Below are 144179 nucleotides of genomic sequence, written 5' to 3' on the forward strand. Positions count from 1 at the left end.
GTCACTGAGGCCAGTCGAGTTCATGAATCGTAGCAATGCCCGCGTCGCTTTGTAAGCCTGCGACGCATATGGGGCCACATTCCAAGAATATTTGTGTCTGAAAATGGTCTGCTGTCCAATCGGCCCAACACACTCCGAAGAACGTCGCGTTTGATGTCATAAAGATTACAAAAACACAACAGATGCTCGATCGTCTCTTCACAGTTGCATGAATCAAAGATCGGTGCGTCGGACATTCCAATAAGGAATGAGTAGGCTTTCGTAAAAGCCACCCCAACCAGAGGCAGCAAAGTAAAGTTGCATCACGGTGGGAGAAGTGCGATGGAATCTGCAGCTTCAGTGTAGGATCCAGTCGGTGGAGACGGCAGTTCGAGAAAATCGGGGTGTTCCATGAAGTTTCAGTCTTGGTTCGAACAAGTAAACGAAGAACCCGCGAAGCGTCTGTCCTTGATAAGGGTATAGGAATGCTCAGGGTTTCGTTATTAGCTGACTGGGCGGCATCATCAGCAAGGTCATTACCGACGATGCCACAGTGCCCCGGAATCCATTGAAAGATGATGTCATGTTCGTTTATGAGGGCTTGATGGAGAACCTTTCTAGTCTCAAACACCACTTGTTCATGGGTATTGCGTCGTAAGGCTGACTGCAGACTCTGAAGGGCTGCCTCGGAGTCACAAAAGATGACCCACTTTCAAGGTTTTGACTGTGTGATGTAATTAACAGCGACACGTATACGGCGGCAAGTTCTGTTGCCGTAGAGGTCGTTATGTGGGACACTTTGAACTTCATTGTGACTTGTAGGGCAGGAATGATAACAGCTGGTGGCTGAGACAGATCCATCGGTGTAAATGTGTGTTCTTTGTTCATACGCCTCGTTCAGTAATTACAAAGTCAACTGTCGTAGAGCCACTGTGGAAAGACGGGCCTTCTTAGTGATTCCCGGAATCGTGAGGTGTACTTCCGGCTGTCGTAGGCACCACAGGGGTAACAGTGGTCTTGCTGCTGGTGTAAAGCCCGACGGAAGGCAGCCATAATGTGTCGCAACAAGTTTATAAAATGTGGCTTGAGGTCTTTGTGCCGGCAAAGCAGCAATGTAGTGACTGGGTACGCGACACAGATGTCGAATGTGTGCTCTGAGGTTGTCAACCATGATGTATGTTGGAACCAAGTAGTCTCTAGCAATCATGATTGTTGCATGCGTCGAGGTGCATCGCCTTAGTGCAAGACATGTTCGTAGAGCCTGGCCTTGCAAACTTTGGAGGGTGCGAATATTCGGTTTGTATGTGTTCGTCAAAACCGGCACGCTGTACCGTAGAAAGCCCAGAAACAGTGTTCTGTACAGCTGTAGCATGGACCGTGCCGACGTGCCCCATGTTTTTCCGCACAGTAACTTCATGATATGTGTACAACTGAAATTAATCTGCGCTTCAGGTAGATGCAGTGGGGGATCCATGAAGGGTCCCTGTCAATAATCACACCTAAGATGCGGTCAGACTTCTGGTATTTGATAGCCTGGCCATTGAGGGAAACAGGGTACGGTGTCATGGGTTTGTGCGTAAATGCGATTAACGCGCATGTTTCGATGGATATACTAAGGCGTTGTTTTCGGAGATACGAACAAGTTAGGGTGCATGCCTGTTGAATTCTTGGGCGCACTTGAAGACGATTCACCGCCAAAGACCAAAGACAAATATCGTCAGCGTACATTGATAGGTGAATTATCACACGCATCAGCGAACTCACCGCTAATTTCGTTTCTTTCCTTCCCTCCTCTCTCTCCCTGTCATCTTTGTGTTCCCTTTTTCCATTCCCCCGGTGTAGGGTAGCCAACCGGACGTTATTCTGGTTAACCTTCCTGCCTTCTGCCTTTCTCTTTCCTCCTCCTTGGGTAATAGTTCAGCAGGCCAACCATAGTTAGGTTAAAGAGTATAGGGCTCAATACCCCGCCCTGTAGGACGCCACCGTACGTATAATAGTTGGCAATGGGGCCATCTTCGGTCTGCACAAAGAAGGATCTTCTGGTCAAATAGTCGCGGACCCACTGAAACATTCGGCCACCAATTCCAAAAGCCTCCAATGACTCGAGGATCGCTTCATGTGTGACATTATCGTACGCCCCTTTCCGGTCAACAAAGAATGCCACTGATATGCGCTTGATGCATTTTTGTTGCTGTGTAAACAATGTGAGGTCCATAACATTATCTATTGATGACATGCCTCGCCGAAAGCCTGTCATGGAGTCAGGGTACGCATTGTGGCGTTCAAGATACCAAGTCTAGGCGTGTAAGTATCATCTTTTCCATTACTCTCCCTAATCAACTTGCCAGGGCAATAGGGCGATATGATGTCAGGTCGAAAGGCGACTTTCCTGGTTTGAGCAGCGGTACAAGCCGACTTATCTTCCATTTCTGAGGAACAATGCTATCATGCCATGAGCGGTTGTAGTAATTCAACAGCTCTTGACTGGCCTCTCGTCCGAGATGGGCAAGAGCTGCATAAGTGATGCCGTTGGGCCCTGGTGAAGATGAACCCCGAAAGGCCAAAGAGGCGTCAAGTTCTTCCACAGTAGGTACGCTCGACAACAGCATGCAGCTTCACAAACCATTTGATGACACCCATCCATATTGCTCGGCCTCTGTTTCTAGTGCTACAACTAGACATATTGTGCACTTGCACTGGACTGCCATTGCTCGCTTCGTGTTCCACACCATGGTCTGTTGTTGCATATCGGCGGAAACAGGCCGACATCAATGCAGATATAACAGAACACTCGCTTATTGGTTAATATATAAGCAGTTTTGTGCACTGCACGCTGACGTCTTCTGTTACCCGTCACTGAGTCTCATTCTAACAAGGACGCTGTCCTTTAACATAGACAGCACTGCTCAGAAATCACAACTAACCGTTCTTAAAAACAGACCCCGGTATTGCTAATGACACTGCTGCCACGGAGAAGGCTTTTATTTAACTAAAGGCAGAGAGGTCGGCCTGACCTTGCGCGCTCTGACCTGCTACACACCGCGCTGGGGAAAGAGAAAAGAGGAAGGAAAGAAACATGGAAGGTGGTGACAAGTACGGTGGTGCAAAGTAGCAATGAATGATATTCGTTAACACGGCAGTATACTTAAAGCCTTGAGACTAGTCCTATGCTGTGCAGAGATTGAGTCATTATCCGAGATTTGTGCGCTTATAGCGATTTATGCCATTGGGCAATCTTCGGTAATTAAGTACATATATAATGCTCACAGGCGATAAATGAACTAGTGAGAAAGCGATGATTACTGCGTCCCTTTACGCAGCAGGCAGCGCTGGTTGGCACGTGTAAGAAAGACGCGAGGCCACCGCGTGGCCGAGTGCGGTCCAGCGCAGTCGGCAGAGTTGTGCGGTCAATGAGACGCGCACGATCGCCTCGATCAAGTGCAGCTCTCTTGAGGAGGAGGCGGAGCCGGCCGCTGCCATGAGAGACGCATTACGCGACCCGCGCGCCCCTCGGGTGTCGGGTCTCCAGTGTCGCCGCCGGCTGCGACCGAAGAGGCCGCCACTCGGACCCGGACAACCGCCGTGGACCCCTGAGCGCGCGCTGTGGACCGCGCGTCCGGACCCACGCAGCGTGAGTCAACCACATCGCCTGTCACGCAAGGCGAGTCTTCGCGGAGCGATCGGTGCCCTTTGACCCTCGGGCTGCTACATCTTTCGTAGAGAGCGATAGTCCAAGACGACCAACCTCTGTCCGTCACTCCGGGAACTGCTTTACGACTTAGATTTGCAAGGATCCGTTCCCTATGCAAGAATTGATGGAAACTGTACGTGGCCGAGTAGATAGTAATCCCGAGTGAAAAGCACTACAGAGGCGCCAAATATAACAAGTTTCGATCACGGTCGACTCCGCCTGTACGTTGACAGTCAGTGATAGTAGGGCTCAATAGAAAGTAATCGAGTGTTAAGCAGCATGTAGGGGCGCCTGTCATTTCGACGGTGGTTGTTCCAAGTGGTATTGATCATTTGTGTTAAACAACTTTGACGTTTCGAGTATAGTCTTCAACATTATGCCATCTTGGCTCAGCGAAGTCGAAAGAAAATGGACTGTTCAGAACTTAGTTGTCACCAAGAATGTTCATTCCAGAGAAGGGCCCGGAAGATAGCTACTAAGCATCTCTCGTATATCGGGAAAATGAACGTCTTGTCCTTTCTATTGGCAATGCCACTTAATAAATTTGCACGTTCCTGTAGCTCTCATGAGCCGCAATTCACGCATGCGGAAGGCTGCCACATGCGTCATGTACGGTGGTGTGAGCCTTCTCCAGTGCATGCCTGTTACTGTGAGTGCTTATTGGTTTAGCGTGTAGTGGCTGTAACTCGTGTTCTGACTTTTGGTTCCATAGTTTAGTGTCTTGTTCCTGAGCTGGTAGCGTGTGACTCAAGTTGGTTATTTCAACGGGCACTATTTTAATTTACAAGCGCTTAGAATGAACTGATAGTGAGCTTTAAGAATGCAAAATAGTTGTCTGAAGAAAAAATAAAATCAGGCAAAAAATTGAAAGTTTTGCATTATGGTTCGCATATATGCGAATGTCGCGTTTAAAAGTAAAATTCTATTATCATCTCGTGCGCCTGACTGTTGAAGATAGAGAGAGAGAAACGAAAAGACACATACACTAGATTTGGCCTTTTCGAGACCACGTTCCGAAGTCTCATTCTAACGAAAGCGGCAGCCAGCCCAGTTATAATTGGGTCTTCCATGAACACATGTTTCCAAACTAAAAGTTGGTACCAACTTATTTACATCTCAATAGCTACGCTTCCTTTTCCCACATGTTTAGCCATTCAGGAAAAAAAATTGTCCATTCAGGAAAAAAAATTCTAACAGATTTAGTACTTTCTTCAGCAGTTGTACTTTTGTTTTTGGATGGGCGGCGCAGACAAACATGTTTGACAAGATACCAAAGCAGGAAGAAGTCCTTGCCTGATGCCACGTGCTTCGCCGCTGTGGAAAACAAAACCGAAGGAAAGTTCCATGCGCTCACGCGGAGGTGGAAAACAAATCCGTGTGTTTTGCTCCGGCTGAAACTCGCTTGCACTGTGTCTGTTCGTTAACAAACGTTCAAAACGCTCAATATCTTGCGATAAGTGTAGATTAAGCTATGCTTTAATATAATATTTGGTTTAGACAGTCGAATACCTTAGTTTACTGCTCGTGAACTCATAGCTAAGGGTAGTTACCTGAAATGTTACTGTTCAAATATCACTTGCAAACGCGCAAGTGATATAGTACGCATCTGCCAGCAAGCTTTAATTATTTTCAGCTCAGAGTACTACACATGAAAATTAATTACAGTGAAAAGCAAACATTGGTGAACATCACATTTCTGTATTATTGCCAACTGCTTTATAAATGTTCGCTGTAATGTGTTTTCGGTGCGTGTCTAATCGTGTTTACGGTTCGATTGGTTGCTCCGGGAATTTTTCTTACGTTGTTTGTCAGATGCTTCCAGAAAGGTTGCTTTAGTGCGCATGAACTGCTGCGCCGTATTTCCTTTGGATCAGTGAAGGTCGATCTAATTTATTGTTATTATAATCATGAATACATATAAGTCATATCACTGCCCCACCATCCGGCAACTTATGCTAAATGGCTCGAGGTCTGACATATAATTTACTTGATAGGATGCTGCCTTTCGAAGTGTAATAATGCATTGTGAGGCGCGCCTTAGTGGAGTGCTCCGGATTGATAATGTCGCCCACCCGGTAATTAACGCGCACCTAAATGAAAGAGCACGGACTTTTTTGTACACTGCCACCTGATGCGGCTGCCACGGCCGAGAAGCGAACCCGTGTCCTTGTGTTCAGCAGCAGGACGTCATAAACCTCAAGCAACTGCAGCAGGTGGAAGTCAACCTTATCAGTTCATTAAAGTATAAGGACGAATTAGGAATAAGTCACACACCCCCGACACATAACTTAATTTGTTCAAGATTAAATTACATTAAAATGCGCTTTCCCTCTATGCGGCCAGCAGGAAATAAGCTAAGCGGGCGCATCGTGCTGACAGTTCTAACTTTCACTTTGCAAAACAGGTCGTAGTTTTCAAAGCCTCCTTGCCTGAGAGGCACACAATATAGGTGACAAGAGTTCACTATCAGTTTAGACCAAATTATACTGAAGGCCGGCGATAAGTTTGCGATTCCGCAGTAGCTGGTTACCAAACTGCGCAGGAAAGCTTCGCAGAAGTGATAATTATGGAACACAGAATACTAAGGATGGAAAGTACAAGTAGGTGTGGTCCGAAGTTATATTAAAAATGCTAATTAATGAAGGGAACAAAAAATAACGAGTAAACAGAGCACGAATGCCTACTGCAGGCTTGCAAGCGTCGTGGGCGGAACAGGACATGCTGCGACGTCCCTGCTGTTCTGCCAGAAGCTTGGTCCCAACTGGCCGAGCTCTGGTGCTCGCTGCCGGTAAGTTTCAACGCAGTCTGGAAGCGATAAACGCTGAGGAACGAAAAACAGTGCGAGCATGGAAAACGGGGACTGAGGCAAAGACGTCGCCAAAAGCACTGAACTTATAACGTAAAAGTGTTATCGACGAAATATGCATTGCGCTTGTCAACAACCTAACAATTCACTATCAGAGCCAGTATTTTGACCTAAGAAATTTTCGTATTTTATTAAATAGTAGAACAAGGACTCGAGCAGTGGACTGCACTTGCAGTGGCAGCGATAGTGAAAAAAAATCTTACAAGGGCTAGGCTCACAGTTTCTAGACGGAGGCTGACAAGCAAGATGTTTGACAGGGTCCAGTGGTGAGCACCACCTAGTACATCGACTCCTTGCAAAATAAAAAAAAAGTAGTCGCATTCATACAAATTGACGGGCGAGAGCAGCTTGCATCTTCGTCCATCATGCATCAAGGTCATTTCGTTAATATATAAAATGTCTACGCTTCTACACGTTTACGCATAGAGTTACCGCTGTCTACAGATAATTTGTATAATAGTCCGTCGGCGGTCCACACACAAACACAATTAATCGTTTATTGACTAAATATATCGACTTGTCACATGCAAACAAGAGATATGTGTGTAAGGGAGCAAAGTAGTCTATGTCTGTATAAAGTTGTTGGGCTGCCCAATTCAATGTAAAGTACTGGCTGTGATGTAGTCCTCACGGTTTTGCTGAGAAGCATGGTAAATGCTTCTCAGCGAGAACGTGTGTAAGAGAATGCGACGGGGCCCATCTGCTGCACAGTTGTTGAAGCGGTTTGGCTGGCTGCATCAGCTGGAAATGAATTGGTCCAACACAAAGTCAAGCGCAATCACTTGTAGGACTTTGCGGTCCCTTTCGAATTAGGTAGACTGACGCTGACATTCTGAAAGAGATGCGCGGTTAACACGTGCACGTTCTCTTTGTCGTGCGCGGTGGAGTCAAGTTAGGGCAGTGTGCGAAGCTGCTTCTTTTTGTACGACTATTCTGCAGTTTATGGTGCATTGGGGGCACGTTAAAGATCCCCTGGTGGTCAAAAGTAATCCGGCCGGAGTATCCCTCCACGGCGTGCCTCATAATCAAATCGTGTTTTCGGCACCTAATATCCCAGAATTCAATTCAAATTCCATTCTGCAATTTATACATTAACGTAATACGATGCCTCAGACAGTGCTCGAAGCAAACGTCCGCGTTGGCAACCGTAACTCGCGGTACACCCGGCGTTATTTATATCTACAAGTGGCAATGACGTAGAACATTCCGGACGTACGTCAACCATTTCTCCGAGAAGTTGATAACCCTCGATCCACCCCCGTCTCCCAAACGGTCAGCAGTCGAACCCTTAATGAGCAATACACACGTGAAGCCTCTGTCCGTGCCATGGCCGGAAAGGCCCCGAGGAGGCCTTTCATGCCCACACCGCCCTGGGGAGTAGGGGTGCAGCAGGAGAAGCCAAGGCGCGTCACGGGGTTTCCGCTTCCGGGAAGCCCCGAGCTGTGAAGGCAGCAGCGAGGGTCCCCTGCAACGATCGGCAATCACGCTCCGAAGAAGCCGCGCGTGGCGGGCCCAGCGCCACACTTGGAAGCACGCTTGTTTACGCGCTCGCCAGCTGCCACTGTCGCGCGCCGAGAGTAATAGGGAAATTCGCTCGGCCGGCGAGCGCGGCCACTGTAGTGTGCGTCGGGACAACCGTTCGTCCCTCCGCAGGCTGCGAGTACCGGACGGTTTCGGGAAGGTCAGGAACTTGAGACGGTCAGTAGCGCGTGCAAATCGCTCAGAATGTTTGTTTTGGGCGTCTTCGAGGCAAACGAGGCACCAGAAGAGCTCCTATGGGTACTCATGCGTCCCGTCCAGCAAGTTTTCGGCGAGACCTGCTGACTCCCAGAGAGACCACGGACAGGAGGCTGTGTTAGCTTTTTTTTTATTATTACTTCATCTATTTACCGAATTGCGCAAATTGAACCACGTAACCTCAAAGAAAAGTGCCGGGAATGCCGGAATGAGGGGGAAGATGGGGGGGGGGGGGGGGGACCGAAAAGGGTAGGCACTAGGAGATTCGTGTTTAATTAAGTAACAGTCACCGTCAGACTTAAACCGAACAATGAAGACACAGCAACAGTGGCATAACATTACCAAACACGAACTGTACGGAACAATTATCGAACGCTTTGTAAGGAAGACACATTAAGCTACCCCCCCCCCCCCCCCCCTAATTACTCCTGGCACGCCAAATAGGAATCTCCTGCACACTCCGCAGGAAAAACAAAAGGACACTGAAGACGCCATTCGCGTGAAGTATGACGCTGACTGCACAGGCGTAGGATAAAGTTGCAACAGTCTCTGAGGTCAATCGCTATTTCTGTGGGCGTTACACACCAAGAAGTATCCTCAGAGACTTCTCATGGTGTGTAACGCCCACAGAAATAGCGATTCGGTCGGGAATAGCGGTCCTGCAGTGGACTTGTCTCCGCATTCGTTCGTTCTCCCGTATTCTGCGCTCTGTATTGGAAAATTCTTGGTCGACGATGATCATGGTTAAGCGACTGCGTTGTATGAATCTCACGTATTTAGTTCTCACATTCTCACATTCAACGGCGGAAAACCTGTCCGCTTTGAGGTGTAATGCTCTAAGAGCGGGAAGATGACCGCGTTTAGCTCAAAAAGAAACAGCGAAATAAAACTCAACTATGAATGCTGCGAGTGTGGCGCGAAGGATGGAGTAGTGATGCACTGGTACATTAACCTTCACCGAAAGTTGCCTGTTTCCCACACAAGCGTATAGCACAGAGACCACTGTCTGCAAGTGCACATAAGCTGCTAAGGTAAGTTACTAGAATGCTACGACTCCTAACATAATGGATGTGCCTCTGCGGTCAAGTATACAGCCATGGCAGCTTTGGTGTGTTGCCTAACATGATTTTATTTAAGCTCAGTCATCAGCATTTGGGCTGATTCACGAGTGTCCCGATCCTTAACCATCGTGTCTTCCCGACCGAATCGCCTCGAATTTGTTCCTCGGCTGCAACAACCATGCTGAGTCATGAAGACTACAATAACGCCTCACTGGGCTAATTCGAGAGGATCACTCCTGGAGATCTTTCAGTTTTGCCCGCATGATCTACAAAAAGAAAAAAGTGGCGTGCACTGGGAGCGGCCGACGAACACGGATATACGAAGGTCCATGCGCATTACTGAAATTTGGTTGTTACCGCGGAATCTATGCCCCGGACCACGTTTTTGGTCGTGAATCTGATGAGCACTTCTCAGTGCGCAGTCTCGCAATTACGTCGACACTCGGTGAAAGCAGATGGGCCGCCTGTCCCCTCCCTCGGCCGCTCTCGCTCCGGGAGCAATCGTGTTTCACCAGGGCGGAAATCTGATTCGTGCCACCGATGGGCCGCAATGGGCGTCACTTGCCCAGTTCCCTGCACGGTTGCGGAGGCTGCACATCGCGCTCGTTTCTGCTGGAAGCGCGAGCTCTCGGCTGCACGCTGCCGCTCGACCGTCTAGAAGCGCGCAAACGCGCCGGCTGTCGCGGGCAAGTCGCGTCGAAAATAATGTGTGACCCTCGCTGTGTATACTACGCTATTTGCTAGACGAAACGGCAGCTTCGGTCATGCGACTGAGCCAACACTGAATGCGACGCCGGTGGCAGAAAGGAAAGGCGGAAGATATTTTCTTATCACAGACGGCAGCGTGTATGCGGACATCTATCTCGTACCCCCAATGGTGCGTGGGAGTGGGCACATGTTTTCATAGCAACCAGCCTGCCAACGCATCATAAACTCTTGATCGTGCCAGACAGAACAAATCGATTTGTGGCAGTCAGCTGTATTATAGTGAATTATTAAGTTATAAGTACTGAGTTATATCGTTGTAAGTCAGTGAATAAGTAGGCTATTGCCTGTACTTAGTCTGCACCGCATTATTATGAGCACGAAATACTGCGACTGTACAGCTTGCCACAGCTTGTCCTGTGGCTCTGTGCCACAGTGCAAGCTGCTCGGGCGATGTAGACTGCTGTTATGACGCAGTTTTTCCGTAGCCGTTACGATGTCATTCTTGCGCTACTGACGCATTTTTCTTCCCCGGCATTCTTCGGTTTCGGTTGCTCTGACGCCGAAGCGCTGGCTGACCTCTGACGCCTTCCGCTATTGCGCCACTGACTCGCTTCGTGATCCTGGCGCAACAGGTCCACGACTCTCTTCGATTTCAACCTCTCAGACTACACGGGGCGATCTTGACCGATAAATCTCCACAGAGAAGGAACCGTCCCAGCATGCAAACCGAAGAGGACGCAAATATTGCCCGTTCAAACAAGAAACGCGACACAGTTATCGACTGTTACCATTTACATGTACGATGAAGTAAATAAAGCTTGCAACGATTAACGAAATAAATTCTGCCGATATTTGTGAGATGGGAGTACATTCGCGGTAGGAAAAGTTACCATTGACCCTAATGAAACCATTGCTTGTGGATCTATCACCACTTTACACGGAACTTTAGATTCCATGCATGCGCTATACCAGGTGTTTTTGAAGCGAAAGCTTCATTACGCTACCTCGGGCAGCCGTCGGCGACTCCACAGTTTTCACCTTGAGAGCTAGAGGTCAAACCACAAGAGAGGATTAAGGCGTGTGCGTGCATGCATGCCTGCGCGCGCGCGCGCGTGTGTGTGTGTAGGGAGCGCGCGCGCGGGCGAGCGTCATCAGACGCCGGGCGCGTCGGAGCGCATTGGCCGCGCGTCCGGTTACGTTGGCGGCGCCAGCACGTCGAACCATACGTCGAACTATAGCCGCTGTTGTTCTCGCCAACGTGACATAAAGTGTACACGCGGTCAAGCTACGTCGGACTATATTTAGGCCGTTGCGGAATCCTGAAAGGAGACATTGCCGCCGTTGCCCGAGTAGACTTGGGCCCGGCTGCGAGTTGCAACCAAGTCTCACTACTTTACTGATCACCGCAGTGTCTTCATGGGCATAAAAATGATGAATAGACACTGTATTCATTGCGAACATGTCTGTATATCATTGTGAAGACACACCTCAGCCACAGCTCGACAATGGGCCTAGCCAGGGCAGTGAATCTTTCGCTACCAACCAGGGTTACCAAAGCTAAACCACACCAATTTTTTTAACTGCACCAAAATTTTTAAAGATTGCTTGTGGCAGATAGCATATTTATAACCCTTCAGGTAAACTACTCGAGGCGGCCATTTCTACGAGAAATCAAAGTGCTTAATAGAATAACTAAGATAATTAAAGTAGTTATCTTTCTGATTAATTGAACACGTTACCACAGGATCTACCCAGACACCTACCCTAGTAACACTTGCAAGACTCAGGCAACATCGCTTCCCCACATGCTATGGGAATGTAAAGACCAATATCGGGCAATTAATACTGTGACACTCTCGTCGAGATGGGCCGCCGCCCTGCGCAGCTCCCACCTCGACGACCAACTCTGGGCTACCCAGCAAGCCTGCGAGGCGGCGAAGAGGCAAGACCTCGACGTCCCCACGTGGGAGGCCTAGGCCCAGCCAACTAAACTGCTGGTTTCAATAAATGTTTGTTCCTCCTCATCCTCTTTACGGTACATAATTTAATTTACGAATTTAGCCGGTGAGTTCGCAAGGCGTATGCACTTGGAACGAATTCTCAGGACTTCACTAGTTTCGAAATACTAGTTTTCAAACTTTCCCACGAAATGCATTGGCATTCCAGTTACTTTTGTGCTTAAACGCATAAAACAGCGTTCTAAAAAAAAAAAAAAAAAAGCAAGTGGAACAACGTGCATTTTTACCGCAAGTCTGACTGGCGCATATCTCGAAACCGGTACCATTCTCAGAATTAATTCCAAGTGAATGTGTCTTGAAAACTAACTAGCTACAATTCGCAGATTACAATACATGCGGTAAAGGAATCATTTCAGAGTTAATTACTGCAATTTTGCTCAATTATTCAATTAAGCATTTTGATTTCTCGTAGAAGTAATGGCCGCCTCATTGAGTAATTAGCTCAATGGTTAGAATTGTGCTATTTGCTACAGGCAATTTTTGAAAAACTTCGTGCAGCTAGAAGCACATCCTAGCTATAGAGCCCACAGTGCCAACACTTAGTCACATAGCTCAGATGCTTCTTCAGTATCCATTGCTACAGATAGCCACCAGCGAGAACCGTAGGGAACCACATGTCAGAGGCGTTTGGGTATAAGCTGACGGGAGAGTTCACTGGCTCAGCAATGGAGATAAGCAAGAGACGTTTAGACTATTGGTAGGAAAAACGGCGGGGAGAGCTGGAGGCGGGATCATCGCAGGTATAGGTAACTTTACGAGGTAAGCAGAGAAAAGCAGAGTGACGGATATGGTAAGCACTAAGAAGTTCGCGCAGGCTACGTTACTTTAGTCACCATCCCGATTCAAAGAGGATACCATTAGCAGCCATTATCAGTACCACAAGTATGGGTGACTAAACACGGAAAGGAATTCGGAAAGAAAACGAAAAGGCTCTTTTTCTGGTATTGTTATTCCTACTTTTTGGAAGAACCAAGAAGAATTTGCAAAACTCCTCCCCCATCCCCCTCCCTTGGTCCTCGCAATCACAACATCCCCCTGTTGAAGATTTTTACTTGCCTCAGCTTACTAAATTAAATGTTGGTGCTCTTCTTCCCAGTTTGGCTTGGAGCAGAGTGCGCTATATAACGCTGCCAAGAAAAGCAGTTAATGCACTGACGAAGACAAGTCCCTCTTCGAAACACAGAATCCAGAGACATCTCTTATTCGACCACTGTTGGTCATAGCAACACATTGTAATAATAGTTTTCTATGCTCTGGTTGAACTAAACGCCGTGTGATGGCGCCACCAACGCTAGCACTCCCATCTTCGTCTCAGGATATTCCGTATATGATAATCGCTTACGTACAAACTGAAACTATGTACGGAAGCGCCGGAAGGACTGGAGAGAATGATCCGAGTCTCTTCCAACTGCCTACAGCGACCGCCGCGCTGGCGTGGCGTCCCGTGTGTGGCGGCGGCGGCGTGGCGGGCTGGCCCATCCAGCGCATGACCAACTTCAGCGGCGACATCTTGCTGGGCGCGCTGTTCCCCGTGCACGAGCGCAACGCCACGTACGAGTGCGGACGCATCCAGGACGAGGGCGTCGAGCAGCTCGAGGCGCTGCTCTTCACGCTGCACAAGATCAACAACGACTCGGCGCTGCTGCCCGGCGTGTCGCTGGGCGTGCTCGCGCTGGACTCGTGCGACTCGACAGAGTACGCGCTCGAGCAGTCCCTAGACTTCGTCAAGGTGAGCCTTTTTTTGCCCCCCGGCACGACGTAGCAAAAATTAAAGCAGGAAGGAAAGTAACGCGACACGCTCGAAGCCTAGTAAGTGAGGTGAAGGTTTGCCCACTGTTCTATTGTTGCCTATTCTTACCTGTCCTTGCAGGTAACTGCTTCGAAAAATTACGAAAAAAAAAAAAGGTTCTCCACACGAGTGACTACGTCGTTAACGGTATTTCATGCGCAGCACCAAGTGCACCGCGCAGTCCACAATGAGTTCACACAGACCATCCACGTATGTGATGTCACAGTTTCAAACACCCAGCCTATTGCTATATCGGCGGTGCTCTCAAAGCGACACGACCCACTAAAGATTTCGTCATTCTCTTTTCGTGAGATTATGTGACTGTAACGGGCCACCGTGACATTTTGCATTTAGTGCCCCGCTATGCACAAGCAAATAAGGATAAAGTGCTTCTGGCGCAAGGGTAGCCGAGGCGCGGCCGGGAAGAGAGAAAAGCATGTGAGTGAGTCAGTTACTTGGGAACGTTGAAAACAGTCACATGCTCTATCGTGACGTATGACAGAAAATGAGGGACCATTTGGGATATTAGCTGCGCTCCCGCAGACCACTGGGAGATATATATATATATACGAAAGAGAGGAGGAAAGCAGAGAAGTTAACCCGAACGGAAAATCCGGTTTGCTACCTTACACTGAAAAATGGGAGAGGGGGAGCTATAGAGACAAGAGAGTAGAAAGACAGTGAGAACACACACGTGCGATTACCGCCTACTAGCACAGCACAGGATCACCAGCAACCCGCCGTGGTTGCTTAGTGGCTATGACGTTGGGCTGCTAAGCACGAGGTCGCGGGATCGAATCCCGGCCATGGTGGCCGCATTTCGATGGGAATGAAATGCGAAAACACCCGTGTATTTAGATTTACGTGCACGTCAAAGAACCTCAGTTGGTCCAAATTATTCCGGAGTCCCCCACTACTGCCTGCCTCATAATCAGATCGCGGTTTTGGCATGTAAAACCCCACAATTTATGATCACCTGCAGCGCAATGAATGTCAATTCAGGCTAAAGTCATTTGAGCATGTATGCTATCCTTAAAAAGTGTTGCAGTGATTTCGTCGCCCTCTGCTGCAATGGCTTATGAGCTCGGCATTACAAAATGATTTTGGCTGAAAACTGATAAGGGTCCGTGAACAAAGCGAGCTAACGCAGTTGGGAGCAGTCGCCTCGTACACCGTAGCCAGGACAGTCACAGAAAGTGTTGAAGGGTGCCCTCGCGACCAAAGCCATCCCACGTACCACGAGTTTGGTTATTCCAGTGCTAAAAGCAAAGGTCTTAGTAAAGGCCACTTCTGTAGCCACAGCCGACAAAGCAGGGTGGCCTCGCAACGGCAGAGTCCAGTATCGATGCGAAGGCGGAGCGAAGAGTCCAGGTGGAGCAGTCGGTTGTTTTGAAAACTTGGTGTGTCCACGCAAAGAACGTGATGTCTCGCGCAAGCATTCGAAGTGAAGGGTGCGTTTCAGCAATACGACATGTTGTGCCACGATTGTAGCCCACGGACGTTTTAAATCCCACGTGCTCACACATCTAACTGCCCTCTTCGTTCACGTTTCACCCAATGGTTGTTGCTCAGCAAAGTGCAAATGCCCTTCATCGCAAACGCTTGTACAAGACTCGACGTTACATTCATGTCGCAGGGCTTTATCGCGCGGAGCAGCGTGGGCTTCGCGTGCGCGGATGGCTCATCGCCGGCGTACCGGCACGGAGCCTTCGACCGCGTCGTCGGAGTGATCGGCGGACAGTCCAGCGCCGTCTCCATCCAGCTGGCAAACCTGCTCAGGTTGTTCCGCGTGCCACAGGTCAGAGCCGCCCGCCTTCTAGAATGAAGCTGCAGTGGTACCTGGCTTCAAGTCTGGTTTCACACTAATCCGGATTCACGTGCACGCAACCAGTGCGACTCTTTTGAAGCTCTTGGCACTGCACGCGCCTCGTTGCACGTCGCGCATGTCGTACACGTTGTCTTAGAGAACCTTGTCCATCCGCCACCTTTGTCAGGTGCAGCACTGGCCTACGCACTGAAGGCTTGAACACGTTCTTGACTCAAAGTAAGGAAATCAAAGTTCACGAAAATAGATGTTGCTATAGACTATATGTTGAGGTGAATAGCGCTAAAAAAAACGATACAAAGGCAAGGAAGACGAACACACCGCTTGATTTGTATCAAATCTTTTTTTTCGCACTGTTCGCTTCAAAATTGCAATACCCACTTGCGCAGCAAACCATCCTCCTGAAGTGTATTACTATTCACGCTATTTCGGGGGAGCACCCCTGACGACTTGCACAAGTCGGGAGTTAGATCCCCGTTAGACATGATACTTGTAATGATTTGCACTTCCGACGCCTTTCTTAAGCTAACGGCATACTTAAATTCTCACTCGTCATATTGTAGTTCGCTTGAGCTGCCCACGTGCCTTCTGTGGCGGAGACACTCGATGGAACGCCTTCCCTAATGTGCAGTGCTGCTGAGGATGCAGCGATACGAGTCGTTTGACCACGAGTATTCTGTTTCAGTGCAGTTGACTGACCGCTGCTTAATCCTGCGCGCGTGCCCAGGTGAGCTACCAGTCGACGAGCCCGACGCTTAGTAACAAGCACCGGTTCGGGTACTTCTTCCGGACGGTGCCGTCGGACGTCAACCAAGCACACGCCATCCTGGAGCTTCTGCGCGCCTTCCACTGGACGTACGTGTCGGTCGTCTACTCGGACACCGACTATGGAAACAAGGGATACGACAAACTGCAGGAGCTTGCTGCCCGATACCGCATATGCCTCTCCAATCCACAGGTGCGTCTCCTGGCGGTTGATGACCATATATAGTGGGCTGACTATGTCATAATGTGCTTCTTCTGCCAGAGGTGGAGACACCAAGAAAATATAGACAAATTCAAAACTACCTCGAAACCGTCAAAGCAAATGAACATTAAAATCAGATACCGCAATCGTGGCTAGATATTTGACAATGGCGTCAGATGCAAGGCTTATGTGGTGAATCTTACGCATAATCGGTAAACACGTGCCCGTCCACACTCATCCACGCTGCGCCTCGTCTACAAGAGGATTATGCGGTATACAGTTTCCATATGTGCAGTCACACGTTTCCGACTAATTTGTGGCGCACCGTCGCATGGCGACTGAGCCTCCTTTGTAGTTTGCGCCATAACTGCACTGTATAATCAGGGCCGAAATAAGTTCCGTAGACATATGGACATAGTTGCCGAACAAAGCGAGGGTTATTAATCACAATATGCATTTAGGTGACCGCGAGAGCGCGGCTATGGAACGACGTGCAACAGACCCTCCAAAGACGGACACGCCACGCGAAGGATAAATACATTAATTGAAGTGGCGAGCCGTCCTCTATCGTATTCTTAGCACCAGTATCCGCTAACACGCTTCTACTGCTTCGCGCCAACCTCGGCAGACGCAAACATTAGAAGTCAGCTAGCGCACAATTACACGCTGGCGCTTCACGCAACCTGCGTATAAGAGCACCACACCGACAGGATGTGCCGCCGCAATGACGCTTGGGGATCTCGAAATGTCCCTCCTTGTTTGGGACTTGCAACGGGTCACATAGTCAGTGATATGGAAACCTTGGTGACATACACGATGCTCCACACATTTGACAAAATTATAGGGCCATCGTTTAATGTACATAAGCACTCACCACTTCTCTCATCATCATCATCATCATCATCATCATCATCATCATCATCATCATCATCATCATCATCATCATCATCATTATCATCATCATCATCATTTATCCCAGTACTTTCACTCCCCTTCCGTCTTCCCCAGTGCAGAGTAGCAGACTAGAGTACACTGGCTCAGGTCGACCTCTCTGTCTTTTCTATCAATAAAATCTATCTATATAATTTGATCAATTACATTCCTCTCATATTTACTTCTTCGTGTTGTTTTGTTGCCGGGCAATGGCTCCTTTAATTCCTTGAAGCGCTGGTTAAAGACATGGCCATGCCGGACACATGCAGAAACACGCACATGGCTTTTGAGACCTAGACTTCACAGCTGACGTGAAATCTTCTGGCCATGCATCCCCAGAGCATCCCCGTGGACCACTACACCGACGCAGACTACGACGCGGTGATCCGCAGCCTGACGCACCGCAGCAGCGCCCGGGTGGTGGTGGTGTTCGCCGACAAGGGCGCCGCGCGGAGCCTGATGCGGGCTGCGTGGCGCAGGCGGGCGCGCTTCGTGTGGATCGGCTCGGACGCCTGGAGCGGCCTCGAGAGCGTCGCACAGGGCCACGAGGAAGTCGTCGAAGGCTCCATCACTGTGTCGCCCATGGTGCAGCCGTTGAACGGATTCGAGCGCCACTTCAGCCAACTGACGCCCGACAACAATGCACTGAACCCTTGGTTCCCGGAATATTGGGAAGAGAAGTTCCAGTGCCGACTGCCGGACTTCCAGGTCGGCCTCTTGCCTTTCGCCTTTCCGTAGCAGTATTTACGCGTGGGCATAAGTGCATTTTGCGTGTCATGGATGCTTTCTGGCTGTAGCGAACGCGTGTGCAAAGAGCCCTTTTTAGTGAAGGCGAAAACAGTCAGGCCACCAAGTTGCTTATGACTATGAGAGGCTCGAGGAAATAAGCATCTGGTTCTGTTTAATTTCCACCAATTTCTAATCTAACGACATCTAACGGAAGACGCCATGCGCCGCTGAACTGGAGTTCAATGTGACACAGCAAACAAAGCAGCGACTCATGTGAGCATATTATGCGTAGGCGATCGGACGAAGCCTTTCCGTATAGAGCTGCCCCAGAGAAGCAACGTAATTGTTTCAAGACCTTGCAAATATGCTCCACAGTGACAGTATAAAGCATTCGGATTCCTCGTGATATATACGAGTCAGAAGTTACCATTCTGGTATATGCTCAGTGAGCTCGACTTCGCCCATGGCTATTTTTTGGGCCCCTCGTGAAGTAAAAACAACCTAAATAAAAGTGAGGGAAACCTGCACCACCAAAGGTATCGCAGGTTTAAACCAATGAAACATAAATGAAAAGGGGTCTGAACCAAAAAAAAAAAAAACATTTTTGAGAAAAAAGCCAATTAGGAAAAAAATTAAACGCGAGATAGAGCCGAACCAAATGTCAAAATGTTATCGTGACCAACCCAAAGTTCGAAACACCAAAGGTCAGCATCGGCATGGTGGGATGCCCATGGCAGTCGGGCTCATGATGCACGCATCTGAGCAATGTAGCAGGTTTCAGAGTGGCGCGCAAAACAACAACCGTTTCCGCTACACCGAAGCCGAGTCCACAAAGCAACGCATGGCACCCTAGTACGTTGGAAAAACATTCCGGCAGAACCCAATCTCACGATGATTGTCGGCATCAATGCGATTAGCACTCAAACAGAAACACCGTATTGCTGAAGACACATTTATGAACATGTAGCTGGTCAATCTTAATCGTTAATAGACCCACGCGCCAAAGCGCCACCACAGACGACAGCATCCACGCATTCGGACGCCACAAAGAAAGCTTCACTAACCACGGCCTCCAAACTGCAGCCAGTTTTGCCCCGCTGTCACGGTAAAATTAGGGTTCAGCATATCCGACTTCGAAAGAACTATACGGCGGTATTGCACAGTCGTCTTTTTCAGGCGTAAGGCTTTTTCATGGCAGCTAGAAGAGCACGCATGCTCACTTTTATAAGTCAGACATGTAAATGTATTTTTTTTTTTTTCGCGAGCGAGAGCGACGTTTCAGGGGCTAGGTAGCGAATAGGAACAGCACTCTAAAGTGGGCGATGTATAGGCTAAGAGTGCAAAGCAAATTAATACTGTGTTGCGTCATCATTTAAAAGCTATCACCCAACTGAGCAATATCGCCAATCAATCACTTCCATTCCTCGTAAGACTCGATGACGGAACTATAGCCGGACCATACATTCGTCATCTGACCCACTGCCCTCGAAGCGTTCGCGCAGTTCTGCCACAAGATAGAACGAATCCCCTCCTTATAGCAGTTTCCTACCAAAAGCAGTCACGTGATCGTTCCGCCACATGTATGTCGACTGTCACGGTAGTATGCACAGCACAGATGTTATAGGAGGCGGGCCTTCTGACCACGTGCGCTGGTGCCGCGCAGGAGACCCCTTTCAACAACCAGTTCCGGCTGTGGTGCCCGAGCGCCGGCCGGCGCCTTCGGCCGGGCTACCGCGGCTTACAGTTCGTGCGCGATGCAGCGTACGCGTTCGCGCACGCGCTTCACGACATGCAGCGCGACCGCTGTGGGCCGCAGCACCAGGGCCTGTGCGCCTCCATGGCGCGCGAGATGCAGAGCGACGCGCTGAAGCGGTACCTCGAGAAGGTATCCTTCAAAGGTGGGCGCACGCTCCATGTACTCCGTCCTCTGTCATGAGCTCTGCGCGGTTGTCGCATGCGCGCTCCATGTGACGACACACCGTGATTTGCACTTATGACAGTGCTTGATGACGGTCGAGTACTCTGACATCGACTGGTACCTAGCATTTTCACTGTTGATAAAATCTGTGTGCGCCTGCACTGTGAATGCTTGTTCACTTCTGTTATCAATGTTGTAGCAGGTTGAAGGCCAGTCAAGTCACATTATTTTAGCCGTTCCGAGTGATTCTTTATAAGCTGCGAATTGGAGCGAATGAAAAGTTTCGCGAAGTGCATGAGTGAACGACGTAACGACCGGAGAAGCCGGTGGTCACCCCCAACCAAGAAAGGCATAGAATTGCATTACTGCTATGTCTCTGCAACCGTGTTCCTATTAAGGGAGAGGCAGTGAAAGAACAAAAAAAAAAAAAAAGGGAGCGCCAGAATCAACTTAGGAAGAGTGCCGCTAATGGGAGCCGAATCCACGTCTTTATATATCGTGTGAGCTCACACTCTGCACAATTTCTTGTGCAGTTAAGTACAGGTGTATGCAATCAATCCACGAAAACGTAAGTCTGTGCAGCTCTTAATCATGTTCTCAACAGCCAGTAGGAGCCATAAGTACCAAGGCCCTTATAGACTGCTGAGAAACCAACGGATCTGTGACATAGCTATGGTATGTGTCTGTCATGAACACACAAAAGAAAAGGAACACTGCCAGATTTGAAACCATCGCTGTGCACGTTTCATAATAATATCCTTGTTATAGTGCGAAAGTATCATTATACACTCAATCACTACTCACTTCTTGGGTAGTTACACAGTTTGTCGCCGGCTCGACAAGAAATATTTCGCTGGCAGGGACAAGAAGATCCATTTTCTCGCCGACCAAAAGTACTGCGATCCCCTTAGCACTTCGGAAACCTACACTTCGTCCTCATTACTCTAGCAAGCATGTGATTGTGTACTGGTCGTATTAAACATTGGGCGGTCCGTCTGTATACATATTAACATAATACTAACGTTACCACTCTGTCTCGTGGAGCCTTAAAAAATTACTTGTCGAAATATGCAGACGAAGGAGGCAAGACATTCCGGTTCCTACCGAGTGGAGATGCGCCTCCACGCTACAGCATCCTCAACTTCCAGCGTCTAGACAACGACAGTGCTGCCGACGGTGGTCAGCCTCGCTACGCCTGGCGGCACGTGGGTAGCTACTCGCGTGAGTGGGTCTCCTTCATGCACTGAGAATATTAACGAGTCCTCTTACACATTTGTCTTGCCTCTATTTTTGAATGCTGAAACTAAGCTTGAGTGGTACACGTAGGTTTAATCGAGAGTTAACTGCCTGCTCGGGCCGACAAGGGTTGCTCTGGCCTTGCCTAGGGCAGATTTATTGCACTGAGCAAAGGCTAGACGCTCGTTTTATTGCGACAGCAATTATATGGACACTTCAAGCCGATTTTTGCCGTCGTCGTCCCGTCACCGTGAGGTTCCGCATAAAGTCCAAGGGCGATAATCGTCGTCGCGCGCCTTATGTGCGAGTGAAAGCGCGCGGGGGATGCGCGCTTTCACGGTGAGCGAACGCACGGCGGAGAGCAAACGCGACTTCTTCCGTCGCGCGAAAGGCCGTGGGGTACGGAGGGAGGGGGGCGACACTGTGTTGCGCCACCAAATGCGTATCCTGCAACCGGGCGCAAGGGGAACTGGCGACTCGTGAAAGGAGGAAAGTGGAAGGTAGCGCGGGAGGAGGGGGGGGGCGGCTTCTACTCTGCCAACAACTGCGTACTTGTACTTTGCGCCAGTGGGGGCTGTCGCGCGCACCGTATCTTGAAAGCGATCTCCACACGGCTCTGACCTTTGTATGCGCTGTGCTTTCGCCCCTCAGTTTCCGTTGAAGCGATAGACGGCACGAACCTTCGCTCGCTGCGGCGGCCGCGCTTGCTCACGCCGGCGTTTTGACAGTGGTTGTCTGCGGTCATCGAGCGTGATCTATTCATGTTTGCTTGTGCGCGCTGAAACAACGCTTGTTAATTCAGTTAGTAAGCGAATGTGTCCAAATTTATGCAGCCGATAAAACTACTATCCCTACTCCGAATAGCTATCTACTAATTTGCTATCGGAATTGATGCTTCGCCTTTCGGGCGAAACTGCGACATTTTTAAGGTCACAGGCATTTTACAAACAGAGGTGTTCAGTACAACAATGCAGCCACGTAATAGTCAGCTCTCCGTAAGAAAGTCTACACTCCATTCGGCATTTATGGACACTCTGTCATAATAAATGTGCCGCTGGCGACCTCATTCCCTAAACCTCTTCCTGGTGCGCCTCGCTGCCCGTCAGAAAAAAAAGAGGAAATACAAAAAATTCTTGTCGACGTCTTGCAAGCGTTAATATTAGACGGTGGCAATTCTGCAGCTTCGGCGAGCAAATAATGAGATCTACCCGCAGATTGTTATCGTCACGGGGCCGAATGCACAATAGGACAGCTCCGAGAGCGTTCTCGTACCCACTTAGAAAGAGGGCTATCATAAGAGTCCTCCGGTGCGCGCAGTGGGGGACGATGGCGAGGCCAAGCTGGACCTGGACTTGGAGGCGCTTCGCTTCAAAGCGGACGAACCACGGTTCCCGCACTCCTTCTGCAGCGCCCCGTGTCGCCGCGGACAGGCAAAGCTACAGCTGGAAGGAGACACATGCTGCTGGCTGTGCAGCAACTGCTCCCAGTACCAGGTATATATCTTTCGGTAAAGGGACACTCGAGATCTACATTAAACCAAGATTGTACGCGCATATTAGCAGTATTCAAGACTGTCTGAGCGCATTATTATTTCTTTGAAGAAAGGATGATTGCTAGCGGAGAGAAGGAAGGTCAAAGAAATAAATCTTTGTTCAGGCTCGGCACAAGTTAGATGAAACCCTCTGTAAGAGGACTGTCCCCAAAGTTCGTGCAGTACGTTTAAAAACAATTTCCCAGACTCTCCGAATGAACAGTGTCGTCACTTCAAAATACTTCCCATTAGACACAATACAGTGGTTCTACCTCTTCTTTCATTGCTGGAAGCACCCTTGGAAATCCGTGTTTTTTTTTTTTTTTTTTTGTTAAGCGCTTCAGCAGCGATGTCGTTTCACTTTGAATTTTCATCACAACCCTGTAATGCCGCTCCCGGAGCACCATTTGGCATTTGGGGAAAGGCGATGAATCCGCAGGGGTGCACCGGCACAGTGATGGAATTGCGTGACAATAATTCTCGCACTATACCAATGCAGAGTGCACAGGCACAGCGTCGCAAAAAAAAAAAAAAAAAACAAAAAAAACAAATGCGAGCTTAAATTTCCGTGTTGTCATACCGCAGTCCGGCTCGTACTAGAGGTCGACTGCTTCCTTTTGATTGGAAAGAGCGGCGCTGCTACACCCTCTTCCAGTATTTTACTTTTTTGATGACTCACTGCACGAACTTTTGAGACTGATTTCGCAGATTATTATTATTATTATTATTATTATTATTATTATTATTATTATTATTATTATTATTATTATTATTATTATATGCATTGTGCAGATGTGCTATAAGGAACTTCCTAAGGGCGTCCTATAAGCCAAACTGTCAGGCCCAAAGTGCTAGGTTGTGCTCTAAGAACGTCCCGGGAATGTCCCCTATGCGACTAGGGTGTTTTGACCGTTTGAGGAGATCCTGCGAACATTTTGCCGTGTCTGGGACCATCCTCGTTCCGTCTTTTGAGCAACTTGTTCAAACGGCTGATTTCCTGCGCGCAGTTCCTGGCGGATGAATTCCACTGCCGCGACTGCCCCTTGGGGACGGTGCCAGACCCAGAGTCTAAGGCGCGCTGCCTGCCGCTGCCCGAAGAGTTCCTAAGTTACGGTGATCCATGGGCCATCGCTGCTCTGGCAGTTGCAGCGCTGGGCGCCGCGGCCGTAGTGTTCGTGGCGCTCGTGTTCCGTTCGTACGCCGACACACCCGTGGTGAAGGCGTCAGGGCGCGAGCTCAGCAGCATGCTGCTGCTCGGCCTGCTGATGTCGTATGCGCTGACGCCGGTCATCGTGGCCAAGCCGTCGGCGTGGAGCTGCGCACTGACACGCTTCTTCCTGGGCCTATGCTATGCTATATGCTATGCAGCGTTGCTCTGCAAGACCATTCGCACGGCGCGGATCTTCGGAGGAGGACGCCGAAGGTCAGTGCATGCATGTTAATGCGAAATCATTTGTACCATGGTTTCTGCATGGACAGTCCACACGCATTAATAGTACACCGAGCTTTAAAGGAGGTTTCCTCTGTATGCTAATGGTATAAAGGTAGCACTTCGAGCGGCCAAAAGACACGCAGAAAAGAAAAACTACTCCGAAACTACTGTAGTTCTTGAGCGAGGCGTTCCAGCACGCAGCAGAGAGCACATCTGGTCAAGTGAAATGACATATGTAGCTTTGACCGTAGCTGTGCATAAAGCATGCAGTCCGCCGTCATCGCTAGCAGGCCAAACTGCATGGTCAAGTCGACACTTTTTAGTCCTAACGCAAATGAGACCAGCAGACTTCGTATGTGAATTACAATGCGAGACCAACAATTCGGTGTTAAGTAGAAAACACGTCCTGGGGCGGCAGTGCTATATAATTACGTAGGTAGCCAATGTTCTCGTGCTTGGCGCAGCAACGTCACATAAGTGGACCTGCTTGTCCATTGCAAAACCTCGTATGACACGAAAGCATGGATGTAATAAGGCCTGCTTCTCACTTTACACCTTATTTGAAAGGTAGTCGGCTGGCTTCGCGGCTCAGATAGTGAGTGCAAGGTTCTTGTGTTACTAGGGTGAAGTTGTTCCCTTCCAGAATTGCACGGCTTAGGCATGGCTTAGGCATGCAGATTCTGCAAGCACCAGCTTCTCGCTCACGTCACATCACATCGACGTGCGAGTGCCACCTTCGGTGCCATTGCCTTCATTCATCTTTCTCAGGCTGCGCTACACGAGCCCTCGGTCCCAGCTACTGTTGGCGGGCCTGCTGATCAGCGTGCAGGCCACCCTGGGCGCGGCGTGGCTCATGCTCGAACCTCCGTCTGTGGCGCACGTGTACCCAAGCCGAGCGCGCAACGTGCTCGTTTGCCAAGGCTCGGACCGTGCATCGTACCTTCTGGGACTAGTCTACCCGTCACTGCTGATCGGCGTATGTACCGTGTACGCTTTCAAGACGCGCAAGTGTCCCGAGGGCTTCAACGAGGCCCGCCACCTGGCGTTCGCAAACTACACCACGTGCGTCATCTGGCTCGCCTTCCTGCCACTGTTCCTGCTCTCCGGATCACCAACTATACGCACGCTAGCACTCAGCTTCCTGCTCAGCCTGTCCGGTGCTGTCCAGACCGCTTGCCTCTTCGCGCCTAAGGTATGTATGAACGGTCTCGATTGCAGCTATTACGTGCCGCCATTTTGTACAGCCCCGACTGTACAGCTTGTCACCTGTCTTAAGCCAACGCCTTCTATGCAGTCTAAAGCCCAGGGAAGCGGCGCGTCCGGGAGAGCATTAGTTTAAAAGGCGGTACCGCTGGTCAAAGAACGTAGTTCTGATCATGCTCTGCAAAGCAAGCAGGCCACCGCTACCACGCGTGGAATGCGTAAGGCAGCTTTCCATTGCCTGCCGCTCCCAGAGCTTTAAACTAAATCAGCCGGAAAGAAATCGCACGGTTTGAGATGCGAACTTTAGAGAGGTTGGCTCACCAGGCAACTTCGTTGAGGTTCTTTCCAGAAGGACAACTGCCTTGTAAGCTTGTGGTATAGTGCAGACTTCCCCGCAATCTTGCCTTTCGCTGATTTTCCAGTATACTCATTACAGCGGCTGTCGATCGAGTTCAGTCAGGTGACGCAAAGCTAGATCCCATGCAACATCACCAGATGATGTCGCCCTCCGCGCATCACTATACGCATCACGGGCGGCAGCGGCGCGGTATCGCCTCGCCTTCGTGAAGTGGCGGCGTGGATGTTTGCCGTTAGATGGAAAGCGCCGGCGCCGGCGACTTACTTGGCGCGCGCCCGGCTGCGCTAGTGTATGCCGAAAACATCAGCGAGCACTCCAGTATCGAAGAGGAGCGTAGTAGTTTAAGAACCAGAACGTTATAAAACATCCTTTGCAGTGAATTGACATGGAACAATCGGGATGTTTAGACCCCTAAGCGATTCGGCGAGCTCGAGATCGGAGCGAAAATACCTAGCCCGGACCGCAGTCCTCCAGCTAACGCTTAAACGTTCGCGTTACACTCGTAACCGTCTTGATTGTTTTCGGACAACCACTGTCCACTGTCTTCTTGTTTTTCAATATGCTGTACGTGGGTTCGCTTCCCCCTTTTAGGAAACATTAGAGTGGTTGCACGTGCGTGGTAGTGCACGGTTTTACTATCCTAAATTTTTTCTTGACTTTCGCATTTCCGCTGTCACTATAGATCTCGATGCGAAGTGCCTATTAACGCGTAAGGCCCCGTGTCGCAGTAAATCCGGTGTTGGCGCCGGCGTCCGTGGCGGAGAAAATAATCCCGAACCACCCCGACCGCTAAGGCCCTCTGCGTGGCACAAGGTGTTAGTGAACAAAAATTAAATTTCTAACAGTAAAATCTGGCGGAAATAAGGTAAAGTACGACTTAACCACAACCTACAGAGATGGTGGCGTCGGATTGTAATTTGAATGTACGAGAAAACATAATTCTGTTACGAGGAAACTCAAACACAAACCCCTTTTCCAGCATTTCTACCATACCAACAGCGGTGCGCACGGGTAGGCTATTCGCGAAAATCTTATCCAGATGGCGCTCGCATCCGCGGCAGGTTAAATTGGGACTTACTGCCTAATGCGTTTCGGACACGCGTGCGCACCGGGGCAATAGCAAACAATAAAATAATAAAGAAAGGTCCTAGGGCCTTCACGTTTTAATATAAGACGACTTATATTGCCCCTGGAAAAACGTCTTCCCAACAATGCATTTGTTTAAATGTGAAGCCGACTTTAAGGGGATCAGTGTATGCTTGGTCTTTGTAAGCTGGCTTTTCCACGTTCTGTGCTTCAGTGAAGCCTACTCGTAAAGAAAAATGCGATGCGAATGGGGCCCCATAACGCTGTCGCGTTCCACTCATAAAGGCGAAGCTTAAGCGTCCTCCAATTTTTTTTTGTTTTTCTGTAACGGAACTCAATATTCTGGCGACAGCCTCATTCGTGTGCTACTTAGGTCTGTCCCTTTCGTACAGAAGAGAGAGAGGAAAAAAAAAAAGAAAAATAATGAGAAAAAAAAAGTCAGTTGCATTGTGTCAATTGCGTAGGTGTACATCGCTCTGTGCAAGCCGGCCAAGAACACACGCGAGGGCGTCATGAGTCACCATCATGGCGGACGCTGTGCTGCAGTTGGCTGTGCTATGCACCCGCCGTTAGCACTCAACAACTTGGCCAAGGCAGACAACCTCGACAACATGGCCGCCGAGGCTGCTGCTGCTGTCGCCATCGCCAACGTCCAGCCGCACCGTGGACAGAGCAAGACCCTGTGACGCGCGCACCCACTTTCGACTGCCCCTTGCGCAAAAAACTGCATAAATGACTGTGCTTGCAAATTATTGCTGCATTTGCGTTCACATAAACAGTTACACTCATGCTGCCTACAGCTAGGTTGTTATTCCAGCTTTAATTCTGCATAACTTCCATATTATCTGCACAGCACTGGCACATTGTGCGGTGACAATATATCTACACTCCGACCCTGAAAGCTGTATAGCCTCCAGATCTAGTACATGATATGCAGTCACATCATACACTTGTTCTTGTTCTCCTGAAGTGAATTTGTCAGAAAAGTGCAATTTTTGTTCCTCTTTCCCCTGCCCGAGAAGGCACTACATGGCATATTTAAAGCAATGCTCCACTATGTGGCATATTTGAATAAGTACTTTAAATATAGCTTTAGCAAAATTCTCTTCCACTGAATTATGTGCTTCAAAATGCGACAAACACCAGGCTACACGGCTTTGCAGAACAGCAAATAACATGATGTCTTGGAATACAAGCTAGCATGCACACGTAAGGGTGTGTAAATCAACGAAATGAGGACGAGGTGGGTTGCACAAAGCAGTTCGACTGCAGTTCCTTCTGAAGAAAGTTGACTGACATACTATGGTCTAGCGGCTTGGTTCAAGAGTCTGTGGAGCTTTACTAGTGCAAATGCATCTGGCCCCTAGGGGAAGCGCATAGTGTATCTGGTGTTAGAAGGCTTTGATATACCGGGTATTTCTTTTTTAGACCACACAGAATTTTTTTTTAATCGCCTGTTGCAGACAGCACGATTCTAGTCATTGAGCTGGATTACTCAGAGAAGCAGACATTACTTGCACGAGGAATCGAAATTATTAATAGACTAGTTAGCACAAATAATACTAATCAACTTTTAATTACTTGCTTTATGGCACATATTGCAATTTACGAATTGCAGCCAGTGAGTTTGCAAGACGTATCAACTTGGAACGAATTTTTAGGATGACACCAGTTTTGCGATAGTCATTCCCAAAGCATCCAATGGGTGTTTCAGCTACTGTATTTGCTTGTAAATAGGCCGACCCCGAATATAGGCTGACCCCTATATATTGTGGTCTCCGAGAAATAAAAAAAAAATATTCGAATATAGCTCGACCCATATCTTTTAGTAAACGGAAAAATTGGAACATGACACACCTTTATTTACAATAGCTCGGCTCGGCCACTTGCTAGTTGCTGCCACAAGCAACATCCTCGTTTGAACTGTCCAGATAGTTGTCTTCTATATGAAGCCTCAGTTCATTCTAAAGAGCATCATGCCTCCTGCTTGCTAGGCCGCGAAAAGCACGACACTGCGCATTGCACACAAAAAGTTGGTGCCGCTGCTTCCTCCAGCCCCTAATCAGTTTTTAATTCATGACAAACTCGCGCTGAGCGGCTCAGTTGTTGGGGTTCTCGGCAAAAAGTACCAATTGACACTTTAAGTCAGCAGTGTAGCTCTGCCGACATGACATCGTCGCACGGACGTGCAACAGCAAATGTGAACCGGCATGCAGAAATGATCCCACAATTGATGATTCATTGATTCTGGGGTTTTACGTGCCAAAACCAGTTCTAATTATGAGGCACGCCGTAGTGAATGGGCTCCGGATTAATTTTGACCACCTGGGGTTCTTTAACACGTACTACAATGCGAGCACACGGGCATTTTTGCATTTCGCCTCTATCGAAATGCGGCCGGGATTCGATCCCGCGATCTCGTGCTCAGCAGCGCAACACCTTAGCTGACTGGGCCATCGCGGCGGGTAAATGATCCCACAATGGCGACGCAGAGGGAAACACAACCAATAAACAAGTGTGTTTCTTTAACCAGAAACATTGTTGTGACTTATTAATTGCGCTACCACTTTTGTTGTATTTTTAAATTCCGCAAATTTCCTATTTTCATTATTTGCGTTTTGCGCGGCTGCGGCTTCGACGTATGGTATCGACATGCATGCCAGGGCGTTTTGGTTTGCGGCCTTGGCTCTCGTGGCTCTGGCGACGGCTCTGTTCAGCAGAAGAACTCCATTAGCTCAGTACTTTTGCTAGCTTTGATCACAAATATAGGTTGATAGCTAATTATGGGTAGCATTTCCGGAAAAAAATGGTCGACCTATATTCGAATAATACAGTACTTCTTTGCTTTAATGTCTAAAACGGCAGTTTGTTAAACAAGTAAATGAAACAACAGTGTGTTTTTATTGCAAGTTTTGCGGCACATATCTTGAAAACCCGTGCAATTCTTAGAAGTCATTCCAAGTTGATATACGTGATATAACTAACTGGCTACAATTAGTAAGTTTCAATGTGCACCTTAAAGTAATTAATAAAAAAGTGAATTCATCAATATTTTATGTGAATAATGTCTGTCTCTTCGAGTAATCCATCTGAAGGACTACAATTACGCTACCTGCCAATGGCGACTTAAAAAAATTCTGTATGGTCTAAAAGAAAATACATCCTGCATAGTACAATAAGCACATGCATGTAGGCACAGGCTTGGAGCATGTGGAGGTAGTCCAGCATGGGTGCACTTGATGCTGTAGAGGACTACACGTTTTTGTGGAATGTCATATTATAAGCTCGTGGCTACAGCCGTGTTACAAATTGTTAGTGTCGCAACTGTAATATCAATTATTTACCAAGCCCTCAGAACTCCCCCTTCGCGCCATAATTGTCATAGCGTTACATTTGTTCGAATATGGTTAACGTCCAAAAGTGTCTTGTTGCTTATGTGCATGTGTCAAAATACATGCACCTTGAACGGCTGCAAACAGGTGCAGAAGGTGGGTACTGCAATTTTCCCAAAATGCTTTCAATCTGGGGTTTACACACACTTACCAAAGTCCAGTGCGGAATGTTGCAGCATCAAGACACCTCTTGTTAAGTAGGTCCACAAGTACGTATAACCTTTTATTCTAAAATGTTCCTAGGCATTCCTGCGCTTGACAGCCCATCTGGAGTGCCAAGCGGAGTTGCCATCAAATGAAGTTGATGACAGTGCCACTGTTTTAGGTGGAAGTGGTCACTGTGCTTCAATGGTACATCCACAGTAATTTGTGAGGCAATATTTCCCTCTTCCAACGTCCACATGAATACACTATGGCAAAGGTGCATTGTTGAAGCAACTTCTTGAAGTATTAATCACTGAAGAATGTTACTGAAGCACTGTGCTTTCCTTGGTCAAGGCGCAGCACTGTACTCTAGTCAGTGAGACGAGGAAAAGTTTCAAGTCAAGGACCATTTGTCATTACGGGGGTTAGTGGTACATGTTAGTGCCACTGTTCTACAAATGGTGAGACTGAAAGAAATACATCATGCTTGTACTTAATTTGCACTTGCAGCTGTAAAAGCAATGCTGCTTACTGCCCTCTCATAGTATTTTTCAACCACAAAGCCAATATGTTTGTTATGTGAGTTATGAGCAACGCAGAAATGTAGCAAAGGCACAGCTTCCAGCCTGTGCTTGCAGTTTTGTCTTGAGCTTATGTGACTTAAAGAAATTCATGTAGCGCATGGCAAGCACACATACGCTTTTAGACAAGAAGACTTTATTTAGTGTGGAACCAATTTTCTAGTCACTCGCCATTCTTTTCTTTTTTTATTTTGGCCTGAACAAAGCACAGCTTTTGCAATGGTGAGATAAGTAGAGAAGTGACCTTTGTCATAGACGTGCATAGCCAGAAATGGCTCAAAGGTGATCCAACTTCCACAGTTTAAAAAAGAAAAGCACGCTGTACAGAAATAGTCCAAAGCATGCATATTGAATTATCTTGCACTTGCAACGCCCACGTTGTGTTCCCATAAAAATGCTTGCACCAGGAAAAAGTCCAAGATCACTTGCGATGTGTAGTTAGACAAATGGCTCGATGTTGATTTCTAGAACTGAACATGGAAGACTAAGGTCAAATGCTGCTATTACTTCGGGATGCAGAACACCGATAGTGCCCACAGCCTTTCCCTGGACGACAACTTCTGCACATCTGCCTGGGAAGAAGGTGGCATCTGAAAAGCACATTTGGAAAGAATGTCCTTTGAACATTTATGAAAGCACGACTACCGAATAGTGGCAGTCTGATGAAACATGGGAAAACTAAAAAGAGAAATTCGAGAAAGAAAGATGCAAACCAAGCAGTCACAATTCCGTAATGTAACAGCAGTGCAATCACTGCTCAATAACTTGTTGAAACAATTCATTACTTTTTAATAAATTGTAAGTGAAAAAACCTGTAAATACATAGTAAACGAATATATTTTGTTACAAACAAATTTCGTCAATGTAAAAAATCTTGCCCATAATCTCATTAGATCTTCACCATTACTTTAACCATAAGAAACAAACATGGTTACCAATTAATTATTTGGACTTGCTAGAATATTTGGATGTCCCCGTGGCGCCACAACATTTTCCATAGCACCATTGGATAACAATTTGAATTTTGGACACCGTACGATGTCTCTATTAATTTTTCTGATGCGATCTGCACATGGGATGTCACAAAAATGGCGGTCATGAAATGGCTGCCCACCTAGAGCACTACACGGGCTCGGGCCGGGCTCGGGCACGGCGTGTGCTTTTTGACCCGGGCCCGGGCCGGGCTCACGTTTTTTGACGCGGGCCCGGGCCGGGCTCGGGCTTTCTGCGAGTTATTCTCGGCCTTCTCAACTCTGAAAAACATGTATTTTTCGGTCTCGGGCCGGGCTCGGGCTTAAGGTAAAGGGGTGGCGGGCCGGGCCGGGCGGGTAACGTAGATTATTTCCGGGCCCGGGCCGGGCCCGAGTCTCGCCATAAAAGTTTTGATCGGGCTCGGGCGGGCCGCCCAATGTAAAAACGGGCCCGGGCCGTGCCCGGGCTGCAAAACTTGGTCCGTGCAGTGCTCTATGCCCACCCTTCCGTTTTGTTGTTGAGACAGTTTCACTGCTATCAGGATACCATACGATCGCTATACAGTCGGCTTCGATTAACTCAACCCTGACGGGGCCGACGAAATTGACCGAATCATCTAGCCAGTCAAATTAAACAAGATGCAGAAAAATACCAATATAGTACACAGCTGATTCATCTGATAGTATTTGCCTGAGTGTAAAACACCACCGAATCAAATACACACCCATTTTCTATCTGCTCTAAGTAGAAAACTAGCTTAGAAATGACATTAAAGCTCCTAAACAAACTAGAAATCTAAATAAAACTTGTTGTTGGGCTAGTTGGTACATGCTTCATGAAGCAATCCATTGGTGATGTGGTAGGTCAGGTATCTTGCGCGGCATGTAGCCTCAGCAATATAAGCGACTAGTAAGCAAGGTTCAGACATAGGAAGAGTTGAACCGAAGGTAGGGCCCGCTATAGAAGAAATAATCTTAATAAAACTTAATAAAGCGTACCCGATTTTTTTTTAGAATGGCGGCCCGTTTCCTAAAGTCAGCTTGCTGCAATACAGCCATGTTATGCAGTAAAGCGTACGAACGCCACGATGGCGGTTTAGGTTTTGTATCCGATTCCAAGCACAGGCAATTTTCAAATCATTTTTTTAAACAAAAAGGGCACGTTAAAATCGGGTAAATACAGAATCCATACATTGTGAGCTACCGTTTTTGATTGGAAATCTTCCTAAGATTCTTCCTAAGGCCGAAAATAGGCGTTTTCGACGGAAGATGACATCCCCGAGACAGACGCTGCCACTAAAGGGGTCATTATTGGGGTCACCATAGGGGTCAGCTGCGTGCGTGGACTGGTCAAGTTCAAATGATCCAGCGAATGCCAATTTTAGGATAAAAATAATTAATGTTTGGGCCCGTAGAAATGTATGGGCGCTGGCCGGGATCTTCGGTCAGGATCGAATTAAGAGAAGTCTACCACTAAGAGATATTCGTTGATTATGCACCAAACCGCAACTGGCTACTAGATTCTGACGAAGCAGTGCTAGTTAGACCTAGTTGCACAGGCAGTATGGTAGCAGACGGTAAGCCATCATGGGAAGCTCGCCGTCAGTATATTCACTGGTAGACCTCTTCAGCAATCGGGCCTGATATACCGAGTGGGGGCTCAATTGGCTACCGTAGAAGTGGAGATGGATCCACAGACGATCCGTTAGCAACTACTGCCAATGCCTACCAAGTTTCTGTGCACTTACAAGATGGAATGGTGAAAGCTTTTGTATGGACAGAAAGCTCCAACCTGCAATTCCAATTAGTGCAACTCGGCTTAACCTTACAGCGTCACAGTCAAGGTCACGCGACCACACATCAGGCTGCATGATGGGTGGACGTAAAATGACCCCCCTCCTCTACCCGAAAATGCAATGCTACTAAGCTACAAAGAACTCACAAGAAGTAGCGCATTGAGCACAATGTGGCCGATGGCCAGACGCTGATAGCTTCTGCAACAAAGACAAGATGGAAAGGGTAGCTCACCCTCAGTGGGTCGTAGGTGGTAGTGCTCAGGTCCATCGCCAAAGGGAATACTCAGTAGCTGCATGGTGCGGTCAAGAAGGCCATGTACGATCTCAAAGCCTGTCGTCTTGCCACAGTACAACGCACACAAGCGACGCTGGTTCACGGCTCCAATTTCTGGAAGCACCAAGGAGGCAATGAGAAGAGAGTGGCAAGCAGTTTGCCCACATTAATTTCCTCAGCAGACAAGCCCGAGGGAGCTGTATGCTCATTCATTGAGGCCTACCAACACCTGTGGCCATTGTATTACACATCCGCAATGTTTCTGCAAGCTTGTGGACTGCACATGTCTGCTCTCTGTCATCAATGGAAGCATTACTGTGAAGCAACTCCCATATAAACCTCAATTTAGGTGCCCATATTGTTCAAAATTTTGAACCCTGAAACTAGACGAGGGGGCTTAGAATTTAATTGTCTTTGTATTCAGTAATGTTCTTTTAGACTGAAATAGCCGACTCCAGATAAACGAAACTCGCTTAAACAGAAATGCCTGATAAACAGGACGAGGGTACCGATTTTGGCAGGCCACCCATAGGAACAATGTTGACCAGGGCCGGTATTTTGTAGCGATGCCTTTAAAGTAATAATGCCTTTTCGCGCTTTGTCAGTGGTCAGAGCGACGGTCCACTCGCGTTATCAACGTTGATATCGTGAGCGGACCGTCGCTCTGACCACTGACAAAGCGCGATAAGCGCGAAAAGGCATTATTACGTTAAAGGCATCGCTACAAAATACCGGCCCAACTTTATTTAAACGGAGCACTTCTTTTTGTGAACTCCGGTTAAACTGAACTAGAAACGAAAGTGCACCGACCTCATCGGCCATCATACTTCATAGGAAACCGGAGTAGGTAGACAAGCATGTCAAACTGTGATGCGAAATGATTTAAAAAATCCAATCCATTGGCCAGTTGCACTGTAGTGGCATTAGCGGCTACTCTGCAGCGTTTACGTTGCCTAGTTATCGCATTCCTTTGTGCATTGTGATAGCGACAGCCAAAAAGTGAGAACGCATGAAAAAATACCTTGTGCGAAAGAATGTGTGATATTCCAAACAGAGTATAGTAACATGTTTCTTCACCGCAGTGAAATTAGAACACTCATCGCTTTTGAAATAAAGCAATTCATTCACACTTTCTGCGTCATTAGCATAAACAAAATTTTCTTTCTTGGCCCTTCGAGGTTCGTTTAAGTGGAATCTACTGTATTGTCAAAATTCATCAATGTGATAAAGGTTGATATTTGCTAAATGATGGAACACATGATGATCAAAAATTTTTTATATATACTATAACCCTGTTAATTGAAGATGTAAAAATTGGAAAATATTTCGGGATAGCAGGAGTTTCGAAATAAGCGAAATCATGAAAATAAAAGCTTGCTAGCTGTGCGTAGACTACTATTCTGACATGCATAGACCATGCGGAGACTTTCCAAAAGGGCATTAGTAATAGAATTTTCAGTTGATCACTTTTGCGTGACTCACCACCAGACACGTCTGTGTCTACAGGCGCATTACTGGCCCTAAGTCAGACAAATGATCCTAATGCAATACCTAAACTCCATCATCCAAGGAGTTCATACCTTGTTCCGGACATGCAAAAAGTTGACGTTGATAATTTATGCAGTGTGATAAATTCCATGCAGTTTCACTTAGAAAACCAAAACTGAACTCGGGAAAAGCATAACTCTCACAGCTTTAGTAGACGCCCACCAGTGAAGATCTGTTTGAACCTTCCTGTTGCGCAAGCATGAACTCAGTAGCCCTGCATCCAGATCTTACTATGTACACTATTTATAGCAGGACAGCATAAATATGGGAATACCTGAATTCACCATCGTATGAACACTGGTGACTCAATGATAATGCACCCTCTCAGGGTGAAAGCTGAGAAGGAGCGATATTGACAACTCTGCAGATGAGCAACAGTGCACATTTCTCTAGGCTGTATACAGTGGAACCTCGTTGATATTATCTTCGCGGGAACCAGAAAATAAAACGTATCATCCAAAAATCGTATCATCCAAAGCAAGCCCCAAAACGTAAGAAAACCAGCTTACTTAGTGACAAACTCGCTAGCAAAGCTTCCTGTGGCGTCGAGTGATACTGCTCAGCATAACACGCATGTTATGCGAAGCAGCAGCACGACAACACGAACTGCAGCCAACACACTTTTATTGAGCAACCTTAAAACAGCTCGTCAGTTTCAGTAAACAAGTCCTTTTGAAAGATAACAAGTTCCTTGACATTGCTACGGAGGTCACGGCACCACAAGGCCAAGAATTCCGAAACAAAGGAACACCACAGAGCAGCGTGACAGAACGAGCGATACGAGTGGCGGACAAGGGCAGGCGTTTCATTCAGCCACATGACTGCATGAAGATCTCGCCTGAAAAGCCGACCAATACAAGCGCAAGTGAAAGCTGACGCGAGCAGACGGTACTACGAGTGCGAAAATAGCAGTCGGGTAAGTCCACATGGCCCCAGTTTCCGCGTCACGGCTGGTCTGAACGCACGCGCTCCCTTCCTTCTTTAAAGAACGAGCGCGCGCCTCCAGACTGGCCATGCCGGCCGTGCCCGCGCGTGCATCACTGAAAGGGGCAGCTCTCATTGGTCTGCTTCGCTCGCGGCTTGTTTGCCACAGGGGCGCGGGGCAATTTAAATCGGTCCAGGAACTATACCTCCCACGGCACGAAAGCTTGCTTCGCGGCAGCTTTTGCGGCGTGCGTTTTGCCGCCGCCAGCGCGCAGCGCACGTTTTTCCGCTAGTGTCGCCGGCCCTTAACACGTTCGTGGGTTGCTGGAATGTAATTTCTTCTAGTACACTTGAATATAAAGCTACAAGTTTCATAAATATCAGTTTGCAGTCGTATCTTTCAACTTCAGGTGAAAACGCAATCCTATCAACCGCATGAAAATACACTGCTCCTGGGGCGTTGGCCGGGAAACGAAAAAAGTATGTATGATTACAAAAAACGTATTACACAGAATCGTATCAACAAGGTTCCACTGTACCCTGTTTTAACCCAATCACGTGAGTTTCACGTTTCTGGAATAATAATGCGAGGCAGCAGCTTCTGTACATGCATTACACAGAAATAATAGAACCTAGTTCATATATTTTGCAAAGAAATGCGCGAAAAAACATACTAACCGGGAAAACGTATCATTTGAAGTCGCTAAAAAATTTGGCAGACACAACTTTAGTTGACATCCACGTAATGCGAAGCGTTACGAGAATCTTTACAGCACGAGACGCCGACACGCGGCCAGCCAGTGGGACCCGAAAGGCACTCAGCGGTACTGAGACGTGCATTGTCGTTTTTGTAGCTTCAGCAAGCTTACATGTACACTCCACGAATTCGGCTTGTGTAGTGTTTAAGACGGCAGCAGGAAACCAAAACGAAAGCGACGCTGGAATACCATGCCACCAAATCGAAACTTGATGCTCACTTCATGCCACGTGCAGCAGGGACAGTAATGCATTCGGGTTATCGTCTATTAAAAGCGTGCAGTACACTTCCGATGGCACTAAGTCACCCGCACTGTCAAACAGATAAATGAAGATGCTTATCGCAATAGGGTTGGCAGCAAAGCTGTGAAAGCTGCGGGCGGTTGACCCGCGAAGCGATTTGCTGGTACTGGAATAGTAAACTGAGCGGACGCCAGCATTTTCCCGTCACACAAGCAGGCGAGTACTATGGGAAAGTAGCTACTGTTCTCGGTAACGCGCGCCTCGTGCCTCCTCTTGTTTGCATGGGATTTAGCGGCCGGAAAACGTACGTAGTTTAGCTACTTACTGAATGTCGTTGCCAAAAAATTGTGTTTTTCGAGAATGTATTAACCAGTAAAAAAGAAGCGTAACTGTATGGGTAATTTTATGTGTCTTCAATCGTAAACGTTGGCACCAAGAAATCAGACAAAACAGGAGTGCATTAACGAGGTGCTACTCTATTTGCATAGCATGCCAGCTGACATACCATAACTGCCTGAATACTATAATGTACATTTTTTTTAGAAGTGCGAGCTTGACATAGTACCCTTAAGCTATGTTAGGAACCGTGCTTCAAATATCACGCAAGAAATGCTACGAGCTCAGCTACCAGGCCACTCAATGTGGCGGGAAAGCCAATGTCTCGATAGCAAGAAATACAAGTCTGTGATTATCGAAACTGAGCACAAGAAAAGGGAACAAGGAGGGTGTTGGTACAAAAGTGTTCAAATTGCAGTAAGAAGCCCGATTTGGGGACTCCAGGTTCAATGGCATGACACACCACAGTGATGTGCAGCATTTTTACTTTACTGCACAAATGCAGTTGTGTCGATGCAAGAGCATCAAAATTGCATGTCACGGTCCTCTTAGATCGTTCGAGCATAGTGCAACACGTGATGCGTTACCATGATTTGGTAGGCAAATAGTGATACACTGTGCATGTAGAACCAGGCATAGGACAGTAGTGCTAATCACGTTCATAGTTGTCTCGCACTGCGTGCTACACAGGAATTCTGTGTAATGCACAGAGCAAGACAACTAGTATGAACAGAGCTAAGGCAGAGCTGTAATTCACCTGCACTTTATGTATACAGTGGAATCTCGTTGATACAATCTTCATGGGGACCGGAAAATAAAGCGTATCATCCGAAAACCGTATCATCGAACGAAATAGTATTATCGGGCAAAGAAAAAAAAGTATCATCCCAAAAAACGTATCACGCAGAATCGTATCAACGAGGTTCCACTGTAATGAGAAAACACTTACCATCATTATCGTCCTTGAAAACAACGTCTGAGATTTCAAACAGCTTGAGGGGCAGAGGCATTTTCTTGTTGGCATTCAGTGTTTTCAACAGCCCTGGCAGCAGTGTTGTTCTAGCTACCTGTGTCAAGGTGAAGCAGATGCAGCTGATTAACACAGGCAGAAAGAAAGTCATAACCAAGAGAAAAACTTTCCTTCAGATATCACACAAGGCTATTATGTGGTATCAACACTTTGCAAATATTTTCTCAACTGCAGCCATAGGTTCAACATTCATTGAACATGTCATAAACAATGCAGCCATAATGAATAATGGCACTACTTGCTTTAAGGGGCATAATAATGTACAGATGGAAAGAACCACAGGGACAATATTAAAATGCACTCAGTAAGCAAACAGAGGCTACTGTAGTTGCAGTATGTTGAACACAAATGATGACAAGAAGTAGTAGGAAGAAAAGCAGCTGCAAACCTGGAATTCAAGTGTCTTTGGGTTTGAGACGTGCACAGCAATTTTGCTGCCGTCAGGCTTGCGAATCTTCTCAGCAATGTCCTGCTCTGAGCACTGAAAACAAGTCATACATGTCACAATGCACAACTATAAATAAACATACAATAAAGCACAAACACATTATTGCAAAGCCACAGATCTCTTTACGATGTGTTATTGATGAAACTTTCAGAAAATTACAAATAAAGAAAATGTTATACCAGACAGATGCACCTCTACATGAAAGGCACAAAGGAAGAATACAGTAAACCCTCATTAACTCGTACTCTGATATCTCGAATTATCGGATAAGTCGAATGTCTTCCCTGGCACTGTGTCAACTCCATGGGTTTTTCACCCCTTATCCCGAAACTGCCACTGCACCGAACTCCGGATATCTCGAAACCTAGACTGCAAAAATGCTGAAAAGACAGTACCGAAATCGTTCTTTTGTACCTTTTTTGCGCAGCTGTGGTATCTCCAAAAAGTGAAACCAGGGGCGGTATTTTCTAGCAATGCCTTTTCCGATGCTAATGCCTTTTCGTGCTTTTCACGCTTGGTCAGCGGTCAGAGCGACGGTCCGCTCACGTTATCAACAAGATCAGCTGGCCGTGAGCAGTGGATGACAAGACTAGCATAGAATAAAGCATAACGCATCGCTACAAAATACCGGCCCAGGCCTGCAATTTTGTCCCAATGCCTTTTGCTTGATTCGACTTCACCCTCATCTACAGTTCTCGGCCGGCTGATCCCAATGATTACGCGGGCAGAGCGTCGCTACGACCGCTGACGCATGCAAAGAGTGCGAGAAAGAGTAGTGTCAGCCAGAGGCGAGCGCGCCGCCACTCCAGCCACGCACGGCAGTGCCCCGATGCCCCGTGCTCGGAGGCAGCTGTTGTGCGTGGCTGCGCGGGCAGTGGTCGCGTTACTAAGCAGGGCTGTGGCGAGCACTTTCCCGCGGCGTTTGCTCGCAACGCGCAGCATGGCGCTTTCGAGAGATACAGATCTTGAGGCCATTGTTTAGCTTACTGCAAACGGTGAAAGCGATTTTGGAAATCGGCAATATGTCGTAGACGTCAAGCTTTGGACACCACCTAGTGTCCAAAGGTGAACAATGGCTGCAAAATCTGTGTCTTTATCTAGAGGGTACAGTCGCTCAGGTGTGGCTTTGGCGTTTTGGGAGCTGCTGGCAGTTGTTGCCAGTGCGATTCGCACAGGTGTGCATGCAGACTTTTCTTTGTTTTGTGGATCATGTGCCATACCAAGTAAGTTGTGACGCTTCACTGGGAATACAGTGGACACAGAAATAATTGCGCGGGGATGGCAGCGCTCAAGAAGTGCAAATCACTGACATTAGAGCGTTGCCTATATACGACCGACATGTCGGTTCCTGGGTCGCACATAATATCGCAAAAATGATCTACTAAAATTACTGCTCCTGGTACATTGAGCTTCTGTGAGGAAGTCAGCAGTTACCGGCGCCATATTGGAAAGCCGTCATGTTGGCTTTATGCAGTGGTTATGCTTATATCCTCAAAATTTTTTCCAGTTTTTATTACTTCGAGCTAATGGGGTATTACAGTAAATGTAACTTGAGGTGTTTGATTTTTAGTAAACTCATAACTGCTGAAAACGCAGGAACCACTGCAGACCAGGAATGTATAAAGGATATTAGACTGCTCTAGTGTGAAGGCAAGCTTATAGACAAACTTTTAATGTTTCTGATCTTAAAAAGTTAATACAGTATAGACCACTTATAATGCAACCACTTATAGTGCAGGATCGGATATAATATGATCTTTTCAGACTCCCGTTAATTTTCCCATAACACTCTATGTATATACGCGTATGTTTATAGTCCAGTTGCAGGAGGTGAAATACCGGTTACAGTGCGGCTGCCAGGAAGTTTAGCAGTCGACCGAGATGGTGAACGCTTCCCTCAAGCTTCAAATATATTCCGAGGTAATGCGCGCATGTTACAGTGTTCGCCACCGTAACGCTCTGCGACATAATGGTGGCGAACAACCAGGGTCTATACCCCAACGACACGAAGCAACCGGCGTGTCTGGTGCCGTCGGGTGTGTTCCAACGTTGCTGGCGTGTGAAAAGCTCCGTTCGCATTTTTAACCCGCCACACCGAGCCACATCGGCCCCACATCCCAGCATGCCTCGTGAATGACAGAATGGCGGGAGCGCGCGAAAACGTGTCCGCCGCCACAGCTCTGTGCATTAACAAGCATGGTGTCACGCATGCACAAGCAAACATGAACACATCTCACTCGATGACTGCGGAAACTCGCTGTAAAAACACTGGAGTGAGGAGCGCGGCAGCAGCAGTGAGCACTCGCATCAACACAAAATAAGCCGCGAAAACACAGTGCATGGCGGACTGTGCCTCCGTTGCAGATGGCTTTTAAGATTAGCGGCCCCGGCGGGTGCGCGCGGCCTGCCGGAGTAGAGCCCTCCCCCCTTCCTATCCTCCCCCAGAGCCTTGCGTGTGACGGAAGATGGCATGCTTCCTGCCCGCATTCCTCATTTTCGCGTGGGTGAGATTAAGCCGCGATCACTGGCTCACTCTTGCACATACAGGATACGGTGTACGACGATGATTTTATTGCCCTTGGACTTCACACAGAACCTAATGGCGATAGCGATGGCTACGGCAAAAATACGCTTGGAGTGTCCATATAATTCCTATCGCAATAATATTGCTGTTTTGGTTATAGCGCGGTATCGCTTATAGTGTGGATATTCGCGACTACGGTGACTTACGTTTAAGCGGTCTACACTGTAATCAATGCAGAGGAGAAAATTCTCTTATTGCCAATGAAAATAAGCTGCAACTTCTGCCTCAATATTGCTACGTAAAATGACACAAGGCGGGACTATTTACACTGGGCTACCAGTTGCTGGGCTACCAACTGGGCTACCAGTTAACCTATGGCAGTGGGTATTTCTCAGTACAATTTCTAGGAAACTATGTATGACAAATTGCCCAGTGCATATTGAGCACTCGAACATATCGACCCATATCGAACAACATCCACCGACAACAAGCCATCAAAGACAAACCAACAAGGACATGCTATCAAAGGACCTGCCATCAAGAAAGACAGAAATTCTCTCACCAGGGCAAAAGTCAAAGCCTCGGTGAATCCTGCATGTGCCATCTCCATTCGCAGTTGTTCGGTGAGCTTGTTGATGGGCAGCTGTTGACCAGTGGTGCAAGTGGGTGGCATCTCTCGAGGCAGGTTGTCGTAGCCGTACGAGACGGCCACATCTTCATAGACGTCGGCCGCATGAAGAACATCATGGCGCGTTGGGGGCACTTCCACCTGCAGCTTCTCTCCTTCTGCCACCGTGGTCTTCAGGCTCATCCGGCCCAGCAGGTCACACAGCTGCTGCTCGCTCTGACTGCAGGTAGCAATGCAGAGGGCACTCTCATTTCTAGCCACTAGATCAAGCAGAACTCCAAGCCCAAAGTGCACGTGATAGCATCACAGTGGAAGGAATATTGACATGACATTTGCGCTTTTTCATTTTCTGCATTAAACAAAGGTCCTAGACCTCAAAACCCTAGGGTAAATACTGGCAAGCCTTAGAGTGCCTTTAAAAAATTGTTTATTAGTAACTTTTCTACAAACCAGTTTCGGTTTCACCTCCCAGCAGGCGCATGTGTCATGACGTCTTAGCACAGAAGGTGGTCAGGTGGGGGCAGAAGATTGCGATTATTTGGCACTTACTCCAGCTTGCTTGGATTTGCTGTGCTGCTACATTTTGCCACGCACTGAGCACTGCTGCACTTTTATCTAGTAGGCCAACTGATCCTAGGCTTAGTCAAAAAGTGAATTATGCCAGTATAGCATTATTGAGAGCTACATAAACACTTCTTTTGACATAAGCTTAAATTAAAAAATGTATGGTTGTGTGCAAATACCGATTCTTGATTGATTGATTGATTCATGGGGTATTATGTCCCAAAGCAACACAAGGATTATGAGAGACACCATAGTGGAAAGCTCTGAATTAGTTTTTACCAGTTGTGGTTCTTCAACGTGCATGTAAATCTAAGTAAACAAGCATTTTTGCCTTTTGCCCCCATCGAAAAGTGGCCGCCACGGCAGGGAATCAAATCAGCAACCTCATGCACAGGAGAGAATGTCATGGCTACTGGGCCACCGCAATAGATACATGCATAAAATATTTTGGAATCAAAATTTATCTGATCTTGAAGTTGGGCTTTTCACGCAATTTTGTTGCAGCAAAAATGCACATGTTGAATGAATTCTGAGATGTCTTGGTTTCAGACAGGTAATGGCTCCTTATGTTCCGCAGGCATCAAAACTTAGTGCATTGTTGGCACATTTCTGCAAGTAAGCAAGCTGGAAAATCCACTCAGCTGATATAAACCAAAGCTATTACAGTCGAGAGACAAGATTGAAATTAGCTGCGTGAACAAGGCCCTAGGCAGAGTGTGAACCTGGAATGTGTAGAAGCCACGACGTGCCACCTACCACTAAGATTAAATTATTACTCATTACTCAACTTTAAGCACTGCCTTTGGCATTCTCGCGTTCATTGGCCTGTCTGACATGTTTATTATGCTGAGCCGATCAAAACCTGTTGTGAACCTGCGAGTGCTTTCTACGAGAAAAAAACAATTATATGCGTATAAGAGGTGTATAAATGCAATCACCATAATGAAGTTTTCATTTGTGATGTATCAGTAATAGGATGCATCTTGTTGCCTATTATTTTTTGCCTATTGCCAAAAAAAAAAACAGGTGCTCGCATGAGGACTCAATTCATAGCAGTAGCAGCAGCTTGTTTGCATCTAGCTATTCAATCAGCATGCACACAGTTCACACCAAGCCTCAGGGTAAAGTGTGAGCAGGTACAGCACCAGCTCGGTTACTGTAAAGTACCGTATTTACTCGATTGCAACAAAAATTTTTTTCCATATTTTTGATACCTGAATTTGATTCTCGCGTTGCAATTGAATACCGAAATTCAAGCTGTCTAAAAGTGGGACGGGGCGCAGCCTCTACTCTGCCACTAACTGCGTACTTGTACTTTGCACGGCTGCGGGCTGTTGCGCGCACCGTATCTTGGAAGTGATCGCCACACAGCTCTGACCTTTGTATGCACTGTGCTTTCGGCGCTCAGTTTCCGTTTAAGCGATAGACCGCACGAACCTTCGGTCGCTGGTGCTGCCGCGCTTGCTCACGCCAGCGTTTTGACAGTGGGTGTCTGCGGTCATCGAATGTGATCTACTCATGTTTGCTTGTGCGCGCTGACATCATGCTTGTCAATTCAGTTAGTAAGCGAATGTGTCCAAGTTCACTCAGCTGATAAAACTACTATCCTTACTCCGCATAGCTCGCTACTAATTTGCTATCGCAATTGATGCTTCGCCTTTCGGGCGAAACTGCAACTTTTTCTGGTGGTCTTTAGCAGTTTTCTTCTTGTTTTTTTTGCTGGACGCAACAAAAAGTCAGCCCTAGCGTTACAATCGAGTAAATACAGTAGGTTCTGTTTGTGACCACTGAGGTGTCACCCATGGTTGTCAGAAGCTGGTACAACAGCTGCTTGCTCTGCCCACCTAAGTCCAAGCAGGCCATTGATGTCCTTAGTTTCGACATCCAGTGTCCAGTACTTCAGTTCCTGCATAAGAGCAACAGTCTTAATGTGCTACAATGGCATGACTGCAGAGCAGGCAATGTAGGTAGAAGTGCCCCCCTTAGGCAGTCTAGCTGACATAAGCTTGATGATTCTAGTAAGAGCACTGTACATGCGGTGTTTAAGAAAGTTATTAAGCCCCCCAAATCTAATTCATTAGTTCCATCTTGATGGGACCAATGGAACATACCAAATTATCCACCAGGTCGAATTAAGAGGCAGAGAAAACGTCCGAACACACTACTGTTTTATATGGCAATCATAATCCAATTCTAATGCAACCCAGTTTTTGTGTGGTCAGAGTTTCAAAGAATGAAACAATTGGCACCCGAACTAATATGCACCCAAACTAATAACCAGAAAAATGTAGCATGCTTCCAATTCTGGCTATCAGAAAAATATTAAATTTGTCGAGTTCGCCTTCATGGAATGAAAACTTTTCAACATTTACTGTCCATTGTCGCCCCTGGCAGACAGTTCTTTATTACAATGGGCCACATGTCTGTGCAGTACGATGCTTTTCATATTCCACATTTCCTGGATGACCCCTAGGGCAACAATTTCAAACGTAATTGTGGCCCACACCTAAACTAACCACTTCACAAGTCTGTTATCCAACACACAAATGTCATACAAAAAATATGTGACGTGGTTCCATTGCCATTAGCTTAGTATGTAAAACAACTTCTTCTTAGAATGAGGTTTGGTAATGAAAGCAGTGCATTGTCAAAACCAATTGGCACCAATATGCTTGTCACCATCTTGTGATAACAATGATGCTGGGTCTGTTGGTGGGCTGTTGCCAATGCCACCAATATATTATAAGTTTAGTATCTGATAGGATAACACAGGCAACGTTTAGACCCATTTTCTTGGAAAAGAAAAAAGAAAAAAAAAAAAAAGAAAGCTGTGCATTTGAACAGGATAAATACATAATTATGAATTATAAGCTGCAATTCGCACTTGAGACCCTGCTTATACCAGGTTGCAAATCTGCATTTCTGGTGGAAGATAGCATGTCTTTGACACAATCTATACCCCTCCTATACCACCACAAAGGCAGACACTGCAGCTGCTGAGGTCAGGCAACATGTTTTGCTAAAATGCACTTGCACTGGGGGCAATATAACCTTCATGACATAACACTATGCAAAAAGAAAAAGAAAAGTGGCTGTTCATTTTGCTATTGGCTAAAAACTTACAGGATACAATGCCGACGTCCCATCAGGCATGACGACTTGGACCTTCTCTGCCCTGCAAAGCCCATGAATAAAGAATATCGGAAAGTGCTTTCAATAACAACTTTATACATCTAGTGGTAGATGTAGTTCTAAACTCTCCACTAAGCATGCAGAGGTTTAGTCATCAATGATTCCAGTCAGACAAGGTTGTCACAACACAGAAGCGACAACAATGTAAAGAACATCAACATAGTTTTGCAGCTTCAACAAGATGGGAAATTTCATTCAGATTCCTCTTCACTTATACAACACAAGGATTACTAATGGAACAAAACAATTGGAGCAGTTTCCCCTCTACTTCAGGTTGTGACGTAAAGAGAGCCAAATATTGGCATTCTTTTTTACATAATTTACGAATTAACATAATTTTTTAATAAATTATGTTACCTTCTAATGCCAAAGCAGGCATTACAAAGAGGAGTGGTACAATCACATAATCATAAATGTGACTACAGTGGATCCCGGATATATCGAACTCGAGTGGGATCGCAAGATAGTTTAATATTGATAGTCGAATCTCGTTAATTTGAACACGCTTAATTCGAACTTTCGGTTTATTCAAACTGACGCTGTGGTCCCGTCAAAGTTATGTGTATTCCAATGGGCGAAAACGCCCGGTAATTCGAACACGAAAGCAGTTGCGACGGTTAATTCGAGCATACCCAGCAGTGCGCCAAATCACGTGGTGGTGCCTCTGACCGGCATTGCTCCGACCCTGCTATAGAGCAAAAGCTTAGGCGAGACCCGTCAACACCGCGCGGAGAAAAAAGAAAAAAAAAAAAAGAGAGCGAGAGAGAAAAAGAAGAAAAAGACCTGCGGCGGAAATTTAACTCTCTCAAATGGCAAGGTCGCCGTTTCTCCGTCGAGCCGGAATACGCGTGTACAGTGCCGACGTCCCAGCCAACGCTGCGACTGCAGCGCAGAGGGAAGCAACGGCAGAGGCCCATTCCGGCCAACGAAACTTCAGGGAGCGGGATAAGCTGGCACCGGGCCGGCACGAAGGCGGGTGCACACGGAGACAGTTGAAAATGAGGGAGCTACGAAGGAGCGTGAGGGGAGCCACCGAAGCGACTGGGTTGCCGAGGCCAAATCTGCTTCCCTGCCGTCCTCCTCCCTCACGTTCGACGGTACCAGTGCGCGCCCTTCACCGTGCCGGCGCTGCCCGCTCCCTGAAGTTTCGTTTTCTGCCGTCATCGGGAAGCGAGCGTTGGCCGACGTGTTCGTGGCCCTTGCTCGCTATGTGCTTGCGCGCCTGCGATATTTCACGACTCGCACCGTTCGCATGTGATGCTATGGTGCTCGAATACATAAAAAAATGTCCTTCTTTTAATTCGAAGAAATTTTCGGGCCCCTTTGCGTTTGAATTATCGAGATTCGACTGTAATTCACAATACCAAATGTGCCTATCTAAAGTTTATCTGAAATCTCCGCACGCCTCGGACAGTTTCCCGAGTTCGTGAAAAGCAGGAATTTACCGTAATCGCAACTCCAAGGCCCTGACAAGCGCACAAAAAGTTTAATAATTTTTTCCACACAAATCTAGGGAAGACACTTACACTGTGGAATAGTCCTTGATGTACTGATCGCAACGCTAACCCCGCCTCGCCCGACCGCTAGACCGCAGTGCACCTTACATGTGTAGAAGTGCTTTTCGCGTGTTATTATTCAAGATAACGTAGAAATGAATGCTGCATGAAAGCAAGCCAGCCAGCTTGGATTGGATATACACCACGCCACCATCAGCTTGCCCAAACACATGCCCTGCTACAATATGCTGTTCAAATGACCAATCATCATTCGCTGGCAACAAGTTGACCAAGCAGACTATTTTGTCGAATTTAGGTTTCGAAAACGATTCTGTCCTCTCCCTTTGTCACTAATCATCACTGCTTCTCATCCACCCGTCTTTTCTTGTGTGCCGCTTGGCGCTTCAGCGCTTCGCAGTTCTCGGCTCTCCCCCTCCAGCCTCTGCATCGGTGAGTGACAACAATACACGAACATTGTTAGATTAAAAAATGGCATTCAGCTTGCAGAACATCTGAGTCCATTCCCACTCGTGTAATCCTGCGAGCACGACTGAAACACGCTCAGTCTTGAGTGTTGGGCTGCAATCAACATAAGCCACAATGGTCTTGTGTCAATGCAGTGGTGCCACTGACGAACTGAGATTTGGAGAAATTTTTGGAGCAGAAAAATCTTAATTTTGGAGCAGTTTGGAGCATCCAGATACAGATTTCGGAGCACTTCGGAGCACTTCGGAGCCTCTAAATACATGAGTTTCCCTTTAATTTAAATAAAGACAACAAACCTGTTCACACTGTGTGCTGTAATTAGTTTATTCCAAGTTTAGCGAAGCTGCTCAGATGTTGCCTTTTAAATCGTATGATTTTTTTCATTGACAGCTGACACTTTGTTGTTTTCAGCAAGGCTCTAGCATCAATCAGAAACACCTGGCCAAACAATGTCATCAATGCTATTCTGAGCCAGGCCAGCCTTGATAAGCCCTTGTAACGCTCAGTCATTGCTTCAGACGACACTCCCAGGTACTTTTCTACGGTCTGTTTTTCCTCGTAAAGCTGAAGCTTCTGTTCAGCAACTGGCCGATTCACAACTGGCGTCGACCGATTATTTCGACACCAGTAATTCAAACAAGCTCGATTATTCGGACTACTTTGAGGCACCATCACTGGCCCATAAATTTAAAGTATAAGTACAACCGAAATTTCGGACACCTTAAAGTACGCCATTCTATATAATTCGGACTCCGCCTGCATGATTGCATGCTAAATTGACCGTCGACTTGAGCGAAAATAGCAATATTTTGGCGTTGGTACGTACATCACTGGCATCGCCGCATGGGGGTCGGCCATGTTGCCGACACCTCCTGCAAACCGAAACTAGAGAAGACCGCACCGACCGCAGCCAAACCGTCAGGCAAGCGAACCCCGGCAAGCCGTTCGGGAGTGCATTCGGGTTGGCTCCAACCGTCCAGCATTTATTCATTGACGTGTTAACTAAAGACACAGTTACAGCGACTTAAGTTGTTTAAGCGGTGCCGACTACACCCTCAATGTCTCCACCGACGAGGACAGTGAATGTTTCAAAAAAAAAAAAGGAAAAAAAAAAAAAACGCCGTCATTCGGCTCTGATAGCGCAGGTCGATTCCTGTGCGGCGATTTGGTAGTGATGCATTCCGCTTGATTCTATATGCTGCCCTTATCATCCACCAATCTCTGCCGGCTGTTACCATATAACGCAGGTGGAGCGCCGCTCTTATACCACTCACGAATTGCAAGGAGTAGCAGCGGAAAAGGCATCGCTACAAAATCCCGGTTCCTGTTGCCAAAGGTTGAAGATGAAGTGCATGCATTATTTGTACTTTCGTCTTTTTGTAGCGACAGCATAACAATGGCAGAGATACGTACTGACCAGATAGTAGAAAAGCGTACGTGCGCGCAGGACCGCGTTGACAAACTTCGGCTTTATTTTTGGACGATCCCCTTTCCGGGATACTTTCACTTTCATGACATTTTACACGACTAGCACTGGACACGTCGACGAATGATAGCATTCCTGGCACACTACCAAGTATGCCGACGCTGACGCTAGTGACGCAAAATCCCGTGAAAGTGATATTATCCCCAAAAGTGGTCAACCGAGAAAGATGTCTTTTTTAGCCACTGGCGCAAAAAAGTCAGTTATTTTCTGGCGAATGTAGATAATTCCGGCTTCCAACTATTTGTACTTTTAGGCGGTCCCCATCGAGCCCGAATTATCAGTCGCCGTTCGATTTATGAAGCCGCTTTGCGCGCTACGCACGTCTGCGGGCCACTGCGGCCACACACGTAATGCGCAGTCGTTAATTTTGGCGCACTTCGGTGCAAAATCATGTATTTTTATCAGGATGGCGCAGGAAATCTCGTATGGCGCAATCTGGCGCAGGAGTGGGAGCACTGTGAATAGTGGCGTGCGATGAGTTCGTTAAATCCTGAACTGTAATGTAAAAAAAAAATTCGGGGTAGCTTGCACTAGTGGCGCAAGGCTAAAGACACAGCGGAGCTGATCAGGTTTCTAGCTGGCCCTGGCTATATGAAGTGATGCTAAGTTATACGAAGTGAATGTAAAGTGATGCTAAGTTATACGAAGCGTATAAGAACTTCCTCGTGGTCCGTGGCATCGGGGAACGCCTCGCGAGGCAGTTGTAGGTCCGAGTACACGTAGGGGAAGTGGGGCGAAAGCTATGCACTGTGTACGGACAGCGCACAGCAGACGACACGGCGCATGCGCAGTAGCACGCAGCTGGTGGGAGCTCTGCCTGAGCCGCCGCCAGAGGCGCCTGCTTCAGTCACGGACACCGCGAGCGTTCGGCGCTAATGCGGGGAATTGGAGAAGCACGCATGGCGTCAGCAGCACGTCTGCACGTTGCCTTGTTGGTGCTGCTACAATTTGTTTCTCTTGAGAGAGAGAGAGAGAGCGCGCAAAATGCGCACTTTCTCTCGCTCTCATTTTCTCTTTCTCTCTCCCGAGCATAGCGCACGACACTCCGTGAGGTGGTTGCTAGGCAACGCAGTGGCAAGCGGCACACATTACGGCCGGCTTACAGCTCCGCTGTTAAAACACACTACAAGCACTTCAATGCGCACAAGACACTACAACAGTCTCGTAACCGGGCAACGCAAGTGTTTAGGGTTAGCATTCAGATCGGTATTATATCAAAGACCATTCTGCAGCGCGAGTAACTTAAAATGATCGTGAGCAAAAATGAAGTTAAATTTTGTGCATTCTACAAGCCTTTGGAGAAGCACGTGGTGAGTTCCCACTTTCTATGATCTCGGAAAACTGTCCGAGGCGAGCAGCGATCTCAGGTAAGCCTCAGAGAGGCATATTTTATATTTCGAAATAATCTATATATCCAACTATTTTGTGATTGCCTTCGAGTTTGATATATCCCGGATCGGCTGTATCTCAAACCAGACGTTATCAGTAGACATCCCAAAGCAGGCCATTCAATTGTTCTAGCCAAGCATGCAGACAACTGCACAATTACACCCAGCCTAAACATTTCTTTTATAAGGAATTCGATAAACTTAACTTTGTACAAAGTATGATACATCCTGAATTAGTAAGCTGCACACTAATTATGGTATATTAGGTAACTTTCAGAAGACAGAGTGATATGAAATCTATGGTACAGTAAAATCGCGTTACAAGAGACATGGTTACAAGAGACACTTGGTTAGAAGAGACACTTGAAAATGGTTTGGTTGGTTTTTTTATGTTTGCCATGTTAACAACATCGCATACAAGAGACACTCTGTTACTAAGGACAACTTTTCAGGTGCCTAGAGTAAGTTCTTCACTATTTAGAAGAGACACAACTCAGACACGGATCTTCCCACAACCCAGGATGGAAGATTCCTGTGGAAAAGTGCCCTGAAGATAAAGCTCGGGCCTGCATCCAAGAGATCGCAGACGTTCCAGAATCTTTCGAGGAGTTTGTGCCTGCAGATGTAGGACCTCGTGTGCTCCGAAGAGCTTATAGATTTTTTTTATTTATTTAGTACCCTAAGGGCCCACAGAAGCATTAGATAGGGGTGGGGGGGGGGGGGGAACATAAAGCAGAACACAATTTTGACAAATGAAGGAGCATTGCAGGTGGTAAATACAGCACTTTGGGGTACAGCAAGTCGTGAAACATATTAACAAGGTAAATGCTCTTACAAAAATTCGCACTTAACGAAGCAAGAGCAAAATAGCAAAAGCGAATCAGTGCTCTGGGAGAGAAAAATGTTACTAAAAGTGCTAGGATTGTAAATACGTTAGTAATGCTGAATGAAATAAAGAAAACTGTGTTATCGTGGCACTTCTGGAGGGTAACTCATTCCATTCTTTTATTGATAAGGTTAACGGTGAATTCTCATGCAATCATCGCGCAAGTAAATGGTGCATGTGCCCTAGAGGATGAACCAGAGGAGGAGGAGGCTGACGAGAACATTGCAGAGCAGAAAGTGTTGGCAGTTGAGGCTGACGAACATCTAAAAGCACTTCAAAGGTATTGTGAGCAACAGGAAGGCTTGCAAGGTGAAGTGCTTTTCCTCCAGAAGTTGGGAAGGAAGCTAATACAATCGGCAGTCACTAAAAAACAAACTACTATGAATGACTTTTATAAAGCCATCCTGAGCAATTTCCTGTATATATGTTCAAACACACTTTGATGCTGATGTATAACAAGGTTATCTAGTCTGACTACTCTGTGTTTTTAGAATTTTTGGTTACAAGACATGTTTCCAGGGTCCCTTGAGTGTCTCTTGTAATGAGGTTTTAATGTATCTGAAAGTCCGGTTTCAGAAAGATACTTTCTTCACCCATTACAGCTGTAGAAGATGGTCAAAATCTGTACATCGCATGGCTAATTGGGGAGGCTTGGATGGAGTGCATATGTGTTCTGATCATATTGCGAAGCAATGACTTCGGGAGAAACATCATCTTAGAGCTGGGTAAGACAATTTTTCACTGAAGGGAAGTATTCAACATGACATTTCTCATTTCAGTTGAATGCAACTATACAGGATGCCTCCATTACATCCAAGCACTGCAGCAGTATAAGAATGGTAATGCTCCTACATCTGGCCAGAACTCATATTTTCACCAAGACCTCCATAAATTGAGCACCATGATACAGTATGTATTAAATGTTTAAAAGCATACTCACGTGAAAGGCTCTTTGCAGTATTCACTGAACATGGTGACCATGGTGTCCAAAACAACTTTTGACTTGTGCAGATCTGTAGCCGTCACCTCAATCAACACATTACGTGTTGACAGTGTAATCTTGGAGTGGTTGCCTGCAAGAAGAGACTTCCTTTTTGAAACCACTAGCCATTCATTTTCAGAATATTGCCCAGAGGACACCAAGACACAAACAAAAACACAATTCCATATTTCCTTAAAGCTTTCCTAAATAAACTAATACCTTCCAGGTGAACTGTTGCACGAAAGGTAGAAGTACCAGTTTAGAATGAAAACAAAATTTTAGAAATTTTTAGGTGAGATGTAATGCACACAGACTAATGAGCCCATGCTAGTAAATGCAACAACTGCTTCAAGCATTTCAAGTACAAAAGTTTTTGTCTTGCTAAAAACCTTTTTGTAGTCACAAACGAAACTGCTAGCACATTAGCCCTTCTCCTTACTATGCTCGTAACATGTTTGGCAGAGAGAAACTGACCTGGCTACTGTATAAAATGATGTGACTTGAGAATGTGACAAGTACATTCAAAAGATAGATGTACACATTGGCTATATTATATGGCTGACCTATTGCATCAATCTTAATGCATGGTGTTTGCAATGCCAATGCAACGATTCTATAATGCCTCATCAGCTTACCATTGATGATTGGAGGTAGTGAGAGTACGGTGCCATTGGCATCTTCGATGACTGGGTACACGGGTTTGTCTTTGATGATGTGCAGGTAGTGCCGAAGGTGACTGTCTTTCTGCAAAGAACACAGCCATAAGTGAGAGAGCCAACTATATTGCAGTGAAACTGCCAGCCAAACCATAATAGAATGTTCACACCGATATAAGGAAACAAAAGCTATGGTTTGCTCTTTGGTAGGAGTGTGCGAATACTGAATAGCAGATTTCGAATTGAATATTGAATCGAATCAAGAAAAAAAGAAGCCATTATTCAAAGAATATTGAATCAAATATTAGAAATGTTTTCACAAAATTTAATACTTACATATTTTGGCCAGGAAATACTTACAAATTTTGGCCAGGTGCTAGACATGCTAGGGAGTTTCCTAGCATTACATAACAACTTAGGTACATAGAAATCAAGACATGCAGTACAGTCTACTCTTAGGGAACACCAAATTAATCTGCTAGCACTGATTACAGCTCACGGACTAGAAGATATTTTTTTTTGTGAATAGAACTTCCACTGAATAAAATGAAGTGCTTTTGTTCCTCTGATACTAAAGAATTAGTGGCCTTCTGTTGTACTGATTACCACTGAGGTTCTCAGTTTGATAGTGGACCTGTGCTTTGCCTGGTCTACTCGCGCATAGCCGGCACCATCCATGCCGTTTCATTGTCAGGTTCGGTGTGATTTACCACACTGATTTTGAAATCTAGAGAGTCACGGTGAGTTCACGCGACACTAACTTACAAGCCCAAATAGGTATGTCAATGCAATCTTGTGAACTCTTTGCCATCCTACAAGTCAATCAGTAAGCATGACTTGTGTACTGTATAAATTTAATACAAGGTCCAGAAGTTTGATATCTCATGTCAGCGGTGGATTCTTGTATTCTTGTAGCAGAAAAAAATTACTTTCTGTATCAGCATTACTGGTAAAAAAACAATACATGCCAGCTCTGAAACTGTTAAATAATTTCACAAAGCTGTCAAGACATAAAAATCATGCAAAAGTACATTAGGAAGAATTATAAAACATAGTTTATTTAAAAACATCACGTAATCAGTTACAAAGTTACGAAATGCACCATGTGGCAAGCTGCTTACAAGACAGTGGCACTATCGAGATAACAGACTATGCAGAGAAGGTGGAATCTCATTATGCATGCAACATTAGTTTATTGACCCTTTTCGCAGAGCAGCTTGTTATCGAGAAACGAGATGGCACTATGGGCGGTGCGCCGCACGTTGCGTCAGCGAAAGTGCATGAATACGAAACCGTTACCGCTTCTGCCCTGTTTCTGAGCAATCAGCTGTCGGAAATGAAACTGGGTTTTCACTCATGCACCGTGCTCCGTTCATGCTGCACAATGTGGAGTGATGGATTGAAGACGTGTGCAGTAGTTGGCTGCAAAAATAGTGACTGGCATATTAAGGAATGGAATGAATACGTGTGGCTAATTTCACGGACTGTTGCTGCATACGGACAGCCTGTGTTGCCAGCCCTTCTCGATGCACAACTTTCCTCGAGGGTTCCATCAGCTAAGTTCCAAGCCTTGTGTGCAGCAAGAAAAAATCTATTGCAACTGAGCACACCCGCGAGCAATTAGGCAGAAAATAATCAGATAGTGACTGCACTGACGAACTTCACCGAGTCTGAAATGTGACAAGGCGCTACTTCAATAAATTCGCTAAATAAACAACGAAGAGCAAAACACACTGATCATGATCCAATTCATATGCGGAAAGCTTGGAATACATTTTTAGCCTCGCTTTTAGAACAAGCACCATATACGCTGCTCGCACAGTTGGGACAAATCTTAATGAGCTCCGAAAGAACTTTTACATATCCTTTGAAGCTGTGACCAAAGCTTCATGTCATCCACCCAGTCAGCGTCTATGATATCTCTTGAAACAGACGTTTCCCGAGATGCACCGGGCATCATGTGCATCCATTGTAAACACGGAGGCAATGGAGGCAACTGAGGCAAGCAATGTATGTGTCACCACGTGATAAAACATGGCAGCGATAATGGGATCACCACGAAATGGGTCAATAGCTTTACTTCCTAATTTGGTGAGACTCCACGCCTGCAAGTGCTCCTGAGAGCATCTCGTGGCCCTCTTTCAACAGTGTCTCGCGACTCTGAATGTCGAAGAAACATTTTGCTTTTATTCCTTTAAGAATTAGGAGTTCAACATTGCTCAGCATCCTTTTTGCTGATTTGATTATTTCCTGGAGATTCCTTTCATTTGCCTTTCTGCAGGTACGTTAGAATCATTTCAGTTTTGTTCTAGTTTTGCACTCGCTACTAATGCCTCCATTTAATAGTAGTCACTACTGTTGTTGCTTGCAGTCAACCTTTACCGCTCTGAGAATGTTAATGGCTTATTGCAATTGCCATACTTACACGAGGCCGAGGCAATGTGCCCCTCACGACTCAACCTGCAAAGGGAGATTCATAACACGAAATACTGAAGGCTTCACTGCTTATATGCTACAAAGCAGTGGAAGTGCAAGCTCTGGTTTCGTTTTCACAATTGTTGTTGCCCGACTTCTAGCAGGAGTCTGTAAGGCAGGCAGACATGCACAATTATTGCCAGAATGAAGGTTTTGGAGTAGCACAGAGCAAGATTGCCCCTTTGTAGCAGCTTGGAGCAGATGTAGCAGCAGTTCCACCACTGTGATGTTAGGATGTCACAAGTAGTCATTGGCTAAGCAGGTGTTAGTACCAATCTGTCTTACTATCTGCAGCATGAAAAGAGAATAAAAGTGTTCCTAACGTGGACTGACATACCGAATAAAGGTCCATCAGTTCCTCAGCTGAGCGCTCAACTGTGTCATTGAGCGGCACAAAGCGAATGTCCTTGGGGCTCCGTGCATCGTAGACAAAAGGTCCCTTCACAGTGTCCAGGTCATGGGTTCCTATGGATACAATTGTGCGCCTCCTGCAAGGACAGGAAAGTGAGCAGACAGAAGCAGAAAGCAACATTATCGGCAGCACCAGAAAACACCCCATAAGTTAGCATATTGTCACGTTGTAGTGACGGTCAAGATCACAACACTGCCAAAACTGTGAGTTAAGAATTTAATTCTTCTGAGAAAATTTACGCCCAGAAACACACGCAACATTTAAATCACAATAGGGATGAGCATAGTAATCAAAAGCCAAACCTAAACTCGTGGGTCAGTTACGTCCTCTATCTATACAGGGTATTTTTTTAAGTATACATTATTATTATGATTACTAACATTAAGCATACTGTAAGCCCCTTTCTAGGTACTATTTTCTAACACAGGTGAACCAAATACATGAAAAAAGAGCAACACTAGTTACAATATTCAAAAATGCCTCTAATAAGAACATAAATAGCAGAGCATGCATGATGACACACATTAAAGTGTCAAACTAGGCATAAAGAACATAATCAAAATCTACAGGCATCACAATTTGCAGTATTCATTTCTTAGTACAGCCTCAAAAAACATCACTTTTCAGGAAACAGCCAAAGACAGGACTCAATACTAGTGAAAGTAAGGTCATACCTGCCAATATTTTGATGTAGCTTGTCCTGGAGGTCAATGAAGCTGTTGTACCGGTCCTGGGTGAAGGTCACATCACGCAGAATGGCAGCCACCACATACGGCCGCACAGATGCAGTGCTAGGCTTGACGTGTAGAATTTGCAGTGCATCTGCAGCTGGGTGCAGGGCTCGGTAACAGGGTGGTTCAATCCTGCAGGCATTACTTGACTCATTTGCAACAAATTAAGGTACACCAGCTATGTGAGTTGGCTCTAGTTCACAAGAACAAATCCTGATGTTTACTTTTCTCGAATAACCATGTTTAGATTTGTAGTGGAAGGTAACACGTACGTTCATGATTTCATACTTTGATTGCACTAATTTTACCAATGCTCAGTCTGTAACATGCCAGGATGAGCTAATGAAAACAAGAAACAAGTTACAGGAACTGCTGTGAACAATAAAAAGGACGAATATGTTATATAAGTCACTTTTCTAAGGTGTCACAGAAAAAGCAATGAGTGCTCCCTCATACAAGCCATATCACTTACCTGCTCACAGAACTTTTTATTAGCACTGGCACCATAGTGAACCTGTAAGCTAGACATGATGCTTGTGACAGCACATGCCAATCACATTGTTTTATGTTTGCAAATGCTTGAAATTTGAAATACGCATAGAATAATCTCTCCTATTTGATTCGTAATCATTGAGGGAATTCACTATTTGAAACTTTCAAATATTTGTTTCCGTTTGAATTTAAGGGTAACGACACTCATGGGACTCTGCGGAGAAAATTATTGGTGTAATTATAGACTCTTCCTAATAATTCTGCTGCCGTAGAGAAGCAGCTTGCACCAAGGTACCAGTTTTTGAATGAACATACACGGCTCAGTAACTCCAAATCATTTAGTAAGAATGCCTCACCTTTAGGCAGCTATATATATAGGATTTGTTTCATTTTAGGCAAGGCAACTTATCATACAGTCTCTAAGTTATCATATAGTCTCACCACAATGTGTGGCGCTGTATGCAATACCACACTTATCTACTTTGATGAAGAGAACACTCTACAAGCATCTGGTGACAAGCGTTGATACAAATAGCACCACAACACGGGTCACATGAGGTAAGAAATGGAGCAGACAAGCGCGGGTACCAATGCATCCATATCAACTCAGTTAACTATCAACCCTATTAATGCATGGTGACATGCTGTTCCCTTGTTTTATTAATGGCCTTATCATAGTGCCCAAGAAAACAGCTCCTTATTTAGAAGGTCTGCAGTTTACCGGACATGCATGTATCAAATAATTTAGATAAGAGTTCTTACGAGATTGACTCCACGCTAACTTTATATTTCACTTTGTTTAGGAACAAGAAAATATTCGGTACTCAATTTAACAACAAGTTGTTTTTCTCGAATAATCATATTCAATTCGTTGATAAGATTTTACTATTTGAACACCCCTAGTTTTACATAATCGGGACAGGGGCAATAGTGAAAATACTGTGGCCGGAACTGGTTTTTAAACTGCTAAAAGAGCAAATATATGGCAAAACAAATAGCAGCATTATGCAGACGAAACAAGTTCCTTTTGTGGTGGCTAGTGCACAAAGCATTAGTGTATCACAGAGAGGAGTTCACTCAATGTAAGCCCTTTCCAGTGACTTTTAATCGTAGACTTACTTTCCCTTGAAGATGAGCAGCGCCCGTACCAGTCCTTCGAGACATAGCAAGTCGTACCTGTGCAAAAAGTAATTTAGTATGATCGACCAATACACGAGTAACAACCACGGACTCACCTATTTGCAGGGATGTCAACACGAAAGATGACTTCTTCCGACGCACCTTCAGCTTTCGTACTGCCTTGCTCTTTCGAGAGCATCTGTTTTTCACTCGTCTGCATTAACAAAATAGTTTATATCAGATGATGCATTCGCTGAGGTATGTCCGTACTCCCATTCGCACAATTTATGTCCCGACAACATTTACGCCAAGAGGCCCTTTTCGATACAAGAAAAGGAGCGCATGCAGTGAAGTCATCGGAGAAATAAATTGACGTTGAATATGCTAAATATAGTGTGCCTGTGGCACGGCGAGAAAGGGTGGCGCATGCACTGCATGGAGATGTATCGTGGTACTTACAACTTCGTCCAGCTCCAATCCATACTCGAAGCACAGGTCTGCGAATTCTTCTTCGGCTGCACATAACAAGACAATATCAAAACTGTGAGACCTGTCGGCAGCATCGCGTCGCAGGCAACATCGTGTTCTGTGGTGATGAATGAATGACAGCTTGTACTACACACGGTGTGTTAGGGCACGTATTGAAAGTAATGAATCCACAAGCTTCATAGCACAAAATCGCACCGCAGGTTTTTAAGGGGGTGACGCAAGGTATCACATCGAGTGAGCATTTTAACATCCGGCACCATGCGTGGCAAACAAGCAGGCGTGTGTCACTCACTGTATGTTCTCCCCAAGGCTTCGAATAGTAGAGCTGCTTTAACGCCTACAGTCGGCATTGTGGCGTGGTATTCTCTCGCAAGCGTATGTCAACAAATAAAACCGCGGATCGTCGGCACCACGCGCAGGCAGATGCAACTTTCGCCTGCCTTCGCCACTCGCTTCCAACGTGCCAGACACACACTTATTTAGACGTGCAAAATAGCAACACGCGTTATAGTCACGTCCTTTAGTGAATAAAAGTTGCAGAATTGTTCAACGGATGGCGCTACCATCTTAAGCAGCGCGCGATAAACTCGTTGATTTGAATGTGAAGAAAAAAATATATATATGTATCTCACTCGCAAGGATGTTTTTCTGTATTACTATTATTCTTTATTGTGATAGGGTGATAGCAACTATACGGATGCTCGTTGTCGTGTTGTCCTGATGTTTTCCTTTTTCTTCTCTTTCTATCATCTTCAATTCCCACACACCTCCCACCCCCGCGCAGGTTAGCCAGCCTGTTTATGACTGGCAAACCTCCGTATATCTCAACTACGCAAATCGAATAGGCCCAGTCTGTTCCTCTTTCTTAATTCCTATGTGTAACCCTAGAACCCAGGTGGAGACCGCAAGCCCCAGCTGTGTTGTGGGCAGTGCGTATTGCCTTTTGCGCCCCTGCGTGTCTGGGACAATCCCACATAAATGCAAATAAAGTATTGGTATTGCAGTAGCGCACCCAGGATCTCTGCCAGGGGGGGGGGGGGGTACAGTTTGCTAATACCATCTAAACAGCACTAATTTCATTTTCTTCATGGGAAATTGTCAAAAAATTCGCTTTTTGCGAGTGTGCAGACGATTGCGCGTCTTACATCTTAGTTGCAGTACTAAAATGCGCAAGAAAAGAAAAGGGGTTAAACAAAAGGGGGGGGGGGGGGGGTTAAGTCGGCCTCAGGGGAGGGTTAAAGACCGCCTCTTCAACGGCTCCCGTCCACATACGAGAAAAGGTGACACTACCGGAACCCATCCAGGACGTTCTCTCGACTAAGTTTGCCGTAGCGCTCTGTCGTGTGTGTTCCCCATCTGTGTCTCTCGTCTAAAATGTTGCGCATTCCAACCTCTAGAGATAAGCTATACCAACACACCCAGTCTTCAACCTTACCTTGCTTTGTCATGCTGGCAAAAGTAACGCTAGCCTTGAAGCTGTACCGGGTTTCGCGGACGCACGCGGGACGGTCGACCAGTGATGCCAACCTCCTGCTCCGAGATGTCCCCCCAAAATACCTAGTCCTCCAGAAAAAATGTCTATTTTTATGGCTTTGTAGTTATTACTCATAAAACGACGGTCCGCTACAACATGCGGCGCTGTGTGATATTGGTACCAGCGGGGAAAATAAGGACAAAAGCTACATAACCTCCTTAACTCACGGCACGCGCTATAATCCTTTGTATCTCTCAACTCTTCTCATGCTGCAGAAAGCGCGCATTTTGAATTGACTTCAACGTTTACAGCTTCCCATTCACGATTCATTGCTGCAGGGATTCAAATGGTAGATGCCTGGTGTTACCTTTCAGTTTTCCAGAGATGGCAGGCATTATTTTGTAATTGGCCCTTCATATCAAGGCGGGTGAAAAGGTATGACACGCACACATCTTTTTCTAAATGTTCACGTGCAGCATTTCCAGCTACGAAATTCATGCAACAAGATTTTTATAAATTATCTTCCTTAGCAGTGACAATTGTCTGCTGCGGGCTTTAACAGCCCATTTTATTCTTTGATTCAAGCTTGACAAAGCACTTTTGACGGTATTTCTACGCTGTAGAGGTGATATGCCAGTTGATTCAACACGAAAAGCTTTGAAGCTTCATGAGAAGTTACGATGGGTATAGCTGTGCGCTGATATCATTTTTCGTTCGCAATGCTGCCCAGCTTCTGGAGAGCGGTAATCACTTAAAATAATTTTGATTTTAGCTTACCAATAGGGAAAACATACATACATGTTCACCAAGATGCTGAAGCAAAACGGGAACCAGTCAGTGGCTTCTTTCGCTTTCCTGTGGAGCTGGTACATCAACCTAATTGCAGAGGCGGCGTTTTGTAACTATACCTACTTCATAAAAATCATAATTTCGCGCCAACTGGCCGATCCCGGCGGATGACGGTGTCCCAACCAACGACAAAGTGCAAAAATAAAGTCAAACCTTGTTAAACAAAGTCGAATCCACCACGAAACTACCTCCGTTATATCCGATATTCGTTATAAGCATATATTTTATGGATGTCGATGCTGACAAGATATACTTCATATTATAGTTCGTTATGTCTGATACTTCATATCCGAGTTCGTTATATCGAGGTTTAAGTTTAGTATGAATTTAACTTGATGATTAGAAATATGCACTCCCAATTGTAACCAGTCGTTGCACAGCATGCCAGAAGCGATCAGCATATTTTAACAAATCCTTAGATACTGCCAAAGACGCTATAGATCCCTTAGTTCCTAGAGTTAGCTTCGCAGGATTGGAAGAACATCTTAAATAACTTATAAATCGGTGAGAAGAAAAAACGTCAGTATACAGGCATCGTGTGGTTTACTTGTGTTATGACGAATTGACATCCCTGCATTAAACAGAGAATTAATGTCAACGTAGTGACTACAGCATGCATGAGACAAATTACAAAAAAGGAACAGTACAAACAAGAAGAAACGATACAGCACGTACATACTTCATACCAGAAAGGACAAAAAAAAAAAAAATATAAAGCCACTATATCAATATGTCACACACAAAGGCACTGCAGACAGATACAAATGAAAGCATATGGTAACACAGTTCTTACTATTGACGCATCACATGTATAACTTACTATTGATGAAAACTCAGTTTATCAAACTAAATATGTAAAAAATAATTGATATGCCATTGGTTTAGTAAGGAAGTGGTCTTAGGTGCACTTCTCCGCTGAACACAGTCAAAGTTTTCGCTCACCATGAACAACTAACTGGTAGTGTAGGTAACTAAAGATTTGAATTCTAATGCGTTTGAGGATAGGATAATTGCGGCTGCTTCAGAAAATAATTGAATACTGCACAAAGTCTACGGGTGCTTCAGAGGTGGCACCGTTGCACAGCCTCCATAGTTTCTTTTGGTGCTTCAGTTGACAGTGAAAATATTTGTTCAGCACTCGCCACAGTCATAAGGCCTGACAACAGCAATAAATAATTCCATTGTGCGCGTATTTCTGCTAACCTATTATTGTTGCTACCGTGAAGCTTGTTTCAATGTTGCGTGCCGTACATATGAACGAGAAGAAGAGAACCGAGTGGTCCAATTTTTGTTAGTCACAACCATATGATGCCAACAGATAGTGAAGCCAAGGGAAGCTTTGTTATTTAAGGTTAATATCACTGCTATAAAGAAAGAACAAGCAGAAAAACAACGAAATCTGTAAATATAGTTAGCTTTCATGTGGTATCTCGGACGCAGTTTTTCTTAGCGCTATTAACAGGACCCTATGAACAGCAGGACCCTCTGAAGAGGGGCGCCTCGGTGAGGGATGGCAAGCCGCCCTCCTCAGCGAGGCAACCGAAGACCAGGAGTCCAGCGGGCCAGGGCCATTGCCGGGGACCTTGGAACATTTTCCTCCAGCGATGGACCCCTGGCAGCCTAGCCCCGGGAACCAACAGCAATAACCGTTGGACAAATAAAGTTTATTCCTATCCTATTCAAACATGGCGGCCACGATGACGTCACTGCACCTTATCATCACGCGTACATCGTCTTGCTTTTTTTTTCTTTTTTTTTTTTTTTTTTTTTTTTTTTTACAGCGAACGTTTTTACCGGATTATCACTGTTCTCGATTTGTCGCTCGGCGCAAGACGCGGCTTACGTGTTATTATGCTGTCAAGTTTATTGCTTACGCAGTTTCCCGACGTACTTGTACCCTAAGATGGCCGCCATAATGACGTCAGTGAAAGCTAACTATATGACAACCTGAACTGACGACAAAATTTGCTTAATGTAAGTGACAATAAGACTTTTCCAAAGCTCACGCACTACAAATACGATTTCACGTCAACTCTACGATGACGCGGAGAACTATATACTTTAAATGGTGCACTATATGTGCATCTTTAACAAAGTTACAATACCTGTTCCGTTTTTGTTGTTGTTGCCGGAGTTATGGGGAATTGTAAAGGTGAAGCATGTGACCCTGTCTTTTTGTTTTTAAAAATTTCTGTCTTCATCCTTCTTGATTGAACGACACCGCACTCAATAAGACATAGACGAACACACCGACACATGGGCACTGACAGACAAGCGGGCCCGCCAATTCCTTCTGAGTATATTAATCACTTTTTCTGAGAACATTTAGCGGATAAATACAGAAAATCTCCTTCAAAAGTCACGTTAATATGAATTTTCATTATCAGTACAACGAGCAACCTTGCTTAATGTGGTTCAATGAATACCTATATAATGAACACAGTTCTGCGATCTAATTTATTTGAATATGGAGGGCCAGGAAGACTTTCGAGTCGGGTTTGTAAATACGAAGGCAAGTGTCGCTATTCACTGACAATCTTGCCGTCTTTAACAAACCTTTGGAGACTCCGTGGTGAAGCTGCTACTCTCGTAAAGGACAGGCCTGTGGCCCTGGACGAGGCAGTTGTGGTTAGAGCACTGCACGGGCCGATTTTTGCGGCCCGGGCCCGGCCCGGGCCCGTTTTTACATTGGGCGGCCCGCCCGAGCCCGATCAAAACATTTTATGGCGAGACCCGAGCCCGGCCCGGGCCCGGAAATAATCTACGTTACCCGCCCGGCCCGGCCCGCCACCCCTTTACCTTAAGCCCGAGCCCGGCCCGAGCCCGACTCGAAACCGGCCCGAACCCGGCCCGAGACCGAAAAATACATGTTTTTCAGAGTTGAAAAGCCCGAGAATAACTCGCAGAAAGCCCGAGCCCGGCCCGGGTCCGCGTCAAAAAACCCGAGCCCGGCCCGGGCCCGGGTCAAAAATCACACGCCGTGCCCGAGCCTGGCCCGAGCCCGTGAAAAAACTCCTCTACCCGGCCCGGCCCGGCCCACGGGCCGGGCCGGGCCCGGGCTTTCGGGTAAGCCCGAGCCCGTGCAGTGCTCTAGTTGTGGTCGCTGGCTGCGGTGTCCGTGGCGGGGCCCCCTGTCTTCCATTTCAAGAACATATTTCTTCTTCCTCCGTACAAGTATAACCGGAGCCCTATATGCTCTTCGTGGGCAACAAGACCCTGGCGGCACCTCGCGATGCCTCCGCGCATTTTTGGCCTACATCTGCGTAATAAATCTGGCCTACAATACCATTTTATTGCGATAGCAATTATATGGACCCTTCAACCGGATTTCTGCCGTCGCCGTCGCCGTCGCCGTGAGGTTCCGTATAGATAAAATCTTCGCCGCGCGCCGTATGCCCCAGCGGAAGCGTGGGGGGACGCGCGCTGTCACGGAGAGCGAACGCACTCAATCTCCCACGCGCAAGCAAGGAAGCGGAAAGCCAGCGCCGGAGGGAGCAGGGGGGGGGGGGGGGGTGGGGGGCACTTCTCTGCCAACAACCGCGCTCGTCGCTCGTCCGCACAGTCTCTTATCTCTCCCACGCGCAAGCCAGGAAGCGGGAAGCCAGCGCCGGAGGGAGCATGAGGGGGGGGGGGGGGGGGGCGCACTTCTACGCTTTCAACAACCGCGCTCGTCGTTCGTTCGACCGCACCGTCTCTTATCTCCCCACGGCTCTGACCTTTATGCCGCTCAGTTTCCGTTGCTAAACCGCACGTACCTTCGCCCGCAAGGTACGTTGCGCTGCCAGCGTTTTGACAGTCGTTGGCTGCAGTCATTCAGTGTGATCTATTCATGTTTGTTTGTGCGCGCTCACACCACGCTTGTTCATTCAGTTAGTAATAGTCGGGCCAAATTTTCCAACGCACGCTACACATGCAATGCTGCCCAGATCGCCAGTGCAGCACTACAGGTGTGTCCCTTCGCACGCGCTGCCCACGGTAAGCGCTTCTCATCAACACCACCGTTTCACACGCGCCTTCTCGTGGTCATCGAGTCTCTCTTCATGTCGGTCTACTTACGCCGCAGCACACCTGCTTACTTAATCAGCTCATGTTTACTACAATTCATATTGCTACCAAGGCCGCTCACCTTACTCCGTATGACATTGCTGTGTTGCTATCGCATTCATTGCTTCGCCCTTAGGGCGAATCTGTGACATTTTTTTTTACAGATGCAATGAGTGCCACGAATCAGACGAGCCTGTATACTGACGTTTACATATATCATGACAGAAGGAAATAAAACTACTTATTTATACATGGAGAGTTTGGATGTGCCGTAAGGCCCACGCGGCTATACTCCGACATATATCTGCTTCCACAATAAAGGAGCAATTTGTGAATTGCAGCAGAAGCAATGATGCAAAAGCACTTTATTACGCGAGACCCTGAGTTCTCGCAATTTGGAAATTTTCGCCAAACGTACGGAAGCACGAAATGTCTCTCTCTCTTCAAGCGTCAAGAGGAGGGATTTGACGGTACGAAAACAGAAAGCATTCTGGTTCTGGACCACTACAAATCAGTTGTGGAAACAGTGTGAGAGGAATAGTGATAAAAACTGGCGAGTAAGTGATAAAGACATCTCTAGCACACATTTGCAAGTTTAACTCTGGTTCACCAACCCGGCCAAGTTGGTATACAGATACTCTGGGACCCCACTGAAAGATGGCTTCACCACGAGGTGTCCAGTCATTGAGGAGAAAGAGCAGCTAGGGCAGCATTTACCAGATCGTTCCGTTACTCGCGCATTTCAGCGAGAACACGAGCAATCTTATGAAAAGTTCCCGAGTTCTATGAACCCATCCCATCCTCAAGCGCAATTCAGGGACAACTCTCTTTCAGACAGCGAGACGAGCTTCAAGCTCGAGCACTGCTTCGAAAATGACCTCGGAGTATAGCTTGATCCGTATGAAAGACGCCACTTTGCCGGTTTCATGGTCAAGAGACATCTGTTATGCAGCGAAGACGAGAGCGTTAAACTATGACCCAACAACAGAGCCGTCGCCCTCTGCACTACAGTGAAACAGTAAATCCACAGCTACGCAATATCAAACGTTCACGCACAACATTTATATACCGTACATGGAAAGGAGTAGGAAATTGCTCGTCGGGAATCCGCGACGCGAGAAATGTACTCCCCGTACTCCCCGTGCTAAACGGCGCGAAAAAAAAAAGAAAGAAAGAAAAAAAAAAACACTGGGCTCCGTCGTTCCACGGTTGCGATTTTGTCCACGGCTCACGGGTGCAGGAGCCGGTTGAGGCAAGGCGGGCACGCTCCACGCATCAGCCGATTGCCACCCGCACAAGACGCCGAGCACGGCAAGCAGGTACAGTTGCGAACCGAGAGAGCTAGCTCGCCATAAACGGCACCGACGCGGCAGCCCCGGTCGAAATAACCCTGACGGTGCTAAGAGGGGGACAAGAGAAGGAGGAACTAAGACGCCAACCGGACCGCCGGAGGCTTCAGGTTCGGCGGCCGTTTATGGGCCCGGCCCGGGTTTAGTGCGGTCGTTTGAATACCCTCGCTCTTCTACTGTGTATGGCGGGTGCGCTGCGGAGCGTGAAATGAGCAACCGGTCCGGCGCCCGCGGTAGAGACTCCGTGTCAGCGAGAGACGCGCGTTTGCTTTTGTGCCTGTCCGTATGCGCTAGGCGGCGATCAACCTGAGGAGCGAACTCTATAGAAGTTTGTGCTCTGTAGTGGAGCTGCTGAATTCGCATGGTATTCGATGAGTCTGTCCTGGGCCACTTGTGCCTTTGAGGTCATCCTTAATGCAAAAGAAAGCAGAGGAATAAGCTGCAGAAAGAAAAGAAAATTGGTTCGCCGACCTCTATGCAGTAACACCGTTGAATGAAGAACCCTATGCTATTCAATACACGTTGTCCGTCCTTGCTCGCGCTTGTTCATGACGATGAGAATGTCGCAACGTCTATCTACGCTTCAGCAATAAATTTCTGCATGACGAAACAAAGCATGAGATGATGTTACATAAACGAAGGTTGTTGCTGGCGCTCTTTCGCCATCCCTGGCCCTTGCGCCAACAAATCCTTTACATCATCAGCATTATCATCACCAAAGTTGTTCCGGCAACGATGTACTACCGCTTTGCAAAAGCATGGCTGAAATACAGGCGCTTTCAGCAGAGTGATACGACTTCGATGAAATGTTTAAATGACCTCTGTGGACACACGTAACTTAATTCAGTAAGTTGGAGGAAGTCTGACGCAAGCCAAAAATTTTGTTCCACATTTTTCCAGTTGAATGATATCAAGGAACCATTTCCGAACTCCTCAAAAACAAGCTTCTCATTGATGAAATATTCATCCGGGCAAGAACCAGAAGAGGACAGAAGAGAAAACATGGCGCAACACATCACATCAGTTGTATACGGTCACAAATAATATATTAATATGATTAGAATTGTTTAATGCTAACTCCTTTAATACATATTAATTAGGCAAAGAAAAATGTAAAGGTAACCCTCTTGAGGGCTGGCTCTTGGCCAGTGCTTTTGAGTTGGTAGGTGGCAGGTCTTAAGTTCATCATCATCATCATCATCATCATAATCGGCGTCGTCATCCTCGTCGTCATCATCATCGAATGAATCTACTAATTCACTTGCGGCGATATTCCAAAACATTCCCCTGTAATTCTTTTTTCACCAAATTCGGCGTACGTCATCGCTGCGCGGTTCAGAAAAATTGCTGCTATCAATAAAGCTGCTAAATCTTCATTGAGCTGTTCGAAATTACTGCATCCCTATACGCGGCGGTATACAGTACATGATACCCCACTAGAAAGCTTGAAGTCTCGTTTACGCGTCTGCGTTGCCGTTGTGCGTGTATTTCATGATGTCCACATTTTTTTCAGAAATAAGAGTAAGTCACCGCAGCTATACGGTTGGCTGGAATGGAGTTGCTGGCTTTTGAATATAGCCCGTACCAAAAGCTGTGAAAGAACAGCTTGTTCCCCTTTTCTTTCTTTTTTTTTTTCTGCAGCTGCGTGTTTTCACTGTACGGTGCAATTTAGTTGCCAGAAGAAAGAATGATTGATTGATGGTTACTTATATGGTTAATTGAATGAATAAACCAATTAATGAACTGAATGACTGACTGACTGACTTGAGTTCGAATGCGCCCATGTAACATATTGTATGCATTTAGACGAACGCACAACCCTTGATGCGCAGATTGTAGACATTTCAGTGAAAACTCATTCGAAATGAAAGTGACGTGACTGCGAAAGCAAAAGAACTCGAGCGCATAAAGCTAACTTTCCAGAAGAGAGAGAAAACGAGACAACACTAGAAGAAGAAAGCAATAAAAAGAAAAGAGCGAGGACAACGTGAGTAAAAGGAATAATCACGAGTAGAAACCACTTTCCCTCTTTTTATTGAAAAAAAAAAAGTATGAAACATGTCAAAGCACTGCTTTGTGCTGAGGGATCCTTCCATGGCCAAAGGGAGTTTTCTATACTGAAAAGGCGGTCGTCGATGTGGTTCAATGGAACGCATACAGCTCTTTGCGGCAGTGAGCGCAGACTTTCGAAGAGGGCTTTCGAAGCGCGTAGCTTCGCGAGCTCTCCCTTTATATAAGGTGAGCGTATGGCGCTGAAAAGAGGCAGCGTGCCCTGCTTTTGCGAAGAGCTTTTAACCATTGTGTGTAGTGCGTACACGGAAAGGGATGTACGACCTCATTCACGCGCGCTATCGCGAGGTGCCCGACTGAGCGACAGTACGCGTGCATTTGTGCTATAGCGGACATATCGAGTGCGTCCTATATCTGGCCATCGTATGCGTTCACAGCGAGAAGTCTGCGTTCACAGCGAGGAAGACAGCTTGGAGCGCACGCGATGAAATGCATCTGGAACCGTCTGGAAGACGTCCCTGCGACGTAACGTGCCACCTCGCATCGACAAGAAAAAGCTATAGAAAAGCGTATATTATTGCTGTATTTTAAAGCTTGGCGTGTGCGAACTCGCGTAAAGGGTAACGTAGCTTACATTACGGGCATAACAAAAGGTGACTACGTTTACCAGTGAGCAGGCGACCTTCCTGTCGAGTTTTCAAGCCTTCTGTCCAACCGCCATATCATTTGGACAGAAAAGGAGCCGGCATCGTTTTTCACTTTAATGCTGTCTTCGTGAACCTGTCTTTCTGGCCGACTTCGCCCGGACTGGAACGAGGTTTAAGGTGGCCGCTGTTTGCTTAGACTATCATGTAGACGTCTACGGCGAGTTTTGGAACACAGCTAGCTCTGTCGCTGTCGCCAGAGAATATCTGTGGCGTGGACCGCGCGCGCGTGTGTGTTAAGAAAGCAAATCAGACAACTCTTAATCATGCTCCACTTAGTTTCAGGCTATAAGTGGCACATTCTTGCTAATATATTCCGCTTACCTAAATAGAAGTGCGTAAAATTGCGTGGCGTAATCACAAAATGTATGGAACGGCGTTCCATGCAGTCATATATTTTTTAAATATGCATAACAATTAATACGTGGAACTGTGTTCCAATGAAATAACCCGCATACGATATCCCGCATACTTAAACACTATTCCAGGTAGAGGTGTGTTCCGTATAAAAGGTACAAGTCTGTGCAACAACGTTCCGGATGACAGTGGCTAATTCATTCCACATATCTGCAATTTTAGGTGGAACGCCGGTCCACTTAGGTAAGTGAAAAATATTATCGAAATATTTTTTCGCTTATAACTGGAAGCGATGCAGAAGTAGATTGAGTGTAGATAAGTTATTCTGGTGGGGGCTGGGAGGGAGGTGGTCCACTCTCAGCAGGAAATATCTTGTCGATTGGTTTTCTCTATGGCAAGTTCACAGGAAGTGTGGGAGCTTCCTGAGAGCGTCTGTGCAATGATATAGAAAATAAGGTTAATACGGGAGGCGGACGGATTGGGCGATAGACACCATGCAATCCTCATTTCATCGTTACGTATTTATGTGAAAAACTCCGCTGGAGCTCCGAGGTTAGCTCTAAGATCCGGTTAGGGCCATTGCAGACGTGAAATTTATGCTTCACGGCAGGACTAGACCGTAACTGAAAATTCGGAGTGATGGCTATGACGTTGCGCCAGTTGGTAAACATGAATTCACATGTTCGATTTCCGTTCGCGGCGGTCGCATTTATATGGTGGTAAAATGTAAAAACATTAGTGTACTTACATTTAGGTGCACAGTAAGGATCCCCCCCCCCCCCCCCCCCCCCCCCCACCTCCCGGCAGTCAAAATTTATCCAGAGTCCACCACTACAGCGTGCCTGATAATCATATCGTGGTTTTTGCACGTACAGCTCCAAACTTTAACTGCTCCTGAAATGGCTCTTTACAGCGATAGTTGTTGAAGGCTCCTTCAAGTACAGATTTCGTTGCCTCTTTTGCAGATATGCCCATCATGTTTCTATAGGTACAAGAAGTCGCTAGAAAAGAAAACACTATTTATCCTTGCACAGGATGCGTTCCCGCGAGTTCGTGTCACTGTCGGATATTGTTTTTGCGTCCTCAAAGCATGGCTCATGCCTACGAGGGTGATTGTTCGTGACATGTGTGCTGTATAGTTTCGACATCGTCGTGCTTGTGACGACATCGTCGTTGTCATTGTATCACAGTCATTGGCTCAAGCAACTGTGAAGAGACTATGAAGCCCGTGTTGTGCTTTTGTAATCTTTATGACATCGAACGCGACGTCCATCGGAGTGTGTTAAACCAATTAGACAGCAGACCATTTTCAAAGAGAAAGATTCTTGAACCGTAGCCCCACGCGTCGCAGCCTTACAAAGCGACGCGGGCATTGCAATGATTCATGAAATCGACGGCCTCAGTGACCGATTGTAGGCGTGAAGTGGACAACCGCACGTATTCGCACTGAGAGTACCTTTTTCCCCTCCCCCTCCCTTCTTTCATTTGATCCCTTAAACCCCTTCCCCCTTGTAGGGTAGCGAGCCAGACATGCGTCTGGTTGGCCTCTCCACCTCTCCTTCCTTCTATTCCTCCTCCTCATAGTCGTTAGGCCGTTGGCCTAGCGCTACAGATATTGCTATTTCTTGAGCGGCCATGTTGAATGTCATTTTGTTCCCCACAACGCGTCAAGAACATACGGTGTCTGTTAAAATCGCGAATAGGGTTGTGCGCAGCTGGTTCATAATATTTGCCTGCGCACCAAGTTTAAGTATAAAGAAGAGGGAATTTATTATAGGAAAATCAGAGATGTCGGCCTCAGCTGATATGCTCTGGCCCGCTACTCTGCAAAGTAAAAAGGGGGGCGAGAAAAGAAGGATGAAAGATATCGGTTTCTTTCTGTCTTTGATTATTCATTTATTTCCCCTTGTTTTTTATCATACTACCACCCGGTTCGTGGCCTATCTTCCACAGTTGGTTCGTGCCATTAAATAAGGCATCATCATCATCACGCGCACCAGAAATCCACCAGTTGCGGTTGTGAGCATGCGAAGTGAAGAAGGAAGAAGAAGACCAAGCGCAGGCAGGCGGTGGCATGGAAGGTGGCGGCGGCAGCTCCGGGGGCGGCGGCGGTGCCGGCGGTGCCGCCAAGGCGCCAGCCGAGGGCCCCAGCACCTACCGCGAGGAGTCGGCCGTGCGCCGGGCCGAGCCCCGCGACTGCCCCACCATAATGCGCTTCGTGCACGCCCTGGCGCACTTCCACAACACGCCCGACGCCGTGCACATCAACCTGCAGCAGCTCGAGCACGCCATGTTCAAGGTACATAGTATAGCTACAGTGGCTTTATTAACTTTTGTAGAGGGCTGTCGAAACTGTCCGCGGCAATAGTAATAATAATAATAAAATGTGTGGTTTAACGTGTCGAAAGTGCGTGCATAGTTGGTGGCAATGAGGGACGCCGTATAGTGGAGGGCTTCAGATTAACTTTTACACCTGGATTTTTTTTTTAACGTGAATGGTATAAGAGCGTTTTTGCATACTGCTCCCATCGGAATGCGAACCCACGACCACAACGCCCTCCACGGCGATTACCGAAATTTCGTGACCAGGCGCTTTCGGCACCCACACGAACGCACTGGAGTGAACGCGTGGTCTTCATTTTTTTTTTTTTTTTTGCATTTATCCTTTCCGCATTAGTACCGGAGGAAGGAGCGGAGTTAAGAAATTGTCAGGGGTGTCTCCTATTACTGCTTAAGAATGTAGTAATTGACGCATTATTGTCAACATAGCAACGCCAACAAAGTAAACAAGGTTAACACAGCAAGCAATTAGGATTAATAAATGTCTACAATGTACGAAGTGCGAGAGTTTCTTACGCTTCAACCAACTCTTTGTTCCAGGGTTCGATTCTCTGCTACGTCGGCCGCATTCCGAGAGATGTAATGCCAAAAAAAAAAAAAAAAAAAACTGCTCGTTTACCACACTTGGGGTGTGCAGTCAAAGACACCAGATGGTGAACTTATATACGGGGGCTTCCACTACAGTGTCCCTTATAGTCCACTTTTCAGCTTCCGGGCGTTAAACCCTGCAATCTAACATAACCTAACTCTTCTCACACTGCTGGGCAGTGGAAGAATAACACAGCTTTATGAATATTTATCACATGCAGGGTGACAGAGAAAAATAGTGTGAATGATCAGTTCCTTTTCCGTGTATATCGCAAAACAAACGCAGTATATAGAGCGAGAATAATTAAATCACAACCTTCCGGCTTTAAAAGTGCTGAATGTAAATTCAACAGGACGCACTCGAGTTCATTATATATACTCACAGTCGGTGCAAACTCCTGAGAGTGAACATAACCTCCAGCTGACTCGAATTTTATTTAGAAGCAGGAAATTACCATAAGTGTCCACGCTCGCCATCATTTAAGCCCCAATTGCAATAATTGCATTACCTGAAAAATAAAAAAAAGAACTGACTTGCCGATAACGATTATTTAGCTGGAAAATTACTGTATCAAAGCATTTTGCCTTAGATACAATTAAAATGTGCTGCAGGCAGAAAAAAAAAAGCTTGTCACAGACGCGTATTTCTTTCTCACTTTTCTTTTTTTTTTCTCTTTCATGGCTTGCTCCGCGCATAAGCCATAGGTTCCTCAAAAGACCCTCACCTTGGCCGGCCGGCCCATCAGTCGGTCGGTCGGTCGGTCGGTTAGTCAGTGCACTCAGTCAAAACAAAACTTATGTTCAAAAATGCATATGCCGGCAGGGAACGCCTACATCGATCACTTATAAGTCAGACTTAGAAATGACCACATACGCAAGGAATGCATCGGTTGGTCCGGTGTACACCGCGTTCGCAGAGTCACCCTCGCGAGCTGTGGGCCTTCCTCGCCACCATCCGGCGTCAGGACACCGGCAAGGCGATGGTCGAGGCTGAAGAGGCACCCGCCGGCATGATCACCTTCCACTACCGCTACTCGGCGGCACTGGGCGGCCGTATCCTCTACATCGAGGACCTGTTCGTCTCGGAGGAGTGTCGCGGACGCGGACTGGGCGTCGCCCTGCTGCGCGCCGCCTGCGAGCAGGCACTGCGAGACACGTGCCGCGTCGTCCAGTACAAGGCGAGTTTCGGCCGCATTCTCCGCATAGCGGTTTGCCTTTCGGTGCCTTAACCATCGGTGCGCGCACTGATTGGTCGAACGAGGCTTATGGCGCAGTGCTTACAACATCATTAATGCGAAAGCATTACACGGCCCATTACGCAAACATTCGTCGGTGTCGGCGTGACCAAAAGATGGTACTAAAAATGGCCGACGGCGCAAGGTCAAAATATGCTCGGATTGACATCAAATTTCTCAGGGAGATTCCTGTAAACAAGGTAAATTAGTGGCTTTTAAAAGAAAATTTGGTACATTTCGGTCTCAGTGGAAATCGAACTTGGACCTCCGGTTTGCGAGACGAGTACGCTTGCCCGAAGCCACGGCGGCTACACGGGTCCGGCTGACTAAAGGTGTGCTTAGTGCCTGCGTCATTGGGCACGAGACGGGGCAGCCAATAGGGAGAAGGTGGCGCCACGTCATGAGTGTGTAAAATGAGCGCGTTTATGACGTTCCGAGGTATACAAACAGTATAATGCTTTCGCATTCGCACCCGTAAGCAGTCTTAAGTGTGTCTTCCGAATTTAGAGCTCAGTTTTAGCGACAAGACGCGTATGCATAGCTAGCGATGCACGAGTGCGTGCTTGTCGTCATAACATATCACTCGATTCGGAAGCAATTCGAAAGATGTGGCTTCGCAGCAGCGAATTTCGAATGGCTCTACGCGTGCGTTACTTCCTACAGCACGCTGAATTGAAAACCTCAGCTCTAGCAACACAACAGAAGCGACAACAAACATTTGCCAGTTGCCTGCTTCTAAACTATATACGTGACGCCTGCGGCTGAAAGGAACTGCCACAGCCACCGCTATGGAATTGATTGGCGCTGGGTAACACATGCACAAATACCCATGAAAGTGGATGGGTAAATGGCGTTGCGGTGGCCTAATGGGGAAGTACAGCATGCGTAATCCACAACAAGTGCTTTCGGGTCCCACTTGCGAGACGTTGTCTATTCGGCCACCGGACTTTCATCTCCATTTTATATTGCTGATATTGCTGCTGTCAATTCCGGCGTCCCACAGGGATCCGTTCTTGGCCCCCTTTTCTTTTTGGTATATATAAATGATATTGTCACTAACCTCTCTGTTAAAATCAGGCTTTACGCTGACGACTGCGTTCTGTACAATGAAATAACAACGGAAGAAGACCAACTCAGGTTAAACAGGGACTTTAATAACATAGTTCAGTGGTGTAAACAATGACAAATGTGCATTAATTTCGAAAAAACAGTATATATGCGGATAAATTTTAAAAAGAAGCCATTGCTATATCGCTATGGCACAGAAAACGCTTTTTTTGTCAGAGGTAACGCAATATAAGTATCTTGGCTTGTACATAACAAAGGGTCTTTCCTGGTCAAAGCACCTTGACACAGTAATAGCAAACTGTCGCCGCAAGTTGTTTTTTCTAAGACGCGTATTAAAATCCTCCACACCAACAGTACGTCTATTGGCATACAAAACACTCGTCCGCCCCGTTTTAGAATATGCTGTAGTTATATGGGACCCGTTCACTAAAAGCGATATTGGAAAGCTAGAAAGCTTCCAGAAAAAAGCAGTCCGATTCATCTACAATGCATATGGGCGTAGTTCTATTACTAACCTTTTATCTCGGAGCGGCTTGCCTTCTATAAGTGCTAGAAATCGTGTATGTCGTTTAAAATTCTTTTTCCAAATAATAAATGGTCATTACAACATCGACACGTCTCACATTATCACCTATACAACAGGTTACGCTACAAGACAGCGACACTCACTAGCTGTAACTCCATTTACAACACATGTAAACTGCTTCAAGTAATCGTTTTTTCCTAGAACAATAGTATATTGGAATAAGCTGGCCGATAAAACTGTAACACAGGACTCATTATCACTTTTCGAGACATATTTTTAATAAAAATTATTTTGCAGTTGCTGAAATTGTTAGTGATAGCATTGTTTCCCTGTATGATTAGAAAATCGCTGAAGTAACGTTTCTTTTTTCCGTCTTTTTTTCCCCCCTTTAATCTGTTCGCTTGTGTGAAGCGCTTGTTTTTGCGCTTATGTGAAGCGCTTGTGTGAAGAAACTTTTGAGTGCAGTTCCCAATTTTTGTACTTATTTTCTTTTGTATGTAAAATTATTCGTGTACCACTCTGCTAAGATCTTGCTTAAGATCGCAGTATTTATAAATAAATAAATAAATTTTCCTCATCACTTCTACATTTTAATGAAAAAAAAAAGGCGGTAATTTCCCCTATGCTTTCTCTGGCTTTCATTGTCTGCATGTTTCATATATGATAGTAAACTAAAGCAAATCCAGCCTCATCGGTTTCTCTTATTCTTTTACCTTAACACTAATCGCAGAAACAGAAACACAAATACAGGAGACAGCGCGGCTAGCAACTGTTTCTTTTTCCATGCGTTGTCATATTTATGGAGCCGTAAAAAAATGAAAGGACAGTAAGAGGTAAAACAGCACCCTCGCCTAGATGAATTACGTCGTTATTACGCGTACTCGCTATGAAATCGCTTTCTACGTGCAGATGACAAATTGAATGATGATGCACTTTTACGCGCATAGCGAAAAACGCGCAATGTTCTGCGCTTCGATCTGCACTTGTGTTTCCGTGTCTCCTATTTGCGTTGTGCTCTTCGATTCAGCACACTTTAAGAAGCAACGTGAACAGTCTAGCCCCACTTACTGCTTCGCTGCTCCCACGTGTTTGCCTCGTGACAGGAAGCTTTATATTTGGGGAATTCCTGTCTAAATACGTAAGAACGGATAAATCATTTTGTTCGGCATAAAATGAATCTACTTCAACTAAGCATTGTTTGACTTAAAAAAAAAATGTTCGGTCCTTTTTTTTTTACCAAAAAGTGTCATAAATCAAGAAATTGAAAAAAAAATAATCATCGCGTCTATAATAATTATTCAGCAATAAAATGATATCACAAGTCTGTGAAATTCATTTAATGGGTCATCTAAAGCAGACAAATCCGATGTATTATAGACCGCTCAGAATATACAGTAATATATAGCTAGCAATAATTTGCGAATAGCAGTTTTGCAGAACTCACGTAAACAATGTAAATATTTCGCGCAAGCTGTAATGTCATATTTGTCCACTGTCGGTGTTCTAACAGGTCTGTGTTCGCAGAATTTTGATCATCTGATGGTGCAAAGTTATGGAGTTAACTTACTTCTCCACCTTTTTTTTTTATTTCCTGAATTTTTCTAAAGTTTACTGATTCTCGACAATTTCTACTAAAAAAATCCAGACCCTAAACTTTTTCTCGGCAATTTCAGCTAAAGCCACCCAGACCATAAATCAAATTATACTTGCAGAAGCCGATAGACTTCAGCTTCTTCGCTCAAACGCAACAAATATTATTCAAATCGGGTCCATGCAAGGTTTGTTTAGCGAGAGCATTTCCGCGTTTGGCATGTATTTGAATAGGGAAATTGGCGTTCGGGCCTCCCGAGTTAAGAGGGAGATTTCCCTCTGGAGCTCTCATCTAAATACATGGGAATAGAGAAATAGTTGTGCATGACATCCACTGTACAGAATGTGATCGTTTGCTGAATTGAAAAGAAAAAAAGTTAAAATCTAGTGACCGTGTAAGAAGCAGTCTTTTTACCTATACCGTAAAATGTTTTCACAAGAATTGAGAGAAAAAAAAGCGACAACTTAAGTACTGAGTTTTCAACTCTGTAACTCAGTTATTTATAGCGATATCGTATATTCTGTAAACAGCTTGCACCTAAGACATTTAAAGCGGGCAATAGTGTAATTTTATAGCGCTCTGAATTATGCCACATATTTGTGAATGCGACTTTTGCGAACCCCTCGTAAGCATAATAACAAATTCACGTAAGCTGTAAACGCCTTCATCACACCCGCACGCTTCAGATGCCCTAACGGACGCAACTTACACAACTGCGATGTCAGTTTTTGGTGCAGAGTCACTGATTCGTAAACTTCGGGCTTCTTTTTTTTTAACTTACCAATATTTGCCATCTTTTTTTGTAAAAGCTACATCTCCTAAATCTAAATTCTGCTTCCCACAGTTGCTGCAACTTAACTTTCCCTCTCGAATGCAACAAATTTCGTTCAAATCGGTCCAGCAGTTGTCTCACGAGAACATTTTCGTCGTTTCAAATGTATTTGAATAGGGAAATTGCGGAGTTGGTCCCGAGCTGGAGCTTCCTCTCAAAGCTTGCTCTTCGTATGCGCTGTCCAAAAAAAAAAAAAATAAGCCCGACATCGTCGGACCGCAGGTGCACAAGGACAACAAGGGAGCTCAGAAACTCTACTTGAAGAATGGCGCAGTGGATAAGAGCGAGGCGGGGGAGGTGCGCCTCTTCTTCTTCGACCGGGACAGCCGCTTCCCGCCTCTCGAGGAGAAGGAGAAAGCCCGCTAAAGGTCCTGACCCGTCTTCTGCAGCCGGGAACATTGCTTACCTCGCGCTGTTCGAACCTACGGGTTCATATGCATGCAACCGATCGGAGCCGGTGGAATGCGAAATTAAAACGAAGCTTAATAGCAGAACACTATTACGCGTGGCTATGACCCTGTGTTGTTTTCCTATATCCTCTCTTAATTTCTTTTCTTTATAACAGCATATATATTGTAGCTTTTGGGATCACAGCAACCCCGGCAAAAAGAGCGCGGCTGCCCGTGAGTTGTGCGGAGCGGCTCACAGGTAAGTTTTTGTGGGTGGTTGTTAATGGTTTATGCACAATTTTAACAGCGGAGCTGTTTAAGTTGAAGTCGTACAGCGTAGACCAGAAACCGCGCCTGGCGATGACTTCACCGCGCGTTGCCTAGCAACCACTTGGAACAGCTGCACTGTGCCAAGTGGTTGCTTCGCTGCCGCTTCGCACCGCCGCGCCGAGCTGCTATGACCGCGCACCTGCTCCGTCTAGCCATGACGTCACTTCGCGTCGCCTAGCAATCACATATGCCTCGCTTCGCCTAGACATGTCAACGCTTCGCCAGGCAGCCTCGTCGCTTCGCCACGCTTTGCTACCGCCTAGTTACACGCTTTGCCCAGCCGCGTTGGCAGTTGGATGATCGTGCGGAGGCGGAGCTTAGTCGTGACGTCACCGGGGATATAAAGCTGGGAACCGCCGCGACTGTGGCAGAACTCTTGTCGACTCTGTGCCGAATACATGTAGCCTTCACAATGGGACTACCAAAGAAGATCCGGACACCCGAAGAAGAAGCTGCTAATCTTGAAGCGCGTCGCGCGGCCAAGCGAGAACCTGCGCGTCGGCGGTGAGCCGATTCGGAATACCGTGCCGAAGCTGCAGCGGAGAAGAGGCATCGTCGAGTCGAAGATCCTGAATTATATGAATGAATGAATGTTGACCACAGATAGAGTCTTCAACTGGCAGTATACAACTTTCGTGTCTCTTGTTTGTTGCGCCGTTGGTGTCACCATAAACATATAGTTTTTCAGATACGTCTTTTCTTAATAAGTGAGGGTCTGGAGTTTAGGCGGCGTGTCGACTTATCCGTTATCTGTTTGGAATCTTCCTTCTGTCGTCATCGTCACACATCTAGTTCATCTCTGTTTTACTCTTCTCTTTACGTCAGCACAGAGTATATGTATAGAGTAATGTGCCTCAGACTGGACTTTGTCCTTATTATTCGGTTTTTCTCTCTCTGTGTCCCTGACTTTTTCTCTTTATTGATAGGGGAGAGTGAGTTGATATGGGATCGTGGGAGGAGTGGGACACTTAATACTTCTATTTCTAATAGATGTCCACATTGTTGACAGGCTTCTCAACAGATGCCATGACTCTGGGTCACTCCATCTAATGGCGGCGGCCGCGCTCCCACAGGAGATGCTCGCTACGGTTCTAAAATAAGCGTTTTCGATCACCCAGAGTAAGTAGACCCGACTTGTTTTGCTCACGTACAAAACTGTTACTACTACGTGCAGCCCAAAAAGCACAGTAGCATTGTATGTAGCTGTCTAACTACTTGCTTTATTAGATCAGAACCATAGGCCTAACTGAAGCCTTTCGTGCGAAAACAAATCGCATTACGCGTGGAGAGCAGCTTGTGAAGGAGTGGGACAGCTAGGTGATGGGAGGAAAGTAACGCTTTCTAACTCCTCCCGTAGTCCATGCAAAATATTGTTGCGTAAACTCGGCAAAGTTATGACCCCGCAACCATCGTCCATTTAACAGCGAGCCTTTCAGAGATGAAGACTACATGATGTCTTCTGTAACCTAGGGTGCCTCGGTGCCAACGCATTGAGGCACCCTACTGTAACTGATTGACCAGAGACGACCAAAGGCGAACATTACAAAAGCAGACAGCCACAGTGGACAATAAAACTAGCGACCCACGTGTCAGTCTATAGTCGGCAGCAACCTAAGAATTCAATACAAGATCCATCCTCAAAAATGCAGTGCACCTACTCTTGAGGTCCCAAAAAAAGCCGAGACAGCTGACCGCTAGCTCACAGGCTAAAAACATTGCTCTGCTAATGTAAATGTTAGGATAATTAGGATAATCGGAAAACAAAAGTTAGTTGTTTCAAGTGTTACCTTTGGCTGAGCACTGAAATCAGGATATACTAAAAATTGTGCTAACACGTTTAGGTTTCATCTAAAATCAGTGACACAAATACAGATCTGTACGAAAAAAAACACATTTTAAACACACACGACCACTTGACACCACAGACGTGAACGAAGCTAATTGGCTAGCGCGTCTGTATATTTTTACAGCGAAGCTGTTAAGGGCTAGGTTTCCCAGGATCGTGTCCGCGTGTAGAAAAAAAAAAAAAACTTTCGTCATCAGCATAGGCTTTGGTTCCATGTGCGTGGCGGTTTCCCGCCAGTTGTGCCTTAGTACAGGTGTCAAAATGGATGATGAATGGCCCATTTTTATACCCCTCGCCACCGCCGATGCTAAGTGTCGCGATACTCGGCGGCGGCACGACCCACCAATCGTTGTGCCCCTTTGTGTCGTGACGTAGAGATCGCGCTAGCGCTGTTATCAGCAGTTGCCCTTTGGACTCGCTATGGGACCGACGCTCGTTTAACCACATCTTCCAGGGTCCTTACGTCAGGATCCTGATGATGCCATGCAGTGTGCCGCCGCTATGAACACTGTGGCTCATACGCGTCTATGACGATGAGGCGAACATGGCGCAGCAAACGCATTGCTTGGCCATCGCGCCGAGCGACAACAAGATGCCGGTGTCTTTGCTCTTTGACGAACATGCCGAAGACGCTCAATATAGTCAACAATGATAATATATAAATTCAATATAGTGACTATAGCAGACCCACCATAGTCACAGCTTCACTGGCTTCCATCTTCACAGTAGTGGAAGAAGGGCTCTGAATTTTTAAAAGCCCTCGTAACAACAGAAAAAAAAAACAGCTGACTTGAAGTCACATTGAATGAATGCGACGAAATAATGCATTTTTCTAGGGAACTTCGCAACGGTAATTCTCACATGTGTCGTCCGTCCATCCGTACGTTCCCAAAACTGGCACCACGCAAATAAATTCGTAAAGGGTCAAAGAAAGGGAGCACCAAAGTCATAACCGACGTACGCTGCAGTGAAATTAGCCGTTGAGCAAGAATATGCCGAGAAGTCGAGACAGAAACGTCTTCCAGAGCTGAAGTTGCAAGATAAAGCGCGACAGAGCGCCGAGACACCGTCCGATAAGTAACGAGCAGCTCAAATGAAGATGAGTGGAAAGGCAATCAGAACGAAGAAAGCGAGAGCCAACGTCTTTCGGTGGAAGAGGAGGAGCTGCAGGAGATTGAAAGCGGCCACGAGGTGAAAGAGATACTTTGTTCTCTTGCGACTTTCAAAGAAGATTACATATAGAAGAGACTCCTCTATATGTAACTCGCCGAGACTATAGAGGGCACCGACAACTTTAATATGACTGCGAAGTTTCTGAGTAAAAAAAGAAAAAAAAAGTTGGCAATTTTACTTTACTATTCAGATGGACAAAAGAATTATACCCCAGGCTGATATAGCGTGCAAGTTGCGAATTTCCAGGCAAATAAGAGGATAGGAACGGAGCACAGGCAGTGCTGACCTGCAGGTGGAGTGGTGTGGAAGACACTTGCCATTTTCTACTTTATATTTTTCTGCTTATGTTCTTACAAAGGCTCTGTACTGTTCAGATATGACGCATACTCCATTGCATTATGTTCGTAGCACTATTTCGTTTGTTTATTTATAAACAAAAATAGCAATAGTGTCTCATACCGGCCCACTCTTTCATAATGCTGCTATTCCGTGACTTCTCCATTGCCGCCGGGCAGTTCAAGCGTCTACTTAACATTGAGAAAAATGCTTGATATAGTTTGAGCTAGTTGGTATACATTTCGTTTTAGCTTTTTAGAGCACGAAAGTACTATATCTAAGTATTTTATAATGTCCCTGTGTCTTATGTGGACTGAAATGCTAAAAACGAGAGAAATATGACGGTAGTGGCCTTTTCTTGCCAGTATTTGGAATAAATTTATTATTATATAGTATCACGCAAATGGCACAACTCTGATGTTTCCATCATGCCTGTCTTCCGTGATCAACATCCACCCGTGCACCAGAACACCATACGCACCACTGAAGTAAGAAAGTAACCGTTATATTATTGCTAAAAGTGACTGAGTCCTAGGAAATCGGGTTTGTCTGTAGGTTACGTGCTTAACATTGCGTCACGCTTATATTGTCTGCTTTTAGGGGTCGTCACGGCAGAATTAGAATATATACGCAGATAAGATTAGAGAATGCGGAAAGTCAAACATATGAAGATCTGGGCCTGTGTTCGGAAAAAAAGAAACTTACACAAGAACTGTTCGTAAGAGCAAATGCTGCAGCCAACCATGGTAATGGACATCTAGAGAAAGCGTCAGACCAAAGGCAAACAGCACTTGCGAACGAAAAGCCTTGAGGATTCGATCCTTGAATCGCAAGCTTTCGAGGAAGTGAAAACAATAAATTTGTTATTAAATACAAACGAAACAGCGAACTTTAGTTTTCACCGGCGATGGATCCTAAGCATGCTTCAAGCTTGCACTGTGGTATAAAAACTGGCTGAACCAAGGGCGCTATAACGTAAAATGATTCCAAACTGTTTTGATTCCAAACTGCGGACGTCAAATTTACGTAACCACCGACTCAAGCATCGGGCGGTGACCCGCAGTGTTGTCTGAACAACCCAATCAAACACTCTCCTCGTTTATAGGAGGTCACCTTTGTTCGCTTTCAAAACCAATAACATTGTGTACACTCAGCGGTTTTTCTTATATAATTGGCTGACAAGAGGCGAGGAGCACGCTCTAGTGGAGAGGGTTTCACTGGGGCCGACCCAGCACAGTGAAAATAGATAACCGCATGAAGAGGGTGGTGCTGGCTTCCCCAATTGGTTCGCTTCGCCTTAGCTTGCGGTGGCTGGTCGAAAATCGCGGCGGCGTGCAACGGATGGACAAGAATGCCGCTAAAACGGATCCTCAGCGAGGAAGAGTTGGCAGAGCGATGTCGTATACGTGCCGAAAGGGCTCGATAACGTTTTACTGCCACGAAAAAGGTTTATCATGCGCAAATAAATACATTCTCACCGGCAGGAGCGAGTAGCGAGGGCCTGAGCGATCGGCGGGCAGCCATATCTTCTCTTCCTTTCGGAACGGGGCAGTCTGTGGCTATTCAGAAAAATTTTCAGTTTTGTTCGGCATATTAATGCATTTTTTTCCTCGTACACGTCACTTTGACGTGGTGAGTTTTCGCGGTTTTGTGAGGTCGCGCGACAGACAGGCGAAGTGGGCTAGAAAACATTGAACCAATAGGAGAGGGCTAATGGTGAAATGGCGTCGAATCAGGAATGATTATTTTTCTTTTGTGCGGTTTAATCATGCGTAATCAGTGTGCACACGTTATATCAGATCGGGAGTTATCACAGTTTTCGTGACGTCGCGTGACAAACAGGCGAAGTTGGGAGTGGCCCGAAAATGTTTTGACCAATCGTGGCGGCTGATTGCAGAAATTTGAATCAAAACAGTTTTGAATCATTTTACGTTATAGCTCCCCAGGGTAAAGTGCCTCAGACAGGCTGGCCTATATGTTGGGATAGGTGGACCTATCTTTGCAAAAGCGGACTTGCCATCCCTGGCATGTTAGTTTTAAATGGTGAGTGGCGTGACGTCATGTCATATCATTGGCAGCGCGGTGGATATATAGCTACTTAAAACACGCGACCAGGATAATATAGCCGCCTTTGACAAATATATGTCCACCAATCGAAACTTCGGCCAGGCTGTCTGAGGCACTTTACCCTAGTTAATCCAAGCTTTATCCCACAGTATCTTTGCATGGGTCGGCCCCCAGCTTGACTTTGGATTTTACAAGCTTGCAATTAATGTGGCACAAAACGTAACATAACCTGGACAATGAAGGGCTGAACACTTTGCACACAGCAGCCATTTCTACTAGGTTGCGATACCATATACCATAATGTGCTCACTACTAGAGCACTGCACGGGCCCGCTTTACGAGGCCCGAGCCCAGCCCGGGCCCGTAATACAAAGCCCGAGCCCGGCCCGGGCCCGGGCGTACATGACCGAGACCAGCCCGGGCCTGGCCCGGGCCCGTGTTAGTGAGCCCGGGCCCGGCCCAGGCCCGGGCGTTCATTACTAAGTTTAGCTAGGGCCCGCGTGTGCATGACCAGGCCCGGCCTGTAAGAAAAAAATTCTTTTTTTTTACTTACAGATTGTACCGTATCTGTCAGCCTCACCTTCTCGAGGTTTAATCAGCTGCAGTATATAAGCAATAAAAGGCAGAAATCTTTGTTTCTCCCACGGGAACATCAGTAATCCGGCCCATTGCCTGTGCTGCTATTTTTCCGCTGGTGCGCATGCACTTACTTTGATTTGTACGATATGGTTTTATGATGTCACTTAGCATGCAGGGTATTTTATTTTAGCTGAACCAAATTTTTAAAGATTGCCTGTGGCAGATAGCACAATTATAATCCTTTATCTTAACTACTCGATGAGGCGGCCATTACTTCCACGAGAAATCAAAACGCCTAATTGAAAAATTACCATAATTACGCGAATTAACTTTTAAATTATTTGTTTACGGCACATCTTTCAACCTACGAATTATAGCCGCCGAGTTCGCAATGCGTATCCACTTGGAACGAATTCTCAGGACTACACCAGTTTCGAGATAATAATTTTCAAAGTGTCCGACGAAATCACTCAAATCAAATCAATTTACTCTCCAGTTTACACGCTGGTCGGTCATTTTGGACTAAAAGCTACATATGTAGCTTGACGTGACCCAAAAGACCAGGCAAGGCAATAGTACAGCAAACAGTGTGCACACATGCACAATAATTCACATATATTTCCAGCTATCGCTGGAATTCCTCATAGACGAAATAGCTATGAACGGAAAGACAAAGAATATTTCTGCCACGGCGAGTTAACAGAATTGGAAAAAGTTTTAACAAAATGCATTTTAAGCAACACTAAAATAGCAATCATTATCATCATCAGCCTATATACAACATACAATAGCAATACTAGCTATACAAAATAACGCAACACCAGCTATACAACATACCATGAGACTGAATTTTACAAGATTAACATTTGCTAAGAAAACGAAACAGGATGGACATTATACACTCAGAACCATAGACAAAGGCAGAATAATAATCACATAAGATACATTACAAGCGACCAAACTATGAGCTGAGTTCTTTCTTACTGAAATTATCGACATTTTTGTATTTGTTCAAAGTGAATGGTAAGTTATGTATTAACGACTAATGCTTATAGAGTGTTCTGAAGTATGGAATAGTCCATATATCAGGATTTCTTGTGTTTGCAGTAATGCGACGACGCTCTAAGGAGGCTAATTGTTTTATGTAGTTCCAAGCTAATTCTGACATGGATGTCCTAATGGATGATCAAAACGCCTAATTAAATATGTAACATAATTGCGCTAATTACCTTTAAATTATTTATTTTAATGCACATCTTTCAATCTACGATCATTACAGCCGCTGAGTTCGCAAGGCTTAGAGCGTCGTCGCACTTAGAACGAATTCTCAGGACTGAACCAGTTTCGAGATATTAATTTTCAAAGTGTCCGACGAAATGCATGGGCGTTCCAGTTAACTTTCTGAGGAAAACACTGTTTTATGCATTGAAGCACAAAAGTAACTGCCCTTAGCGCTAAAATAATGCAATAGTATCAACACTGGTAATAGTGCAATCGCAAAAGCCGTAATATGGAAATGGTTTGAGGAGTAGTTTCTTTGTATGATTTATTTTTCCTTACGCGGAAACAATGTTCGTTTTTGCGAAAAAGAAAAAAAAAAAATTAGCGCAGCTTGCACTGGCGGCGCAACGCTAAAGAGACAGCGGAGCTGTCTCTTTAGCGTTGCGCCGCCAGTGCAAGCTAGCTAGTCCTGGCTTTTGGGCTAGGCTAAGCACTACCAAGTCATCCCCAGCATTTCCCGGAATTTATTTATTATTCATTGATTATCGATTAGCTATTCATTGGATATCGATTGTTTATCGCAAGATATTGGCCACGTATTTGGGTTAGGCTAAGCACTACCAAGTTATCAAAATTTATTGATTATTGATCGATTATTGATTAGCTATTGATTGGCTATCGTAAGGTATTGGCCACGTATTTGGGCTAGGCTAAGCACTACCAGAAGAGAGCGATGTGGATCAGAGAACAAACTGGGATAGCCGATATTCTAGTGGACATTAAGCGGAAGAAATGGAGCTGGGCAGGCCATGTAATGCGTAGGATGGATAACCAGTGGACCATAGGGATACCAAGAGAAGGGAAGCGCAGTCGAGGTCGGCAGAAAACCAGATGGGATGATGAACTCAGGAAATTTGCAGGCGCAAGTTGGAATCAGCTAGCGCAAGACAGGGGTAATTGGAGATCGCAGGGAGAGGCCTTCTTCCTGCAGTGGACATAAAATATAGGCTGTTGATGATGATGATGATGATAATGAAGCAATAAAGTCACCCGCAGCATTTTCGGGAATTTATTGAGTATTAATCGATTATCGACTATCTATTGATTGGCTATCAATTGCCTATCGATGACCGTCTAAGTTTAAGTAGTCCCCACCATTCTTAGCTAGACTTATCCAGGCTCAGCTTCGCTAGTTCATAGTTGTATGCGCTATTGCGCGTGGACCCTTTCTGCACTGCTGCCAGGATCGGCCCACATTTTTGGATTCAGCAGACACATTACACCCGGCTGAAGCAGCTCCACTGTTAAAGATGAGAACTTCGTCTGTTTTACTGTTTTCTTTGATAAGATATACAGTCATCTGATAAGACATACAGTCAAGAGAGCGGTGTGGATAAGAGAACAAACGGGGATAACCGATATTCCAGTTGACATGAAGCGGAAAAAATGTAGCTGGGCAGGCCTTGTAATGCGTAGGATGGATAACCGATGGACCATTAGAGCTACAGAATTGATACCAAGAGAAGGGAAGCGCAGTCGAGGACGGCAGAAAACTAGGTGAGGTGATGAAGCTAGGAAATTCGCAGGCGCAAATTGGAATCAGCTAGCGCAAGACAGGGTTAATTGGAGATCGCAGGGAGAGGCCTTCATCCTGCAGTGGACATAAATATATAGGCTGATGATGACGATGACAGTCATCTTGCACGTGTCACTTCAGCTTGGCACAGAATGCATTGAACCATGCAATGCATAACGGTTGCGTGTGCTCGAAGGCCTACTTAGGCCCTTCAATGAGCGGGCCCGAGTCTGGCCCGGGCCCGTGGCTTCAAGCCCAAGTCCAGCCTGGGCCCGCGGCCTCAAGCCCGAGCCCGGCCCGCGCCCGCGGCTTTAAGCCCAGGCCTGGCCCGAGCCCGCCGACAAACGCTTCGGACGGCCCGGCCCGGCCCGCGGGCCAGGCCGGGCCCGGGCTTTCAGGTCGGCCCAGGCCCGTGCAGTGCTCTACTCACTACTCGTGCCGCTCCTTGCTCTATGCCGCTCACCACTCTCTGCTTTCGAGCGCAAGGAGTTCGTGGCTTCGCGTAGCCGATATTCATTCTCATTTCTCTCCATTTGGACCGAGAGCGGAGAGTTCATTCTTCAACGAGCCTTATATTTCTGGTACCTCTTTCCCTTCCTGTCCCTCGGGTGAGGTATGTATAAAGCGCAGAAGCGCCGCAAGTCTGTTTTCTTTTTTTTGTAGTCCTAAAGGGGGGGGGGGGGGGGGCTAATGCGTGAGGACAGCACAGACCACCGGCGTCCCTCCGGAGTCAGCAAATAACCAGCGGGCCAGAGTGCTCGGCCGTGGCGGTCATCCGGATTGCGCGTGTCTCTATACGCCGCAGGCCTCGTGGCCGCTCGAGTTCGCCGCTCGTCGAGACCCATGGGGGCTGTACGCGCCAATCGAAACCACAGAGAGCCAGTGCCACATTCTAGTTCTGAGGACGCCCGTCGGTGCCCTGGGCGTTTTCTTTCTTTTCTTTTTGCGGGGAGTCGACCTGTGCCATCTGCGCTAATCAACCCGAGAGGACTTCACCCTGCGTCCATTGTTCCACGTCGCCATCTGCTTTATCGCAGTGCCTCCGGCATGGATAATGTGGAAGATCGTCTGCAGGGTAGTTTATCAACCGCTACTGCATGCTACCAGGTAAGTCGTCGTGAAAATGCCTTGTTAGGCTTTAATTCTGTGTCTTCGAGGAGGGAGGTGGGTGGTAATGAATGTTGACAACGGTATAGGCAATATCAGAATCGAGCTACAAGCGTCCTCTCTGTTGCGTTCTCTTGTTTAAATCAACAGTTGTTTCGTGTATTTGAGCTAATAGTATACTATTTCTTTTTACAATGGTATTACGGCTGCGGGAGGTTGTGGGTTCGATTCCCACAACCGCCAGGCACCCACTGGCTCAAATGGGCACAAGTGTACGCCGGCATGGCATTCGGCTTCCTTCAGGGGTGATACGCTTGGGAAAGGAGCCTGCGCCCTAAATTTCCGTCGAAACCACCGTGAGCCGAAAAAAAAGGAGGTTTGGCCCGCTGCCATGACGACCATTTCCCGTGTGGCGCCCCAAATGCAGCTATTGAGGTGGGGACGCCTTCGGGTTTGGGACAAACACCCCTTTCCAAGGGTTGAGGTTCCACAATGGCCGAGTACCAGGCCGGGAGCGCGCTTGTACCTATTTTACCGGTAGGTACCCGGCGGCAGCACTTGCCTCCCACAGCCACGGCGGATGCTCTTCAACAAGGCCGTCTGTGGTTAGACAACCAGGCACCCAGAGACAACTCGTGAATCTCCACTGGGCCCCATTTTTGAGATGTGAACCCCCACGAGAGCCGATCATCAGGCCAGAGAACATCTCTACACATAAAAAAAAAGACGGTCTGTTTCCGGCGGTATTACACTGTATCATAACTGTACTCCAATTTATGCTTTCTTGTTGCGTAGCACATTACCCTCGTTGAACATTGTTATCCAGACATGTATCTCATATGTTATTTATCCTTCAGTAACAATTACTTTTCAAAAATTTCATCAGTCATCTTCCCTCGCTTCATTCTTAAAAGATCGGCAGCGACACTGAAAACTCGCTCACTGTGCTCGCTGGAAGGAAGGGCGGCGTTTTAATGTACGGACACCCTTGTAACATGCGAATACCGAACAGGATAGTTAGCGAACAAACGTCGTGAACTTTTGAAATGACAACGGAAAAAGCGAAGTCTAAACTCACTGAGCACGAGCATAGAAATGCGAAATCATCGTGAGATGCAGAATGCTATGTTGACAATACAGCTGCACGACTTGCCGTGCCACGAAAGAAATGCGACCGCTCCGCGTACTATTTGGGCTAATTGAGAAACTGAAATATGGGCTGGCCGCCTAGCTTGACGACTTGTAGTCAACTGCCTTACTTGTTACAGAACAAGATGCGTATGAGGGTCTCTAACTGTCACCGAAAGAAGACAGCGACGACGGCGGCAAGCGGTCAGATGAGTTGGCTGGGCCAATTGCCACAAATACTCGGTGCATATAGTGACTTGCATCAATGGCCGAGCAATGCATCTGAGTGACTTGCTCACAGAACAGGTCTTTTAAATTCGTGTTATGTAATTTTTTAAAAGAAGGATTGTACCGAAGATTTTTTTTTCACCGACTATTTTGTTAAAACTTCGTGTAATATTGCCGCGAGACAGAAGAAGACCGGCACCGAAGCAGGGGTCAGCATTAGGCCGGCACTGAGGAAGAGGAAGTAGAGGTTGCTCCTCGGCAGTCGGTGACGTCTGACGGCTCCAGCAGTGTCGCGCAATATGCCCAACTCGAGAGCACGCGAAACATATTGGGTGATCATCCGGCGTCCTCCACTCAGCGGGATTGCGGTATCGCGAGTAAAAGGGCTGGTTCCGCGGCGCGACTGGTGCGACTGGTGGCACGCGAACAGCGCACACAGAGAAGAGTCCCAAATTCGCGACCTCCTGTTGAACCATGGCTTGATTCAATGAAACCATAGGCTGGTTGGCAGTCGAGACATCGGGAACGAGAGGGGCTGGTGACATTGCTTCTAGTTCCCGGCGAACGATCTGTGTCAAAGTGTTCGAAACCGGCGATTGCAACGTAGGTAGTGGTTCCTCACATGATGACGATGCGGCAGTATTGGGGAGCCTGGTGAATTGCTGGGTGATACGGCGGGATTTAGCTTGTTCGAATCGCCGAAACTTTGTCACAATAGCATCCACGGTGGCGCAGTTCCTGAATACTAAGAGGTTGAATGCGTCATCGGCGATTCCTTTGAGTATGTGTCCGATGTTGTCCGCTTCGGACATGTTACCGTCAACTTTACGGCAAAGCGCTAGAATATCTTGTATATACGAAATGTATGATTCAGTAGATGACTGCGCACGGCAGCCAAGTTCTTTTTTAGCGGCGAGTTGACGGCCCAAGGGCTTGCCAAACAATTCATTCAGTTTTTCTTTGCAAAAGTCCCAGCTGGTCAGATCGTGTTCATGCGTCTCGTAACAGACGCGCGCGGTTCCTTTCAGATAAAATATCACGTTCGCCAGCATAAGCGTATCGTCCCATCTGTTCTGTTTGCTGACACGCTCATACCATGAAATCCAGTCCTCGACGTCCACGTTATCTGTGCCAGAGAAGGTGCCCGGATCTCTTGCGGAAGCGATAAGATGACAGACGGCGGGGACGGCTGCTGCACGGTAGGTTCCGGCGCGGTGCGTGCTTCAGTGGCCATCACCGACGGAACAACGCGGCGACCACTTCGGAGTTCCGTGCTTGGGTGATCGGGAGGAACAGGCGGCGTACCTAAAGCCCCTAGTGCTGGGGCTTTAGGCGTACCCAGCACCTCCACCAGAAAATGTTGCACAAAAACGTATATTTACAAATATTTACAAAATAGGCGAGTAGCACAGGCGTAGCAGCAACCAGCCAAGATTTGGTTTGGTTTGGTTTCGTGCCTGTAGATATAGCACAACCCACTATCCAGCCAAGATGGCGAGGAGCAACCTCTACTTCCTCTTCTTCAGTGCCGGCCTAATGCTGGCCTCTGCTTCGGTGCCAGTCTTCTTCTGTCTCGCGTCAATATTGTACGAAGAAACTATCCAATGGCTGCTTACATCTTTGCTGAAGGGAAAGAAAGTATGACTGCGTGGAAGAACGAATGAAACATTGTGGTCAATTGAAACGCTGGAATGGGGTAACAGATGTGTGTCAGCATCCCGTTGACTCTTTAATGGTCTCGAGCAAGTTGGTATCTCGGACTAAGAATAAGTAAAGAGAAAAAGTATGCCAAAGAAACTGCAATTCATCCTGGAACTTTTCTTTCGCCTCCCCAGTAAGAGCCTGAAGAACGCTGCGGCGTTTCTTAAGGACAACCAGCTTATATGAGTACCTGTGAAAGACTAAACGATGAACACTTGTGCATATATGTGTGCGTGCATACTCTGAACTTTTCTTCTGTCCTCCTTCACATCTTTCACGTCCTTTCTCCCTTCCCCAGTGCAGGGCAGCCAACCGGGTTCAGCCTGGTTAACCTCCATGCCTTTCCTTTACCGCTCATCTCTCTCTGTCTTGTGATGACCTGTAGGCCGAAACGTTCCGCTTCATGGTTCACGAGTACAGACTTGGTGATGGCTCTTCAACGCCCGTCATTGCAAGTGCGGAAACAATTGAAAACAAGAACTAGACACGTCAACTGATGACTCCAAATTAAATTTTGGTGAGAAAACGAAAGAATAATCTGTGGGCGAGAGGTCGTACAAAAGAACATTAAATTCTGTATACGTACAGTAAGCCTGGTTCCGTCCTGATGATGTGCTAATTATCTCCCGTCTTTGGTGTCCAAGCTTCCATGTTTTCACGTTTGAAGGAACTGTCGAATGTGTTGAATTAAGTGACTGGTCAAATGAAATGAAAATAAATGAACAATGACAGACAGAATTGAAGTACCGACACACACCACGGGATATAGGAGAGATACCGCAGTCGAGGGCTCGGGATGAAGTTTGACCATTTCTTGTTCAATACCGGGCCCCCAAATCTCGATTCACAAGAGTTATCGCATTTTGTTTCCGTCGGAATGGGAGCCGCCACTGTGGGCAGTCGAACCTGTGACGTCACGCTTCAGTAGCGTGACGTCACGCTACTGACCACCACCACATCCACTGAGACTCCGAAAAGGGTGTAACAGTGAGTATCAACTGACTATCCTCGCATCGTCTCCCATGTGAGAAAAACAAAACAAACCAAATAAATAAAAAAGGGGGGAGGGGCGAGGACAATCAGCAACCTGCTCTTTTTTCACAGGTGCACGCTCTGGCCACGTCACCGCCCCGTGGCGCAGTTTGTCTGAAGCTCAAACCTGGACACGCCAGCGAGAAAGTGGCACATAACAATCGTGCGGGCGCCGCGGTGTGTTCGGTCTTGCAAACTCAGCGGTGCCTCTGCGGAAAGGTTTCGCATCGAGGAGCTTTTCAGCCAGGAGAGCTCGATCTGCGCAGCGATGCCGATTAGGATGCAAGCAGGAGATCCTCTCTAAATCGGCAGTTTTCCGCATGCGCGCTCGCGCGCGCCAGGCTCCAGGCCTATGGCGGCAAACAATCGGCTCACTCGGCGCTCCGAGCCCGCTTCGCGGGAACCCGCGCTGGAACCTGCAGGGTGCGGGACTTATTTGCATACAAATTAGACTCATGAATCTCGGCATTGGTGCTACCCCGCTCCCCCTCCCTTCCCCAGAGTAGGGAATAAAATAAACCTGGTCCCACCGGGGCTTCGTATACTATATAGGCCGCGGGCGATGCATTTTCTGGCGTTGGACACCGTACACCTGGGGTGCGACGTCGTCCTCGTGCACTCGCAGGTGCCGGGAGGGCGATGTGCGCCCAGAGCAGCGGCTTTAGAACCTCCTGTACGATGCCCTCCATTGTAATCTGCGCACTCGGCGCGAAAATTTGTAAACGCTCAGAAGGTACTCAGCGAGAAGTCGTAACTCCTTTAACAAACGCACATATCGAGAGAATTTGAGAGGGGAGATCAGTTCATTTTCGAGATTCGGAAAGAAGGAATGCAAATCGAACTGAATGGGAGCTGAATAACTTTCGAGGAAAGCTAAATTACGCGAAGATTTCTACACATTTGATTATTAATGCAAGCCATGCGCGTGTGTGACGCGGTTGTGAAGCTGAGTGGGGTGCTTCGAATATAGTGCGCATCGATGTGTTGCCGCTGTGCTCTTGGTAAGCACGTTTGACGCATGCTTGCGCACAACGCACTCGAGTACCTTATGAAGGTATTACATAATTATAAACAGCTAGTCTACCTATTTATTTTAATTATTATGTAACGCACATCTGCCTCCGCGTACTATTTCTCGGGTGGAGGAAGTCTCACTTCAGAGAATATGTGCTGAGGCGTCCTTTACATCTTCGGTCACCTGGTCACCGAAGACCCAGTGAAGTGCGCAAAGGGTGCTGCTCCAGGTTCTGCAGCGCACATTACCCACTTGATAGTGGCTCTGTCCAAGGACGTGTGCTACAATAGAAATGATTCCAAGAGCTGCCAACCTAGGAATGGATTAGGGAGGCAGAAATAGGTGCTGTCTCATGGACGATAAGTTCGCTGAGCCACTACTGCAGTATCTTCATGCTTTTACTAGACACATTTCCATGCCGCAGCGCAGGCTTCAAGAAACAAAGATGAAAAAAATTGCGTTGAGGTAAATGTGGGCACAGCATCATTTCTCGCATTCTTCCATGTGTTGATAAGAGCGGGGGTCCTACAGATTAAAGAGCCGTCTGCTTGTATGTACTACACTGCACAGATCGCTAAGAGAGCTATGACCCAGCTGACCGAGGGCTGCTCATGGCTAGGGACGTCATATCAGAAGAGCACACTTCCAGCAACCTCGTCTGATGATACGCTGAGCACGGCTCGGGGATTCCCATCAATGACGTCACTTACATTAGCTGTCTTCCAATGTTCTCGTTCTTTCCCGTTATCGGCAACAACGTCAGCAAAAGGCGTAAAAACGCGCAAATTTCGCTCAGAAATTTGGCACCGTTTCTACACTCTTGACGGTATCATGACGTAGTTGCGGAACACCAGTGCAAAAATAACACGAATGCAAAAAAGAAAGAAAAATTATGCAGCAACTCCACTGGAGTTGTTTAGCTAAGTATGCGTAAGTATTGTGCCACTTGCTCATCTTCACTCACTTGACACGACGTATGTTTGCTGCGATTGACGAAGCAGTAGACAGTTCATTAAATATATGTTTTATTGGACTTGTAATCTGTTTTGGCTCATGATACGACAAGCATAAACTCTTATGAACCCTTATCGGTCGTTATAAGACTTATTGAACTCGATCTAACACTTATCGAGCCTTATCGGTAGTTATCAACCTTATCAGATTCGATCCGACTCTTAAACTCTTATCGGTCGTTATCAACATTATCGGAATCGATTCGACCCTTATTAATTCTTATCTGTCCTTATCAACCTTATCGGACATGATCCAACCCTTATCAGCCCTTATCGGTTCTTATCAACCTTACTGGACTTGATACGACCCTTATGAACCCTTATAACTCCTTATCAACCTTATCAGAATTGGTCCGACCATTATCAGCTCTTATCGCTCTTTAGCACCTTATCCATCCCTCTCGAATCATCATCAACCGCGAACAGACGAGTATAGCCCCTCATCACTCCTCATAATCCTTATCAACTCACTGACTACGTATTTGTCTGTGTGGCGCGACAACACACACAACGCGCCACAACCCATTCATAGTTGAGATATATTCGCCTTCTGCAAACGTAGGTCTGTCTTTCGAGAAGAAGCTGCTCAAGTGCGTAATGTGGTTGCAACCTTCAATCCCGTTCCGGAGTGAATTTCCATCTGGACGCTTGTGTTTGTTTTCCCGATTTTCGAACTTTCATTGGACTGCGTATCACGTGTTTTTCATATGTGTCTAAATGCAATGTAACTAATTTTCGCATTACACTACTCATAATTCCACGCGATAAAGAAAAAAAAAAGCGAGTGTTTAGCCCAGTGGGTAAGACACTAGGCTTCTCAGCGTGGGATCGTTAGTTCGAAATTCGCCACCGCCAAAGTATTTCTTCGAATTTTTTATAGCATCAAATGACTATGTCGAGGCGACGGCGACGTGACCAGTTTTCGTTTTAATTCCAAAGCTACCAATCATCTACAGTTACACTGTTATAACGAATAAATGTCTTAACTTGACCAAATACGCACTTATTTTCCAGTTACAAGGCGTTACGGGAAAAACCCGGTTTCTCCGGAGTACTCGCCAAAGAATGCGTACCCATGAAAAGAAACATACCAAAGCAAGCGTTGTTTAGAGTACAAACGAAGACGGGAAAAAGGGCTCTGAGTACTAGAACCGAAACTGCGGACTCAAAACTCAGCGAGCTGGTATAAATTCACAGTGAAAAAGCAACACAGAAAAAATAGGTCCTAGTTTTCTGATCCATTTTTCCACCAGGGATTCTTACTATTGTGAAATCCACCGTAAATTTATACCAGCTTTCTTATAACAAATCATCATCATCATCATCAGCCTATATTTATGTCCACTGCAGGACGAAGGCCTCTCCCTGCGATCTCCAATTACCCCTGTCTTGCGCTAGCTGATTCCAGTTTCCACCTGCAAATTTCCTAATTTCATCACCCCACCTATAGTTTTATGCTGTCCTCGACTGCGCTTCCCTTCTCGTGGCACCCATTCTGTAACTCCGGTTATTTGTCCGACCCATTACATCGCCTGCACAGCTCCATTTCTTTCTATTAATGTCAAGAGACTCATGAATCTTGCAATTATAACAAATATGCTACGTCTAATACAAGATTGCGAGCCAATGAGAAGCCATAGATTTCCTCGAACTGAGGTCAGAAGAGCACAGCCGTCTCCACCTTTTGGCAGACGCTTGAGAAAGGTGAAGCCTGTCTCTCGAAAGCACGTTATAGCACAAACGTGCGACTTACTGGAGAAGATGAAGTTACTTTAACGTTAAAAAACTGTCAGAAAAGAAAATAGTTTTTGCTATACTTTTAAAACGTCTTCAGCTTTCCTTTACGTGATTCTTTAACGAAACGAATGCTCTCAGATAAGAACAGAAACTCAGTCAGAATGAAATGAAGTTACGAAAGTAAGACGATGAGCTTTTCAGGAAGAGGCTCCGAAAGACGGGAAAGCCGCAGATATGAACCTCGCGCACTCACAACCGTTTCCCCCACAACTGTCGTGTTCCGCGCGCGGTGAAAATTCACGCGCGGCCGCATCCGTTTCCCCTGTACCACTTTGCCGGCTGCTCGCTCGAAACGGAGCTGCTGCTGGTGGCAGCAGCGCTCCGTGGGATACGGCAAACGTACGCCTTCGAGCAGCCTTTGCGCTGCGGAAGCCGCGAAACCGCGCGGAAAATCGCGAGATGACGGCTGTCCGTCGCGACGACCAAGCAAACGCCTGCACACGGGACGCTTCAGAGGCTCGGGATTCAAGCGTGCACCGGGCAGAACATGGCCTCGGTGCTTACTTTTCTTTTTCTGCTTCTTTCTATCTGCAGTTCTACTTTATTATTACATGATATAGAGATGTTGACACCTTCAAGGCGCGCAGACTACTCCTCACGTAGAACGATTGTATACTAAACACGATGTAACAAGCCGGCACTGAACAAAAGGCAGCATGAACGATAAGGCCAGCCTTAGCGGAATTTAAAAAAAAATCCTTACAAATAAACACGTGCAACGTAGATGGACTTGGACCATCCAGCACAGGGTAATAAGAAGATTGTGTCAAGAAAATGGATTGAATTAGAATTACGTGTTACAGAAAATTGAAGAACGACAGTATGAATCAGAGAGAAAACGTAGGTAGCTGATATTCTGGTTGAGATTGAGAAAAAAGAAACTGTGAATTTCAGTGCGTCTCGGCATAGTGCGGTAAGCGGTGGTCTATGAAAGTAGCAAAAAAATGTGGTTGATCCCTCTTATATAGGAATCGGTATAGAACACGAAAGTGAAACGTGTCTTCACAGAAGTAGTGTAATGTTTATTGCACATTGATATATAATGTCTATTGGTGTTTTGTGGCTAAAGCGCCCTTAGGCGTTGATGCACCCACGCTGACGCCTGGTGGCACGTCTCCTCCATCACGACTACCAACGTCGATGACCATGAGCAACCGTCGTGCATATGGAAGCTGCACTACGCTGCACACGCTAGCACAACGCGAAAGACGAAGCACGTAACTGACACACTAATACAACGCGCAAGACAAAGCACGTAACTGAATCGTCACCGAGTCAAATCAGCGCGTACAGCGCGTCGTAATTGCAGCCTCCGCTATCAACTTCAGAAACATTTTCAGAGCTAATTGCGGAGGCCACGCTCCGCTGTGCTGAGTACGGTGAACGCCACCTAGGTGGCGTTGGTAGTGCTTCTTGATGCCAGCGTCCCTTCGAATGCTGGCATCGAGGCGTCGTAGTGCTGAGACCACCGAAGCGTTCACTGTCGGTGCGCGTTAGTGTCATAATGCAGTACTTCTCTTTTCTGCTCGTAGGCGGCGGCACCGCCCCGAACAAGAGCGCGGGTACACGGAGGAGTGTTAGATATATAAGGCGCGTCTGTGTAGCTCTCTGCAAATGCGTTTGTGGCGCAATGGGTTAAACGCTCGGCGATCTATCGTCGCGGACCGAGAGGTCGTGGGTTCGATTTCCAAATTTTGCATGTTTGTGGAACTTTTTCTTCTGGTTTCTTTCTTTGTATTATGTTCTATGACGTATTTCCGTGACGGAAATACGTCAGTGAAGTCTTGGTGGACCCCGGCATAAAACACTTTCGTGTTAAAAAAAAAAAGAAAACGAAAAAAAAGGCGAAGATGCACAGCTAGTCGATGGCTTCAGCGGACTAGCTTGAGTAATGATGTTAAAAAAGAGGCAGACACAGGATGACGGCTGACACAATACCGGGTAACTGAACATCTATGAGAGTGGCCTTTGCACGGCAGTGCGAGTACAAGTATATAGGCTGATGATGCATGGTTAAAGTAAAAAGAAAAGGAAACACCACGTGTATCGTACCTCAGTAATACACAATTTGCAACTGTATGGACGGACATTAATATTTAAAAAAGAAAATGAATAGCCCAGGGGAATTTCTGTTTCGCCTTCTCTGTATTCATGCCTTCAAGAGAGAGAGAGAGAGAGAGTGAAAAAGGTAAAGGAAAGGCAGGCCATGATGTCCACGGAAGACTTGCTTTGAATTGTTCACTTACTTTAGGTGTCATTTTCCTCGTAATAGAATGCAACTAACCTTTACCTGATCTTTCTTTCCTTCCTTCTTTCTTATTTATTTATTTATTTATTTATTTATTTATTTATTTATTTCAATGGCGGCACTGTTCTCAGTCGAGCGTGCGCCGCTGATGCCGTCGTGCGCAGGAGCAGCGCCGGAAACGTCACGTGACCCGGGATTGCTCCTCTCCTACCGGTCGCCGGGAGGAGAGGAGCCGACCAATCGGAGCGCGCGCCGGGGGGAAAGAGGTGGTGTTTGCGCCGCGCGCTCTTCGCACGATGGACGCCGCTCGGCGCGGCGTCCACTGACCGTCTACCACAGCGATCACAAGACCGTGCTTGTAAAGGGCAAAAAAAAAAAAAAAAAAGCAAATAGCATAGCTTGCACTGGAGCCGAAATGCTAAAGAGACAGCGGAGCTGATGGTCACCTAGCTAGCCAGTCCTGGCCTTTAGGCTAGGCTAAGCATTACCAAGTCATCCCCAGCCCTTCCCGGAATTTATGGTAGGCTAAGCATTACCAAGTCATCCCCAGCCCTTCCCGGAATTTATGGATTATTTGTCAATTATCGATTAGCTATACATTGGCTATCAATTGGCTATCGCAAGGTATTGGCCACATATTTGGGCTAGGCTCAGCACTACCAAGTCATCCCCAGCACTTCCCGGAATTTATGGGTTATTTGTCGATTATCGATTAGCTATTGATTGGCTATCAATTGGCTATCGCAAGGTATTGGCCACGTATTTGGGCTAGGCTCAGCACTACCAAGGCATCCCCAGCACTTCCCGGAATTTATTGATTATTTTTCGATTATTGATTAGCTATTGACTGGCTATCGATTGTATATCGATGACTGACTCAACTTAAGTTGTCCCAACCATGCTTAGCTAGACTTAGCCAGGCTCAGCTTCGCTAGTTCACAGGTGTATGTGCCATCGCGCTTGGACCCTTTCTAACTACCGCCAGAATCCGCCCACATCCCACCTTTTTTCTGTTAACGCGCTACAAATTACGGCCGGCTTAAACAGCTTCGCTGTAAAATAAATAAATAAATAAATAAATAAAAGCACCCGACGGGACACCTGCAAAAACCCAAGCAATGGGAGGGATTAAACAGTGAATAAACGCGTTTTCTACCCTACCTTGATGTTCATATGTCACTAATAAAATGCAGCCAGTTCCACGAAGGGAAATCTGTCGAAACAGCGGAGTTGTGGTCGTTCCTTCGGTCTAAAACGAAGACTACCATAGCGAAAAAAGGAAACATATGCGACAATCGCAGACACAGAACGACCACAGCTCCGCTGTTTCGACAGATTTCACTTCGTGGAACTGGCTGCATTTCTTCTTTCTTTCTTTCTTTCTTTCTTTCTTTCTTTCTTTCTTTCTTTCTTTCTTTCTTTCTTTCTTTCTTTCTTTCTTTCTTTCTTTCTTTCTTTCTTTCAGGCAGCTCTGGCAATTGCGTAAAGTAACTTAAAACGTTTACATACACGGATATCCAAGAAAGTTGTAGCTATAGAGTGGATGGCCGCAGCATTTGCTTAATGGTAAAGCAGCGCAGGCGTAATGCGAAAACTCTCTCTCCCCCTCCTCCTCCCCCCCCCCCCGCCCTTTGCAGAGTAGCCTGTAGGCGGTTTTTTTACACACGCAGGCAGAATTCTATGCCTTTCATTAAAGAGCTTTCTCTCTCTCTCTCTCTCTCTCTATGTAATGCGAAAGATGTGTGTTCGGCTTCCACCTGCTGCAAGTCTCTTTCTTACCACTTTTACGTCCCTTATTATTTCTATACATTTAAATCAACCTTAACAATTATTAACATTCGGCTTTCTGTACATGACTTCATTATCTCTTTGCTTCGTATGCTTGTAACTAACAAAAATTGAGGCCTTCGGTTCCACTTACTGTTCTCGGTCATTAATGATGTTCTATAGTAAATGCTTAAGCACTTCTATGCCTACCCAACGAGGAAACATGTCCGTCCGTCACGTAAGACGAATGCAATGGCTCATACCCCCGTAAGCAAGCAAGAGAGAGAGAGAGAGACAGAAGAAAGGGGAAAGGCAGGGAGGTTAACCAGATCAGAAAATCTGGTTTGCTACCCTACGCTGGGGAGAGAGGGAGGGGGAGGAAAGAGGCAATGGCTCATAACCACGTAAGGCAGAGGCTACAAGCGCTCAGCAAAGTGAAGCGAACAGTGCATACGTTCATTGAAATCACCCATACAACACACAGAACAGCTTACGTTTCAATAAAGAACAAGCTCAAAACAAGCATCCGAACCATCAATAAAGCATTGCATACCCCCCTCAGCAATTTTAGTGGTGGTTTTGCAACAGCTTCGCTGGAGATCCAGGTTCATAAGGACCGATAAGAGCTGATAAGGGTCAGATCATGTTCGATGAGGTTGATAACGACCGATGAGCGTTCATGTTGGTCGGACCAAGTTACATAACGTTGGTAATGACACCGGGCTGCTTGAATTCTTTTTATGAACAATTCATTCGTATAGTTAAGCGGTTTGCAATATTCGAAGCGTCCGTTCTATTTTTCCTTTCCGCGGCATTCAAATGGCGCTAATATCAAATGGCGAAGCGAGAATTATACATAAAAAAAAAGTCAGACCAAAGCCGCGCCGTTGCAAGAATGGAAAGTTGCGGCAGGCCTGTTTCGGTGTGTCGTAATTTCTGTCTCCCGTATAGGCACAGAATCTCACACATGATAAGGACGCGCTCCGGACTATAATGAGCCCTATACAGGCAGGCGGTATAGCCTCCGAGGCGCGTGCCACGCTCTTTCGCATCGCGAACGAGTGGACGCAGTCTCACCGCCGAACTTGCACCGAGTCGATTACGGGTACAGCGCTCTCCCTTCGAGCGACGGTGCCCTCTCCCGCTATTCCATTAGGCGCAGATGACGCGCAATCAGATGCCGTGTTCCATCAGCAGCTGTTTCGTCCTCGACGGGCTGCCGCCGGCGCATTATTTGCGTACGCGAGACGCAGGCTTCTCGTTTGCGGAAGGAGCTCGCAAGGTCCCGACTGTGCGCTGACTACACCGGTCTTTCTATTGCCCCCTCCCCCACACCATCTTCGGATTCCGCAACTATGCCCAGTGCTTTTAATTCATTTGATTTACTCCTACTTACGGCCATTCAGGCGTTAGTGAAAAGAAGTGTGTAAGCAGCTTCACATACAACATCAAAATTTGGCATATAGGGATAACGGTTGAATAAAGATTATGTAGCTAATAATTGATAGCGTAACGACATTAATAATAGAAGCAGAATACAATTCGTGCCAACATTCTGCTTCGTTCAAGTGCAAGTGATTGTACCTATAGCGCGGACTTTAACATGGTGGTATCCTGAATGGACACGATAGCAGGCGGGCAGGAGGTTCCATCCTTTGTTAGTGGGAATGAGAGATACGCAGTAAATGTCAATTCTGCAAAATGGGACACCAACTTTGTTACAGCGGTGAACAAGCCGTGATATGTAACTAGGAGCAGTAAAAAGTCGCTGTTTGAGTAATATTTGAATAATAAATTTTGTTGTGCTTTGTTTCGTGACATTTGTTTGTGGATTGTCATTCTCAAAATTCCGAGGAATGCAAGACAAGGTATGATCAACATTAATGATAGAATGGTGTGGCATACCTAAACGTGGTTGGGGTTGATTTTCTCGGCCGCGGGTGCTAATGCCAACGCCGACGCCGGATTTTATGTGACACGGGGCCCTAAACGCTATCGCGTTAAAAAGCACTTAACCTTGCACTCGGCAGTGCAAGCTTACAACAGCGAAGCTGGGCGGTGGTAGCCCAGCATTTTCCGGAAGTGCGCGCGAACTTTTAATCTTATTACTCATGATGATAATTCCTTTTCGTGCGTCTAGGACTTAAGGCCATCACTGCACGCTGCATAGCGCAGCTTGCAACACCGACACCGCGTTGAAATACCGACAACGCGTTCCAGCAGACCTGCTCCGTGGATGCGTCTCTCTCGCTCTCGTTTTCTTTGTCTCTCTCCTGAGCATAGCGCGCAAAACCTATTCACGTCGCAGAGCACGAGCGTGCAAACGCGCCAGCTGTGGACGAAGACGACAACACTCGAACTCAATCATATGGTTCGTATAAATGCATGTTCTGCAACCGTAGTAGAACATGCTACATTTGAAAAACTGCACCTTTTTGGTTTTACATTGTTACTTTTCCCTTGCCATGAACTGAGCTTATTTTTGATGACGTTTGAGTAGCTAGCCGCCTTGCAAACAGAGAACTTGCCGTATATATGCAGCTAATAAAAACAACTGACAACGTAGTGCGTTGAACAGTTAGGGTATAGGAATTGGGGTATATTCAAATTGATCATTATACCCCTTCACCCACGTCACTTTCTTTCTGACATGGTCATGAAATCAAGCTTGCCGATGCCACGGATTAAAAATTGCGCAGAAACCATCGACAATGATTGCCCATGCAAGTGAATAGCTGAATGCTCCTAGGAAGCTATCGGCTTTAACAAAGGGACTTTTATATAACCTCGTACCTCTTAGAGACTCGTTTGCCTTTAGCCGTGTCTTCTTAGACAATCTGTAATATTGTATTAAATAAATCAAAATAGAAAGAAAGGACAAGAAATGGCTATCTCGACGACGAAACGACTCCCTAATTCACAAAGACCTTCGGGACCGACTAACTGTGACAGCGAACACGACATTAGCGATGGCCGCCGACCAAAGACAAACGGTTGTTTCGCGAATGAAGGCATTTGTGAATGAAGCCCCGTGAGTTCGAGATGATAGGTCATCTATCACAAAATGCAGAGCTGTAATGAAGATGTTTGGAATAATGGCCGAAAGACGGATATGCGGAGGTGCTATTTGTGTTGAAGTGAAAAGGGGCAGGGGGTGACGGCGGTCTAATTACAGAGAGCGTGAGCGATGCTGACTTTAATAAGGACCTGCAGGTGTGCAGATGCCTGACTGATGGTCTGGCGTGTATAACTACGGACGTTGGTTGACGAATACTCGTATGATGTACACAGTGATCACACAAGTATGCAAACTTCCCCGTACACTGAGATTGTGGCTATTGGAAGTGAACGTACGCAATGCATGTTAATCACAAGCTGACGTTATCGAAGGCGGTATACTGCGCTGGCACTATTTAAAACATTCGCAGTTTCTTCTGAAGGGTGGTGCATTGAAGGTGATAGAGATGTTGCGCTGAAGCTGCTAACAGGGTACATTAAGGATACCCGGGGGAGGCATGATGTAACGTCTCCCAATGCTGGCAGGGTGAGGAGCTCTGCAAGCGGTGTTGCAGGCGTCGCGCCTGATATACATGCTCCGTTTCAGATATCAGGTGCACCGCTGTGGAAGCTATACGCAAGAAGTTCGGTCACCAAAATTTATCACTCCGGTTGTTCCTTTATGCTTTGCTGCGCGCCAGTGGCGTTTGCTCGAGCGAGCACACACGTGAGGCTGCCGCGACGAACTGCAAATAAAAGTCACCGAAGAAAAAAAAAATAGCCGGCAGATTTCACGCCCTGTGGGACTCGATGTTAAGCGAAGCAGTGTGCGGGGCGCCTACCAAGTTCACGAAACGACCATGAGAGCACCAAGACGTAGGCGGCTGTTTCATGAGCTACATGCCACGCATGTCATGTCATTCATATAATGACCTATCATTTATGTTAGTCATACACTCTTGTAATACTATGCCAATTTTGGTATATACAAAGTTCACAAAACGACCATGAGAGCACCAAGACGTAGGCGGCTAGATAGATAGATAGATAGATAGATAGATAGATAGATAGATAGATAGATAGATAGATAGATAGATAGATAGATAGATAGATAGATAGATACTCTCAAAATGGCAAATGTTCGTCACGAAATGCTTCGCATAAAAAAAGTCGGAAGAAACACGACTGCTTACGTGTGGGAATGTGAAAGCATAATAGTCACCTTTGGTGAAACCTTCACACTCTCCGAAAGAACAAGGAACCCTTCAAGCCAATGGCGCGCGCCATAGATAAAAGGCGGCCAATGAAGATGACGATGGCTGCTAGAGGGCTGCCCCCCCCCCCCCCCCCCCCCCGCCCCCTTAGAAGAAGCGCAGCGATGTACGGGCGCCCAAGAAACGGCCTGTGATATCGGGTGGTCGGGTAAATCATTTGTTTCCACGGTGGTAAAGTGGTCGGAAGCGCATAATGCTGACGAGGTCGCCAGGAAGTCGTGGCTATCTTCACGTCTGTTGAGCTCGATGGTAGTTTTTTCTGTGCGGCTGAGACCTTGAAAGGGCCGTCGTAGGGAGGGAGGCGTAAGGGATGGTCGGATGCCTTTACGCTGGACGAAAACGTGGCTCGCTGTAGTCATGTCCTTGCTGACAAAAACGCCAGTCGACGATGCATCCCGGCTAGGGTAAGGACGCGGGCGTGAAAAGAGGACGCGGAGCTGTTGAACGTGACTGTCTAGACCCGGCGTGGCGACAGTAGCTGGCGCGAAAAATTCACCAGGCATGCGCAACGTTGTGCCATAGACCAACTCAGCAGTTGTGCAACCAAGGTCCTCCTTGAAAGACGAGCGCACGCCAAGCAGGACGAGAGGAAGATCCTCAGCCCAAGAAACGCGAGCCTGGCGAGCCATCAATAAAAGGCGGCCGATGAACATGACGATATGGCCGCTCGAGATACTGAAGTCCGGTGGAAACGTTCGGCCATGCCATTTACGATGGGGTGGTATGCGCTGTGGTGTGAATCTGCGAACTTCCTATCAAGGCCATGTGCTTTTAAAAAAAATCCGTGGTTACAGTATTATTTTAGGACAAGCTTGATGATGTCCTTTACCATGAAGCATTAGCGAAACCATCATTGTTTTCTTTAACTCCCTCAGCAATTTCGCCATTATGGACGCCTTTCTTACTGTTTCAGTTTTAGATGAGAAGCAGCTTATGGCGGGGGCTTTGTCCGTCTCTCCTGCGTCCCGCGGCGTCCCACACCCCCACAGCGCATGCGCGTCCTCCCCCCTTCTCCTCTCTCTCCTCTCCTACGCCCCCCCCCCCCTTTCTCTCCTCTAGGAATCCGGAGCGGCGCGCACGACAGGTGGTGCGACAGCTGCATACTCCGCTGGGGGCGCCACGGTAGTTCCGCGGTATGAAAATGACGGAGCGCGCGCACCTCATTCTCTCTCCTGTGCAGCGCCGCGATGAGCGCTCGGGCCGCTGCCGCGAAACCATCTCCCGCTCAAGCTAACCATCGCCCCGCTGCTTCGCATCCACACATGGTTCCCTTTAGCGGGGGATGGAGTAATTTTTTATTAGTTATTACAGTTATCACGAGTTAAGTCGTAGGCTCGGGTTGAGCGATGAATTAAATTTTATGCGTAAGTGTCAAATGACCCATTGAGCGAAATGCAGCTCCACTGACGTGAGACCATGGGGAGGTGCGAAGCATGCAGTGATGAATCGCTAATGGGCTCATACTGCCTTAAGCAATGGCTCATAACCCCGTAAACGTGGCCTCTCCATTACGACGACAGAAAAGAAGTGAAATTCTACGCTGGAATGATGAGCGGCAACGCAGTCAGCTGTGGAAGACGACGACGACACGAACGCGGGAGCAGTAGCACGAGCGCGTGCCAAGCGCGAGCGCGAGCACGGGCCGCTCGTTTACCGTGACTACGACAGGAGACGCCGACAGCCCGGGCGCATAAGGTGCTTCGCACCTAAGAGTAGGTCAACGGAGGTGTGGGGTGTGATAGGAGTTCCGTTGGTTGTATATAAGGCTCATTCACACTAGGCCGACACGACGCCGATTTTGGTTCGCCGGCTGTTGGCAGCAGCAGTTTACAGGACGGCAAATGCTGTGGCCAGTGGTTTAAAGAAAGGAAAACGCTGTCGCAAGCAGTCGGCAGACCAAAAATTCAACATAGCCAATCCCCACTATATAGCTAAACCCCAACATAGCAAATCCCACCAGAGTGCCAGCTTCGCCGGACTTCCCTCTTCACAGGGTGGAAGGGTTCTGACTTTTTTGTAGCGTTAGCTACACTGGCCTAGCCAAGCCCGTTTCGCGCGGACACATCAATAGCCGTGCTGCGCATGCGCAAGGATCAGTGATGTCACACGGCTTGCGCACCGGAGCCACCGGAGCCGGCACCTCTCGTGCACTCCGCCGCCGCCGCGCGCGACTCACCGCCGCCGGTCTGCGCATTCCAGAGGAGTGACGTCGTAGCCGTGGTAGACGCACTGGCGCCGGCGCGCGCTCGCTGTGCAGTCGCCGTCTGACACTGCGCTGGAGCCGCTGCGCTTCTGACTGGCGTTTGCCAGTGTGGTATAGCCATGGAGAAGGAGAGCGCAAATGCTGCTCAACAGCGCAGAAGAACGGAGAAGCTTGACTCATCGTATCCCGAAGTAGTTGCCTGGCAATTAGCGGTTGAGCGTAGGAGGAATGAATACATGTGTCACATAATACGTATACTGCGTGTGTGTCATTGGAGCAGCAGTAAGCATGACAATCAAGCTAATCCTTGACAATCTAGACATCCAGGAAAGCTAAGAATAATCAGCTGAACTTTTGCTAACGCTATGTATATCCTGGCATAGCCGAGCTAAGCCACTGCAAATTTTTTTTTTCTTTTCAAATCCATGAATTTACTTTTGTTCGCAGGAACCTCCCTGAGATATCTGACGTCAATCCGGGCATTTTTGATGTGTTCTTACTGTTTGAGCCATCGGCCCTTTTTTGTAACATTGCTCGGTCACGCCATCGACGACGCCGAATTTCCGCGTAATGGGGCATATAATGCTTTCGCATTAACAACAAACAACACAAAAACACATTATTTTACGTTGTGCACCACGCAATGCACTCGCAGAAAAGACAAAACGCGGAGCCGGTGCATCCCATTCTGCTAAACGCGTCCGTGTCAGAGTTTCAGAACAATGCATACGTGAAGGGTTCAAACGAAACGGGGTGTGAAAGGTCGCAATCCTGCTAACAAAAGGAACGCAACAGGAAAAAGACGAAATGCAATCGAACATTTTTTTTCGAAAACACAGGCATCCGTAACAATTTCTAGATATCGCACTGAATAGCCACACAGTGTAATTATACAACTTGCTTCTATTATTGCGATAGCAATTATATGGACACTTCAACCGGATTTCTGCCGTCGGCGTCGCCGTCGCCGTGAGGTTCCCTATAGATAAAATCTTCGCCGCGCGCCGTATGCCTGAGCGGAAGCGTGCGGGGACGCGCGCTATCACGGAGAGCGAACGCACTCAATCTCCCACGCGCAAGCAAGGAAGCGGGAAGCCAGCGCCGGAGGGAGCGGGAGGGGGGGGGGGGGCGCACTTCTACTCTGTCAACAACCGCGCTCGTCGCTCGCTCGCACCGTCGCTTATCTCCACACGGCTCTGACCTTTATGCGCCGTGCATTCGCCGCTCAGTTTCCGTTGAAGCGATAGACCGCACGTACCTTCGCCCGCTGCGGCGTATGCGCTTGCTGCCAGCGTTTTGACAGTCGTTGTCTGCAGTCATTCAGTGTGATCTATTCATGTTTGTTTGTGCGCGCTCACACCACGCTTGTTCATTTAGTTAGTAATAGTCGGGTCACATTTTCCAACGCACGCTACACGTGCAATGCTGCCCGGGTCGGCAGTGCAGCGCTACAGGTGTGTCCCTTCGAACGCGCTGCCCACGGGAAGCGCTTCTCATCAACACCACCGTTTCACACGCGCCTTCTCGTGGTCATCGAGTCTCTCTTCATGTCGGTCTACTTGCGCCGCAGCACACCTGCTTACTTAATCAGCTCATGTTTACTACAATTCATATTGCTACCAAAGCCGCTCACCTTACTTCGTATGACATTGCTGTGTTGCTATCGCATTCATTGCTTCGCCCTTAGGGCGAAACTGTGCCATTTTTTATTTGTAATTATTAGCACTTGTGTATCAAGTGTTATACTCTCTTGTATTCTGTGTAGTCTCTTCTGTTTACATGCTCGTTACAGTCTTCATCGTGGTAGCTTGTGCGTGTTTGTGACCTTGTTTACAAACTAATTGTGGTGTGACTTGCCTTTTCCTTTTATATTTATATGTTTGCGGGTGTATAGGACTGTGTGCTATGGATTTCTGGCCCTGTGACGTTGTTTCTTTTCATTTTCTCACTACCCATATTTTTTATATGGTTGCTTCTGTTATGCGAAAAGGAGTAGCCGTCACCATTATAGAGCGACTACATCTCCTTCGCTTTATGCTCATTTCAATAACAAAAACGAGAAGTCTATACAATCTAGGGACTCTGCAGCGTAAACCTTGAGGATGAGGAAGTAAACACGAGGTGAAAGGCAGAGAGGTTAATCAGATTAAGTGTCCGGTAAAGCTTGAATTTCTTTGAGACCCCTATATGGGAACGTGCGAGCGTGTTCTCGGGTGCGTATATATATATATATATATATATATATATATATATATATATATATATATTATAGCAGAAAAAGAAGAAAGGAATATGTGAAAGAAAAGAGAACAAGATTGGAAACAAGACGACAGCTACGTTAGCGTCACAAGCAGTGAAACAAGCAACGGTGAATAAGAACTCGACGAGTCAGCTGGTGTACAAAAAGCGTCGTACGGTATTCTCAATACCGATGACCCGCGGCTGCCCTTCGACGTATCCGCTCGCCCGAATAAGGACCCGCGAAACGTGATGCGAATCCACTGCTGAGCACTTCAGCCCGCTTTGCACGAGGTAGCCCGAGGCAGCCCCGGGCATGCCCCGTAAACGGAATTACCGCACTGTAAGAGAGACGACTCCGAACAGACACGCCGATGAGCGCGCGAGCGCTTGTTGCGAGACCGCTGTGAGCAATTCCGCGCCGTCTTCGGTCCTCCTTCATTGGGCATTCTTCGGAGCCGGTGGTGGCAACGGCGTGCGAGAAGGCTCGTGCGGGGACACCTTGTTACGCGCTATTCTCCGCGTTTCTCGTTCGGAGACCGCCTCGGGCATTGCAGTGCGGCGCGACCGCATGAAAGGGAAGGAGGGGAGGAAGGGCGGGTGCGTGACGCGGACGTCGACATCTGGGAAGCGATAGCGTGTTCCTCAAAAGGGAGCTTTGATACAATGCTGGAGCAGCACCGGCATCTTCGCGCACATCTTTATCAACTTCTTCTACTGTTGTGTTGCAAAGTTACTACACTGCGATTGCAGATACTACAGAAACGAGCACTGATATACTGCTACTACAATTTCCAATACATCGGCCAGTCAATTTCACTTCAAGAAACCTAGCGGCGTTATCTACACATGGTTGAAACGTTAAAAAAATACGCAGGTCTAACGTGCGTGCGGGAATCCATGCGATGCGGAGCTTTGCTCGAGTGGTATGTATTAAAACCTATACAACTATGACTGCGATACGTACAATGTTGTTTACTTTCATCCTATGCAATGTGGAATGTCATGCAATGCTTGTGTTTATCCACCACAACGGTCACAACTTTATTCACGTGCATTTTTATGCAGCGATGTCAAAAAGACCAAGGCGATGTGTGACGCTTGTTGAGGGAACAATGCTGATGACGGGTGCGACTATAGAGACGGAGTGCGACTCATAACTTGCAGCTACATTTTAGGACTTTGTACCTCTTTTGTCACAGTATTCCCCATTCTGGAGGTTCGGCCGAGATGAGGCATACACCCAGGGGGACATACCTTAATGGCTAAATTATAGAAAAATCAAGTAAATCAAATATGTCATTGAATATAATGCGCTTTTTCATTAAGAGGTCGCTGTGTTTTTGAGATGCCCATGAGACAACAATATGCGTTCAGGTTCTAGGTAGAGAGAGAATAAACGTATAATGATCCGAGCCAGTGAGAAAGAATACTTCTTTCTTCACCCAAGGCGAGTGTCCTCCTCAGTCCAGAAATTTATTTTTTCGTTACGCAGGACAGAGGTGAGCTTACTTGTGTGCCCATTTTCTAGTACTAGCGTTCAGTGCGCATATAATCTATGTATACATGTCCACAAATATCCGCCGAGATACCGACCTCGGCAGCAGCTGACAGCAGCCGGCAGTAGCAGCAACCATGCCGAAACCAGGAGCATAGGCAAGGAAACCTTGCTTTATTACAGATTGAGGTACCAGCGTTCGGGAGAAAACTGGCAGGGGACATCTTATATTCACTAGGATAAGGTAATTCTGACTGCAAGCAGTAAAACATGTAGAGATCTACGAACAAGGCATATAAATAATACCAAGAGAAGAATTATATAAAATGAAAGTGTAACTCGGTGCATACAATATTGTTAAAATTATAAGCATCGATCGAGTACACACATGTGAATAAGCATAAAAACATATCAAATATACTAACTCAGATAATTGTCTAAGGATTCATGTCTAAGTTATACCAAATGGAGAAGAGCACACAGTCACGAGATGACATGTTGGCATATAATAAGAGAATTCAAGTGAGTCGCTTAATTTGCTAACAATCATACTAAAGTAAGGCTAATGCCGCGACTGGAACGAAAGCTACTACTGCAAATAACAACTATAATAACAACTATCATAATAATAACAACCATCACACCACAGCGGCTGGTATATCCCTGCTGAAAGGCGTTGGTTTCTGGTTTGATCCTCGGACTAGGACGAATTTTTCTTCAACTGCAAAACTTTGTTTCTGAGCAGCCCCTATGAGTTTCGTGCTGCAGTCGGGCGAATTACAATTTTTTAAACCGCAAATACTACAACACTACGACCACTACCTACGGCTACGTGCTTACCTATAGCAGTCGTAGTATAGTAGTATAATAGTCGCAACCTAAAGTTACGACTGCTATACTTACCCATTACAAAAACTGTTGCTCCTCTTTCTGATACTGCTGCTAGTAGTACTATATACTACACACTAGGGAGCTTGCATGTAGGCTCCCTACTACACACACGCAGGCTGCGCCCTTTTACAACGGTTAGAGGCTCGTGCCAGCAGCTCCGATAAAAGCGTGCACCCCGTGTTTCACAGCCTACGCAGCCGCATGTACCATACATCGCAACGTTCGCAGCCTTCAATCAACGCTTCCGGCTGGGTCGTCGCGTTGTGCATTGACCATAAAATAAGAAACTGCAAAATCTACCAGCTTTCCTTCATATCACGGTATGTGCGCATCGTACCCACCTTCCTTTCCGTCGTCGCTGATCCCTTCCACAAATGGAAGGGAGCAGCGTCCTCACCCTTCCACAAATGCTCTCGCAACTTGCAACTTCACCGATGATGGATCTCCTACGTTCACGGACACGGGCGGAAGCCGCCGACATCGGCAGACAATGTCAGTGGCGTTCGTGTCGGTGCCCCCGACGCACGCTCAGCTTTATGCGGCCACGCGACTACGGGTTCGGCTTGTCTTTCGCGGGTTCACTGTCGCAAGGGCTTGAGATGACATGCAATTTCCAAACTGCGTGGTGCGTTGAGCTTGTGTCGCGTTTCGCGTCGGGGGCTTCCGCGCGTTGAACTCGTGTTTTATCGCTTGAAAACAGTGCAAAAGACATGGTGACTACAGACACGATGAGGCCGACTAGTGAACAGACGACAGAAGCGCTGGTGTACTCCATTTTCGAAATATGGAACGGGAGGCGGTCTTTACAGTACGTGCCACTTGGGCCCGCTCTGCGTATGCTCCACCCACTCGTGGACATGGACTTCAGTACAACCTCAAAATAGTTATCTTACAATCAATTAACGTGTCATTAACGCAATAACTAAGAGAGCGTGTCACTGTTCATTGGTCTGCGGCCGCTAAATCAGCAAATACTTACCCCCTATGTATGGCGTTGCGCTGCTGAGCTCGAGGTTGCGGGTTCGATCCCGGCTGCGGCGGCTGTAGTTCGATGGGGGCGAAATTCAAAAATGCTCGTTTGCTTAGATTTAGGTGCACGTTGAAGAAATCCTAGTGCTTACACTACAGCGTGCCGCATAATCAGACCGAAATTTTGGCCAGCAGAACCTGCATGCGCATTAATTGTTTTAATAATAACCGGAAAACGCGCCCTAATACGGAAAGATTTCCCGTGAAATACCTTAATTTTACCGGATATCCGTATCCAAGCTAGTCTATTTTCCCATTTGGCTGCGGTTATTAGAAGGAGCAAGGGATTATCGAAAGGACACACAGTTGCACAGTTTCTCCTATGATAGACTGACTGTTGAACCACAGGTGCTTCTTATTTCGCTGTTAATAATTGTTCATGCAGCGTTTGAGCTCTACATTGTTATACTATACTACCACTTTCCCGCCTATTTTTATTTTCGTTCTACCACCCGCTTATCGGCTACGTGCTGATATCGTTTGTTATAGTCCACATCATCATCATCATCATCATCATCATCGTCGTCGTCGTCGTCGTCGTCGTCGTCCCCATCATCATCCGCACCATTAAGCCACCTCACAGCCACCTGATCTTCCACTACTACCAGCGCCACCCCCACCACCACAACCGCGTACTCGTACATGTAAATGCACGAGAGTCTGCCCCCACCGGAGCCAGCTCTCGAAACCGCGACATCACGCTCAGCCTCGCAGTGCCATATCCACTGAGCGACAACTGCAGGCCCTAAAGGGTTTTCCTTGACTAGCAACGGTATGCACAGAAAAGAGACGCGTACGCGTCGAGCTCGCCTCACGAGCGCTAACGCAGACAGGCAATGCACGCAAACTATAGCGGTCTCGGAAAGGTTGATACCGTTTGAACCGAGTATCGGACAGCTCGACGAATGGGCCGCGCTAGCAGGTGAATGTGGCGGTCCGCCGCTAGCCTCGCTTGCGTAAAGACACGGACACGCGCGCCCGCGCAGTGCGTTCAACTCCTCGCAATTTATCAGCGGCGCTCTCGCGAACGGCTCGCAATTTCGAGAATTTTCGCTCGCTCTCCACTGTACGGAAGCGCTGGCTTAACGGATGTGGCGGCTCGGGGCCATTTAAAGAGGATCGATGCGTTTACTGTCATGCGGCAGTAAAATAAAAAGAAATGCAGTGAATTCTGTCGCGCTGTTTCGCTTAAACAAGCTCCAGCTCGAGCTTCGAATGCTTGTCATGTTTGAAGGGAGAACAATATGTTATTGTGGCAAGGGTCGCAATGACGCCGTAGCAAAGGCCTATGGCGAAATAGCGTTGCGTATGTTCGGACCGTGAAGAAATAGCGGATAAATGGTTTCACAACTCACCGGTCGTGGTTGTGTTAGGGGGCCGATCGAGCATCATAGTGCCGCCCACACAGGCTATCAAATTTAATCGCAGATCAATGAACGCGAGTAACGCAACAAGTGCGCGTATAGTTCTGGGCCTGATGCAACTGTCTCTCTTACGGCCCAATTTCTAGCCGATGTATTTATCTTCTATACCGGAGCCGGATGTGTGAAATACCCAGATATGGGCACCCTCAGGAAGGCGTCCGCACCCTCATCTGCACTCACCCTCACGTGGTGAGGTGAAGGTGAAGTGAGTATCGGCTTCGGAAAATTGGTGAGGGTGAGGGACGGTGACGGTGACGATGTGAAGCTAATTGACGAAGGCGCGATTCATATTGCTGAAGTGCAAAGAAGTCATTTAGACAACAACAACAACAACAACAACAACAACAACAACAACAACAACAACAACAACAACAACAACAACAACAACAACAACAACAACAACAACAACAACAACAACAACAACAACAACAATAATAATAATAATAATAATAATAATAATAATAATAATAATTTATTACACAAAGTTACTAAAAGTCACCGCCCAAGCATTCCGTACAGATGGTTAACCAGCGAAGCTGAAACGTGTGGCCCCGGTGTTTATCCCTGGGTTAATCCCGACGGTTCATTAAACGACGGCTTGGTAGACTGGTGAAGTCAGGAAATTAGCAGGCGCTCGGAATAAAGTTAGTTGCGAGTGACGCTCTTTCCTTTCACCTGTATTTTTTCCTTGATGTGTCGCGTCCTATCGTTGTATGAAGTAGCAGGCGCTAGTTGGAATCATCTAGAGCAAGACAGGGGCAAGTGGAGATAACAGGGAGAGGCCTTCGTCCTGCAGTGGACATAAATAGGATGATGATGATGATGATGATGATGATGATGATGATGATAGGCTGCCGGATCCTCGGTCCGCAGTTGCTGCTTGCGTTCGGCCACCCGGGCCTGTTCTTGTGCCCGGACTGCACCATCGGCACGGTGAACACAAGCTCTCTCACGATGCCGCTGTCTACGCTGTTCTTCGTAAACTGCCTGGAGTTCGTACGATGCGTGGCCTATCCATGTTGAAGTCGGAGAGAAACTGCTGCACGCGCGCTCGGCTGCGACGGAGAGAACGACGTCACTGACGGCGCAGCCAATGGCGCACCTGTCTTAGGGTAGTTCAAGGGCGCGGTAGAGGTCCCGAAGCCCACCACCCGGAGTCCACAGGGGAATTTACCATTGCGCTTGAACCCTTTCTGCACTATCACCAGGATCGGCCCACATTTCAACGCACATTGGATGGACGAATTTTGGTTTCGCTTAGCCATATACAGCTTCTCTGTAAAGAAAGTGTACAAATCAGGCATGCCAAATTACATGGGCTTGATTGGCAGTGTTTGGCAGGCAGCATATAACCAACAGTAATTGTAATCGGCATACTTTTCACATTTGAAAAGTCCATAGAGGTGAGAAAGAAAAAAGAGAGAGATAAAAATATCTAGCCAGAGTAAAGCACTGAAAAAGCAAGTAATTACTTGAGCTGACGAACTGCCAGTGTGCCTGAGTGCCTTTTTTTAAACTTGTATTTAGTTTGAACCTGCAGATTGCATGCTTGATGGGTTTGAGGCCTGAAGTTTTGAAGCACACTGATTTCTCGAAGTCATCTGAAGCCTCTCGAGCTCAAACGCACGCCGAAGCTAACTTTTTACTGAGCTTAGTTATAAATGGCTCTTGATGTAAGCTGCAGCTAAACTTGGCGATCGGGAGCTGTAGCAGCAACGAAATTGGGAACAATGACGACGACATGTTAACGTCGCTCAAACCTTTCTCATTTTTTCCCGTTGATTACGAGAGTTAGGCACACTCCTTTATTCGAAGTAAACATTCTGGAATTCCTATTTTCTTGCTCTAATTCGAGGGAGACAAGAACTTGAGGTTTGACACTTTTCAGGCATTTACGCTTGTTGACCTATTGAGGCAACATCAAAAAGAAGGAAAAAAAGTTATGACGATAATCACGACGACTACAGCACACCCAAAACAAATTTGATTTTATGTTTCGGCTGGCGCTAGGTAACGGCGATTGAGGGACATTATTTACAGTAAACATGCAACATAAGTGTTTTAGCTTAACCTTTATAACATCGCACCGTATCGCTGATTCTCTCGAAAAAGTACAACACGGTCGTTTATTACTGTACTAGGCAGTTAAATTAGTATCTAATCACAAATTCCAACGAGCTCTCTGTTTTCAAAGCCCGGTAACTAGGGTGGAACTTCCTGCGTAAAAAACGTCGCTAGCGAATAATTAGGAAGTTTCAGTTGGATTATGCCTAACTGCGCAAGCAGAAGTGGGAAGCGCAGGCTGCAAGCGATTATGAGTTGTTGGCGTCGATCGGCATGGTATTTTTACCCGGGTTCCCAAACTTCCGAGCACGCAGGTTATTCACAGATGCCTGAACGACTGAAAAATAGGATAGTGAGCAAGGCCGTGACGAAGTGGTGGCCATGGTGCCATAAAATTGTGAACCATACTTAGACAGGCGAACTTTCTAAACCCGAACCATATTTCACTTCCGTCAGTAGTATCACAAAACAAACAGTTATTTCTTTTTCTTTTAGTTAACTATCGTGTATACCATTGACAGTAAGTACTAGTGTACAAAACTAGCTGTAAGCATATTCTCCCAGAATTGCACACTCGTCTCACGAGCAACAAGCGTGTTTGGCCGTGCCATGTTTTCAGGAGTGTTTGCTAGTAGCGTCTTGTTATCCCCATCTTACCACTAACAATCTCAGTGCGATCCCCGCATTGGTGTAGTACACGATGTTTATTCGCCAGTGCACCTGGTGATGAAACGTGACTGTCTAAGGGTGTCACAAGGACTTAGTGGATTACACATGCATGTAGCCGACGAAATAAAATAGGAAGCTCAGCCTAGCGATTGCAAAAATATTGGGCCGTGCCATGTTTCGCCCTTTGACTCGCACGTTAAAAGGTGTCCTTTCTAATATTACGAAAAAGAAATAGGCGGCAGGTTTGGTGGTCGCTTAACGGTTTAGTCAATGCCCCTATAAGAAAAGAAATGCGGCACGCTTCGGTGATTGGAATGACACTGCATGGAATCATATTTGTAGTCTAATTTCAGTAAATGTTTCATTTTAAATTGAAGCAAAAGGACGGTAGGGCAAGGGAGGGAGGGCACGCTTTTTAACCTGAGGGTGAGGGTAAGGTGAGGACGCGATTTAGGACGCAGGGTTGGGGAGGAAAACTAAAAAATGAGGGCATTTGGACACCTCCGGCTATACCCACAAGTGTGAAATTATTCTTTTGTCTCATCAACGGACGTTTACTGTGAGAATCACCGACATAATGGCCAGAATAATGTGGCAATTCTATTCCAGTTCTTCTACTTTCCACGGTTCGTCAGTGGCAGGTTGTCGCAAGGAACGGCCGATCGTGAGCGATGGATGATAAGAAAAGAATAGTGTCGAGCGAAATGAATAGTTACGTTGCACCGGCCTATCTGTTTCACGCTACCCCTCGGTCACCAATATTCCACCGGTTCATGCACGTCACATTTCGTAAGCAGCACGCACGGGTTCCGATGTTACGATAGTATTGTCGATACAGCGCTGGGCCCACAAACCATGGAATCTTCGGTTCGATATTGGGGGCTTGATCAATATTTCCTTCAATTTGCTTTGTCGTTGGATAACTGGTGACGAAAGGATTCAGCGAAACGTTGCAAATCGATGAAAGGCGGCAAGACTGGAGAGATCGGCATGTCTCGCAGATCTCTACAACAAGGTGGGAGATGGGCATGGGAGATGGAAAAGGAATTGACAGACAGACAGACAGACAGACAGACAGACAGACAGACAGACAGACAGACAGACAGACAGACAGACAGACAGACAGACAGACAGACAGACAGACAGACAGACAGACAGACAGACAGACAGACAGACAGACAGACAGACAGACAGACAGACAGACAGACGACAGACAGACAGACAGACAGACAGACAGACAGACAGACAGACAGACAGACAGACAGACAGACAGACAGACAGACAGACAGACAGACAGACAGACAGACAGACAGACAGACAGACAGACAGACAGACAGACAGACAGACAGACAGACAGACAGACAGACAGACAGACAGACAGACAGACAGACAGACAGACAGACAGACAGACAGACAGACAGACAGACAGACAGACGACAGACAGACAGACAGACAGACAGACAGACAGACAGACAGACGACAGACAGACAGACAGACAGACAGACAGACAGACAGACAGACAGACAGACAGACAGACAGACAGACAGACAGACAGACAGACAGACAGACAGACAGACAGACAGACAGACAGACAGACAGACAGACAGACAGACAGACAGACAGACAGACAGACAGACAGACAGACAGACAGACAGACAGACAGACAGACAGACAGACAGACAGACAGACAGACAGACAGACAGACACGACAGACAGACAGACAGACAGACAGACAGACAGACAGACAGACAGACAGACGACAGACAGACAGACAGACAGACAGACGGACACGACGACGGACGGACGGACGGACGGACGGACGGACGGACGGACGGACGGACGGACGGACGGACGGACGGACGGACGGGACGGGACGGGACGGGACGGGACGGGACGGGACGGACGGACGGACGGACGGACGGACGGACGGACGGACAGACAGACAGACAGACAGACAGACAGACAGACAGACAGACAGACGACAGACAGACAGACAGATCATATCTATCTACTATCTATCTATCTATCTATCTATCTATATCTATCTATCTATCTATCTATCTATCTATCTATCTATCTATCTATCTATCTATCTATCTATCTATCTATCTATCTATCTATCTATATGAATCCCTTCAACGCCGCTCTCTTCCATTTCCCTCATCTATGAACAATGAACATTTAGGTATTCTATTATTGCTTCACTAACCTTCAATTTGTGTTTGTCACGTTTAAATTTTCGGCAGGAATGTGCACGTATAATTCTCGCTGAGTTAATGAAAACCTGAAGCCCTATTGCCATTCCCTTCTCCACTGAGGCAATCCACAAAGAGCGCGGGCTAATTGGTTGAAGCGGCAAAACGGCTTAGATGTTTAACTTTCGACAAGAAGCGCCGATGCACCTGTCGTCAGCCATTCACGGCAGCGACACATTCTCATGGCTATCTAGATGATTTTACAAACAGCATAGTTATTTTTTAACAGCGGAGCTGTTTAAGCAGAGCGTTAGTCTGTAACATGCAAACAGAAATTGTGGGCCATTCCTGGCGGTAGTGCAGAAAGGGTCCAAGCGCAATGGCACATACCCCTGTGCACTAGCGAAGCTGAGCCTCGATAAGTTGAGCTAAGCATGGTTAGGACTACTTAAGCTAAGAGACAGGAAGAGAGCGGTGTGGATCAGAGAACAAACGAGGATAGCCGATATTCTAGTTGACATTAAGCGGAAGAAATGGAGCTGGGCAGGCCATGTAATGGATGGATAACCGGTGGACCATTGGAACCATTAACCGGTGGACCATCGGTGAACCACATGATGTCATCGTATCTCTCTAACAACGGGCACAATGGCGTCTTTTTGGAACGTCTACCAAGACAGCAAATCTAAGCTGTTTGTAATTACGTGAAAGCTAAAAAAAATGTTTAGTCATTTTCGACGCCGTTTCCTTCTGAAGTTCCGGTGCGAACTCGCCATTTCTGAGACGAAAGGTATGCTTCCTAAGACGCATGATTTGAAATGTCCTCCAAGATATTTTGACAGATTGTTGTTTATTAATTTATTAATAACTATTTATTTATGTATTTATTAAATCACCGATGGATCTATCGAAGTATTGATTGATTCATTGGTTGATAAGATTTTGTGGTACAATAGTGACTGAGGCTAACTTGAGAGGGCCAGGAACCGGGATTTAAATTTTCAATTTTGTTTTTACTCAGTGACGTTAGTACTAAAACTCAAATTGGCGACTTTACGAGCAGATATTAGCTGGATGAACAAAAAATAATGATAGGAATAAGTGTCTTTATTGTGGAAGTCAGTGAGCAGGTTTCTTTCTAATCGCTGGGCGCTTGTACTGTTTTCTCCAAGCAAGTCACCAACCTTACCATTTCTTAAGAAAATTTTCAGACCTGCGCACTGCGTGACGTTGCAAATCACAGGAAAGGCAGGAGGGGAACCCATGATGGAAACCCACAGTGAAAAAAACAAAAACAAAATTGAATCCGGTTCAGTGTCTCTGATCGGCTGCTCAATGTTTTTTCGACAGGTGGGCATTTTCTAGGCGGCCGTGTCATCCCAGGCGTGTTTGTTATATAGAATTAGTACGTTGACGTCACGTTGTTGTTGATGGTGCCGGCTATCTGTGGGAGAAAGCTCAGAAAAGTAAAGTGTAATAATACCTGAGTGAGACACTCACACTGTGTATGACTATGCGATGCCTACATAGACTGTGCGACAGCGCCCAGACAGACAGCTCTATATTTCGTTCACTCTTTCTTTCTTTCTCCCCTTTTGTATCCTTTCCCGCTTCCCCAGCGCAAGGTAGCAAATCGAAGATATCCTCAGGTCAGCCTCCCTGCCATTCCTTTACTTTTGTCTACATCTCTCTCTTTTTGTCACCTACACATGGTGTTCCCTGTTTCGAACTGTAAAATTTACTCACATTGGTGCCTTGAGTGCTATAAAAGTAGGGAGCCGACATGCAAGCAGCACTTGCATGTAGGCTCCCTATATAAAAGGACGTCTTTCTTGAGGGCGACTGGGCTATGTGAACGTCTTTGAATTGCTCAGGCCACCCGCGAGCGTGCCCGAGCTCAACGTGTCCTCTCTCTATCTCATCTTTCTATATCCTCTTTTCCGTCTTCCAGAGTGGGGTAGCCAACCAGATGCATTTCTGGTTATCATCCCTGCCTTCTCTCTTTCTCTTCACCTCCTCCATAAAAGGACGTTGAGGTGTTTCCTAGAGCAGACGTTGTCTTCAAAAGAAACGCTGCGTTTTCTTTGACGCATTTAAGTCTGATAATTATTATTTTTTTTTCACTCAGGATAGTGCTTCTTGATGTTTCGTGCGGTACCCTTACGCACTGTTACATAAGTTTCTTGCTCCACGCACTTTATCAGTTAGACAAGTAAGGAAGATGGTCACCAGCAGTTAACAAGCTTTCACACGAATGAACGTACCGCAAAAGAAATGAAAAGAAAAAGAAAGAAAAGGAGGTGTAATAATATAATTTGCACCAGGCAAAGAGATACGCAAGACGTACAGTGGTGAGCACTGTTAGGGTGAATAACCTCATTAGTATTCAAGTTGTTATAACTTCAACATACCTCCAACTTCAGGGTAGAAATGAGCCGAATGCGACGCCTAATGATGATACCGATAAAATAAATAAAGGTTTTCTTTATTTTGTGCTAAACATCAACTGCTATAGGGTTGTGAATACTAATTCGCCCTAGCAATACTAGTTCAATCTAACAGTGCTCGCCACTGTACACTGTACTTCTGAATGTCCGTGCACGATGTATCTGGGTTCAATTTACGGTTGGCGCACAATTAAAAAACATCGCGACAATTACCGGATAACCCTTTCCCGCTACATCTCACATAACCCACCATATCTAGTATATAGTATGAGAACCGCTGATTCACGAGTTGATAATCAATCAGTGTGAGGAAATAGAGAGAGTTCGGTGCGGTTATCTTTCGAACGGCCGCCGCCATTTCCAGGAGCAAGTTAATGAAGCATAACACGCAAAACTAGTGATTAACCTTCCAAGTAGGAAACGGTTTTTATTAGGCTGTTTATGCACTGCTGTTTGGCGTTCTGGAAAAAGGACAGCAGTGACGTCTCCCTTGGCGCGCACAGGATACAGACGTGATCATCGTGACTGTAGATACTTTCTCATCATTGTCTATATCTGTCGCACCTTCGCGTTGGACGTCGCCAGTATGCGGACGAGGTAGCTCGACCCAGTGGCCCGTAAACCCCGCCTATCGAAACGAGACAAGTGCCCCCTTTGCAGGAAGGCGCCGGCCGTGCGCGCGCGCGCCTCGTCCTCGTCCAAGCGCATGCGCCCGTGGTTCAGCGCCGCGCCGCGGTTCCCGGCGAACGCGCGCGCCGAGCCGTGGTCGGACGCGGCAGCGTCGCGGCGCTCTCGAGCGGCGAAGCCACGCGAGGAGGCGGCGGCGGCGGCGGCGCCCAGCGTTGAGACGACGACGCGACCAGGCCGCCCAACGCGGGGCCGATGAGCGGCGGTGGCTCGAGCCCGGGGCCCTGCTCTGGAGCCGGGCCCCCCGCGCTGCTTCCACCCTCACCCGCCGCGGCGAAGAAGACGGAGGCGGCGGCGGCACCTGTTGTCGCCGCTGCCGGCCACAGCCGCCGGCTGCTGCTGCTGTGCTGACGCCGCGCTCACGCGCCGCCGCGGCCGCCTGTTGCTTCTCGGCGGCGGCAGCAGCTGGAGGAGGCCTCGCCCGGCAGGCCACCCACTCGCGGCGCCCGACGACGCGGACCATGCGCCCCTGCAACCGAGGGCTGACCCCGCTGCAGCTAGGCTTCTGCGCCAACCTGCTATGGGTCGCCGTGCTGCTCACCGTGCCGCAGGGTGAGTCCGGCGCTCTTTCCTCGCCGTCTCCAGACCCTATATAACGGGAGACGTGGATCTCTCCTGGTAGCCAGCTGGCGCGCAGCCTCAGCGTGCCTGTACTTCACGGAGACGCTCAACGTGTCGGGTGTCGGATGCATACTATCGCCTTCACTTCTGCTGGCGACGGGCGATGAACAAACTGCCGCGAGCCGTTCCAGATGTGCCGCGTTATCGGTGCCGCTCATTCGTGCATCGTTCGCCGGCACGCTTCTACCGAAATTGTGACAGCGCGCCGGTGTGCCGGAACGCAGTCTTCACACAGAGACTCGATGCACTTCATTCGTGCGCAATGCTTCGCGCGCCCCCTATCCAGCGGACCTTGGAAGTGCAGCAGCAGGAAAGTAGCAGGACCGCTGGCTGTACTTGGTTAAGGTCAGGTGTATCTCGCTCCTGACGAGGCATTGGAGTAACACATGGCGATCACGAGCGAGCGTTGCTGAGTTCTTTCGCGAGGAGCGACTCTGTCCTGCAGAACTGGTTGAAACTAAAGTCCCTAGATATTTTTTCGCTTTGAAACATGCCGGGACCGTGCTGACCAAACGCTGCGCTCACATCCACACTATAGTTTCGGCCCGTCAGTTGCAGCACCCCCCGAGCGAGTCGCGAATAAACTCTTAGTGTTTCTATGGGACGAAAAATGTACGCAATGCCTGCGTAACTCAGTTTCGGACACGTAGTAATGGAGCTACGAAATTTTAAGCGGCTGATTATAAACACACATGCCACATCGCGCTCTCCATCGCGAATGTGAGATCGTATCTACAGTGCTACCGATTCGGGTTTGAATTTACACATTGCCCTCCGTGGCCGGCGAGCAACGCTTGCGTGATTGTCAGCCACGGCAAGGTGACGAAGCAGAGATAAAAAAAAAAAAAAGGGGGGTGAACGGTGGCGCGGCACGCCACCAAGACAGTGCGCGCATTAATCACGCCGCGTCATTCTTCACGGCCCTTCAGCTCGCTCTGCGTTTATCGCCATTGCTTCTCGTCGACAGCGGCCCGTGAGTGATGATGAAAACTTAGGCCTACACATGAATACAATGAGTGCACTTTCTTTCCTTTATTGACTCGGGTAGTTAAACGCTATGAGGCGCAGGTGTGGGAAACCGCTGGATGAATTTCGACCATAAAGTATTACTGGCCACGCCGCACCAGATAGCTTTCTGCTCCCATTAAAATGCGACCGCCGCTGCTGGGAACCGAACCCACGACCTCGTCACTCGTCTTTCTTTTGTGGCACCGAAAGGATAAGACGCTGCGCACCTGTTACGTCGGTGACCTTTCTATAGTATACTTTTCTTACGCATCAATTGTGTTCTGCTGGGATATACGATACGTACAGAAACCAAACACGAGATGATTTCGAGCTTCGCGCTTACGTGCGGCATTTCGGAATGCTTCTAGAATGGTTTTAACGTTCCGGGCGTACTTATACGCCTTAACGGAGGGCGTGGACATCTCCATCACAGGTACAGTTTTTTAAGTTGTGCAGACACCTCAGCACAAGGGGTGTTATTGTTGCATTAAACTGCCATCAACTCATGTTCAGTGCCGCAAAATTAAAAAAAATAAGAAGAAAAAGAAATGTTGCTTTCGTGTACGAACATGCCATTGGCAAAGTTGAAATCGAGAGCATTATTCATTTGAAGTTCCGCCACTTCGCGTGCGTATCGACTTAGAACACATAACCGCGTTACGTTAAGTTTAGGCGCGCATGGAGCTTTTTGCAGAAAACGCGGAACGCTGCTCATGGCAAACATTTGTGATGTGTGAAGTCACTTTACTACTACTACTACTACTAGTACTACTACTACTACTACTACTACTACTACTACTACTACCACAAACAATTTTGCAGATCCAACTCCCATGTTGTAATCTGTAATCTATATCAAGCGGATCTTTCGTAAAGCATTTAATTAAATGATTTACAACTACCGGCGTTGCATACGATTTTGTTTACTTTCATTCTATGCAACAAATAACCGAGCCCAGCTTCAGTGGCACATACCGAATGGATAAGTTAAAGTAAACATAGAATTCGAGTAATAGAATTAACCATTATGTATTCATGCTTTAAATAGGAATCGTACGTAAGGGAACATGCTCATTCTGAATACGTGGTCAAGAACCCAGTGGAAAGTACCGAGTGCACATGGTTAAATAAAAGAAAATAAAGTAAATTGAAGAATTCGTGAAATATAATTTACCATTCTTTTGACAGATAGGTGTACTTTACCGATGTGTGTGAGCCGACCTTATATGTTCAGGTTTCATGTAGAAATTTAATAATGAATATCGTTACATCTGCATACTTGGTCAGCATACAAATGTTGTATAAGCCACTTCACTGGTGGTTTCATATAACCTTTCGTATATGTGTCCGAAGGGCTGTCCTACAAACTGTTTGTCTGCAATATGGACTACTTGTAGCATGTTCACTTCTGTTAGTAGCTTTTGAGAACGCTCTGCTTTCAAGTCTCTTGTCACGTCACTGTCGCGAATTGCTGATCTCTGTTGATTCGAGATGTTCTGTTAGTTCTAGAACGTTAAACTTCTCTTTCCAACCCAACAGTAGCCAGGCAGCCACGCGAAACACGGGAAAGTATAGGCAAAGAAAGATCCGCTTTAAAAATTTATCTATGGCGTTTCACTTCCGAAAGCAACTTACGCGCTGTAGGAGAAAGAAAGAGAGCGAACGGGAAAGAGAGAGAGTCTTTTTAATAAGAGCTCGATGTATGCCTGGCGCCACGGTGCACGAGCGCATTTTTTCTTCCGAACTCGTCCTAATGCGGAGGCTGAGGCTAGATATGTATGTCAAACCGTTCTTAGCGGAAGAACTCAATAGCTACTGAGCCACCGAGCCACAGCTGCGAGTTGTAATACTACTAAAACCTGCACCAATTAATAATAATAATAATATTTTTTGGTTTTTTTTGTTTTTAATAATAATAATACGCTACGTCGTCTTTCTCTGAAGCATGGCAGCAACGTCATCAGGCAATCATCACTAGCGCATTCAGCCAGTCACCGCCATGTGGCGCTTCATCTACAATCTGTCCGAAGGATTCAGGCAGACTGCTCAGCAAAGATCCACGAACCCTTTCTCGTCGCCCGGGAGTATAAATAACGCCCGGTCGTGCACAGCAGCAGCATTGGATTCGCTGCCATTTCAGCCGCGCGTGAATTCCCAGTTACCTAGTTCCGAGTCCCTTGTGCTGTCATCTCGCACGTGCCTCTAGTTGCACACGACAATAGTGAATAGTTCGGCGATCCATAAAATGTGGCGGGAAATTACGCACTCCTTTTCATAACGGGCAATGAGGCGGGAAGTATTTACGTACGGCGGTATACGCTTTCTCCATACATGTTCGTAATGACCTTATAGATCCTTATGACCTATTTGAAGTTTTCTACCAGAAGAATTGTGGTACGGATATAATCAGAGTTATTTAGCCTCTAAGTGCTAGAACAAGTACTGAATGTCCCCATGACCTTGCATTTAACGAACAAAATCAGTTGTTAGAAGCGCATTGCTAATGCTCGTGTGCATCGCTTTTGTATCCGTATGTCAAGTCACATCTTCGCAAAGATACTTAAATTTTCTACAATTCAAAGGTATTTGGGGCGTCACTAACGCGAGAAATTGTATAGCACATAAAAGGAAAATCGCGGTGAGTGTTGCTTAGCGAACGCCGTTCAGGTTTAGTGGCACGCGTGGTATTTTTAATCACGGGAGATTACGTAATGAAACGACTTGTGTGCAAAGGTACAAAACATTTAACGGCGGCTCCTCGTAAGTCCAAGCACGCGACGCAGTTGAACCACAAAGGACATTTATTAAAGCGGCAACGCGGTTTCTCAACGAGTCACATGCTTACATCGTATTCATCTGCTGCTTTCCTCGTATGGTCTATCGCCTTTTTGTCATATTTGTCATTACATTTCTTGCATTTTTCTTATGCAGTTCTTCCGTATTTTTTGTATTCTTTGTTAATGTAAATTTCTTTTTTTTTCTTTACCTTACGCCCGTTTTCTCTCATATAATGTTCCTTAACCCCACCTACTATAATGACTTTTGGGCGATTGCAGGTATATGAATAAATACTACCCATGATTTCTATGGTGACTGAACGGCTGCAGCGCCCTATTTCCCCCTGGTACACATTTGTATGAAAATGAGGATTATTCGTGGTCTTCATCTTTTTGTAATGAATGCAATGACGGTAAAAAACAGTTGTGGCCACATCATAATTAAAAAAGAAAAGGTCCGGACGGAAGCAATGAATCGCACATTGTGTACATCGATGTATTCGTCTTCGGTCATCATTCCTTCGCTAACGGTGTGAGCTAAAGGAAAAAATATTAACATAGAAAAAGAACTCTTGCGTGGTTTGCGTGAGCGTTATTTACTTAGACAACATTTTATGCGGCAGAAAGAAGGAAATCACGCTAGAAAGATAGGATAAATAAAAAAAAAACTTTAGGAAAGAGTGAGCTGTGCCACTGTGGTAATCAGATTAAGACGATGTGAGACTGCCACAATTAAATTTGAGAAGATCGAAGGAAGGTAAACTAAAATTTTGCTACTTGGTTGTTGCCTGGATTTCATATTCCCTCGTAAGCCGTCTCAACATATGAAATCGACGCTGAAATCCTTTAACGTATATGGCGCTCAAAATTGCGATATTATTTTTGTTATTTCGTGTACTTCGTGGTTCTAATTGCTCTTGTACGCCAATTTCTCGAGCACCCTAAAATTAGTAATCCAAAGTTATAACGTAACGTTATTCATTATTAGATGTTCTTGCTATTTTTTTTTTCATTAGCATCATGTGACGATCAGCCTTCGTTTACATCGTTACTGCAATTTCGCTAAATTAAAGCCTAAAGCTTGTCAACTTGTCACGCTTTCCAGTCGTCATTGGCGACCTTGACGGTTACAAAATAATGCAAGAGAGAAACCTCTAATTCATTGACTTCGAAGTGTAAAACTAACTTCGCCGCACCTTAAAAGAAATTAAGTACAGCTGCGAGAAATTACGGTTTATTCAACCTTACTAAGACGCTGCATTTTACTTCTTTTATTAGAAAGTAGCAATATATAAAGTCATATTATGCTGGGTTCATATTTCTTCGCTTTCGTCTCTCATAATGAGGACGGACACTATACACTTTTATCGCGATGTGCGCGTGGTTGTGAAAAAAAAAGAATAATAAGATCAGCAGTTTAAAACGAGGCTACGAGCTGTTTCAAGTTTCAAAGAGGACAAGGGATGGCCGAAATCCCTAAAGGCGCGTCGCACACAAACCATGTATGAGCACATCACACGTTAGCGGGCGCAGGTGGCTTATAGTATATATGATACTTATGCAGTACATGATACTTCGTGGTGGTGCGAAAAGATTATGTTCACGAAACGTAGGTCAGAGAACTTCACACGTGTGGGGGACTTTATCGTTGCAAACCAGCTAAAGACGGTTACCTTGGACAAAAAGGTTTCTTCGTTGCACTCCCCGAACAACTGTTTTCCGAGAAAGCTCAAGCAACAGTCGACGTGTGAAAGAGCAAGCTCTTAGGTTGCTGCGGCGCGACTTGGTCTTGAACGCTTTGTTGTGGGAATAAACCAAGGAAAGGACCTTGAGTCAAGGTCTTGACGCGAGGGCGTTGACTCTTGACGCAGGACCTTGAGACCTTGACGCCAAGACACTTAAGCCTGAGGTGCCATTCGGGGCCAGTGCACGTCTCGTGTTTCTTGTCTAGGTCCGCTCTGTTCGCGTTGCAGCGAAGTATGTTAGCCTATACCAGCTCGCCCAACTATACAGGGTGTTTTTTTAGAAGGTCCAACATTTTTTTTTCATATCGCCTGTGTCAGATAGCACAATCCTAGCCCTTGAGCTAATTTACTCGATGAGGCGGTCATTAGTTCTACGAGAAATCAAAATGCTCAATTAAATAATTAACATATTTACCCTCACTAACTTTTTATTTAATTATGTTGCGAAACATATTTAAATCTAGGAATAATAGCCGGCGAGTTTGCAAGGCGTGTCCACTTGGAACCTATTTCAAGGTGTCCAACGAAATTCATTAGTGTTCCAGTTACTTTTGTGCTACAGTGTGTAAAATAGCGTTTTATTAAAAGAAGTAACTGGAACGCGAATGCATTTCGTCGGACACTTTGAAAGTTATTATCTCGAAACTGGTGCAGTACTGAGAAGTCGTTCCAAGGGGATACGCCATGCGAACTTACCGGCTATAATTCGTACATTTAATTATGCGTGGTAAAATACGACAAGAATACATGCCTTCATCAGAGCCTCTGACGAAGACAAGTCCTCGTGCCGAAACGTTGGCTCCAGCGAAATTCATTGTTTCACTACCACTGTGGGTCATTGCATGCAAGAATATCGAAGTTTCGCGATCAAGACTGATTCATTTCGTAGTTATTTCACTTAAGGCCCTGTGACCTGTAATTTACTTCTTTCTTTCCTTTTTACTTACCTTCTTCCTGTCTTCTATCTCTATGTTCATATCCCCGCCTTCATAAAGCGCACACGCAGGCGTTGTGCCCCTTTCGGCGGCAGTTGCCAGCCTGCTTTTTCTCTTATTCCCTTTATGTCCCTTGTCTATGTAGTATGTTCTCAAACCGAATAATAATAATAAAATCAGAGCGCCTTTCTTAAAGAAAGATGGTTGAACGCGAAGCTTTCTCCCATCCAAACTGAATCAAAGTCCAAAGCTAACGACCACGCAATGAACCCAAGATATGCTGAGTGACCCGATCTGATGCATATGTGATTTGATTGCTTGGTTAGGATTGCATTATTTGAACGTTGAAGTTGAATGAAGACACATTTCGTTAAGTTGCGTAGCCTTTATTTTAGATCATGTAGCCGTTGATTACACGCACACACTCACACTTTCACGGTCTGCATGCCGTTGCCGATAAACGGGATCGGCCTTAAGGGCACGATCGCGCTCATCGCTTACGTTCGCATACGGCAGGCTCTTCTTTTGCCGTGCGCTGCATCCGCGGGCTACCCTATGGTGAAGGCCGGGAATGCATTGTGTTACGCGCGTAATGCAATGCAAATATATACAGTTCGTCTGGGTAGCGTGGCGTTGCAGTTCCCATTCTTCTTATCAGTACAACTGCGAATGTAAACTGTAGTCTACGACGATTGTGTGCGCAGATGCGCAGATAGTTCCATTGTGTAAGTTGGCTTTCCGGCAGTGAGTTTTCGGCTCTCGCGGACGAATCAGTGAGACATAGAAAGCTTCGCTCTAAAATTCAATTTATCATGCAAATTCCAGTGCATAAGTAAAAACTCGGCATTCGCGTGTATATGGATAATAATAACAATAAGAACTCGCCTGGGGTAGATTATGGGATCCTTTCTTTATCTTCGAGGCGGCGTGGAGAGGAGTGTGTGAAGGTGCCGTAGCGAGGTAGGATAAGTGGTGATAGCGGGCGAGACAGCTGCTCTCAATGTGTCACCGACCACATCTGTCATTGTTCGACTCGTGCATAAGAAGGCGACGACCAACTCGGTGATGCAGCTTCCGCGAGGGAACGCGACACAGCCGGACACTTTATTTGACGGGTGGTGGGCGCTCATTCCTCACTGTTCAGATCGCGCGGTGTCTCCCCGTTTGACTAATGGCCTCGATGCGTGCACTGTTTCTCCCGTCCGCCGCTTTGCGAAAACTCGCCGCTTATATTCCCTCCCAAGATGCGTTTCTCTTTACTCATTTTCTTATTCAATAGAGATTGTTCTTATTCAGGGTCGTTTAATACTGTCACGTTGTAGCTACGGTGATGGTTAAGAATTAAACACCACCGTGAGGATGAGTTAAGAATTGAACTCTTCATTGGGCGATCTTTTGCCCAGAAAGACAAGCAACACACAAATTACAACGATCGCGGCGAGCGCAGTCAGTCGGTCGTCGAATATAATCTCACGGGTCAAATTAGTCCATTTCTTATACATGTACCAAAGCACATTTTACAGTAATAACCGGTGCTTGTGTACACATTTCAGAAAGCACAACGTTATTCACGTCACGCGCGCGCGCCATTTGAATCAGACAAGGCACTTGCGCTATAGAATCGGCAAAAACATTAAAGAAATTTTGTACACAGTAGGCGCGTCTTGCGCTGAGCGATAACTGGATAACAGCGATGACCCTGTGAAAAAGGTCAGCCGCAAAACGCAAAACAATGTAAGCGTGGAAGTGCAAAAGGAGCATGATTAGATTAGAATCGCGGGACGAATAAATCAAGGACTAAATACCAGGGAGGTGAAGGAGGCGTAAGTTTCTTTGTGATCCAAAACCTTTGCCGTGTGTTCTTTTTAAACTTCCGAGGTAACTTTTTTCCACCTTAGTAAACTTCCTTCTCATTCCAGATTGTGCGATGAAGCGTGCATTGTTTTCCCACGACGCTCGGTAAAACGGAAGCTGAAAGGAGCTGTGTGCGGGTCGTCGCGTCCCCCAAGCGCTTGGATTTTCACGTGACGTGCTGATCACTGATTAGATTAGCTATAGCTTCGGACAGCATGGAAACGCGGTATTGAAATCACTAACGCAAGGAAACAAGCGTGCATACATCCGTAGGTGCTTCCCTGATCATGAAACGATGTTTCCTTTTCCGTTGCGTACATTCACACGAGATGGCGCTATACTTTTAGTTTCGATGATGACTATGCGTGCGCGGTATGTGGAAATAGTGCAGAAATTATGCAGCGTGCTTTTTGTGCAGTGTGGGTGCATTCATTCATAAGGACGTACCTACCCTGCTCATGTCCTCGAATCTTTGAATATCGCAAGAGGAACGTAAATGTGGTAGAGAATGGTAAAAGATGACGGGAGGATTCGCGGCTTAAGTGTAGTAAGCACGCATGGGGGGAAGAACAATCTATTTTAGGGTGATAAGACTTTACGATTCGGCTAAATAAAGTAACAGACGATAAAAGCATAAATAGCCCAGAAGAAATGGGCTGTTCCTTTTATTGAAATGTGGAAATTATAAAGTAAAAGAAGAATGAAAGTGCAAGGAAAGGCAACTTGCCGCCAGCGCGAGTCGAATTCACATGTTGCACATGCGATGCTCCATCGGGTGTTCTTTCTTTCTTTCTTTCTTTCTTTCTTTCTTTCTTTCTTTCTTTCTTTCTTTCTTTCTTTCTTTCTTTCTTTCTTTCTTTCTTTCTTTCAGGCAAATTTTAAAACTTTGGTGCTGCTAAAAAGAAAAAAAAGAAAGGCAACTGGTATCTACCATTGCGCTGCAGCTGCTGCTGTGCCCCCGTTGATTTTCTTAGGTATTTCTGAGTCTGTATTGAATCCTGCCCTGTGAACGCTAGCCAGTGGCTACTCACGGCTACGTTGGCGGATGTAGAACATCTTTTCAACCACAGGCGTAAATTGACACGCATCACGGACTGTATGGGTCGAAAATAAACGCAAAAGAAAAGTTAAAAATAATTATCTCGGTGACACCAGTTTCCACCACGTTGCAAAGTCGGTGATCATAAAATACATTCGCCAGAGAGCGTGTCTAGAGGTCTCTTGATCTCGGAACGCACCAAAAAAATCGCGTCTCATTGTACTCGTTTTTGCCGTTGTTATGCTTGCTTAGTTAAACGACGAACTGTACCGTGAGTGTCGATGTTATAATCAATCTGTCATGTGGTGATCCTGGATGAACAGATAACGAAGACGACAGAGAGGGAGAAAAAGAGGAGAAAGAATACATGGAGGACTGTAACGTCAGCTGTGTAGTATAATTAAAGTCTTGAAATCATTTACCTTGAGTTGGAACTTTATATGTCTTAACGGTTGTTGGTGGCATAACACTTATTCGCTGTCTATGACATTCAATTGCTGAATGTAGCATAGATACCTAAGCAAATTAACTTTGTGTATGTCATTCATGTGAAATTCGCACTTTATTGCCTTAATGGTCAGCATATAAGTGGCAAAAGAAAGAAAAGAGATCGTGATTGGGGTGCAAAAATGTCATTTATTTTTGTTCCGTCCTAAGACAGCTGCGCTCGTGAATGAGGAGCCACATGACCCTGCGTCTACCTTATCTCGAACGCATAATCCCGCTCGCAATCCGGAAAGACTCGACAAAGCCCGAGAATATTGATCTTACAGTGTACGGACATACAGGCGTGAGAAGAAGGCACCGCGGCACTGCAAGAATAAAGGATAAACGTGGCAACGTTTCATGTATGGACTGCGAACGTTGTACGCGGTGCAAGCTCTCAGAACGCCTCTTGATGAATCCCCCGCACAAGGTTCGTGAAGGAAGTGTTCTTTTGAGAAGGGGGAGCTCACAGACTGGCCGTATTCTGCCGCGAAAGCTTTTTTCGTTGATGAGAACCGTTTGTAATTTAGCAGGGCGCCTTGTAATGATAGCGCTCGATATCACAGGATTGATCGCACTGATGCCCGTTCACACGAACGTATTTTCTTCTTTCCTTTTTTTAGTCTCTAGAACAAATTGCTGTGTGATTCGGCGCCTAGGTTTCGGATGTGATCACTTAGAGCCGTCTGCTTATTTTCGTGGAGAGGACGTCCAACGGTCGGTACGGGATAAATAGTGTTCGAAAGAACTGGTTCAGAGCTGTACCTGCACCGCCTATACTCCCCGTTATTCAGAGCTAATAGATACAAGCGGCGGTGTCAAAGATAGTCATTAAGCTTTCAATCAGCGTGTCCCTGAGGTTCGAGCTAGTGATTGCCTCTTACGCTGTCGTGGGCGTGAACTATTGGAAACTCCTTTTAACTGCAAGCGCACTCGCCGAGAGGAGAGCGCGTTTGCGACCTATATTACTTCGACCCGGGAGCTTTCCAGTCCTGTGACGCGGCGACAAGTTCTTGGGCAGGAAGAGTCGATCTCCAAAACGATATAAACGAAGCCTGCGGTCGGCGCAGGGAAAAAGGAGAAAAAATAACATTTAAGAGGATGGCGGAATTGAGACGAGGATGAAAGAAAAAAAAATAGAAAGGAAGAAAATTTGGCACTTAATCCCCAGAAGGCAACTTGATGAGAAAAAGAACAGGAAAAAAATTAAGTCGGGAGGACAGAGAAGGATCACTACGAAAGCGGATCGGGCCTGAAAAACCAATTATTGAATCCTCTCAAGCTTTTGTCAACCGGGGCGCACCGGAATCCGCGCGCCGCGACCGCGAGACACGGCTCAGAAATGATCTCGCCGCCGGTAGAGGGGGCGGCGGACGCCGCCGCAGCAACAAACAAAGAGGGGGCACTGAAAAAAGACCGAGCCATGGGGGCGGCAGTATGCCGGCAATCAGCGACCCTTGGGTGCAAGAGGCTGACTTAAAGCGCAAAGAAGAAATGCAGAAAGGACAGAAAGGAAGAAAAAAAAAAGAAAGAGATAGACTTTTAAGAAAGCGAAAAGCCCGATCGCGCACAAAGCGAGAACGCAGTGCTTACAATAGAAAGAAAGAAGAAAAGAAAGAAAGAAGGAAAGAAAGAGAGAGAGAGCACAGCATACGTGGTAGAGCACGTCGTTCTATATACTCCATCTTGGCTGCTTTCTATTAAGGCGCTTTGCTCTTTTCAGTTGTAAAGCTTGGCGTCTCAGATGCAGCCAAGAAGGCCTTTTTTTTGTCGTGTTCGGTGATAGTTCGTTTTTATCCGTGTTTGTATCGACAGCCTGTTCCGCAGCACGCTTTGTGGAGGTCGCAGCGTCGGGTAACAGAATCAATGTTGCACGTTGGATCCAGCAATACAACATTGCCCCGTTTACCACCGGCTGTGCGGGATCGGGTGTTGGCAAACGAGAGGGATAGCCGCTGATACATTCTTTCTTTATGGTTGTTATTTTTTATTTTAATTCTTGTGATACAATATACGAACGCCGCATATTGTAGCTTTTTTCTCCCTCCCCCTTTTTTTCTTTTTGTTCACTTGCACAACAAAAACGTGGAATTCAGACAACTGGTACATGCGAATAACTAGACAGATAGTACATTTATATAGTACTTCAACTGGATTACTGCAAGTGGCGGACTCTACTTACCCGAGGAATTGAAGTGCATGACTGACAAATTAAGGAATGTTTTTTTTTTTTTCTTCTTTTTTAAATATAGACAAATGTTTAACATGGGAGTTTCATCCCTGTGGATTGTAGTGGCAGAGCAGGCACTTGACGGCCCTTTCACAATTAGTGCTCCCATGTAGGGGTGGTCCGCCATTCAAATGAGGAAGGAGTAAGAATTTGTGCAAGCTACACCCAGTCGTATGTGACACAGCAGTGTTGTGTGCCACCGGGAGAGGTTTGATGACAATCGCAGATGCAGCGAAATGTTCGAGAAAGTTCCGCTACAAGTACTCTTGCTCCAAGCGATCACTTTGTAACATTTGTCAGCGGGTGAAAAACGGTCACCGAAAAATGAAAACATAATCAATATGCGGATATGTCCTGAAGGATGTATCGGAACATAGGGTTCTTATATGAGATCCCCATTCGTTTGTTTATTGAATGTAGTAGGTATGGGAAATATGGTTTCTTTTTGATGTCTCATATAACATATAGAAACATACAGGGTTTTATATGGGATTCTCATATATTCACTTGGGTTTATTGTATATTGAATATGGCGGCGTTTTCGATAGAGGTGTGGTTGAAACTTGACTCGTTCGAATCAGAGCAGGGGCAATTGAGCTCGACAGGCGGCGCTTGGCTCGGCTTGGTGCCCTCCTGACTTTTGTGCTCTTTCACGGTGACAGATCACGCTTGACGTGACCGCGCGTTCTTGTATAGCACGGTGTATAAAGCGCAGTTGGAAACCCGCGTCTCGCGGCAGCTGCATCGCTTCCCTCCCCCCTTTCCTCATCGCCGCGCACGTCTGAGAAACGCAAGCTCGGCGGTTGACTCTGACGTCGTCGGAAAGGTCACTCGACGCCCTTGATTTCGCCGTCGTCGGGTTTCACCGCGCGACAACTGAGCGGAAAGCGAAAGGGCACGGCTGTGTGCGCCCTCCGTGAGATGAAGTACAAGCGTTACGCGCAGTGGCATTTTGTGAACAAAAGAAAAGATACCTATATCCCTCATTGGCAAGCACGATATGTTCAATATACACGCACCAGAAATTTCTTGTAGGCTATGGTTGGGCGTTGCGTTTACCAATGCCTACGCGTTCCGCATAGGGATGGCCGACACAGCAGAATGTGGCGACAGCGGCGACGAAGGAAACAATTCGGCGTGTTCATTGCCAGTGCCCGCAGTGCAGAGTGCAGAGCCAGTCGTTTACCGTCGTGCTGAACTAGTTGGACGACCAGCCTCTGTAGGGAGAAAGAATTCTGCAAGGTCGAGGCGACTTAACATCGCATCAGAAGGTCGAACTTTTACCTGTTCCTATTAATTTCCCCACCTCTCTCTCTCTCTCTCTCTCTTTGCCCTCTTTCCGACACTCTTTCCGTCTTTTGCCCTCTTTCCGCACCCCATTGCAGGGTAGCAAACCAGAAACTCGCCTCTGGTTAACCTCCCTGCCTTTCCTCTCTCTCTTCTCACATATGCCGCTGAATAATGCGTCTAAGCGTCATCGCTAGCTTTCTTACGGCGTAACGCACACAACCGGCTTCGTTTCATTGTTTAGACAGTCAGAGTTGGGAGGGGGACAAACCTTATTTTTCTCAGGTCGCTATTCGGAGGCCTTTTGCTGAGCTTCTTTCACGAGATAACGTGACGAGCAAGATGGAGGGGGCGAAGCAAGAGTGTCCACGTGCACTTCGGTTTGTCGAGACTTCAATGAGAACTGGAGGCGCTAGCTATATAGCGAGAAATCTGACATGGTCCTCCAGGTGATTAAGAATATAGAACACAAAAGTTATTAACGCTGCCTGACGCTGACCGGCGGTTCCTGTGTGCCTCCTGTCAAGTTTTCTATTATTTGCCTTCTATCAATTACATTCGCAATATAATTAAACAAGATAACATCAGTGAGCTCAGGTTTTTTTTTTTTTTTTTTATACGGTAGCACAACGCTTTCAGAATCGAAGTGTCCCGAGTTCGCTTGCGGTGTCGTTCGGAAGATAAAATGGACTATTTCGCTTTACTTTGCTGCCCGTAGATTGTTCGTAAACGGTGTTTGGCGAGACTCTGCGGGACGATAGCGGGAGAGCCTTCTGGCCGAAGCCTGGTTCACGCGCCCTGTACAACCTAATCGTTTTCTGCCGAAAAGCTTAATTGTACGTACGGGGTTGTGTGTCACAGGGAGGTTTACCGAGCTCATCAGAATAATGTGCGAAATATAGTTGTACACACCTTTACCACGGCCACAGTGCCTGTAATCGAATGCGCGCATGAAACATGCGAGTCTTGAAGTCAGTCAGTAAACGCCTGCTACAGTGCTGTTACTCCCATGTCAGAATGCATGTCGAACGTATATACGTGGCAGCGCCTTCTATACGCTGTAGTTTCGGTGACACCGAGACCTCGTTGCCACTATATTGGAATTCCAACCGAGACAGCGTATAGCGAGCGACCTCTCCTGCCTGGGATCGGAGGATACAACGGCTGCTAAGCTTGACGGCCTAAGTGACGGTGCTCGGAATGCCTGAGGCCGGAAGGAGCTTTGCCTTGTTTTCCTGTTTGTATCTATGTGTGTCTCGGTTCGCGAACGGGAGTAAACAAGTGAACTGTGGCTTCAGCGCGCGCCCGATTGAATTGACGGCAGCGTAACAAGGGCAAGAAGAGCGCGCGCGCGTCGCTTCGGGAGCGTGTCAGATCAGCGCGATTGGCGCCGGCGCAAGCCGCTTAGCCGAGTCGGCAGCTTCGCTCTGCCACGGGGCAAAGCGTCGCGCTTTTTTTTTTTTTTTTTTTTCAGGCAGTGAGGCGGGCAGTGGCGTCGTTGGGATGGTTTTGTATGGTAGCGTATACTCCGTAGTGTGTTGTCAGGCGCGCTGAACGAAGCAACAACTTTAGCTTTTCTGTTTTTTCTTTTTTTTAAATGCTTTGAGGCCGATGAGCAATGCGTCCCGTACTGATCACAATGGTTGTCGTTGGTTATTCTATTCCGCGAGCGACGGAAAGCGAGAGATGCGAGAGAGGAGAAAGAGAGAGAGAGAGAGAGAGAAAAAGCAACCCCTAAGGCACCTTGCAGCCTCGCATTTCTGGCAACGCTTTCTTTTTTTACTGTCTTTTTGCCCTCCTCATCGTAACCACTACGGATACTTTGGAGAAGTGTAACGTCCACGTTGCAAATTATAGTCATACACTATTATTCGCATAACGCCACAACTTCTTCCGCAAGGTAATAATTCAAGGAAATCTCGTAGTGTAGTTTTTAGTTTTGCCGATTCTTCTTTAGACGTGCTTTGCCTTCCCGATGAAGAAAACTTACCAATGGGTGACTTTCATATGGCATATTCGGCTGGTCGTTCCGGAGTGCTCCAGATCATTCTCGCGAGCAGAGTTGTCTTCGACTGGTCGAAAGACAGTGCTCGCCTTGCGTTCGGCTGGTTCGTTTCGATCGCTCTCCACCCGCGTCGAGCGCTCTCAGGCGCTCCGAGCACTGTCGTTGGAGCAATCGTTAAGATCGAGAGCGTTTTCAGCCACGCCATCACTACACAGCGTTGCCGCTGTTCGCGACGGTCCACCGTACGTAACCTAGGCCACTGCATGCTGGTGTCTCAACAAACGTTCCTTGTTTTTCCTGGCAGCGTTGGCAGCTTTGGTTAAGCGAAATCTGACTTTTTTCTGTAGTAACATGGTTTCGCCTGTGTCATTTTCTCCTCTGAGAGCAAATCAGACGTTAGGATTGCGTGCTTGTCCACTGCCTCACGAGTTCTAGGAGGAACGCCGTATCTGCCCTACTCTGAGTAGAAGAATGGAGGCTGCCAGTAGAGGTAACCAATAGAAGCACGAAACGCTTGGCGTGTTGGTATGATTGCATCGTAACTTTCATGTTCACTGACCGCAAATGTGGGCTCGAAATATCAACGGCTGTAACGCAGGAAGCGGTGAGCGTCGGTGGGTGTTGCGCTTCTACGGCAGTGATCTGGCAGTGCAGAACAGAAAGTTCGATGTTCTCTGCGAGAACGGAAACTGGAGCTAGATTATGGCGGAACACGAACGAAACGGGGAACGGATGACTGCTGACTGGTTAGACTAGCCGCATAGGTTCTAAACGAACGGAGACTGGGTGGTGGTGGCAGTTCGCGACAGGTAGGTCAGTGGTAATCCCATTATAAGGGGGGGGGGGGGGGGGGGGTGAGAAGCAACAATTAGGTTACAGTGGTTATATAGGCTCGTAATGATGACGATGATGGAGATGATGATGATTCATTTTGCATGTGAATGCGCCTTATCTCGCTTGGGTTGCAAAATGTACCACTTCATGAAGTTCGCGCTTCGTAATAGTTCTCTGCGCCCAACGCCTCGGGAAGTTGAGCACCGGTGATTGGCCAGAAGTGTTTTCTTAGGTGCAAGAACAACTCGGCACGGCAAATTCCGAAAATCGCGCATTATATTTTGTTGCACCTCAACACAAAGTCTACAGAATCTTTACAACAATTTTTGTAAGAGATTTGCCCTGAGTAGCCTATCTGCCTACTCAGGGTTACTTCTGGCTAGCATTTTCAAAGCTGCTTGGTTTTAAAGGAATAGAATGTAAGCGCGAAGAACTCGTGGAAGTTCTTGTGGAGCCCTCTAAAATAAGTAGCCGTGTAACCTAAGAACTGAGGTGCTTGCCAATGAACAAGCAACCTCCTAAAGAACACCACCATCGAGGCTTTCAAGATCACCCTTACTTGTTTTATCTCGAGTGAGTTAGGGGACATGAGCCTGAAAACATACAGTTGAGGCTTTCGGCTTTCAACATTCTGGTCATGACACCGCACCTGGAATGATTCGCATTATACGGGGGCAGCCAAATGCAACCCACGTGCGGAAATCAATAAGCCACGGAGGCTTGTACAGCGCTTTTTTTTTACTGCGGGAAAACGCAGGATCGAAGCGCTCGCGGGGAATCGGGAGAACGAAACAAAAACAGCGAGATGCAATTTTCGGGATCGGTAATTTGCTTTTTCTCGCGGCCTTATCCTCCGGACACGTCGGCAACTCTTCTTCCCGAGTCTGTTAAGGAAATCGCCGTAGCTATATGGGCTTCATTGGTGCCCATCGGGCGCAGAAGCGACCGGGAAGCTGCGCGGCCAAGCAGTTCGATCGCTTTCAATTAAGGGCGGCGATATCTAATTACCTGCCTCTGTTGTTCTTCGCTGGGGCGCCCGTTGCGCGTGCGAGTCAGCCTGGCCAGTCTGCTGCCTGCGTGCCCCGCACGGAATCAATTAGAGGCTTCATGCATTATTCCGCCGACGGAGTACACTGGACGGAGGGGGGGCACCTCGTCGAGGTCCCGAATAAGTGCCGCGCCACTTCTTCGCACTATACTATACACACGCAGCCGGCAGCTCGCGAATAAAACTGCAGCTCGCAAGAGCCCATCCCCTCTATACAGCTCTGGGAAAGAAGCATCCTCTGGGGACCGCCGAGAAGGACCACTTCTTGACACGTTCGTCTTCTCCTTCTTCTTCTTTTGAACCGCTGTTCTCGGCTAGGTGAAGTGGAGACAAAGCCCGAGCTACTGGGCATACGCGGGTATGCGCTCTACAATTTAGACAATGTTTCGAGTTCCGATATAGGGCCTTCTTCACGCCACTTGTCAGCAAATTTACGGATGGGGTAAAAATAGGACATTCATATATATTCTAGCAAGGCAACATGTATGTACTGAAAGGTAAGCAGGGTAATGTCATCAGCAATTTCGATGACATAGTAAAAGCAGCGGAAGAATTCTATACTGACCTGTACAGTTCCCAGAGCAGCCAAGCTACGTTCATTCGAAGTAGTGATGAACAGGATACAGAGGCTCCTTCTACCACTAGCGACGAAGTTAGAAGGGCCTTGCAAGACATTACCAGGGGAAAAGCTGCTGGAGAAGATGGAATAACGGTCAATTTAATCAAAAATGGAGGAGATATCATGCTTGAAAAGTTTACGGCCCTTTATACGCAATGCCTCACGACTTCAAGGGTACCAGAAAGCTGGATGAACACCAACATTATACTCATCATAAGAAGGGAGACGTTAAAGAATTGAAGAATTATAGACCCATTAGCTTGCTTTCAGTCATTGTATAAAATATGTCAAACTTGGAGCTTTACAAAGAATCTCAAGAACAAGTTAAGGACCGCACAAAGAGCGATGGAACGAAAAATGTTAGGCCTAAAGTTAAGAGACAGGAACAGAGCGATGGGGTTCAGAGAGCAAACGGAGATAGCCGATATTCTAGTTGGCAGTAAGAGGAAAAATTGGAGCTGGGTAGGCCATGTAATGCATAGGATGGATAACCGGTGGACCATTAGAGTTACAGAATGGATGCCAATAGAAGGGAAGCGCAGTCGAGGACGGCAGAAAACTAGGTGGGGTGATGAAGTTAGGAAATTTGCAGGCGCAAATTGGAATCAGCTAGCGCACGACAGGGGTAATTGGAGATCGCAGGGAGAGAGAGGCCTTCGTCCTGCAGTGGACGGACATAAATATAGGCTCTTAATGATGATGATGATGATGATGATGTATTCTAGCGAGAACGAGATAGAATAACGAAGCACGGACTGAGCGGGGAGGGGGGGGGGCAGGAGGAGGGTGTTAGCTGCTTATGGATCAAGCCTTGAGAAACATGCCGGCACTTGCTCCATCCGAGCGCATCCTTTCAGGAAAGTTCGTTACCGTTCCGAGACGCAGCGCGAGACGGGTCACCAAAAAGACGCGCTCAGAGAGGCAGCAGAGGACACAAGACCGCAGCCTGCTATCCATCCTGACCACTATGCCGAGCCGGGCCACCCACTCCGCTACATAACGTCCTGAAATGAGTCTGCCAAACGTTAGTTATCACAGGCAAATTCCACATGACTTGAAGAGTTGAGTCGAGACGGCTTCCTTTTGGACGAACAGAGTCCACGCGGAAACACCATGTCATTCACACTAGTGTGTGGAGCGCTTAGATACCGCAGTGCTTCAAACACAGGTTTGCGCTTTGTGACGAGGGCAGCAAACTCCATCAAACAGTGTTCAATATCACCGTGAGTCTTATCAGTCGTGTGCTCTTTATAAAATATGAAGGCTAATCAAAATAACATGCCGTTAACTTTCATTTAATTAATAGAGGCGATGAAAAAAAATTAGCGTAGCTTGCACTGGAGGCGCAATGCTGAAGAGACAGCGGAGTTCATGGGCACCTAGCTAGTCCTGGCTTTTCGGCTAGGCTAAGCACTACCAAGTCATCCCCATAATTTGCGGAATTTATTGATTATTGATTGATAATCAATTAGCCATTGATTGGCTATCGATTGGCTATCGCAAGGTATTGGCCACGCATTTGGGCTAGGCTAAGCACTACCAAGGCATCCCCATCATTTTCCGGAATTTAATGATTATTGATTTATTATTGATTGGCTATCGATTGGCTACCGATTGGCTACTGATGACTGACTAAGCTTAAGTAGTTCCAACCATGCTTAGCTAGACTACTAGGCTCAACAACCAGGCTCAGCTTCGCTAGTTCACAGGGGTATGTGCCATTGCGCTTGGACCTAAGCTTTCTGCACTACCGCTAGGATCGCCCCACATTTTCTGTTCGCACGTTACGGACTAACGCTCGGCTTAAACAGCTCCGATGTTAAAAAGTATGAGAAGGTATGCACACATGCAGTGAAGGCTCACGACGATTTCTTCAACTTGACGCGCACCAACCATATGACATCGAGGAATCCGTGTAAGTACGCGTTTGTATCCGCCGGTACAGATGCCGGTCTGAACAATAATTGTATTGGAAGTCCTTCCTCCATAAAGGGGCATTTGCCCTGCTGCCAAGTGCGGTCTATAGCACTTTTGTTTGCGCGTTGTAGCGAGGAGTGATAGGTAAAAAAATAATAATAATAAAAAAGAGATACCGGGTTCTCTAACCGCAGCCACAGGCGCCGCTCTTTCACGGGCGTCACAAATTATTATGACGTAACGTGTAATAACAGGAATTATGGTCATCGTTATCATTGACCTGATCATCAACGTGCGAAATACATCCGATGTAGACAGCACGAATGACTCTCGCAACAAACCAGCGAGCACTCATATTTACTGCATGCGAATTGCATAAATTTGTTGTTCCATGCAAGTCGTCATATTCGTCAGCCCTATTTCCTTTCGGTACTATTCTCTCTGTTAAACCAATGAGCTACTACTTGACTTGCTACCCGCCTCACGCAGGGGGCCAAGACCACTAATTTATTTATTTCAGAATGGACAACAACTGCAAACTAGGACAGCCTAGCAGACAATATGTCTTAATGGGGGGGATAGTCTCAAGACATATGAGGGGATGGGGTAAAATATCGCTATACGCCTCACGTAGACTTTTTCGCAATTAATTGCCTTTTCACATTTACGGAAACTAAATATAGTGCGAGAAGATAACGTAAAAGTGTGAAAAGGTGTGGATTTGGCGAGGTTGATGCTACTGTTCCGGAATCGCAACCTATGTTGTTGATGTAGTGATGGCTGTATGTGTGTAAAGGCGAAAGCAACAGTTTTTCACATGCTGAAATGAATTTTAGGTGCTATTGTCTCAATAAGATGGACTGCGTTGTTCTGGAAATCAGCTGTTTAATCTTTGTTGTCACGCCATTTCGTGAAGTGTCGCTGGGGGATGCGGAGACACTGGAAACGTTACAGTGAAGCCATCGTTACAGTGGCTACGATAAACTTAAATGGCAGCCCGCTTCTTTAACCTGTGGACACATGGACACATGCACCACGGTGGCGATGGCGATCGGGGGCGATGGAGTTCAGCAGCTGAGCGCGAGGCTGCAAGTCAGATTTCAGGCCGCGGCGGGGGCAGAG

The 144179-nt window shown here is 46.7% G+C and overlaps 4 protein-coding genes across 5 annotated transcripts in view; 3 read left to right on the plus strand and 1 right to left on the minus strand.

Moving 5' to 3' along the window:
* The first annotated feature begins 3498 nt into the window (after positions 1-3498).
* Positions 3499-27864, plus strand: LOC119446663 (metabotropic glutamate receptor 2). Of its 2 annotated transcripts, none has more exons than XM_049664323.1 (12): positions 3499-3640; positions 6360-6458; positions 13479-13789; positions 15486-15647; positions 16402-16632; positions 17914-18282; positions 19967-20201; positions 21296-21442; positions 22775-22950; positions 23996-24411; positions 25189-25612; positions 27532-27864. In XM_049664323.1, the coding sequence occupies exons 2-12, from the start codon at positions 6389-6391 to the stop codon at positions 27751-27753; spliced, it is 2763 nt and encodes a 920-aa protein (XP_049520280.1). In that variant the 5' UTR covers positions 3499-3640; positions 6360-6388; the 3' UTR covers positions 27754-27864. The 2 variants fall into 2 exon arrangements, with proteins under 2 accessions (XP_049520280.1, XP_037567084.1); XM_037711156.2 differs by having other exon boundaries at positions 3521-3610.
* Positions 27865-31298: 3434 nt separating this feature from the next.
* LOC119446664 (phenylalanine--tRNA ligase beta subunit) lies at positions 31299-60005 on the minus strand. The gene is made up of 15 exons (XM_037711157.2): positions 59809-60005; positions 59487-59542; positions 59144-59241; positions 59028-59084; positions 57360-57548; positions 56611-56761; positions 53778-53886; positions 53101-53233; positions 46350-46401; positions 45071-45132; positions 42597-42882; positions 39451-39543; positions 38982-39099; positions 34184-34339; positions 31299-31774 (listed from the first exon to the last, which is right to left on the minus strand). The coding sequence occupies exons 1-15, from the start codon at positions 59864-59866 to the stop codon at positions 31623-31625; spliced, it is 1770 nt and encodes a 589-aa protein (XP_037567085.1). The 5' UTR covers positions 59867-60005; the 3' UTR covers positions 31299-31622.
* Positions 60006-72366: 12361 nt separating this feature from the next.
* LOC125944584 (diamine acetyltransferase 1-like) lies at positions 72367-78969 on the plus strand. The gene is made up of 3 exons (XM_049665083.1): positions 72367-72602; positions 74149-74409; positions 78706-78969. The coding sequence occupies exons 1-3, from the start codon at positions 72378-72380 to the stop codon at positions 78847-78849; spliced, it is 630 nt and encodes a 209-aa protein (XP_049521040.1). The 5' UTR covers positions 72367-72377; the 3' UTR covers positions 78850-78969.
* Positions 78970-122446: 43477 nt separating this feature from the next.
* LOC119446665 (neuronal acetylcholine receptor subunit alpha-7) overlaps positions 122447-144179 on the plus strand; it is a 310058-nt gene continuing 288325 nt past the window's right edge. The window contains exon 1 of the mRNA XM_049664324.1: positions 122447-123204. Coding sequence (XP_049520281.1) covers positions 123173-123204 — 32 coding nt within the window. The 5' untranslated portion in view covers positions 122447-123172. The remainder of the gene's footprint in view (positions 123205-144179) is intronic.

This window comes from Dermacentor silvarum, chromosome 3 (genome assembly GCF_013339745.2).
Source record: "Dermacentor silvarum isolate Dsil-2018 chromosome 3, BIME_Dsil_1.4, whole genome shotgun sequence".
Taxonomy (NCBI): domain Eukaryota; kingdom Metazoa; phylum Arthropoda; class Arachnida; order Ixodida; family Ixodidae; genus Dermacentor; species Dermacentor silvarum.

Coding starts and splice junctions, on each gene's coding strand:
- LOC119446663 (XM_049664323.1), top strand. CDS start 6,389: ATGCTGCGACGTCCCTGCTGTTCTGCCAGAAGCTTGGTCCCAACTGGC. Junction 13,790..15,485: donor AGTCCCTAGACTTCGTCAAG/GTGAGCCTTTTT, acceptor TTCATGTCGCAG/GGCTTTATCGCGCGGAGCAG. Junction 20,202..21,295: donor CGAGAAGGTATCCTTCAAAG/GTGGGCGCACGC, acceptor CGAAATATGCAG/ACGAAGGAGGCAAGACATTC.
- LOC119446664 (XM_037711157.2), bottom strand. CDS start 59,866: ATGCCGACTGTAGGCGTTAAAGCAGCTCTACTATTCGAAGCCTTGGGG. Junction 57,549..59,027: donor CTGCTCATCTTCAAGGGAAA/GTAAGTCTACGA, acceptor TAATGCCTGCAG/GATTGAACCACCCTGTTACC. Junction 39,544..42,596: donor AGGCTTTGACTTTTGCCCTG/GTGAGAGAATTT, acceptor ACTTGTTTTCAG/TGCTCAGAGCAGGACATTGC.
- LOC125944584 (XM_049665083.1), top strand. CDS start 72,378: ATGGAAGGTGGCGGCGGCAGCTCCGGGGGCGGCGGCGGTGCCGGCGGT. Junction 72,603..74,148: donor TCGAGCACGCCATGTTCAAG/GTACATAGTATA, acceptor CCGCGTTCGCAG/AGTCACCCTCGCGAGCTGTG. Junction 74,410..78,705: donor GCCGCGTCGTCCAGTACAAG/GCGAGTTTCGGC, acceptor GTCGGACCGCAG/GTGCACAAGGACAACAAGGG.